Here is a 136,780-nt window from a genome sequence, read left to right on the forward strand (position 1 = left end):
AGGTGAAAAGGTTAGCACTTGACCCAGGAAGCTCTCGTGTTTGTGCTTCAGAAATAGATCGGGGTCATAAATTCCTCCCAGTTACTGCGGAGGGCCTCATATTTTTTCTAAAAATAATGCTATTTGAGCATAGGAAAGGAGGAAGGTGCGTGTTTATGGGGCGGACCGGGCAGGCTGAGGGGGGAGTAACGCTGGGACCCTCCTCCCTTCTCCCCTCGGAAGTGCCCGAAGGCGGAAAACGAAGGAGCCTAGAAGTGACGCTCCAGTGACGTCACTCAGAGGCAGACACACGAAGTATACCTGAAAGCGGAATATATTTATTACAGACATGGTAAGGACCCGTAAATCCTGCCCTGGGTCCCAGCGGCGGGGACCGCAGAGCCCCGCTGATTGTACACAACGTCGGGGGACGCGGCTCCCTCCCGACAGAGCTCCGTGTCCCGAGTACAGCACACACGGGGCTGCATGCAGCGGCCCGGACACCAACCACAGAAGTTATACATTCATTTGGCCATCCGACACATTCACGAGTGGGTCGAAAAGACATCGAGGCTAAAGGAGGCGGGATACGGAAATAGGGAGAGGTGAGGTCTGTGGGGCGGCGGCGTCCCTCTGTCAGGCGCAGCCCAGCACAGCTGTATGGGGGAGGGGAGGGGGACAAGCACACAGGGTAAGGTTTACAAAACCTAGTGCAATTGAAGCCTTGTTTGTCACGTTTTGGGAAATAGCGCTACGCTTTGAGGTATCTGCTGGAGCTTAACACGTCTGCTTGATGCTGCCGTCAGCCTGACCGATAGAAAAGTGGGTCCGGTTTGGCGAATGCACTCACCCTGCTTCACCTGATCATCTAAACGTCATCTCTAGAAAAATCTGTAAAAAGATAAATCTCTCGGACAAAGTATTTACAAGCAACAAACAAACTCATAGACACGAACAAAGTATACATTAAATTAAAGGATGAGAGTCCTAGAAGTCGTGTAAACACTTGCCATAGTGCATCTCTTCGTGAGGTTATGTACCCTCCATGACCTGTCTGTCACCCAGAGAAACTCAGAGGAACGTCCTTGCGGGGAGGAGGGAGAACCCACGCGTGTGCCAACACAACTCCTCCAGCAAGGAGGTGAGGAAGGGGGGACGGAAAGAAAACCTCTTGGCAGCAGGGGCCGGGAGTGGCCAGGCCGGCGCCCCCGGGCCCGACCGATGGACGGACGGACAGACCGACGGAGCGCACCGCTCGGGGGGGCTCAGTTGGCTGCGGGTCCCGGGTCCGAGGCGCAGGATGCGGGAGAGGCGCTGCAGGGAGACGGGCAGCACTTCTCCGACGGGTCCTCCGCCTTCTCCTCGCAGCCCGTGGGGGTGGCGGGGGAGATGGGCAGCAGCCCCTCTTTCTCCCTCTTCTTCTGCTTCATCCGCCGGTTCTGGAACCAGATCTTCACCTGTGTCTCGTTGAGCTGGAGGGAGGCCGCGATTTCCACCCGCCTGGCCCGGGTCAGGTACTTGTTGAAGTGGAATTCCTTCTCCAGCTCGGTGAGCTGTTTGGTGGTAAAGTTGGTCCGGACGGTGTTGGGCTGCCCCACGAAGCCGTACTCACCGGCCTTGCCTGTAAGGGGACGGGCAGCGTTAAGCGAGCGCAAATGATTTATAGGCTACATAATCGATATGCCCGCAGCAGCCCAGCGATAGGGACTCCTCGGGATACGGGAGAAGCCCTGGCAGGGTGAGTGATGGGGTGCGAAGTGCTGAACTCCCGGTGTTGGGGAAACTCGGGAAATGCTTTGTGAATTACACGAAATCCGACCACGGGAGGGGTAGGAGGGGAGACCAAAGAACCAGCACCCAGCTCTAAGGGCTCACGACCCGGTCACTCCCGCGGGCACCTGCACCCACCTCCCCCCGACGGCGGGGCCAGAGCGAACCGGGCAGAGCTGCTCCGTTCCCATCGGCCACTGACCTGTTTTAGGGGGGTTCCTTTTAACTTTCATCCAGTCGAAGGTCTGCGCCGGTGGCGAGGTGTCGGCGGAGGGAGAGCGGGAGTTGTCCTGGTGGCCGGCGTGGAGGGGAGAGAGGGCATGGTTGTAGGTGCCCAGGGGCAGGCTCTGCTGTTCTTGCCCGTACGCGGAGGGCACATACTGCGTGGGCCCCCCCGCGTAGCCCTGGTGCGGGTGCTGCGCTGCGGCGGACGAGAGGCTGCCCGTGTAGACGGCGGGAGCGCAGGGGGGGAAGCCGCCGCCCAAGTCCGCGTCCTGCCCCAGAGCGTAGGGGCCGTAGGCGGCGCCGAAGCCCTGCGCGCCGTACGTCGGGGGGCAGCCGGGGTGCGCATAGGACACCCCCAGGCCGCCGTGGTGCTGGTAGGCGGCTGGCTGGGCCGGGGGGTGGTGGTGCCGGTGGGGGCTGAGGGGCACCCCGCGGCCCACGAGGAAGCGGTCCTCCCCGCTGCAGCTGCCGGCGCTGACGGCGCAGGGCTGGAAAGTTGTAATCCCGTGCTCGGGGTGGTAGGAGCGGGCGGCACAGGCCCCCGCCTCGCCGCCGAGGACGGGGTACTCGAGGAAGGAGCTCATCCTCGCAGCGAGCCGCTGTCACGCCGCCGCCGCCGGGTCTTCAGCGTCCGGCGGGGCCGCGCCAACTTTCCCACTTCCTCCATGGGGCCGGGAGGAAAATGACACGAAGGTACCGCGAGCGGGGAGGCACGTGGGGGGCGGCAGCCAATGGCTGCGGCGCCTGCGGGACTTTCCCGGCTCCTGCCGCTGATAGATCGCCGCGTCGGGGGCATTTAAACGCCGAGCGCTCCGACGGCACGGCACGGCGCGGCGCGGCACCGCGGGGCAGGGCGGCGGCGGCCCCCCGGGGGGAGAGGGGCAGGGCTGCCGCGCCGCCGGGGTCCCGCCCGCTGACTGAGAGGGGACGGCAGCGGAGAACCCGGCGGCGGAGTCCGGCCCGCGGAGCCCGGCCCCTCCTGGGTGAGTGAGTGAGTGATTCCCTCTGCGGCTGGCCCGGCCGGGCTGCCTCTGCGTCTACCCGGCTGTCAAACCGGTGCTGGGCACCTTTGCCGTTCTCCCGGCTCGGGATGGGGAGGGCTGGATCCGCGGCATGGGGTGGGGGAGAGGTGATGGGGACAGAGCGAAGAGCATCAGCGCTAGAGACGGTGGCGAAGATGGGACCGTGAGTGAGGATGGGAACCGTAGCGGGGATAGCGATAGGGATGAAAATAATGCGGTGGATGAGAATGGGACCGCTGCTCCGGCCCTTCCGCAGAGCCCACCGCGACGCGACGCCAAGAGTTAAAGGGGCTTGTCCAGCAACATCACCAGGCGGCCGCGGACATTAGCATGGAAATGAGGAGCTTCGGGGACTGACGGCCATTGTGCTCTGCCGGGCACACCAGCCTCCCCCTAGCCCGCATCCTCTCTCCCCCCGCACCTTCTCCGGGCTTCTACGCTTCAGCCGGGGCTGCTGTAGAGGAGGGGGAGTCTGGGGGCTGACGACGGGGCGGAAGCCCGCCGGGCTCCGCAACCCATCTGCCGGGTCCCCGCGGTGCGCTGCCACCCGCATTTCTTGGGCTGGGCGGGGGAAGGGTGCCCGGTGTGCCGCAGGTCGCAGCCCGGGGAGGTGGCCGGGGGCACGGCCGGGAGAGAGGCAGGAGACGCAGGGCCTTCAGCCCGACCCTTTTGTCCCCGCGCTTTGCCACCGCCCAGGCCGGCAGTGGTAGGAGGTGGCAGATGGCCGGTGGCAGAGGCGGCCCCAGGACCCTTGGGAACCGCGCCGAGCATCGGTTTAAGCTTGCCCTTCCCCACCCCCATTACGGGTTTAAAAAAAAAAAGGGTCCGTGGAAGGAAAAGGACGAGGGGGCGATGGGATGTGGGTTGCGACACCAAATTCTGTTTACATATACGGAAAGATAAAGAGGGTGCGCATAGCGGGCATCCATTCATCCCAGGACTCTCATCTATCTTCAGGGAGAGGGGCTGGCATCAACAGTCAGTGCTGCTCAGCACCGGCCCCGGGAGGAGCAGCCTCCTGTGCTGCTGCAGGTGCACTCCCGGCTGGCTCTTCCATCGCTGTGTGCTTGTTGCTGCTTGCTTTGAAATCCCAAAGGCTTCCCCTTGCCCTGCCACCTCTCCTTGCTCACCAACACAAGCACACACTCACTCACCCACAAGCTCCTCCCTCTCCTCCGAACCACAACATCCTCCCCGAGGTGCGGGCTCTCCCGCTGCTCTTAGGTCAACCCTTACCCCATGTCATCCCCAAGGCTTCTCTACGGGCAGCAAAAGCTGAAGGGCCGCTCTTAGGATTTCTGTTTATTCTGATTTACTGCGCAGGCACGGGTGGCTGAGGGTCCTCTGGAAAGGTTCCGTTTCTTAAACTCTGAGAGGAGGTTGTGGGGAGGGTGGGGGGAGTGGAAGTCGTGGGCAGAGCAACAGCAACAACACTCCGGGGGCGTATATGGCATTATAGTGCATCAGTGTAGGCTGTGGTGAGGGACAGAAACACATTCATTTCATCCCCGTAAACCTGTTGTAATAAATACAGCATAAGGCAGAGCAAAGAAGGGGGGCCGCTGGGACTGTTTACCAATAAAAGAGCTGGCATCTTTTCAGTGCCGTTTTTTGTTTTGTTCTGTTTTGTTAACAGTAGCCTTCGAAGAAAAATACGTATTTATTTGCAGATGGATCTGTTTTACCGGTAAATCCCGGCGTATTGCAGCATCTCTCTTACAGTCTCCAGCGTCCTATAATCCTTTTTTTTTCTCCCTCTTTTCTGTGCCATTGTTGGGAGCAGCCCCCATCCCTTTTGTTGCACTGTCTCTCTCGCGATGCTTTGGGTTTTTGCTGCCGGTTCTGTGTGTGAGGGGCAGCGGCTGTAGGGCCGGGGGCTACAGCTGCCCCTCGGCGGCTCCGCTCCGGGCCGGGTCCGGGAATCGCCGTTTCCTGTCCCAGAGTGGGGCCCACTGGGCCGTTCCGCCCATTTAATCTTTGGCGTGGGAGTTCTCCCCCCGCAGCGCCCCGGGGCTCATGGAGAGGAACTGAGGCGACTCCTGATAGCTGCATCCCCACGTTTATTTAAATCGAGTTGGCGAATATTTGAAATCTTGTCGGGAATTTTTATTCCTTTTTTTTTTCTCTCTCTCTCTTTTTAAATGTTATTTATATTTTTATTTTATTTTATTTTATTTTATTTTATTTTATTTTATTTTATTTTATTTTATTTTATTTTATTTTATTTTATTTTATTTTATTTTATTTTATTTTATTTTATTTTATTTTTTAAAGCGTTGTCAGCTCGCAGATATCGGGCCACAAAATGCCCCCTCGCTCCACAGCCCGGTTCGGTCCGTGCCAAGGAGATCCGGGGCCGCTGGGGCCGCCCGCACCGCGCAGGGCTGCAGCGAGAGGAGGACAGGAGCAGGGCCGGGGTTTCGCCGCGGCCGCAGCTCAGCCAAGCTGTTGTTTTAAAGGAGCAATAAAAATGAATTATGACTAAACGCCTTCTCACTTAATGGTTTTAGACGGGGATCCCCAGCCCCGGCAAATACGTAAGAGGATTTTTATTTGTGCATGTGTTCCTGCAATTGATCTCTTTGATGACATTCTCATTCATAGAAAGCGTTTGATTTATGACTTTAGGAAGAATTGCGTTCAGCCCTTCCAGCTATAACCCACGCATCCCGGCTCCACAACGCGGTGCAGAGCTGCGAGACGGCTCTCCGCGCACGGACGGGCAGCGCTGTGCCATTCCCAGGCCCCCGCTCTCCTCGCAAAGGGTCCCCACGCACGGAGCCGCGGCCGCCGCCCCCCTCACCCCCCGTGGGAGCTCTCACTCGCGTCCCAAGGAGGGGATTCGTCCCTCTCGGACCCGGCCACGCTGCTGCCCGCGGTGTACCGGAGGGTTTCCCAGCGCTGCACAGCGAATGGGGACCTCGAGGAAACCGCAGCTCGGGAGTAAAAGCTTTCCCTTTCGGGTCGCCCCGCAGGAAGGGTTTGAACAGAAAACAGCGTCTTCTACGTTCCCTCACCGCCTCCAAAAAGGACCGAGCGGAGGGTGCGATCCCTCCCCCAGCGATTTGTGCGGCCTTTGGGTGTTGCTGGCCCTAACTTCTCCCTTCCTTCTCCTTTTAGGGCAGATCTCCCGGACGACTCAGCGCGGGAGGACCCATCGAACACACTCTGAGCTCAGACTCTGTAAGGTTTCCAGCCAGCTTGCTGGCTGCTCGTTATGGTCGAGAACAAAATATGCCCGAAAAGAAAAAGAAAGAAACGGGGGGGAAGGAGGGGAAAAGAGAGAGAGAAAAAAAGCCTTTGGTGAATGTACAAGGCTCGTTTCTGCAGGAGACACGCACCCTCCTGACTGTGCCCCTCGTTTTGTCTGTAACAGAGAAAGCTCTCCCTTACGCCTTTGTTAGAGTTGAGCATTCCCAAGCTCCGCGTCCGCACTGAGATGCTATGGTTATACACTAAAGGGAAGAAATGACCATAGGAGCTGGGAACTGTATGGGTTTGTTTGTTTGTCTGTTTCCCCTCCGACAACCCTCGCAATAAAGAATTCGAACGTGTTTTTCCTCTCTGCTAAATGTCCTGCGTTGCCAACGAGAGAGAGATGGCAGGGTTTGATTATTAGTGAGTTAATAGCGAAAGGGAGGAGGAGAAACGCCCGTTGTGTTATCAGTGCTCAAAGGAGAGGGAGGGAAGAAAAGAAAAGAAATAAAAAGAGAAAGGGCCTTGTAGCAAACAAGAATTTATTCTACCAAAAATACTTATGACAACGCATCCTAATGCAATACAAAAATAAACAGAAAGTGACGATACGATCCCTATATGATCACTTTCTTACAGACCTCATATATTGCTTTCGTCGAAGGACCTAGAACGTGGCTAGGTTCAAACCGAAGACAACTAAAAACTTGGTCAGAATCGGTAAAATGGCACGGCGAAGGGAGGGGACAAACAGAACATACCGACCGGGAAGGGGGGGGAGGATGGGGGGGAGGGGGGGGGGGAGGAAATAAAATTAATTCACTGGGGGGAAAAAATAATAAAGGGGAGGAATGAGGAGGAGAAGGCAGGACCCTGGGAGAGGACGGCTTTAATTTCTCAGTAATTCAGATGCTGCAAGTCAATCGTGGTGAGCGTGTCTGTAAAAAAGTCAAAGCTGTCAGCGGAGATATCTACGGGGCTGTCCAGAGAGCCCGGCAAACTGGGGGAAACCGCGTCTGAAAGCTGGAGGCAGGAATCTGTGGAGAAAACGTTAAAGTCCTGTAAAGAGGGGACCTCGAGGGCCTCAGGACTGTCATTGTTGAGGCCAGCTGCGCAGTTCTGGGCCATTGTTGAGAGGCAGTTTTGAACAGTGGGTGACTGGTGTTGAAAATGTTTCAGATTTTTCTCATTGCTCGTTAAAGGCGAAACGGGGAAACTTTGGGATTCGCCATTGTGCGCATTCTGCGCCTGCTGCTGCGAGAGCGCATTCTGCTGAAACGCGTACCCCTCCCTCTCCAGCAGCGCTCCCGAGACGGTGCCGAGGGCTTGCTCGAAGAGGGCTTTCTCCTCCTCCTCGTCCTCCGCCGCTTTCTCAGGGTCCTCCAAGCCCTTAAATTTCCCCTCGCCGTTCTGGTTCTCCTTGCACTGGGTCTGCCTCTTGTGCTTCATCCTTCGGTTCTGGAACCAGACCTTCACTTGCCTCTCGGTCAGATCCAGCAGCGCTGCGATCTCGACCCGGCGCGGTCTGCAGAGGTACTTGTTGAAGTGGAATTCTTTCTCCAGCTCCAAGAGCTGCGTGTTGGTGTAGGCCGTCCTCAGCCGCCTAGATCCACCGCTGCCACTATCGGGGATTTCAAGGGGGTCTGTTAAAAAAGAAAAAGAGAAGGCGAACCACCGCCACCACCACCACACGCACACGCGCCCCGGAGCGCAGCGAAGAGCGGAGGCGAAGCATCGCCTCGCTCACGTCGGGGAAAAGCGCGGATGGCACCGCGGCCCCCGAGCCCCTCGTGGCCCGGGCTGGAATGGGTGGCAGGGCTTCTCCCTCTCCCTCTGAGTGGAAGCGCCTCTCTACCTATATGTCCTCACGGCATAAAATAGCGACTGCAACAAAATGGCCGCCCTCGGCCGCGGGACCCCATTGTGCGGCGCCCGGAGCCCCCCGGCCCCTCGGCGCGCCCCGCGCCCCCCGCTCTTCGCCCTCCCCACGCCGCGGCCAACTTTATATCGGCCATCGCGCGATTGATAATTAATGCATCAGCCGCCGAGCTGAGCGGGAGCAATCTATCACTCTTCATTACTGTCAAATAGCCCGGCTCTAGGACAGCGAGACAAGAGAGGTCAGCTCCAACTCAAATAAATCATCCCGCGTTGGGGCGACTCGGGAAAGTTGGGCTCCGCGCGGAGCCCCGTCCGAGCGGGGGCTGCGGGCGGCCGGGGGGCGGCGAGCCCCGGGACTGACCTTTGTGGCTGAGGCAGGCGGGTCCGGCGGCTGAGGCGGAGGCCGAGGCGGGCGGCAGCGAGGATCGCTTGGACGCCTTTTTCTCTTTCATCCAGGGGTACTCCGGGGGCGGCGGGGCGCCGGCGGGGCCCGGGCTGCCGCTGCGGGCGCGGGGGCTCGCCTTGGGGCGGCCGCCGCCGCTGTGGCGAGGGTGGCCGCCGGGGTTCAGGCTGGGGATGGTCTGCTCGAAAGGAGGAGGAATCAGTGTCGAGTGTGAAAGCGTCGAGTTCTTGATTGATGAACTTTGAAATGTATCACCGACAGGGGGAAAAGATGTCAGGCACTCAGCAAGCGATGGCTGACTATTGATAAAACCGATCTCTCGCTCGAATTCGAAATTCATGGCCTTCAACTCGCAGCCCCCGCGGAGAAAAAGTTCCCTCGGATGCCGGGGGCTCGGGGGGGGAAGGCCCAGGAAAAAGGAGAGAGAGGAGAAAAAAAATATATCATAGAAGATCGCTGGTGGGGTGTTTTTTTTCTAATTCACTGATTACGGCCGTATGGGGACCGTGCTACTATTAAACTATTGAATTCATGGAGACAAGGTTGAAATTGGACCGAATTGGCTGTCACATGATTGCCTCTGCCCAATGACAATTTGGGCTTTAATCAAAAGAAGCCACTGTCTGTTTGATTGATCCAAAAAAGTCGGGAAGGAACGCCTCATTGGGGGCCAGAAAGGCTTTATTTACACTTTTTTTAAAGAGGGAAACGATATCTCCCGCATCTATCCCCTCGGCGTCCTAATCTGAAATGATCGGGGCGGGGGGGGGGAGGGAGCGGGGGTGCGTTGGTGCGGCGACCGCGGGGGTGTGTGCGTGTGTCCGTGTGTCCCCGCGTGTGTGCGCCCGTCCTGCAGCCCGCTGCCTCCTCGCCTCCGCCCGCTCACTCTCCCTTCATTGTTTGGGACTGTCAGGAAAGCGCTTTGCACCTCACAAATCATTTAAGCACCTCAATCTGACGCCGTGAGTCATTAACAAAGTCGTCCATTAATCTTCAAAGTTTTGACACCGCCAGGCCCCCACATAAGAAGTTGCACCCAGGCAGGAGTCTCAAGTCTTGACTTTTTTTCTTTCCTGGGGAACGGCACTTCCTCCAAAACTACTTTCTCGCTTTAGACTCAGCCTCCATGGGCTCCTCTTTCTTTTTAATGTATTTTTCTTTTTCCTTTAGATTTTTTTTTTTGTTGTTTTGTTTTTTTTTGGTGGCCATCTATTATACAGTACGGAGAACAATCGGCCGCCGGTGCCGAGCCATTGTTTAAGAGGATCTTCCTCAGCAACCTTGCTTCTAAGGGAAGACTCACACAGGCAGCAGCAGGCAGCAACCCCCGCGCTCCGTGACTACTTCCCTCTCCAGTTGCCTTCCAGGGATTGGACCACAAAAACGTGCCCTGCGAGCACCGCTCTGGGCGAGCCAAATAGCGAGGCTGCAAAGGCGGCTGGTGCCTCTTTAAAAAAAAAAAAAAAAAAAAAAAAAAAAAAAAAAAAAAAGCCCCAAATCCCGTGTCTTTAGCTTGCAAACGATACTCCCGTCTGCTGGCATAAATTGCTTAATAACCGTAGTAGGCTGGGTCTGGTGAGTATTTTCGATTACCAGGAAATATATGGGTTGGTAGCGGGTTTGTTTTCACGGGGCCAGGCAGAGCTGCTGGGTGATAACCTGAGGTACGGCTCTCTTCTCCGAAGCTTGGTTCTCTCCTTCGTTTCCATGTGCCTCCGCTCTGTCGGGTCCCGAATTCGGACGCTTTGGACACAACCGGGAGAGCGGGTGACAACGCCAGGGGCGTCCCCTGCCCGACGAGTCCTGCGCGCAGAGCCGGACCGGGGGGCCGGGGGCAGGAGCTGCGGGCGGGCGGTGTCCGTGTCCTGGAGCTGCCGTGGAGCATCGCAGCGCCGGGCGGGGCCGTCGCTCTGCATTTTCGGTGTTGCCAAAAAAGGGGGGGGGTCGGCAAAGCATCTTCTTCGCGTTGCAAAAATAAAGAAGAAACAGAAGAAAGAAAGAAGAAAGGGGGGGGGGGGGGGGAAGGGGGGAGGGAGAAGGGGGGGGGAGAAGAAAAAAAATAACAAACAAAAAACAAGCCCCAAGCATTCAGCGGACCGGTCTACGTCCAGACTGCACGAAGTGCATTTTAAAAATCGGTTTTAAGTTAATGCACCCTCAAGATGTAGCATATCTGCGAAGGCATTGGAGAGAGGGGGAGGGGAGGGGCTGGGAGGCTTTAAATGGGCTTTTTTTGGTGGTTGCTTGTTTAAATAAAATATAGAACGAGACTTGTCATTTAATCCCTCGAAAGGGATGCCTTACAAATATCGATGCTGTTGGAAAATGCAAAGGGTTTAATTTTCTTGCTTTTAGTCCAAACAAAGCTCTGGTGGTGTCTGCGCGCGATCAATCTTGGCCGCCAAAAGGTTTGACAGCTTCTGGCCCTTAAGAACACATTTAGAGCTTCTTGCTCTTTCCGAGATCAAATGTGTCCGAGCAAAGAGGCAGAGCGAGAAACGCGGGTAAACAAGGAAAAAAAGCTGCTTTTAAAATATGCTGTTGGAGGGCTGCTCTGCTGTGGGAAAAGCCCGGCTTTATTTTGCTTCTCTGCGCCTTCCTCGGGGTCGGGCTTTGCTTTTTTTCTTCTCTCTCTTTTTTTTTCTTCTTTTTCTTTTTTTTTCTTTTTTTTTTTCTTTTTTCTTTTTCCTCGAAAATATTGGGATTAACAGCAGGATGGCAAATAATAAAGAGAGAGGTTTGGATTTTAACCGGTCTTTGTGAGTAAAACCTGCGTGGGTGTCTCTATTCGGCACATTTGTTCCTTGTGGTCGTTCTAATACAAAAACCACCTGGAACAAAACCTTTGGAGAGGGGGACGCGAAATTCTTGGGCAAATCAATTACTTCTGCCTCCAGAGGGATCTTTTAATCGGGGGGATCTCGAATGCAAAAATACAAATTCGTATTGCTAACGTGCAGGCTCTGAGGATGGGGAGAGGGAAGAAGGGGGCAAAGCCGCCTGTCTTTTCCTTTCTTCGGTGTGGGAGGGGGAAGAAAAGACGAATTCTTTCCCTATGGATAATTTCAGAAATGCAATCCTGGCTCTAAGCCTCACAACCCGACTTCACCGCCCGTACCGTTACCTTTTGTTTGATCTATGGCACTTATCTGAAGGGTGGGGGGCGTTTGGATTCTCTGTATTCTCTAAGTGGAAACGAGCGATGCCATGCGACGGTGCCAAAATGCCTTCTTTGCCTACAAAGCAATAACGGGTCTTTGGTCTGTGCTGGGCGACAATCGGGTTTCGATGAAAAATATCGGAAGAAATAACCCTTCCTTCCACGGTTATGCATCTCCGCCCGTAACGCACCGCATGGTGCGGATATATCCGCAATCCCTTTCTCTGCCCGAGCCCTCTTTATCTATTTATGCAGAAAAGCTCTCTATAGATTCGCGGTTGCGTGGCAATGCTTCGGCATCAGGCAGGGGAGGCTCTGGGAACAAGATAAAGCCCAAAGATTAATAATATTTCAGCTTGCGACCAAAATGGCGACATTTTTTCTTTGCTCTGGAAGATACAGATGGCAAACAGCGTGCGCGATTATCTACACGGCATAGGGATACATCTCTATAAACGCGCACGGGGATATTTTACCCAGTCTATTAAGGTCCGCTTTGATTTATCTTCCGAGTTTCAATCTACAAATTACGGACATTTGGCCTGGAAGGAAGAAACACGGCATTTAAATACGGCGTTGAGGTTCCTGCCTTCACTAGGATCGACTCGGCCCGGAGACCCCCGAGGGTGCCCGTTCAACCCCGCTTGTCACAGCCCCGTGACACGCGCACACGCACACACACGGACACGCGGGGGGGTGGGTGGGTGGGAGTTCGGGGGGGTGTTTCAGAGGGAAGTAAAGGCAGCACGGGATTCCCCTCCCCCACAGCCTCAGGCTGCAGAGGGGGGGAGGAGGTCTGACCAACAGGAAACGGCTCCAGATTCAAATCCAGTATTATAACAGTAATAATAAAAATAAAAGGAAGACGAGAGAGAACGCACTCCTTTAAGGAAACCGGGAAAAATGGCAGTGGGGATGGAGAGATGCCCAGAGGTAGCTGTGCCCGGCACCCATCCCACAGTCGCAGCTGGGTTCTGGGGCCTCCGTCCGGCTCAGTACCTATTCGGGGAGACCGGGCACCACGCGGCCCCTCCGCACTGCACCGCACCTCGTTGGGCCTCAGCCCCCGAGCTCGCCCCCGCGCACACGCTCGTGCACGCACACGGTGCTCCCCCCCCCCCCCGCCTTCCGCGTGCACACCCGCGGTCCGCGCCCCCGCCCTCCACACCGGGCATGGGGGAGGCGGCAGGGAAACCCAATGGGAAAAATAATGCTAATAAATCCCTCTCTCTATCTCTAAAAAGGCACTACGGAGCCGTGCGGTGGGAGAGCGGAGCTCCAGACGAGCCCACCGACTCCCCCACGTCACGAAGGGCTCTCGCCTCCTCACACTGCAAATAACGTGGCCTTAACTCTTTATTATTCAGAATAAAAACTTTATTTTCTTTTTTTTTTTTTTTTCTTTTTTCAGAACGTGAGCAGCAAGGAATGTATAACTTTCAACACAAATCTAAGCCTTTTCAGCTTCACACGCCTTCTTTCCCCCTATCTGGCTGTTACAGGCATCAATTATTCAAGCTGTGATCTTTTTTCTTTCTTTCTCCCAGGTTTTATTGCATCGTCGTCATCACAGTTATCACCATTTTAATGAAGGAGTTATAGTTCCCTTTCAAATGATATTTCCTACGCGTGCCGATATGCCATCTAACACATGGCCAGGTAAATACCTCCTGAATATTCAGGGTACAGATTTTTATTTTTATATATATATAAATATGAACAAATGGGGATAAATAAAATTTTAAACACTTAGATTATTCAATGTTTGCAAAAAAAACAAAAACAAAAACAAAATAATATAAATAAATCTGAATGTTCACCAGCATACACACATTGAAAGACTTACACGTATCAATAACTGTCCAGGGAATCCCTGTCCAAGCGCTTCTGATGTCTTTCTTGCTATTTAAAAGAAGTGCAATAAAAAAATTGCTTCCCCGTGGGATCAATCATGTACGAACAAATTCACATTTAAGAATTCCTTTTATAGAAAATTTGTTCATATACCCTGTTTTGATAAAAGTGTAGAAGGTAAAGTATAAAGCCTCTGTATGCTCCCAAAGTGAGACATGAGGCTGCAGTTCAAGAAGATAAATATCCACTAGTGAAACTATAGAGCAATTCAAGCAACAAATATTGCTACGTCACATAAACTAGAAAACGCTTTTACCAAAGGAAACAAAACGAACTAAAATGAGCAAAAGAAAGAAGAAAGAGAAGGGAGGAGGGCGCATGGTGGGGAGGAGAGAGAGAGAGGAAGGGACGAGTACTTTAAAAGGTCGGGGCTTTGCGTTCCACCTAGTGACTCCTGGCTCCTACAGATGGGTGAGTTTGGGCGCTTCCTGAATTCTTCCCTGAGAAGGATGGTGAGCTGTAAGGTCTGTGTATGTTGGGTGCGGGTCGCAAGGTCCATGGTGGTGATTGTTGCCCATTGGCCCAGCCCCGCTGTAGTCCATGTTGGCAGAAGGAGGATGAGAGAGATGAGTTAGACCAAAGATGGAAGGCCCGGAATTGGTCATGGTCTCCACGTAGTTGCCCCCTACGTAGACGGGGCTTCCCTGTATATGTGGATTCCCATAACCGTTGCCTTGAAGAGGATGGGTATCGTACTCAGGTGTCACAGCTGCTGTCCCCGTGTATCTCTTTTGAGGAGGTGGGCAATTATTAAGAGGAGCGGTATACGATGCGGGGATGCCATAGGTGTTTTGATGAGGCTTATTAAATGGCGGAGGCGACTGGGGCTCGTAGGGGACACTGTTTACTAAAGAATGCATAGAGTTTAGGTATCCACCAGCAGCTGGAGGGACAGGGCTTCTGCTCGGGGACTGTCCTCCTGAAGAGGTCATCATGCCCTTGCCCTTCTGATCCTTTTTGTATTTCATTCTGCGGTTCTGAAACCAGATTTTGATCTGTCTTTCTGTGAGATTGAGCAAATTGGCCATCTCAACCCTTCGTGGCCTGCAAAGGTATCTATTGAAGTGGAACTCCTTTTCCAGTTCTACCAGCTGGGCACTTGTGTAAGCCGTACGGGCTCGCTTAGAAGATGCTTGCCCTGGGGGACTCTTATCACCAGCACAGCTCTCACCTACGTAAATCACACAAAGAACACAATCAGATGGTAAACCTAGACACAGTAACCAGAGACAGTGCCCAACAATGTCAGCATCTGCCAAGCTCTTGGGCATGAGATGCCCACATGTGCAGCAAGTAATCCCATCAGGAGCTCAGCCACACCATGCTCCAAGCCCCAGTGGGCTTCCTTTACTTCACTGGTACCACTGTATGGCTATACTTGCTCCAACAAAGAATGACAGGGTGCAAATTGCCTTGAGTTTTTCATAAAGGAATAAGAAAGGTTCAGGGAAATAAAGCAGGGTTTAGAAACTCTAAAGGTGGACCTATTGCTCCACATTCATACCAGGCTCAGACCCTCTGTGATTCTCCACAACCGTAGAGATCTACAGCCCCTTCTTCTGATAACCCTGTTGTACATACATCGTCTATAGATAGATGTCTGAAGGTCAGGTATCTACAGATAGTGTTGTAACATACAGAATTGGCAGTATAGTGTTTCTTGCACATCCAACATAAACATATGGTAGTGATTGGGAAGTATAATGCAGATCAGAAGAGCATATGGTGCTTGCGTAAAGGCATACAGGCATATTTAACTGTTACTGCTTTTTAATAAAATAAATACACTCTGTGGAAGTCTGTAAACAGCAATATTATCAGAGCTTTAAAAATACATTGGCAAAGACCTTTGCTAAAGATTTGGACCCTATTACCAAGGCACATTTAAGAGAAAAAGAGGAAGAATTAAGTATAAACACAACCCTTGGGTGCTGGAGCTAGTGCTGGTGTTACTGATTTGGGTTTCCTTGAGTAATAAAAGTGTTAATGTACACTACCATCCCTCAAATAATATTTTATGGGCTAAAGTTTATGGCACTCCCAAAGACTTTTGTTTACCAGTCTTGTAACTTTGCCAATCAGCCTGTAAAAGTAGGAAGAGGTTCTGACTGCACACAGGGCATTGATCCCAACTGCACATGATTATGAGCTATTTTATTCACGTTACACTTCAGCAGAGATAGGTCACTGTCTTATTAATCTAGCAGCACTGTGCCAACAAAGTACTTGGGACAGGCCCCTGGCTCGGGGCCTGGGCTGCTCGGCACTGGCGTGATTTACTGGATGGGGGATTACCTATGAAATGTGATAGATGCAGGAGGGCACTTGAGCTGCAAGGAAACCAAATCACACTGGATCCATCCTGCAAGGCTGGGAAAGATCCCAGGGGGTTGTTTGGTCACCGAGATCCCATCGCAAGCCAACAAGACCATGTGGGGCAGCCCAGGGAGGAAAACAAGCCCCCAACCCTCCCTTCCTTCCCAAAAGCAAAGATGCCCAGGGCTGCCCTCTTCCCCCCACACCCCCTCCCCCACAGGACACATGAAGGTGGCATGTTTCATACCTGAACTGGAACTGCTGTTTTTCTGCTTTGTGTTTTGCCGAGACTCTTTCATCCACGGGAATATCTGTTTGGACACGGTGGGTGAGTTAAGAGCTGGGCTCTTAGTGGGGTTGACCGGGGCAGGGTTGCTGCTGGCATTCTGAGATGGTGAGGCTGAGGATGGAGGTGGAGGCTGTGCCTGTGGGGCCGGAGGTGGCTGCGGCGGGGCCTGCGGGTCGTTGAGGCCAGGGGGCTGCAGAGGCTGACTGGGGAGGGTCCTCATGCAACTCTCACTGATGTCATTGGCCTTGTGGTGGGACACGGCGCTGCCAGGGGACTGGAGGGAGCACGCAGGGCGGTGGTACTCAGTTTCCACAAGTGACGAAGATGGAGGATATTGCTGCTGACTCGCATTATAAGTGAAACCATTTGCTCCTTGGTAGGGGTAGGCACCATAGATTGCAGAGCTGTCGTAGTAGGTCGCTTTTTGCATTTCGTTGTTTCCCAATATTTATTTCGCAAACTGACAGGGTCTTGACACCCTTGGAGAATAACATTGGCACCCCTCTGTCACGTGGCGCTGCTCCTCCAATGGCCGCTCCGGGCAGACCTGGGGTGTGGGGAGAGCAGAGCAGGGTGAAGAAATGGTGCAAATCCATCTTACTTTCAATAGCTAAGTGACATGAAAGCCATAAAAGAAAAAGTGGTCAGCAATATTTAGCAGCATGACTTAGCCTCAGGCGCAGAGTGTTTCGATGCAAAAGCTGCCTGGATTTACTGGCAGTTACAAATATGTGCTTTGCTGCACTGGGATAGGGTCTTTCTAGGGTTTTTCCTTCCTTTCTTCTTAAGAATCAGGGCAGGGCACCACACGGCAAAGGGCTCGGTCGTTTATCACCACGAGGCTGTTTTAATACCAGTCTCCGTGATAAGGGTGATTGAGGAATCACTAATGCAAAGGGGCTGGGCTATTGCTCCGTTCCAGCTCTACAACCAAACCCTCCCCTGTAACTGGCGTCTTTTTATTTTTAGCCTTTCTCTCCACGTTACGGCTCTCCATCCGGCTTCAAAGAAATACATGAGATTGTTCCTGTCTACGTGTGGCAGGGGGCAGGAGCGGGGTGGAAAGGTTTTTCAGCCAGAGATATTTACACACACATCCCAAGTGACGGATTTTGGCTCGTCTATGAAACGCTCGATAGGAAAATAAACAAAGCCGGTGCCTTCTCCCCTCCGTGCTCGCACACCGCCTCCAGCCGCCCGGGTCAAGCACCCTGGCACCAGCGATTCCTGCCCGGGCGAGCCTCGCAGCGGCTCCTGCTCGGCCCTGGAGAGATACCGGGGCCACCCCGCCACCCCCACAGCCCTTCAATATTGTAGTGCTACAACCTGACTCCCTTCCCTTCCCCCGCGAGCGGCTCTGGAGCCCCCACCGGACCCAGCCCGTCTCGAAGCCCCTTCAGCAAGGCCAGCAGGGGCAAGCTGGGTGCTTCTGCTGTTGTTCTTTAGCAGTTATTTCAAGACAGTAACTTTTCGTGGAATCAGCCAGAATTCTACCTGTTAAAACATGATGGATTGGAGGAAAAAAAAAAAAAATAAATAAAAGAGAGAGAGAGAGAAAGAAAGAAAGAAAAAAAACAACCAACAAAACACCAGGAACCTGAAAAACCAGCGTTCATCTCCATGACCACGGCTTGAACTTTCCTTCCAACTTAGCGATAATAGGTTCTGTCTTGGAAGCTGCTATGTAATTTGATGTATGAGGGTCACTTGGCTGGGGAGAGGGTGGACACCGACCCAGAGAATGCTGCTCCTGCCCGGGCGAATCCTTTTCTCTCCTCTCTCTTTTTGCTCTCTCACTCCTTCTGTTCTCTGTTATTTTTTACAAGTTAAATTCCCCTGCTTACCTACCTGAAAATAACCGGCCCAAGAATGGCCTGCACTAATGAGAGAGGAGACCTGTACGCCATCTCCCATCCAGCAACTCGTTCCACACGCACATACATTGTTCTCCGAAATCACAACTCGCCGTCCCCTCTCCCCTTCCTGACCAACAGCTCCGTTCTTTCGGGTCAGAACAGCTCTGATCTCTTTGCCACTTCCCCCGCGCTTAAGCAGCTGGCTATTTTCCCCCAAAACATCTAACGACGACAAATGCTTAGGGGCGAAATGTCTTAGGTAACACATGCACCAAACGATCTCATTCTGCGCCTTTCAAGTTATACAAGTTCTTAGAAAACAGCCTTTCCTTTGTTACATCCCAACCAAATGAAAGTAACGCACCTACAGCAAGGCGGCAGCCCCATTATTGCACTAATCAACCTCTCCGGCTGTTATTAAGCTAATAAGACAATCAAGATCTGAGACGCGGACACCATCTCCAGCTCCTCGCCTCTCTTTCCTTACGATATCTGGGCCTGGTGTGATTTTTCTCAATTCCTGTCCTTCAGAAAGAGGGAACATAGGCACCACAACGACAGGAAGGGAACAACCGGCCTTTCATGATGTCCACACCAAACACATTTCCCCTTCCCCGGGAGCCCCCCAGGTTTGCCGGGTGCCGCCGGCGGGCAGAGCGGCGGCCGCGCAATGTTCCGCGCAAGGCTATGCGCCCGCCGCGCCAACAATGGACGGCTGCTCCTCGAAGGGAAAATATTAATGAAAATTCGGCCGCCCGCCAGCAAAGGAAAATCGGCCCCCGCCTTTGGCTGCGGGAGTTAATCACTTCCTAAAAGTTAGGGTAACCTGAGCAGCGCACAGCCATTACTCGCGAAAACAGCACTAGCGGGATTTATTGCGACAAGGAGCAGATAATAGCAGCACCCTAACGGGAGCAGGCCGGGGGGGGTGGGGGGGGAGGGCGGAAGGCGAAAGGCTTGCCACCCAAACTGGTGACTGCTATGAGAAAACGTTCCTCGTCCCCACCGAAGACAAAAGGCCGAAAAGAACAAGGCCCCCAGATTTGCCAGCGTCCGTTTCAGCGGGTCCATCCATCCCCATTTGCGCAGTACACCTCAGCCCTTTACCGGCCTCTTCCCCCCGCCAGACAGCCCGGAGACAGCAGATGAAAGCTGCCTCCCCCAGGCATGTCCCCCTCGCCTCCCCGCTCCTCGGCTCCGCTCTCCCCTACCTCCCCCTTCCCCGTCCCTAAATACACCGCATCTTTCCCCTGCCGCTGCCGGCCGAGCCCCAAACTCTGACTCCGGGACGCAAAAAAACAGCAGCCCCCCAAGAAAGATTTCCTGAAAGATAAAGACAAAGTTGAGAAGAGGTGAGGGGGTGGGGGGAGAGGAGAGAGAGCTGCCTGAACACGAAGTGTAAGGGTATCAGTCACTGCCTGGAAGGAAGCCCCAGCTTGTGAACTCTTCTTGAACCGACATTTAAGTCTACGGTCATAAATCACTGGGACATAAACTCCGCCATTCACGACTGATAGCAGCGTATTTGTGGCCTGCTTACCTTAACTTCTGACGACTGAGGCGGAAGCCAGCATGCTTTTTTTTTTTTGCTTTTTTTTTTTTTTTTTGCTTTTTTTTTTTTTTTTTTTTTGCTTTTTTTTCTTTCTTTCTTTTTCTTTTTCTTTTTTTCTTTTTTTTTTTAGGAGCCAAAGCGACACAGACCGGCAAGCAGAGATTGATCTGGCCCGGCCGAGTCCCTGAGGCTGAGGGATGGGCACCGGCTCTCAGCTCCTCTGTGCCGGCCGGGAGGGGAGAGCCCTGCCCCGTGCGGGATGGGGACGGCTGCTCCCGACCCCCGCCTCCCCGGCTCCCTCCCGCTTCGCCGCTACCCACCCTTACCCCTGTCCCTGTCCCTCTGCTAAGAGCGCGGAGGATGGGGACGTTTCCCAGGGCCGCTCCCCACGCCTGAAGGGAATGGGAAGGAGGGGAAGGAAGGGAGAAAGGGGGGGGAGTGGGGGCGGGGGGGGAAGGAAAAAATAAAATTATAAGGCAGGAAGAAAGAAAGGCTGCCGCCTTGGGAAGCCTGGGGGAAGGAGGGAAGGAGTGTGGCAGCGAAGGAGTGCGGCCCCCCCACCCAGCACCCGGGCGTCACCAAAGTCCAGGAAAATTATGCTAATGAAGACAAACGGCTCTCACAAAGGGTCGCTCTCACCGGCCTCCGGGGTTCTGCGGCGGGGTTGTTTGTTTTGTCCCTCTCACGAGCGGGTTTGGGGGCGGCCGTGCAATAGCCCCTCCGCCGCTCCCCGCCGCCCGGAGCCCCGCACAACCCGGCTGCGCGCCGGGGATGGGGGGAGCGGCCCGGAGCGCCGGGTCCGGGTCCGGAGAGCCAACCAAAGCCCACCAGGATCCCCGCTCTGGGCAATGCTCGCAGAGCCACGCTGGAAATCATTAGAGTTACTAATTATTAACTCATGCATGCGTGAGCGCACACACACACAGATGTACACACAGAACCCCCCCGCCCCCCAAATATCCCCAGCGCTCGGGACGGGCACAGAGGCGCTTCTCCCAGCACTCCCCCCCCACCCCCCATGTGCCGCACAGCCGGGCCGGGTACCCTAAGCACCGTGGGGACGCGTGGGCTGCAGTCCCGCGTGGACGTGGACCCCGCACAGCCCCTCCCCTCCTCCAGCTCCTCGGGGAAAGCTCTCGCTTCTTTTTTTCCCCGCTTTGGTTGGGGGGGTACCCCCACTTTTTTGTGCAAGAGCAACACAGCAGAACCAGTGCAAAGCGGGCGCTCACGCGAGGACTGAAAGCAAGTTGCAGCCCCTGCCCCTCGGGCTCTGGGCTCCGAGACAGAGCGGGTGCTCCGCGTAGCGCCGAGGTGTAAATTTGGCGTTACTTCGTTAATTAAGGTATTAAAAATATAACCAGTCCGTTAAAAGCGCGGGGGAGCCCGGCGTCGTCCTAAAGCACAAACAAAGCGAGGGGGAAGAGAGAAATAAAAAGCACTATAAGGCTGGGGTGGCCTCTTACGCATACCAATGGTTTTTGTCATTTATGGCTATGCAAGATTTATGACTTCATGCACCAAAGCTGTAAACAGAGCACTAAAACAGAAAACACTTGCTCCTTATGGCACAAGTGAGAAGGCACCACATGAAAGGGGAAGCGGGCAGCGTAGGAGGAGAGGAGAAGCAAAAATCCCGCGTATGCATTTTGCTTCAAACAACCCCGTGAATGTGGCATCGGAAGAAAAGTCTTTTTAGTCAATAATCAACCGCACACTTTCTTCTGAAACTGCTGAGCCGTCGCTCGCCCCGGTGCCCGACAGAATAGCGAGAGGCACCTCCGAGCCCCGACGGAGCCCTTCGGAATAAAAAGGAGAATGTGGCGGAGGGAGCACCGAGGATTAGGAAACCTACGGACGCCGGGACCGGGCCGGGCCGGGCAGGGAGCGCTGCCGAGAGCGGGTGCCGTCTTTCCCTCTGAGGGCTTTATAACTTCGGAGCCGGATATTCTGACACCATGTCTGTATCTGAGAGTGGGAACGGAGACGGGGGGGGTGGGTGGGTGGGGGTTGCTTTGTAAAACTGGAGAGATTTGCGAGGGACTTTAATGGTGAGAACCGAAGTAGTTCATGGGGATAGCGAGGTATTTCCTCCATTCGTCTTTTCCGCCTGCGAAGAGCGTTTTGCCTCTTAACCCGTTTCCCCACGCCCCCTCTCTCCCCAAAGAGGTCATTTTAAACACGAGAAGATGATCTTTTTTTTTGTTCATAATGTGCCTTATGATGGAGGGATAAGTGTCCCACCGCACAGCCCCCGCTGCTTTTATCTGCCTTTCCCTCTCAGGGGCCGAATATTTTCTTTCTGCCACATTCCGCAGAGAGCGATAGGCTCGGAGAGGGATCTTTGGGGTTGACTCCTGACTGAAGGAGGACTCTCTTTTTCTTCCCCTAAAAGTTCAGTTTTCGGGATCCTGTACTGTCTTAGTTACCGAATAAAATGGTGCCTGGAAAGCTCTTTATCCCGGGATGCTTCGAATATCATTCAAGGTTGATTCCGGGGAATCTCTATGGGTCTAAACAGCAAGGCGGGGAGCTTCGGGACGAATTCTGCAGGTCGGTAGGGCTTTTAGGAGGGGATATCAGAGGGACTAGGCAGGAGAGCAGTTCGAGCAGCCGTGCTAAATCCCAGTCGTTCTTTATATCCTCTAACACCAGAGAATTTCCACGAACAATTCGTTCTTTGCTCAACAGAACGAGGCTATTTACCCAAGCCGCCGAGATAGCCCTCTGTACAGAACTCTCCTTTCTTATGCTCCGGAGCAGGACCGTGTTATTTATGAGTGTTTTAACTGGGTCAACATGCATCCGAGCTGGGTCATAAATCAGAGGAAACGCTGCCAAGTAATGGAGCAGCAATTAAAGCTTACGCTTTATTTTCGAGGCGCGTTTTGGCCCATTTCAGAGCATGGCAAAGCTAACCTTGGCTTTTAGACACGCTGCTGAGCGGAGCAGCTCTCCTGCCCCGAGTGAGAGAGACGCAGGGTTTGGTACAGCACAACGAGAGGGAATTAGCAGTTGTTTGGGTCAGTTGTGTTCTGAGAGCCACTTAAAAAGCGAGAAGGAGAGAAAGCAGCGCTAACATCTCTGCCCCCGAGGTCTCCGCAGAACGGCCGCGAATAGGTTCACGTGGAAACACCCTTCTTTTTGCTGTTTGTTTTCAACTCGTTTTCTATCTCGTCCTTCTCTTTTCTTTCTCCTTCCCTCTTTCTGACCCCTAGAAAACGTGTCACGGAAGCACCAGGAACTGGGGACAAATTGGTAACGCAGAAATAGGCGCTGACCAAATTGGAGGACAGAGCCTCGGAGCTGTGACCTTTCCCAAAGCGGAGACCCGCCGGGACAGTGTCACTTTATCAAACATTTTGCCCTCCTCTTTAAGTTCATTCCTTACAGTGTGGTTACATAGACACACTTATACGTATATACATATGTTTATACGTACGAGATGTACTTATTTATAGAAAAGAGTGCGTGGATATGAATTTATGACCAGCGATACGTTCACCTAGAAGCTGATTTCCTCTCTTACCCCCGTTATTCTTGCTTTCCAGAGGAAAACAAAACCAAAACCCAAACAAAATCAAATGTAATAAAACCCCACCGTACTTCCGAGGCTTCTTATTGCTGGAAGACGCGGCTGCCTCTCGGTTCAGCTTCTCCTCACCGATGAGGACCAAAGAGGAGCCCCGGTTCATTCGGGATGGGGAACATTCGGCACAGAGCTGAGCGCCCGGGCAGCCCTCCGCGCACGGCAAGCAAAGCACCACCGAAGCATCATAAATAAAATGGCAGCACAATCGCGTACTCGTCAATTTCCAGCGCGGCATCGGCCGAACAAACGCGCATAAAACAACCTCCGTCGCACACCCGAGCGCGACCCCAGCCTGTGTGCATCCCCCCAACCCCCCCAGCCCCGATCCTCTCAAATACATAAGTAAACAAACGCACCAACCGCACAAAACAAAATGTATTTGAATTAAAAATAATAATAATAAAAATAATCATCCTCATCAAAAAGCCACAAAACGCTACAAGGAGGCTTCCCGTCTCCTGCCGGCCATAAATAACGATAAGATGGCAATCGGGGGGCCGGAGCGGAGGCAGCTGGCCATCAGCAGCAGTGTGGGATCTCTATGGAGAAAAATAAATAAAGCAGCTCCGCTCTCTGCGAGGGGAGAGCGGAATATTTACCGCAGCAAATTGAAACAAAGGGGGAAGCAGCCCGGCCCCGGTGCACACACACGCACGCACACACACGCACTCACTTCAGCCTTTTCTACTGACCTTTGCCTCGAACAGCAATAACTCACCACATAAATGAACAATCAACGGAAATACCTTAAAATAAAATCCATCCTTTCTAACGAAGCATTTCGTCCTCTCGGCTCGACAATAAGCTTTCCATAAGGAACGAAAGCTGTCAGCGGAATGGCCAGCTCTTGAGGGGACGGTGATGGGGGCAGGAGAAAAAAAAAGAAATAATAGAAAGCAGTGCTTGCTCTGAACAGAAACTGGAAAAGCGTAATCGCAGACGGAGCCAGACCGGGTCTCCACTCCAAATGCCACAATAATGCGCTGTATTATGTGCTCACGTGGTCATACGTCAACTTAAATCCTTTTATTTGAAATAGGGAATCACTGAAGGAGCGGGGTTTCTTGAGAGAGAGACGTGGCTTTTTCGAGCCTTAGCCTGGTACGTTAGAGGAGAGTTTAAAGGGATGGAACAACAAACAAACAAACAAATAAATAAATAAAAAGAAGGAAAAAAAAAATTCAATCAAGAGCCGGAGCTGCCTGGGGGGGGGAGGGGGGGGGTGGGGATCGGTTCGAGCCTCTTTCATCCAACACCAGCATTTCTTCATACAAAGCCCATCGGAAAGTCGGAGGAATCCTTCTCGCGCCGTGGGATCGCACCGCACTCTGATACTTAGCCTAATTAACCAGCATTTGCTCCCCGGGCCACCGCGCTGCCCCACGTCGCACGTTCTTTGCAAGCCCCAAAGAAAGCCCAAATCTTAACGCCAATTCTTTCCAGCTCCCTTCTTACACGGGACGATTCCCGGCCTTCCGCACCCACCCGCCCCCCCGTCCCCGTCCCCAGCCGCCTCTGCCCTCCATTGTGCAGGGCTTGCTGCCTCCCACACGTTACATCGGGGCTCCTGCAGAAACTAAAAAGACCTATAATTACCTGACAAAGGCAAAAAAGGGTCTCTTCTAAGTGGCAAGTTGATTTTTGTCCTTGTACCACACTATGGAGCACACACCTTCCTTCACTGGCTTGCCTCCGAATTTTGCAAAACCTTTTGGGACCTCACTGTTAAACCTGTGCTTACGCATTTCCTATGCAGCTCCTTTGAGTGATGCACAAAATTATAGGTTTCTAATGATGAAAAAAAAGAAATGGGGAGGGGGAGCTCTCTGCCCGAGGGGGAAAATAATAAAAAATAAATAAAAAAATAAAAGAAAAAAAATAAATAATGAAAAGACAGAAAGAAAAAGAAGAAGCCCTATTCGGCCCCCGAACCTGCCCAGCGAGCCGGCCTCGCCTGTGTGTGAACACATCACATCTTCCCTGCAAGGCTGTTTAACTTCTGCTATTGACACAATAAGCTAAACAAACAAAAGAAGCCCTAATCTCACCCAACTTTTCTGGATGGAGTCACAGAGTATCGGACGGATCGCTCTTTTAACGTGTTCCTGACCGAGTCCTGTGACTCCAGCATTATGCTCTGTGATGTGTATATCTTTACCTAAATCTTTCCACCACCCCCATGAGCTCGAAGAAAACTTTCAGCCAACTGCATATTCCCCCTTAGCGTTTCACCTGCACTCCACTGAGCAGAAGGGAAGGGGATTTCTTTCGGAAGGCGATTTTTACTGCTAGGGGCATGCCTTCGTACTCTCACTTGGGCTTTAAAAGTGGGCCACTGGAATTTAAACCCATCAGTAACAGTGCATATTAGTGGACAGTGCAGCAAAGTCAGCGTGACATTAGAGCAGAGGAAGAATTTGCAATTTTTCATAGGGAAGTCGCTAAGCTCGTGACAGGGCACACATACATTATCCCTCACTAGGAACTGGAATCAAAATGATACACCTCTGAAAGAGAGATGAGAGCACTATCCGCGCACGACCAGGCTGCAGCTAGCAGCACAACGTGTAACTCCATAGGGCACTCCATAGCCCTAGTCCTAAACGTAAGCCAAGGCTGAGATATACTGGACAGAACGGATTAATGTCTCTTTTGAATACAGCGCGTTTAGGTCCCATCAAAGAAACACAGAGAGAAGTTCCCCTGCAACAATGAGGCCGAAATTAATGGGGAATGGAGCAGATGTTGAAAAAAGCAGAGCAAGTCTTTCTAGGGGCCGTTGTAAAAAGTTATCGACTGCTTTGCGTCAAAAGCAGAAAGATGGCTTTAGAAGTTGCAGTCCTGAGCAAATAGAAACTACAAAAGCAATAAATCACAATCATAAGTCAGCTTAAATGCCTTAACGCTAGCTACGGCCACTGGCTTCAAAACCCTGTTTCTATGAACATCTTTATTAGTATTAATGGTCAAGTTAATGCTAAAACTACTGTTTAACAATTAACTTCGTGTCTGCAGTGGGGAAACTAATTAATTCTTGAGAAAAGTAACTCCTTGACGGCTGAATACCTGACTCAGTGTGCTTCGGGAGGGCTGAGGGGGAGTCCTCCCTGCTGCACACTGTCCTGGGTTGCAGCTGAAAATGATTCCCCCGGCCGAATTTGAAGAAGGTTTTCTTCTCTCCACTACTACCAACACGGGTTTACCAACACGAATTCAAAGGACCGTGTAAGAAACAGACGCTAGATTTCCTCCTCCATCCCATATATTACTTTGTTCCTGTTCCTGGACATTCAACACAGTGTTTTATGACCTCGATGATTTGGAGACCTGAAACATTGTTTCTGGGAGAGGAAAAAAAAAGGCAGAAAATGTGGCGATTCTCAGTGAGTCTGCTACTGATTTTTCTGTGCTTTATACACATGGCTCCGAGCTGGGCTGAAATTCCAACTTCGGTAACAACAAACAGATCTGAGTTGGTAACGTGCACTCACTCATTACGAGAAACCCTTTTTGCCAGCTCTGGCACTAATAAACGCTCCTAGCATTAATGTGATTTAAAGCTACCTTCGGTACAAATAGATTTCGAATTTCTGCCGTCTTTCATGTTTACGTTTATGGCAGTCGTTAAGAGGTCAGGTTGTCACTCCCATGCGGAGAGGACATGGGAATCGCCACACTACACGACTATTTATTTCCTCGCTTCCTCGAAAGAGTTGGGATCTGCTGGGATGCGAAGCTGTTTACCTACATCTGCGAGGCTGATAGAGATAAAGTCGCCCTTTGATCACTTCGAAGCAGATAAAAAGAGCAGAGCTAGAGCCTGTGCCTTGGTGGAAGCTGCTCCGAGAGGCAGCTGAGGCTGAGAGCCGGGGCACTTTAGGAATCCCAAATATCTCTTCACGAAATGCTGCGGGTGCCACAGGAGGAACGCTCCCTCGACCGTGTTTTCGCTTTTCATTTCCGTGAGCAGAGGTTCGCAGCGCCTTTTTGTAGTTAAGATTTAAGCAGCTCATTAAACCAACACAAAGAGCCCTTGTAGTCCCGTAATTTATGACCGCTTTTAAAAGGTTGTAAAATACACTAATTGTACATCAGCGTCCAAAAATAAGCAGGTAAATCTAGCAGGAATTTACGCTAATTCTCTGTAATCCTCCCTCCTCCGCGGCTGGCAGGGGAACACGGTAGCTATGGAAAGCATCACCAGACCCTGCCAAAGCACCAGGGCTCGGGCACCAACAGCATCAGCCCACGGCCGGGACGAGGCGGGCCGGGCCGGACAGCTACCTGAGCTTATTGGCGGTGTGAGCACCCACGCACAGTGGGCTCGCCGTGTCCCGTGGTAGGGCACGCTGCAGGACCGCCGCCCGGCCCCTCTAGGAGCCTCCGACAGACCGACAGCGATAAGAGCTCAGCCCCGCCGTGCTCCAGCTATCTCCCTCTCCCCCTTACGCCTTCGATTTTGAAAGGAACTCAGAACGGACAAAGAAATCCTCAAGCTCTTTGGCTCCTCAGACGACTTCGCATCCTTCCTGTTCCCAGCGCCTTTATAAGGGCTCAGGCACTCGAGTCCCGCACGCCGCTTTGTCTGCCCGGACACGCGCATTCGCAGCGGCGAAAGATGAATGGAGACGTACCACCGAACCCCTTGCTCGGTTAAAATATTTCTCACCACCCCTCTCAGGTACGAGGCCGGCACAGGGCCGGCTCCAACTCTTACCTCGTCCCGCCGCCGAGGCCGGGGCCGGAGCGCTGCCGCCGCCCCGAGCGGGGCTTTTCGGGGTGCCGGGCGCTCTGCAAACAAGCGATAAACAACGCCTCAACGGGGGGAGCGGGGCCGGCGCTCGGCCGCCCGCGGGCGGAGTGGGCTGTGCCGGGACGGCCCCGCACGGCCGCAACTCTCCGGCGGGGCGAGGAGCGCTGCTAGCTGAGAAATAAAAGCGTGGGGCTCTTCTTACCACCCCCCCCCCCCCCCCCTCCCGTAGACAGCTATGCCTTCTGTCTCCAAGTGTTTGGAAATATTGTCATTCCAAACTCTTGTTACATGAATGTCTGCTTTATTTTCCTCTGGGAAACCTTTGTTTAGGATCATTTAATCAAGAACAGACATTAAACACAACCAGTGGTGTTCATCTCTGTTGAATAAAACGCGGAACGAGTTCCAGTTTCAATGCGGAGAGTATTGTGGTTGGGCTCTCATTCAAACAGGGAGCGGGGCCCGATCCCGTCCCCAGTAGCGCAGGAAGAGGCTGATAATTGACTTCGCCGAAGCAGCATCGGGCCCGAAAGGCTTAAAAGGGAAAAAAAAAAGGACAACAGGAGAACACCAGCACTGAAAGCCAACAGACAGGGAGAAAACTGGACGGCCTCTCTCCCCCTAAAATAAACAGCGTTGCACAATCCAAAGAGACAATAGTCAGATTATTCGGGTGCCACTTACTGAATCACGTTTACGTATGAATTTGTCAGATGTAATAACGTGCCCCCTCTATTCATTCTCGCTAATAAAAGCCGTCTAACGCGTCTGAAAATTGTCAGTAAATGTAAATGCTAATAATTAAATAACACAGTTCTCGTAGCAGAATGTCTTCTGAGCCCTGGAAATATTAAGTCTGTCTTGGGAGAACTTTTCCAGCAGCTACTTCGCTTTGGTAATTTAGTAGTCCCATAATTACTCTAATAATTTTAAATTTGGTGTTGAACTCCAGCCTACATAAAATCATGCAATAATAGCCTCCTAAGCTGTTTATTGCCGTCTCATAAATTTCAGAGCGCTGACTGCTACAATCTCCTGGCAAACACCGAAGGCGAGTTCCGCCGCCGTCCGAGCGGGGCTGCCCCCGGCGCTCCATCCGCCCCTCTCGGAGGGCACCCCGCACCGCGGGCTCAACCCGCACCTCCCCGCCCCGACCCCTCATCGTCAGCCGTTCTACGAGCGGCCATCGGCATCGATCAAGAGCTCCGGGACCGGGCTGCCCCACTCGTGTTAAATATGGAGTGTGTATCTACAAACTGTGCCAGCGACTTTCTGTTATTTATTTTGGAGCTATTAAGTCACACCGCCATATATTACGCTGCCACGGCCCTTTAAACTACGCTTCCTCTTGAAAGAGTTGCTAAGTAGCAATAAAGCACTTTACAAACGCTACGACATTTTTTTTTTTTCCAATTTGTTGTTATCCCAAACTCTAATATTCATTGCGCCACTTTAAGTTCGTACATAAATCGTTCAGACTAATGAGTCATAGAGAAATTCGCCCGTGACTTTTCCTTTACAATGCTCGCCGCCTCTCCATCGCTTTTTTGGCCCCGCATTAGGAGCCGGTGATTTATTAGCGCCGGGAAAATGGAACAAAGCAGGTCCTCCTGCACGGTGGCACCCAGCCCTCCGCAGTGTGAATTAGAACATTATCAAATGTGTTCGCCTCGGTAACGCTTAATCACCAAACGCCGTAATGTGACCACAAGGCAGCGAAAACAAAGATTCAACATTTCTAAATATTAAACTTGTTAAGCAAAGGCTCAGCAGACAAAAGCAAGCACAAACAATTAAAAGTCATCAAGCTAGAAAGACGCACTCCCTACTTACCAACACAGACCCTACTGCTTGCTTAAGGAGTTTAGAATCTTTCAAGATAAATCAGGTGGGGTGTTTTGTTTTTTTTTTTAAGGGAAAAGAAAGGAAAAAAAAGAAAAAAGGAAAAAAAAAAGAAAAAAAAAGGAAAAAAAAGAAAGAAAAACAAACTCCAGTAATAAGGAGTTGAGTTTCACTTGTGAGAGAATCACTCCTAGTGAGGACTGACGGCCACAGATCCATTCCTGACTATCTGCATTAATTATTTAATGAGTCACGTGACCCGAAAAGATTAAAATTTCAATATCTCCCCCAGAACAGACGCAACACCTTTATCTGCGAGCGCAGGGATCCTCTACTCGGTCCCCTATCTCTGCTGCCTTTGACAGCTCCTCAGTTTCTAGGGAGAGCGCTGGGACATGAATAATATGGGCTCGTCCCGCTCCGTGGAGGGATGGGGCAGCCCCGCAGCACCCCCCACCCCCCCCCCACCCCAAACACACGCACACACAGCAGTGAGCCGATCCCAGAGCCTCGGTGCGTGAGGCAGAGTGCAATAGTGCGGGGGGCTGGGGGGCCTGAATGCCGCTGGCGATGGGAGTACAGGGGCGTTCCCCCCTCCCCCCCCCGCTCCGAAGCCCCCGGGCTACCTTCCAACGAGGGTCAATCTCCCTTCGTACGGCCCCGGGCGGAGCCAGGAGGGCTCCTGGGCGAGGCGGGGGGTGGGGTGGGGGTGCGGTCGCGGAGCTCCCCCTGCCCACTCGGGGAGCACCGGACATCGAAGCTCCGTGGGCCGGGTTTGCCCGAGGGGACGGCCTCGGGAGACCCCCATGGGAAATGTCACTCCTAGGAGGCTGCGGCCCAGGCCTGCGCCCCCGCTTGCCCGAGGGGGTGAGGGGAACTGTGGGAGCAGCGGAAGGACACAGCCTCCCGAATAGGGTCCCCGTGTAGGATCGGGGAGCTGCAGGGGAGCGGGAGGGGCCGGGATCTCTCTATCAAACCTCTGCCTGTGTGAGGGCTCCCCCCATCCCTGCCCTGTTATTAACACTGAAAAACGGTCCGTGGGACGACAGCACCCTGAAAAAAATATATATATTTAAAAAAATAATAAAAAATCACAGGATTGAGTAATCCTCCAATGCCAAATGGCTCTGGTTATTAAATACCACGAGGCGCTTGTCACAGCCGAGTTCCCCCTGTAATAAAACACCAGGTATAGCAGAGATTGCGGGAGAATGGGGAAGGAGACCTTGGCAAACTCCCATTTTTCTTGGTGGGGTGGAGGGGAGGTGGGGAGCGGGGTTAACGGCGTGGCGTTCCCTGCGGCCATTCAATTGACTCCGAGGTGATTTCGTCTTTCTTTGAGATATTGACAAACTTCCACTTGCGGCGTTTTGGGCCGCGCTCGCCTTTGTGGCGAGAGCAGATAAATACGTGTGTGAGAGACAGGGGAGAGCGAGGGAGAGGGAGGGAGAGAAAGAGACATTGCGGTCCGAGCGCCGGCTTAAAAAGAATACTGTCTTTAAAGGTCAAGGGTTTGAAGGGTCAGTCTGCTCCTCTAAAAAAAACAATTAATGGGATAGAAAATTTGTCCTCTCGGTGAACTCCTGGTTGCCGTAGCAAAGGGAGCACAATGCGAGAATTTAAGGCGGACGATGTAATTTTGGAAGTTATTGTAAGCCGGGTGGGATGGAAGCTAGAACGAAGGGCTCTCGGCCCCGGCAGCATCTCGCAGCTCTCCCAGAGGACCGGGGGAGGGGGGTGGTGGGAAGGGAGAAAAAGGAAAAATTACCTTAAACGATGAAAATCGGCCGTGGGGCATTTCGCAGTGCGCCGCTCTATCTCCACCCAGAGAGTGTGCATGTTTTTAGCAGACAGCCGAGATGCGGTGTCTTTACACAAGACCTTTTTTTTTTTATCCTTTTTTTTTCCCCCCTTTCCAGGAAAATCCTTTGCGTCTTCACAGACTTTTCCAAGAGAATGCCTTTCAGAACCGCTGTTGAATTACAAAGAAGTATTTATTGTAGGAGGTGATTAATGGTTCTCGCTAAAATTGCTATTTGCAGCGTGATTTCATTTCTCTTTTCAGTGGGACAAACCAGGTTTATACGCACAGGCTGCACACCAAAGCAACCCCGCGCTGCCAGTTAATACGTTTCAGCTGGAATTTTGCTCGCTTGTGCTAATTTTGGCTCGAGATACGCGGAGGGATTCGAGCAATAAACAAAACGAGGAGCTGCACGGCCGCAGATAGCTGCTGCCCGCTTCCAGCTGTATCCCTCTCCCTTTAGGAGAAGGCGGCTGCGACGTGGGGCTTAGCACACAGCTCTGAGTGGGAGAGCTCCCGGGGCCTGCTCGTTGGCCAGCCTCGGAGACAGCAGTGTTTGCTCAGTGTGTTTACAACGCCATAACTGCTGCGCTGAGCATAATCCACCAGTGAAACGCTACATTTCTCACCGAGGTGCTCCACGCTCCTCGGGAGGGCAGCGATGCTCGCGGGGTCCCACCGGGCGCCACCCTGGGGCTGTGGGCAATGGCATCTGCCAGTGGGATCCCAAATCCTTCTTGGATGAATGCGGTAAGTAAATAAGTCCCGGCCTCTGGCCCTTGTCTGGCAGAGGTACAGCACTGGAGCTCCTTTCCAGACCCCTGCTACCATCTCTCAGGCTAAGAAAGCCTTTTGGGGCAGCAAAGAGCCACTCTCCTCGCACCCCATTTTGCTCCCTTCATTTGAAGAACCTCGTCCAGATAAACATCTGAGATGTGCCCAGATTCATGTCACTGGTGAGGCTGTCTCAATACTGAGGCTGTCTCAGTATAGTTCGAAACTGACTTTAAAATGAAGAAAGAAGGAAAAGAAAATAAATAAATAAATAAATAAAAGAAAAAAAGAAAGAAAGGAAAAAGAAAAGAAAAAGAAAGGAGGAAAGAAAGGAAAAGAAAGAGAGAGGAAGAGGACAGCTAGAGAAACTTCAGGTTACCGCCCATGTATTTCCCTTCAGAAGTGCTGGCCAATTGAGGAATCACAATAGGAAGAAAACGAACGAATAAATCACGGCAGGCTACAGATTTACAGCGTTATCGTGGCGAGCATGTGGGACTTCTCCTCCAGCACAATCCGCACTGGGAGCTCATTGGCTCCCAGCAGCATCTCAGTCCTTCTGTAGCGCAGTGCAAACAAGCCCAGAGTCCGACCATGGGCCGGGCCGGTTCTGCCCCGAGTTCTACAGAGAACCAGCCCCCTGTGCGGCACACAGAGAGCTTTCCCCGTCCCGTAGCTCTCTCCCCGCAGACGACAGTTGGGACGGAGGACACTTAGCGCTACATTTAAGGAACCAGAACCGTATTGACAGAACGAATCCCAAGTTACACCAACACGTTAAGCCGTTGTTTTCCACTCCTGGCGCCGAGAACGGCGGAACATAAAGTGTACGAAAAGAGCACGGAGTGGACGCGCGTGTGTTTCAAGCGTTTAATTCTTTTGTACAGAATAATCTTTATTACCAGCATCTGGCACTGTATACATTACACCAAAAATCCACAAATTGTACATGGACCCAAACGAGTTAGACGGTGCCAAATATGAAGACAGCCACAGCCTTTATAGCATTATTATTATTATTATTATTTAAATAAATGCAATAGGGAATGTGGAGAAAAAAAACAACTCATATATCACAGCTATTGCGGGGCTACACCGAAACCCAGCTAAGTTACCGCCGGTTCACCAACACGGCGGGAGGGGACGCTTCCCTTAAGTTTATAACCCGAGGTGAACGTGTCCTCTCTGTGCCTCGTGGGTCCATGTGTGCCCCTCACGGCCACGCTCGGCCCACGCCACTCGAGTCACTGCCTCGGGCTGGCGTCCCCCGAGCTCCTGGCTTTGTTTGAACCGTCTTTGATTTTGTAAAGTGTTCTCTATTAAAAAAAAATATATATAGAGAGAGAGACAGAAAGTCCGTCATTGGTACGGAGAATTCGTCCGTGACAGCATCCAGCACTCTTACAGCGAGGGCAAGAGAGGGTTTCCATAAATAGAAAAAAAATGATGGGCATGGAACCATTATCTATATACAATGTAGGCAATCGTCCGGGTTTTGGTTTCAACGTGTGCCCGTCCCTGGGCACGTCTCGTCCTCCTTCCCTGCTCCTGCTTTGTTTTACACAGTTGCGTGGTCCCAGGGGCCAGCCGCCAGCGCGGGCGGCCGCACAACCCCAATAGATAGGTAAATAGAGATCTATATATTAAAAAAAATTATAAGAACAACAACCCCCTTATAGCGCGGCCGCGTTGGGCGCAGCCCCGTCGAGCGGGCGGGGGTGGCCCTGTGTCTGTGCCTTGGCCTGCTGCTGGCCGAGCGAGGGCTGGTTGGACGAGCGCATCTTGGTGTTGGGCAGCTTGTGGTCCTTCTTCCACTTCATGCGCCGGTTCTGGAACCAGATCTTGACCTGGCGCTCGGAGAGGCACAGGGTGTGCGCGATCTCGATGCGTCGCCTCCTGGTCAGGTAGCGGTTGAAGTGGAACTCCTTCTCCAGCTCCAGGACCTGCTGTCGGGTGTAGGCTGTGCGGGACCGCTTGGGCTCACCGCCGCTGTAGTTGGGGTTGACTGAACGTGCACCCACGGACACGCGGAGAGGAGAGAAGGAAGGGAGCGATGGAACATCGTCATTAGAGGATAACTTGACAGCGGGTTCAAATCAGATACATAACGGCAAGAAAAATTGTTTCGCAGCCTATCGGCAGCCGGGACAATCGAGGAGCAATAAAAAATGGTGATGGGCATTTGGGTTAGAAGAAAAGCTTCAAAGACACATGGCCCAGAGCCACTGAAGGGCAATTAAATTTATGGGGGCTATAATTACTGCCCTAACAGTTTGGCGTCTCGTAAATCTTTTGATAAAGGACCCCGGATACAAAAGGTTTCTCACTTTTTTTTTTTTTTTTTTTTTCCCTTTCTTTCTTTTTTTTTTCTTTTTCTTTTTTTTTTTTTTTTTTAAGGAAACGCGGAGGGAGGAAGGGAAAAAAAAAAGCCACACACGCACCGACCCATCCCGGCCCCGGCAGCACCCTCCCTCCCCCCCCCCCCTTCCCTCCTTGCAGGCGCATCCCGGCCTCCCCCTGCCCCGGGCGACTCACCCGTGCTCACGTGGATCTTCTTCATCCAGGGGTACACAACCGGCTCCTTCCCCTTCAGCCCGGGCAGGCTTTTGTCGGGCAGCAACGCGCAGCCCGGCCCGGTGCCGGCCCCGGCTGCGGGGGCCGCTTCGCAGCGGCGCTGCAGGGCATGGCCGGGGAGCAGGGGCTGGGCCGGCCCGGGGTGGCCCTTGGCGGGCGGCGGCGGCGGCGGAGAGGCGCCCGGGGGCGGCTGCTCGGGGCCCGGGGCGGCGCTGCCGGCGCTGCTGTAGCTGTAGGGCGCCTGGGGGTAGGAGGGTGCCTGCGCCGGGTACAGCGCCTCGGGAGGCGGCCCCGGCGGCCCCGGCGGCGCGGCGGGAGCCTGGTAGCCGGGTTCCCGGCGGGGCCGCGGGAAGTACTCGGTCAGAGCGGGGCCCGGGTGCGCGGCGTGCAGGTGCGGCGGCGGCGGCGGAGGCGGCGGTGGTGGGGCGTGCGGGTGCGGGTGGTGCGGGTGGTAGCTGGCGGAGCTGCCGGCGCTGCCGCTGTGCTGCGTGTACTCCTCGCAGGGAGGGAATTTGGGCTCGATGTAGTTGGAGTTTATCAAAAACGAACTCATGGTCATTAATTTGTGAAGTGCAAAAATACTAATTTTTCTCGCGTTGTCGTTTTTCTGGGCTCGGCGAGGCCCCTCCCCTTCCCCCCCCCCTCCCTCCTTCCACTCCCTCCCTCTCCCCCTCCCGCCGCTGTCAAGTGCTCGCCGCTGCCAAAGTTTGGGCCTCCGGCTTCCCCCTCCCCGCCGCACTCCCCTCCCTTCCTCTCTTCCCACCCCTGGAGCGCGCACAACGCGTACACACACACACACACACACACACGCACGCACCCCGACACACCATCACCACCTGACCGCCAGCGCCAATTACCGCGCGGGGCCGCGGACCCCGGATCAGGAAATGGAAGGAGGGAGAGCGGCCGTAGGGCACCTCCGCGCCCGCGGCCCCACCGCGGGGCCGCTCCCGGCGCCTCCTCCCGGGCCCCGCCGCGCCCCGCTCCCGCTGCTCAACGGCATCGCTGCCTCCTCCCGCCCGGGCTGCGGCCGACACTCGCGGTGTCAAGTGAGATAAAACTAATCCAGAACTGACAGTCCTTACCCTCGTCATTCTTTTTTTCTTTTCTATTTTTTTTTTTTTTCCCCTTTCGTGTCAGAAAGCAGGCAGGGGAAGCAGAGAGCAGCCCGGGGAGGAAAGCGAGCGCTGAGCGGGGCGTTGCACAATAGCTATCTACGCACCCATCACCCAACGCTTCCCTTCGGGACTGCGGGGTGGAGGTCTCCTCACTCCCTCCCTTCGCAGCGACCTCTCCCCGAACCGAGAGCCGGCAGCTCCCGTCCCCCTGCAGCCTGCTTGCTGGAGGAGCAGATCCCAAAGTTAGCGCGGACGTCGCGGGAAGGCCGGGGGGAGCCTCTCCGTGTCTTGTGGGGTGCGGGGGACACGGGGAGCCGGGGAATAACGGGGAGGAGGGGGAAGGCGGCGCGGTGCTATAAACGCTTCCTACCGGCTGCCGCGGGGCTGGCTGCGAACATCCCTCCCCGCAGAGCTGCGTTTTCCAGCTACGAATTTAAGACTGTCGCTTCGCTTGCGTGGTGCTGGCTCTATTTCTGAATTCTCAGTTCCAAGAGAAATCTCTGTCGCCTTCGCAGAACGCCTGGCGAGGGAGGGAGAGGGCACCCGGCCACTGCTGCGTTGCTGGAACTGAGACTGTTAACGATATTTTCAGCTCAGAGGGAAAAGAGGCACCCGCCCTGACCTTAGGTAATTGAAATTTGATGGTTAAACTAATTACGCTCTTATTCTAAGGGGAAAAAAATACAATCGAATGCCATCTACTCCTGTAGATCGGAAGTTAGAAGCGAACTTTTCCGATTTTTTTTTTTCCTTTACAGAAGGGCGTATATACCCACATAATATTTACCGCATCCTTTGAGAATATAATTGCGGAGTGGGTAATCTCACCCTCCGGTGTGGGAAAATACATCCAATATATCAAGCACAAGTACGACGCGGTTTTGATCTGGCCCTCCTAAAGATACAACATTAACAGTTACTCTGCTTAAAATTCAGGTTATTGTCCTTAGCCGTTTAATAGATAATGGGTACGTGTAATGAAATTCCATTTGAAGATCTATTCTACCTAAGTAGGCGCACGGAGTATCGATCTGTATTTGACACACACGGACACACGCACACTGCGGGCGGTTCGTAAGATGTTCGAACATTTCCAACACTTGGGCATACTGGGCTACTTATCTAAACAATCACTCATTTCCTGCTCATATCGAATGGCTAATTTGTAAAGAGAGTTAAAACACATTTACTTACTCATTTCCAACAGAACATCTATGGAACTCTTTAAGTGGGGTAATAGATAAGTTCCTCTATTTACTCTGCGTGGAGAGGAAATGCGGCTACACACACGCACACAGACGCAGCGGCACACTTTGGATAGAAAAGGGGAGATTGCTTTATTAAAAATAATAATAATAATAATAACAACACTGCAATCCAGATTGGAAAATTAGAGCTTCCACCTGCATTACCTTAAATAAATAAATAAATAAATTAATAGGAAAGACAGAAAGAGAGAAAGAAAGAAAGAAAAGATTGCCTCAACCCAAAGCACGTTCCCGGCGCAGAGCTGCACGCACGCACAAATACCTGCTGGCCGCCACCAGATGCATTGCCCTGTGGTACCGGACATGTTATCCTCGACATAAGGCAAGTCCGGAGGCTCTATGGCTAGCCCGGAACAGTAGGATCCGTGCTTCCGAGGCACGAGAAAACACAACGAAAACCGCTGTCCCGATTTGTAGGCTCAGCTCTGTGCCGGCGAGCTGAGCGTGTTCTGCTTCCTATTATTTACCGCGATTAGATCTAGGAGAACACTCGTTTCGCCGCACCTCTCTACCGTGTGGCTCTGGCGCTGGGTTGGACGGAGAAGGATGCGGTGCTGTGTGCGAACGTAAATCTGCAAGGTGACCCGAGATGCCGGGCTCAGCCTGTTTCTGCGGGGTTCTATCAAGCTGAGGAGATGTGCTGAAGCAGGACCTCCAAAAGGCCTGTTCCATGTCTTTGTGGTTTTGTTATCATAAACAAGAACCCAGCCAAGACCACCAAGTGTTATCTTGCACACGGCCATTTCGACATTTTACTGCAAGATTTATGGCTGCAATAAACAATCTCTGAAACCCTTTTTTTTTTTTTTACTCTCTTTCTTTCTTTTTTTTTTTTCTTTTTTTCTTCCTCCCCGGTACTTCCCTTTGCAAACTTGTAGCATCCCCCTAACCTCCCAAAGAAAGAAAAGGAGAGGAAAAATAGGACGGGTCCCTTATTTTTACAGAGGGGCTGGGGGCTCTGTCAGCTGCTGAAGGAGCCTTTAATCAGCAGTGTTGGAGCCGGGGGCTCCCGGCCGAGGAGGAGATGGGGACTGCACTGGAATTAAGTTGAGAGTGAGAGAGTTAATTGCCGTGCACCAAGGCGAGCAGCTTCATGCATACGCAAAGAAGGGGTGAGGGGGTCCCCCTTTTCCTTGAGAAGCATGCAAACACCGCTTTCCCCTCCGCGCCATCGACTAAACCGTGCGGATTAGAAAAGAGAAGATAAAAACGAGGAGAGTAAAAATAATAACAACAACAATGATAATAATAATAGAAGACAACCTTTCGCCGTGCCCGGGCACCCACCACAGAGAGGGCAGGAGGAGGAGGAAGGATCGCACCCGCAGCCTGGGTTGAATTTGATTTGAACCATTTTGAATATATTTAGCCCCAGCTTTCCCCTCTTGAATGCGAGGCTGTCCCGAGTTTCAAAGTGACCGAAAAGTGACACCGTGTGCATTTTGTTTCTTATTAATCTTACACATTGACAGTCTTTGTTAAATAACAAGGCGTGCCCTTCACCAGGCGACATTTTCATATTTGTTAGACGCGGTGACCTGAAGTTCACCTCGGCCTTGGACTTAGTTTTTCTAAAAGGTCTATAAGAGTGCCTTTTAGATAGCGGGGTGCTTTGCCCAGGTCACCACTTCTAAGGGAAAATTAAGCAAAAAATCGCGGGAAAATGTAAACGTTATGGAATGTATCGACTGTATTCCCCCCTTTGTTCCCGGGAATCGAAGAGCTCCGGGGCAGCCACCGCCTTCCGCGGGGGCGCAGCTCGCTCCGCGCGGGAGCTACTGGGGGGACGCGCCCGTTGTAGGCCCCCAAGTTCAGCGTTGTGTAGAAGCGGGGACTCCCCCGGCAGCGGCTCTGCTCCCAGCAACGCCGTGTTTGGCGGCCGTGCTCGCTCTGTCCTGCCGTGGTTAAATAAACACACGTAAAGCGTGATTTGCGCCCGGATTTTAAATGAATGGTCTTTGGCCCAGAGCTTCCACGCCGGAGAGCGGCGTGCTGAAAGCAAAGAGCCAAAGGGAAAAAGGAGCTAGCCTCAAATATATGTATATATTTCTCTTAGTATTTTTATTTTAAGGGAATAATTTCGACACCAATTCGACAGATTCCGTATTTCCCAAAGTCGAAGTTTCGACTTCCTTGAAAATATTCTCACTGGTATTTTTTTATCCTAGGCTAGACTGAAAAAAAATATGGAATTCGAGCGGCTAATTGTTTTGGTAAGGAAGCAAATGGATTTCCGTCACCTACTCTTGAGTAACCCAGTTATAGTAGCAGCTTTCGTTCTGGGTGTATCAAAGACGCATTGTTGTTCTTGGAAACAATCTGCCCGCTATTCTTTAACAAAATAGATATTTGGCCACGGCTTTTAGCTTGTTATCAGGCTTCGCTCTTACACCAAATAAATACTCTAGATGTGAAAGGTTAAACAATATCTGCGGTGAGGGAAGGCTCTCCAAACGGTCAGTGCCAGGGCTCGCTGCAAGGGAGCAGCAGCAGGAGCTCGGGAACAACGTCCCCACGCCGAGCAAATGCTCGCACACCTTGCTGCGCTTCAGCAGGTACAGCGGGCAAAGCCTCCAGCAATAACTCGGGCTGATCTGAAATCTCACACCACGCACATGTGTTCCTAAGAAATATCGCCCGGCTGCCACGATCCAGCTGTGTCCCTGGCAAATAATTCACGCGTAACCCGTGCGTGGAAGACTACACAGGCTCCCGCCTTTGAGCTCGAAAGGCAGCCATGCACGGATGGTGGTGAGGTGCGCTCTTTCTCTGACTTCCTTCCTCGTGGCACTGTCCCCTCCTCCATACCTTTCACAGCTGCTAGCGGATACTTCGGAATGTCCTTTCCCTCTCCCAGCCACCCCTCATCCCTATCGTTGCAACCTGCCATTTGCAGTGGTCTTCTCTCCCCCTCTCCCCAAATGAGATTCCGGCCGCTTCCCCCCCACAAGACACGCCTGGCCGAGAGCTTTAGCTAAGGCTTCGACACCGAGGCGAGAGCTGGGAACAAAACAAAACGCCAGCAACGTGGAAATAACTCTGGTCAAAGAAATTCCCCCCAAAATCCACCAAACTCTATTTTTTTTCCTTTTTTTTTTTTTTTCTTTTCTTTTCCTTTTTTCTTTTTTTTTTTAGTTGAGGAGAGGAGGCAAACCAACCCTCTCCTCTCCCCATCCCTCTGGGAAACGACGGGTAATTCCAGAAGGCTCGGAGCTCCATCCAAATCGCTCTGGCAGCCAACACCGTAATCCAGCGGTAGCAAAAAGGCGGCCCCGCAGCCCTGCGCCGTCACCGCGCTCATCTGGTCGGAACGTTCCGAACGCACAGCCCTCCCGCACCGGCACGGCCGCGTCCTGCCCCGGTTAAGAGCCGTTCAGTGGGCGCTACAGAAAGGAGAGCCAAAAACAAAGCCGCGGCCGGGATCGATACGCGCGTTAATTGCCCCGCTCCTATCTTATCTTCCTGCCGTTTGGCAAAGTGAGGAGGCTTAACGTTAAACCTCTTAAAGCGGGTTATGATATAATAAACAAGGGGAAACGTTTCGCTCCCCGGCCCCGGGAGGCAGCGGCAGCTCTGGAGTGGGGGAACACGCGTGTTTACCTGCCGCGCTGAGCCCGAGATATTCAGACACAAATGTGGCCGATAATTCAAGATGAAATACAACGTGTATTACTCTTGAAAAGAGGAATTTTCTATCCTTTCCTCGGTAATTGAGGTCATTCAGCCAGTAGGGTTCACCTGGAGTCCATACTGTGATACACACGTAACTCAAAGCTATTTTATCTTTTGTGCTGATAGTCAAGATCTCGGCTATAACATTGACATCAAACTCTGTCTGGACGAATGACTAAGAGTGGTGCAAAACGTAAACTTTTGACCCTCAACTTTTTGACCTGCAGTTGTAACGCCCTTAACCACAAAGATATACAAAAGCTATGCAGCTTCTTTTAGGAGTAAGAGACTCGCAGTGTTTGTTTCAATAGTTCTGCCGTTTCCCCCCAGCTTTCTAAGGGCTTTTTTTTTGTTGTTGTTGTTTTTGGTGTTTTTTTCCCCCTCCTTCTCGCTGTTGAGAAATCGGATACTTTTGCATTTTTAATTATTGCTTTTTTTTTGCTTTTTTTTTTTTGCTTTTTTTTCTTCCTTCTTCTTCTTTAATCTGGCAGCTTTGTAAAGTGCTGTTAAATCAGTTTGCACAGCCTTTCGGCAACGTTGGAGGGAAGCCTGTACTCAAAGGCGCTATTTGGTTACAATTGCAGGTGAAATGCTGGGTAAGTTCTGGGCGTGAGGTTGGAAGGACGTAGGACCGGCGTTGGGGGAAAAGCTGCAGCTCTCTGCTGCGAGGGTCTTAGTCATTTCTCCTTGATTTAAGCATAAAGAAACAAGTCTAATTGTTTGCGAAGCCTTGTCTAGGCAAACGAGTTGACTGTGAACTTGGTCTAAAGCGAGCTCTGCTGGTGATTCCTAGGGTGTGCAGATTTATCTTTTCTGCATTTACTTAACCTGGCAGTGAACTGCACGGGCTGCCATTTGTTATCCGGAGACAGACTTCACCTCAAGCAAGGACTGTTCCACAAAATTGCAATAATTACCCAATAACCTTCATAGCAAATATTATTATTGAAAAGCCATTTTTTGGGGGGTTGTAGGAAAGATTCCTTACGCGTGCCATAAAGAGAAATCCTCGCGAATTTTACACTCTCTCTGAGTCAGATTCGATGTCGTTTGTGCGTGCAGCCCCACGAGCATGTGACTGAGTCGGTCCATGAGTATTCGCCTTCCAGAGAGACATTAGCGAGGATGCTTTAATTTAAAAGGGATAATATTTTCGAAGATGGTCAGGCGGCAATGGGAGCTGCGTTCTTTTGCGCTGTGGGTAGCGACTCTAATAATAAATCGGGGATATTTTGGGGGGTAGGAAGGGAAAGGAGGTGAGGAAGCGAAGCGATGGCTTAACTTGGTGAGGGGATTTGCTTATGTGTGCAGCTAATGCGTTAAATCTGTATTTGCGGGGAGGGAAAAGGCATTGCTCCAGTATTCAGGGTTTGAAATCGAAACCTCCCGATCCGCCCCTCACGATCTGTTCCATTCAATTTCCCATGGAGCAGATTGCAAACCCTTCTTTTGTCACCCTTCCACAGATACACACTTATTAACTGTAAGGAAATGGCAGAATCAAAATTTCCCTGTAATGTTCTGCAATTAGGGCGTTCGCAGGGCTTGGAAAGCGCAGCAGAGCCGTAATTTACGGATGACTTTCGAGCGAATTGTTACACTTCTGGTTTAGAGAAAGTTATGGCTTCCAAAGTCACTGGCTACACACATTAAGAGAGTTGCCTAATCTTTAATTGGCCCTACGCTTAGACATGACACACTACACTCAAGTATTTCTTTCAAAGGATTAAGTAAACTGCATTTCAATGCTCTGAACGCCACTTGCTGTGCCTAAAGTAAAACAAACTCGCACGCATTAATCCCCAAAACACAGCACCAAGTGGGGGGGGGGGGGGGAAATTAAATAAATAAAGGCTGCTCAGATAAGAGCTCTCTCTCGATTTCAGGCGATTATTCTCCGTGACGTTTTTCATTCAGAAAACAATTAAGATCCGGGAATATTTCTGTACTGTTCGGCAGTCTGGAGTCTTTCGAGTTCCGATTTTTAAAAGCGGATTGCAAAATCTGAATGCGCTCCCAGTTTGCAGAGACTTCAGCTCTTCTGCTTCGGACGGGGGAGGGCCGAATCTGCTGAGAAGTTGTCATTTCCAGCGAAGTTTCTCTTGTTGTTAGAGAGTTCCTTGCGGTGCGGGCGGGTTTAGACTCTTATGGGTTTTTGTGATGTTATCCTTTCCCATAGCGCTTGAATTTCTGTCCACAGCGTTGCGAGAGTACGCTCTAGAAACCGCATTCAAAAATGTGAAAATAATAGGAGCAAAGGTTTTCGCTGCAGACCATTACAACCCGAGATGGCATCCAGGTTCCTAAAGCATGAGTTGAGCGGGTGTGTGCTTGGACGTGTTTGTGTATTTACCAGGCACTTGAAGCAACACGGTGTTGTTGTGTATTGAGTAATCGGGAACGGTTTGCGCCCGGTATGGTTCCCTATAACAAGAAAAGGTTTCTCCTGCGGAAAAGGACCCGCATATGAAAGGAGCCCAAACTTTTAAAGCATTTGCATGCCTTTGCCTCCTACTATAAAATTTTTATGGCATATAATATAATCTAGTGCACGCCTATCATATAAAACTTTCTGGTATTCCTCTTGATGAAGCTGACAGCTAGCGAGCTATAAAATCCCCAGCTGTTTATGACGGAAATGATTTTCGAATGTGTATTTGGATCTGTGCTTTTAAAGCCTTTCCCATTTATTTATTTATTTATTTATTTCTAATACGAAGTATATGCATATGTGTTTGTTTAGTGCTCACAGAGCTATCCGCAGACACAAAGGCTTGGGACTTCATTTATCTTACACTGGGGGTTGACTCCAAATATTAAATATTTGTAAAACGGTGAAGTCTTTAACTGAGCCAACCTTAGATGATGCGAGCGTCCCTTTAACATTTAAGGCAAATGGATGGGAATTCAAAAGAGATCAGATAGCAATGTTGGTGGTGGACCTTGGGCAGACCCTGCAGAGGTCCACGGCGACCTGCCACACCCGCAGCCCAGCCTCTCCTTCCACTCGCAGTGCCACACAGAACCCTCACCGCACCTCTCGGGCCATGGGATAGCAGGGGCAACATCAAACAAAGCCCGGCTCCCATCTCCCATCACGCCCGCCCGTTCTTCTTGAAACTCGAGTTTATGACGCATCAAGGGAAACAATGCAATCTACAGAGGGGATTGAGTTGAATCCCTTCTACTCCAAACCCGAGCGGAGAACGAGGTTCTCACAGCGAGGTTGGGTACAGACGCATTTTGGAGCTCGTTCTCAGATCTCCTCCCCGGCCCCCACCGGTCCGTCACACCCCCGAGATCACTCGCTCTGAGAGTAAGGATCAGGCCTTGCTGCTACCAAAGAGAGACAGAGCTCCTTTCACCCTTTCATTCAAGTCCTGGAAATTCAAAGACTGAAGTTAAATCCGGCCATAAAGTTTATTGCTGAGTAATCACACTCTAGTGAGAACAGTCCACTTAAATAAAAAGAATGTGGAAGTAAACACGCAGCTGGGGCCTACCCCACAATGGCAGCCAGCAATATAAGGCAGAGAGGGAGAGAGCAGAGCATTGGGGATATTTACAATCTTCAATAAGCCTAGCCCGTATTTCATAATTTGAAGTACTCTAATGACCTGTGGTCTCTTGTATTAATGCTACGAGTTACAGTCAATTGGTTCGCTTAAAAAAAAAAAAAAAAGAAAAGAAAAAAAAAAAGAGGGAAAAAAAAGCACTCTCTGGAACGTATAGATGTGTACACACATACACACCCTTTGTACACATAAAGACACCAACAGAGCATGAACGGAGGCATGTGCTCGGATTTACACAGGCGTATACACAGATAGGTACATGCATGCACACACGCGCATCACTCGAAAGCATTTATAGTTGTATATTTACATATAGGAACTGGTAAAGAAAAACACAAAAGAAGACATAAATGCACACACCCGAAGCGCAGCACACGCTCGCGGATGGGCTTAGCTACATAGCTAAAGCTTCCCACACGACCCAGTGCAGAAAAGAGGAATCTTAAGCACTCCAGCGCGTTCCGTGCCATTTTAATACTTGCTCTGATGTGCAACACATTTCGCCAATGCGAAGATGATTACCATATCATCACGCCTCCACCCCTATCATGCCTACTGAAGGCACTGCCCAGATCATATCAAGCCCTATCTACTTTGTTTTCCTTTTTTTTCAATCGCCCGCAGTAACTACTCCTTACTAAACAAAACCTCTCCAAACTTGGAGAGTCTATTGGAGCGAAGGAAGTAATTATCTTCTGCGGTAGTCCAAGTGATTAAAGCTAGGCCCCAAAATCCATCTCTGCCAAAGTCGCTTATTGTGGTTTACTTTGATTTGATCGCTAAAATAGAGCGCTGGAAGCCGCGGGAGCGGGGCTGGGGCACTGCTCAGCACTGCGCGCAACCTGGGGCTGAGTGCGCTGCCCCGGGCAGGGGGACAGCCCCGCAGCTCGGCACAGGGAGAGGGGAAGGGGAAGAGAAAGAGCGAGCGGGAGCCTCGGCTCCCCCGGCACAGACAAACTTTAAGGAACTTGTGCACAAAACTTACCTCGACTTGCGGGGAGCCATTTTTTCACACAGTATTGAGAACTTGTGGTTTGGATACTTCTGTACCTAAAAGTGACAATGTGAATGGCCAGGAGGCACACGTAGCCTGCAAAAGAGTCAAATGAAGTCCAGCGTCAGTGAGATTATATGTTATGTGGTATATAATGTTGGATGTCAACTCCCCAAAACCATAAAACTTACTTTAATGGCACCACGTGACTTTTTATAGCCAGTGAGCCTATCTGTCTGTGCTATGGATGATTTTACGATCTAATTCATAGACAAAACCCTATTCATTTGGCACCCAAATGTCATATAGCCGGAACTGGGGCTTATAAAGTTTACTGTTTTATAACTTTTAAGGGAAGGCATCAATGTAACCGGTCAGTAAATGTGCAAATCTGTAGTTGCTCTTAGAAGCTGGGAAGAGTTAACCATTCAAGCTCTGACGGGGTAAGTAACATCGCGCTTATAGAAAACTAACCGTAGTAGCGAAGAAAGCCAAAAAAAAATCTGTAAAGGGCGAAAAGTGGGAACGTGGCGATCGAGTGTTACTAATAGGCGCAGAGGGCTCTAACGTGGCCGTCCCGCAAAGATACTTAAGGCGACCACAGGAGAAAACGTAGAGCGGGGCGAACACGCCTCGGACTTAGGCAGCGTGTTTTAACAAAGCCCAAGTTTTGTTCAGCCATCAGCGACCGGCTAACACTTGCTTAGCCCACAAAGGGTGTCAATCGCGGTCCTTACGAGGCGGTTTTCCACCTTCGCGAGCGGCCATTAAGGGAGGAACTTCTGCTCCAACTTTGCAGCAGCAGTTGAGCTCCCGGAGCAGCGCAGCCCGGCCGCTCAGGTGAACGCGCTCAAGGGGCTGCGCGCGGGCCCGTGGAGCGCGCAGAGGCAGCGCAGCTCCTTTGCTTTGCACAAACCAAGATCACGAAAACTTTACAATAGAAAGTTTATTATTATTATTATTATTATTATCATCGTCATTTTTTTTTTTTGTCGATTTCCAGTCAGTTTTTTCTTTAAAAAAAAAAAATTACAAAAAAAAAGGAAAAAAAAAAAAGCTGCTCACAGTTTGCTCCAACAGCCAGACTTTGACTATATTTGTTACTCTGTCCACCAAAATAAACCTTAAAAAAAATCAAACAAAAAAAAAACAAAACCCAAACATACATCACAGAAGCTGCGCTTAATAAGAGCCACTTCTAAGAGTTCGTGCAAAGAGTCATATACAAAGGCACAGCAAGGACATACTGCTTGGAATCACAGTTTTCGTCACAGATTCACTATTCACTACACGTAGGACAAGTTCAGTTGATTTCATCATTTCACCTCTACGACAGCATTAATTACACAGAAATTATATAGGTAGTTCGAATAAAAATATTTGTAACAGCTTGGAGCTATACGGACATTAACACTTGACCACACATGCACAGTTAAGCAGGTTGAGTGCAACACATAACATTTGTACTAAACCGGGGCAGGGTTTCTTTCTCTCTCTCTCTCCTCTTTTTTTTTTTCTCCCTTTTTATTCTTATTTTTTTTTCTTTTTTTTTTCTTTTGCTTTTTTTTTGTAACAGTTACTTCAAGTAACACAGCTCGCTTCATATAAATAAGTTAAAACATCTATTATTTTTTTTTTTCCAAGACAAAGCCATTCAAGACAAAGAAATGTACGATAAAAGCAGATCTACTTATACACGCGAGAGAATGGTAATAAACAGGCTCATGATTAAAAGATGAATAAGGGCGACAAGAACGGGGTTTCTTCACAGAAGTAACACAAGGAAGTTTTAGAAAGTCAACTTAGTACTGACATGAGACGCAGGGTCAGCTAATACTGCTCAGTACTTTTAATTGATCAAACGCTTAGGGACGGAATGCCCCCCCTGCAGCTGCCATGCTCATACTTTTCAGCTTATTATCCTTTTTCCATTTCATTCTCCTGTTTTGGAACCAGATCTTTATTTGTCTCTCTGAGAGGCAAAGAGCATGTGCTATTTCAATCCTTCTTCTGCGGGTCAGGTATCTATTGAAGTGAAATTCCTTTTCCAGCTCCAAGGTCTGATACCGGGTGTAAGCAGTCCGAGCCCTTTTCCCTTCTGGTCCCCCTATGTTGTCTGGAAGAGAAAAGTACAGCGTTTAGATTCCCAGCAGCGACCTGGAGCCCTCGTGTCTCCCTGCAGCTCCGAGCCACCAGGACCGTTATTCTCAGCCCAGCTCGGTTTTGTTGCTGGGCTGGAGAAATGCTCAACAAGTTTCCCCCTCCTGCCCCTTTAGAAAAGCCTTTGGGGGAGGGGGACCTGGCGGCCGTGCTAAGTTTCCGCTCGGATTTTGGTTTCGTTCTTTCTACAAAAGAGATTTTAGCGCGTTTTCGAGGCGAATCCCCCTCTCTCTTCCCCAGGCTCGGCTCTGCGGAAGACGCCTGCGGTGCACGCCAGGCTCTCGGGGCCGCGGAGCGAGGCGGAGGCGCGCAGCCCGTTCCCACGGCGGAGCTCCGGGAGGCGGCGAACCCCCGGCGCTCCCCGGCGGGCCGGGCGCGGCAGGTAGCGGGGCCGGGGCTCTCTGCGCCCCCTCCGCCCGCTCCCTGCGGCCAGGGGGGTGCTCCCCCTCCTCCTCCCCGCGCCTTCCCGGCGGCGAGAGCTGCCCTCCTCGCCCCCTGCTATTCTCTTTTCGATTCGGCTCGGCTACACAAATAGGGTCTGCAGCGCCGTTCCCGGCCGAGAGTCCCCCCGGAAGGGCAGAGCCGGCAGCGGTCCCGCTCTGGGAAAGGCTCCCGCCGCCCCCCGCTCCCCGCGAACCGGCCGGGAGCTGGGTCGGGGCCGGGCGCTGCCTATCTCCGGGGGGAGCTCCCGTTCAGGGAGCGGGGGCTGCTCGCTCCCACGCCCTCCTCTCCCCCTCTCCCCGACCTTGCTCGGTGCGGACACCGGCTTTATATTCAATCCTGCTTTTCCTTCAGAGAAATAAAGAAAGAAGAGGGTATTTGCTTTACCATGACTTATGTGCAGCTTTCGCATCCAAGGGTAGATCTGGGGCTGGGAAGGCTGTGCTGTGCTTTGGTCGCTCGGGGCACTTGCCTGCTCGCTGCTCGCCGGAGTGTCTTCCTCGGTGCCGGACGAGGTGCCAACCCCGTCCCTGCTGATGTGCGTGCTGCTGCTGGAATTGGACGAAGTGCTGCTGGAGTTGCCCAGGGAGTTTTTCACCCCGTGGTGACTCTCGCTGACGGGCGAAGCGGCCACGGCGGTGCAGGGCAGGGGGTCGGGGGGAGGCGAGTGGGAAGCGGCCGCGGACTGGCTGTACCTGGGCTCTGTCGAGGCAGAGGTGCTGTTGGCCGGGTAAGTGCGGGCTCTCTCGCTGGCACCAAAGTGGGTGGAAGCGGAGCGCCCGACGCTGAGGTCCATGCCATTGTAGCCGTATCCGTACCTGCCGGAGTGCATGCTGGCGGAGTCCCTGTATTGCTCGCTCACCGAGCTGTGATCTCCATAATTATGTAACTGGTAGTCCGGGCCATTTGGATAGCGACCGCAAAATGAGTTTACAAAATAAGAGCTCATTTGTTTTTTGATATGTGTGCTTGATTTGTGGCTCTTGGTCGTTTTGTGCGTCTATAGCACCCTTGCACAATTTATGATGAATTATGGAAATGACTGGGACATGTACTTGGTTCCCTCCTACGTAGGCACCCAAATATGGGGTACGGCTTCAAATCACGTGCTTTTGTTGTCCAGTCGTAAATCCTGCCTGATGACCTCTAGAGGTAAACTCGTGCACTGGTGGGGGAGCTGGGAGGGCGCGGGCGGCCCGGGGCGCGCCGCCGCCGCGCGCCGCCGTCACCGCCGCCGCCCGTCCGCCGGCCTCGAGCGCCACCCGCTGGCGGCGCGGGGGATGGCGGCGCGGAGCGGGGTCGGCGCGGGGTGACGGCCCCCGACGGCGGCGCGGAGCGGCGGCGGAGGGAGAGGGGCGCGGGCGGGCGGCGGGGCCGCCCCGGGGCAGCGCCGGGAGCGCCGCGCCGGCTCCGCAGGGTGAGGCTCATGTGCCGCGGGCAGCGATTGCCTTGTGCTCCGTCCCCGGCGGCGGCGGCGGTCACGTCCCTCGCACGATCCGCGTTATTATATGTATTTTTGGTTTTGTACCGTTTTCCCGTGGCGGAGGTTTCGAGAGGCCAGCGGGTCCCGCCGCTCTGCCGCTGGCAGGTAGCTCTGAGGGATGAGAGCCGTGCGGCGCTTCCCTTAGCTAGCGGGCGGATCGCAGGCGGTCGCTACTTTTCTGCCTCCCAGCAAAAAAGAAAAGAAACATAAATCCGATGGTGGCCATTTTGCAGTAGGATTTTGGAGCTCTGGCTTGTGAAATGTTGAGAGCGGTAGCCCAAATTGCGCTGCCTCCCGAACAAAAGAGCCTCGGTGCGCACACGAGTGGGTTTGTGCACAGCCTCACAGCACACTCACACGCAAACAATACAACATACAGAGATAGAATGTATATATCAATCGCTGCGCTTCTGTTACTTACACAGACCCCGAAATGGAACCATGTTATTGCAGCTATTTCTCCTTAAAATATCTTTTTTTTTTTCTTCTCCTTTATTTTTTTTTCTTTTTTTTTTTTTTTCTTCCAGTGTTAGGAAATGCGGATGTAAATTAAGGTACCACAAAAGAGGGGAAGAATATCCCCGAGTTAATATGACCGACACTTCCCTTTCAGTTCAAAAGATGGGAAAGAAAACATAAAAGAAAGAAGGGAAGAAAGAAAGATAGAAAGAAAGAGAAAAGAAAGAAAGACGGACCCCAAACCCTCGAATCCCCGAGAAATGAAGTCCATAATTCAGTGCAGAGCTGAGCTCACTGAAATCTCAGTGCGAGCTCAACGGGAACCACAGAAATTCGCCCCTTCAAAGCCTCTCCTCTCTCTCGCCCTAAAGTTTATCACCGAGCTCTTACTCGGTATCAGTAGTGCAGATTGGGGTCAGTTTAGTGGCATTTAGAAATCTCCCAGCAATTCATTTTCGCCTTATCCGCAAGCTCATGCCCAAGTTTTTATACAACTATTTTTTTTACAATGATTTTTTTCCTGCTTATTTTTTTTTCCTATTTAAATATCTTCTACTCGTGTAAAACTTTTTCCCCCTCCCCTACGGACCATCAAATCCCGAACACATCGTATCCAGGCGGCCCGATGTAGCGGGAGCTGGGAAAAAGATAAAGCCGAGATTTTCAACCGCCTCTCATATTTCCACAGTATAAACGTTCACAATCACACACGCACAATAATAATAAGAATAACAGTGCCCCGCGGGTCGATTCTCACACAGGCACTCCGGGGATACTCTCCCACACGCAGATAAATACCCAGATATTTTACAGTCTGGGCCAGGTCTTTGAATGTTTTAAGCAACGCCATCTACTCGTGGCAGAAGTGGTTCTTATCTATGTACACGGCAGTAGCTCGAAAGCTCGGACTTGTGCGTGTCTTAGAGCAAGTCCCGGCTGATCGCAGATGTACATCAGCCTGTGGGGATTAATAGGCTGTGACAAACCTATGGGATTTTAGTAGCAGAAGGAGCACAAGGTAAATAACAATATAACAGCGAGCGCTAAGGACGGGCCTGGTAGCGTTTATTAAACACGGTTCTACTCCCCTGACTTTTCCTCTGTTTCGTCGCTGCCGGGCTGTGTGGAATTTATGAATTTGTTTTCCTTTTTCCATTTCATCCGCCTGTTTTGAAACCATATTTTAATCTGGCGCTCGGTAAGGCAGAGAGCGTTCGCAATCTCAATGCGTCGTCTTCGGGTTAAGTATCTGTTAAAATGGAACTCCTTCTCTAACTCTAGCGTTTGGTAGCGGGTGTAAGTCTGCCTCCCTCGTCTCCCATGAGCTCCATATACTGTACCTGCAGAAGTAAAGACAAAACGAGCGCGTTGGACAGGGCCCAGTGCTTTCAGACCACAAAGCCGTGCCGCTTTTCGCGGGGGGGAGGGGGGGGGCTGCTGGGGGTGGGGATGGGGGGAGAGAGAAGGAAGCTGTTGGGGCTTTTTTTGTCCCCCTTTCTTCCTGCCTGACCCTCTGGGGGTGCGGATGTGCTCATGGGGTGGCCGTGATACAAAGGGGCCGTAAGGTGGTGGGGAGGAGGGGGGAGAGAGCTCTAGGTAGCACCCTACTCAGGCGCGGGGAGGCTGCGCGCACACACATACACACACACACACACACACACGTGTGCGGGCCGGGGCTGTGCGTGTGTGTGCGTGTGCTGACACAAACACGCTCTATTGCTCTATGGCTACAGAGGAGCTGTAATTTAAGCATAATGATAGACATCAGCTAAAGATCATAGAACAGCCTTTGCCATTTGCTCCGGAATTTATTGCCCTCCAATGCAAAGCAGCATCAGAATGGTCTTGCTAAAAGTTTAACTTCCCCTCCTCAAAAAAGAAATACAGCCCACAGTCCAACGAGCATAAACCTGGGAGGGGTTCCCACTCCCGGACTCATTAGCAAATAATGCAAGCAAACGTGATAATTGAATTATCTAAAATAAGTGCCACCCCGATAGGACCCCTCCTTTCTCCAGCACCACTCTCAGCCAGAACGGTTCGATCCCGTGCAGTTCACTTTGTAAGGCAGAGAAAATCCGCGATGCCATGGGAGTGCGGCCCCGAAACGTGCTCTCAATATCCAATACTAATGAGCTGGGGGAGGGGGGCGATGAGGAATGTGCCACAAATGCATTGGATCCTCAGTGCAGAGGGCATATTCCTTGCATCGCTCTCTGACAATGAAGGAGCCGAGCTTTGGGGGTGACTTTAGAAGAGTGGGAAAAGAGCTTTGCTCTCTCCCTTCTATTGCCATTATTTTGTCTCCCGTTTCACCAGGCTGAGCTCCCGGCCGCTGCTCCCAGGGTGCCAGGGTGCCAGGTTCCACCCGAGCGGGTGCCTGTGGAACCATTGCACCCCGGCAGCCCGAGTTTACCTAAAACAAGCAACCAAAACAAACAGCCAAACAACCAAACGAAAAAAAAAGGGGGGGGGGGGGAAAGAAACTTTTGTTGCCCCTTCCCTTCGGTTGCTCTTAGTCACTTACCGGCACAGGAGTTCATCCGCTGCATCCAGGGGTAAACAGGGCTCGTGTACTTCCGGTCGGTGCCTTCGTCATTCACAATTTTGCTTTGCACGCCGTTGGATTTGTATTGTTGCTCGGGAGAAAAGTGCAGATAGTCCCCGTGTCCCCTCTGTTTGCCACTGCCGGAGGGAGAGGCGCTACTAATTTCCTTGTCTGAATAGAAACAGGAGGCTCCGTACTCATAGGAAGCCCGATTGCAAGCAATGACGGTGTTGGACTGTTGGTAGAAACAAGGTGAGGTGTAGGTCTTGTCCTGCAGGCTGCTCGCCCCGTACGAAGCCGGAAAATGCCTCAGAGCATCATAGCCCGCCGGGTACAGGGGGATCTGCCCGAGGAAGGAGTCCTGGCCAGCGGGCAGGCTCCCGGGGAAAGTGGGATTCACGAAATAGGAACTCATTTGCTCTCCCCTCTCCCGGACCGTGATTTGTTGTGTATTAGTACATCTGGCTATAACTATTAGTAGTCATCGAAGTGGTTTGTTTCTGGATGGCCGAGCGCCAAAAGCGACAGCAGAAAATAGGAGCAGCTGACGGCGGGGCGGCCAATGGGAGAGCGAGCGGCGCCCGCTCCCCCGGGGCCGCCGCCACCGCGCCGCGAAGTTACCGACAGCCCCGGCCCCGCCGCGCCGCCCCGCGCCGCCCCGCGCCCACGGCCCGCGGGGACCGACCGCGCCCCCGCCCGGCGGACCGCCCCTCGGGGATCCCGCCGTGGGAGCGGAGGCGCGCGGGTGACAGCGGTGGACGCGGAGCCCCCTCCTTCGGTGGTCGGAGGGAGGGGGGCCTCGGGGGGCGGGGGGGGAGAGGAGGCTCCCGTAAAAGTTGTCGCCGCTCAGCGCCGAGGAGGAGTGGGCGAGCGCCGGGCCCCGGCCCTGGGGAGGGGGCGGGCGATGATGGATGCTGCGGAGGGAAAGTTTGGAGCGTGGAAGGGGCAGCGCGGCGCCGGAGGGGCTCTGCCGGTGGGAGAGCGACCGCACCCCGCCGCCGTCCCCACAGCGGCGCTGGGGTCGAGGCCGCCGGGCTGGAGGTGGTGTGCCGAAATCCCCCCTCCTATGGGGCTTCCCGCCCAGGCGCCAGCTTTGTGTGAGGCTGCGCCTCCCGCGTGGGCCAGGTCCCGGGCGTTAATGAGCGCTCCAGCAATTAACGGCGAGCTCCGGGCCCGAGTGGGGAAGTGCGGCCTGCGGGGAGGGGGTGTTCCCAGCGCCCGAGAAGGAGCCGAGAAAGGCCGGGAGAATCCCCGCGCACAGCCCCGATACACCTCCACGTGTCGGCCTTCCCGACTCTCCCCACCCCACAAACACCCCGGCCGCTGCCAGGCCGAGGGAATCCAACATCCAAACCCAACAACGAGCCGACGGGATTATCCCTAATTAATACAGCCCCGCTAATGAGTCAGTAGAAGCCAACCGCTTTCGTTGTAGCTCTAAAATAATTTGCTTAAACGCGGATGTGTTTCTTTAAGAGGGAGGGGAAAAAAAAACAACAACAACAAGCAACAAAACAATGCGAAACAAACATTTCCACGTTCATTTTTCAACATGGCAGTTACCCGTAGCGGAAATCTCATTCCCGGCCCAGGGCAGGGACAGTAACAGTGCTGATGAAATTCGGCCGCGATGCTCACGGCGGAACCGTAACCCCGCGGTGCTCGTTCCCATTACAACACAGCCAATATCCTAATTTAAAACTCTATCCGCCGGAAAGTGACATTCGTGCGAGCCCCGTTTCCTAAAGCAGCTTTAACCCGAGTGTTCTGTTGTTGTCGGAGGACTATTTATCTCATTTCCGGGGGCTGATTACGATACCTATAAAACAGCAGCGAGTTAAAACGTCGCCCCACAATAGTTCGTATTGTTCGCGGCCTCAGCTGGACTTTCACATTCAGATGTTGATTGCCTCCAATTTTTTTTCAACTTCTTTAAACTCCCGGTGCCGGCCGATCCGCGGCCACACCTGGCAGAGCTCCGGCTCTGAGCTGCGGGCTCATTGGGAAACGCGTGTTTGCCTTCCCCAGGAAAGTTTTGTACTCTCTGCAAATAGGGCTATAAAAAGGGGGAACGGCAGCGGCCCAGCGCGGTGAGCACAAAGAGGTTTCAAACGAGAGCAGTTCCAAAAACGTGGAACAGAACGAAAACGCGCCGTGAAACATCAATATTCGGGGCGAGCGGAGAGCAGCGGCCCTACTTTAAAAAGTTGTGGCCGGGCGGCCTTTGTGTGAATCCATCGCACGGAGACCGAGGTTTAAAAATCGCGCAAGGCTCTTTTTTATTTACATTTTGCAGCTTTGCTTTATGCGTTGATTTATTTCTCTCTCTCTCTCTCTCTTATTTTTTTTTCTCCTTTTGGTTTTTCCTTTTCTCCCTCGAGTTATCGCTCGCATCCAAACCGGACCATCTGCACCCCGGCCGCGGGCAGCGAAACCATATCTTCGTTGCCCCCATAATATCGAAAGACGCTCTATGTTCCCTTCTGCGCGGCCGGGCCGCGGCCGAGCCGCTTCGGTGACAGCCGAACGCTCGGCGCTGCGCTCTGTGCTGCGCTCATATCCGCACGTCCCCCGCGCTCCTCCCCCCGCCCCCGAGCACCCCGAATCTCGGCACCCCGAGCTCTGCCTGCTCGGCCACATTCATTGCTGTTTTCCTGCCGGGAAGCAGAAAGCAGCCGTAGCGTTTTGCCATAGAGCCCCATGCTCCAGCCCCCGGTATCTCCCGGCCGTGCGTTTGTTTGCAGAGCTCCCCACGTCCCGCGTCCCCCTCTCTTCATCCACAGGTACAGGTGCGGGGGCACTTCACCTCCTAACCCTAAAACCCTCCTTCTCCTCGTCCACAAACCCCCTTACAAACCATTATCTGCTCGGCAGCGTCCCCCCCGCCCCCTACCCTTTAACTAAGAGCTCGAATCCGAGCGCTCCGGACCGGACGAGCGGTCGCTCTGACCCGAGGGACACTGGGGAGAGGCCTGGAGGGCATAGACCGAGAGCCGCCCCCAGCTGACACACACACACACACCGAAGGCACAGCGAAGGGAGGGGGCAGCGCAACATCGGCCCAAGGGCGCGATGCTCCATAGAGGTGCGGTAGGCAGGATTTCCTTTTAAAATATATCTCTCTTTTTTTTAATATATATCTTTATGGGTGAGGAGAGGCGGGGGTTAAGCCCCTGCGCTGCGCCGGCAGCAGCGGCGCAGTCTCCCGGCGCTGCCCCGCTCCCGATGCCCGCCTCCGCCGCTCGGCCACGCCGTGGCAGCACTGAGCACCGCCGCCCGCAATAAATAATCCGCCGCTCGCCGCAGCCCCACTCCGCCGGGTACCGCAATGCAATGCAAATGCGAGGCTTCGGCGGCACAAACAGCGCTGCGAGCCGCTCACCCGTGATGGCTGTCACCGAGGGGCGGCGGCGGGGGCCCGGGAGCCTTCCCCGGGCGTTGTAGGGTGGGGACTCGCACCCTCTCCCCGCTCACAGTGAGGGGAGAATGGGTTCAGCCCCGGGTCCCCGATCCTCTCTGCTGCACGCAGCCGAGCTGAGCGCTGCCGCCGCCCGAGCGCTGCGCCACGGCTCCGCGGCGACCAGCCGAGAGAGACAACCAAAGGCACAGCCGTGCTACGGGAAGAACCTTCCCCCGGACACAGGAGCGTTGTGCCGTAATTCCATTCTCCCCCCCCTCCCCCTCTCCAAAACAGCCTTAAAATAATCACAGATAAATCACATCTAAATTTCAGCTGCCGCGATGGAGCTTAAAGTTAATGCTGCGAAAGAAAAATATTGCTTTTATATACATATATAAATCATCTTCCCCCCTCCCCCCCTTCCCCCCTCTGCCTCCGAGCCGGCAAAAATAATAATAATAACAGTAATCCTCCCGGATTGATGCTGTAAACCTGAATTCGTAGAAAATAATCGGAATGCCACAGCGACCCCCCGGCAAACGCAAGCTGAAATAAACTTGGTGAAAAATCCACGCTTCCCGTATAAATAATAGCAAATCGGCATTTTATTCTGCATCTCCGCATGCACAGGTTAAACCGAAAGGAGCCGAGCAGCGACCGCGTCTATTTCTGGCCGCTCGCATTCCCATTCGCTTTAATTGCACACGTCTAATATCTCCCCGTATTAAAGCATGTTTCCCTGCTTACGGCAGTGTCATATACATTTCTCACCTTTTAGGTTCTGGCTCACAGGAGCCCCTGCGACTTTGACAGCTGTCGCTTTGGCTGCACAGGAGACGAATCGCCCTCCTTTTGGTGCCAGAAGAAGCAGGAAATTAGCCAGGTTGCAAGTTGAAAATCTGCCACGCCAGTGCTTTGAATCCAATATGCCACACCTTCCAGCGGGGGAACTGGAAATTGCCATCCCGGATCTGTGTTCTAGGCGGCTGCTTATGCCGAACCTCCGCACACTTTGTTCACTATTGCCTTACAAAGAGCAAATGAAATGGGGATTGAAAGCCAGAGAGATCCGAAGCAGGACAGAGCTCAGCAAAAGAATGCGGCTCTATTCTCGCAAGGGAAATTATAAAAAAGTTCATGTTCACGGTTACCATCCACATGACCGACAACGACCAATGGAAAAACCGAACAACTCATAAAGTTGTATTGCAAAGTTGTAAATTTTCATAAACAACAACGGATTTATGGCCTTTTCCTCATCACTAAGAAGAGGCAGGTCTTAGAGAGGCGCCATCTTACCACAGAGGCAGCCCCGGATTTTCTTTCTTTTTTTTTTTTAAAGCAGACCTGGAGTTCGCACTAATTGTATTAAAATGGCAATTAGTCCATCGGCGGGGACCGAGAGCGGCGGTGAAGGGGAACTTCAGCTCAGACGATGCTCCCGTTCTACACAGCGTTCGGCCGCCCTCAGAAAGGGACTTTTCGGGCTATTAAAAATTATTTTAATTTTTTATTTTTTTATTTTTATTTTATTTTATTTTTCATTTCTTATTTCTCATTTCTGACCTTCTTTTCTTTTTTTTTTTCCCCCCCCATCGTTGAAAGCACTTTCTCGCCTCGACGTTCTCGTGGTACACAACAGAATGGATATCTAATCCGGATATCTATCCTAAAGCGGGGCTGTTTTACCCCTCTTTTTTAAAGCCCAATTCCCGTGTCCCCCCGGCCTCGGAAAGCCGCCCGTCCTCAGCCGAACGTTCAACCCCGGGAAGTTTCGCCCATCACTTTTTTTGCTCCTTCCCAAATCTAGTTGCCCTACGTGCGAATGGGGCTCTATCACGGCCGCCTGGGCCGGGCTCGGGCTTTCTAGAGGAACCCCGGAGCACGTTGGAAGGAAACCCTGCCATAAAGAAGCTTTCCGCTTTATTAATCAACCGCGCTGGGAGAAATAAATACATTCATTTAAAAAAAGAAAGGAAAAAAAACCAAACCGAAGTAAAGATAGAGAACTGGACTGAATGCTGCCCATTCGTCACCTCGGATTATTTTATTCCTTTCGCTCATAGGGGCAAAAGTAATAATAATAACAGTGTGGTCGAATTCCTTTATTTGTGCGTGTTGGTGATTTTTTTATCCTTCATTCGAACTGTTTCCCTAATTAAAAAAAGCAAGAAAAAAAAAATCACAATTAATTGTCAACAAGCATCTTTATTTTTCCGTGTGACATAAAACACATTTATCGTGGGGGATACTTGAACACGGGATCACTTCCAAAGAGAGTTCACAGACATGATTCTTTTTTTATTCCACTTCCAATACTTACACGGCATATCCAAATGTTCACAACGAACACATCGAAACACATTGTAACATACGATTGTTTGAATAAACTTTAGCCAAACCTTCGAGACGGATTTCTACAGAGATCTGAACGATACGTCATGCGACAAAAGTTTCCCAATTTGTTACATACTTCCCAATTGATGACACGGTCTTACAAATGAGCTCCAAGACAAATATAAATGACAAAAAAAAAAATCGTTCAAATATACAATATCTGCTATCGTAGGAAAATTCACGGTATTACATATTAACACGTTGGGATCATCGGGACAAACAGATATTTTAAAGGCGGTTACATGGTCATTTAAATTCGCTTTGCCAAGAACACTTTCAGCTATATCGAGTAAGATCAACCCAGGATAAGGAAACGGCCTTGAGCAGAGGCAGCCTAAGGTAGAAGCCCACGGTAGATATTAAACCGCTTTGTACAATATTGGCGTGTGCGTTCGCTCCCTCACTCCAGAGAGTAAAGGTTCGCGGACAGAGATATATTGCAGCATATGGTTTTCATTAATAATTGCTTTGGAATAAATATATTATTTTAAATTTAAATATATTCAGCCTTTACGGTACCAAATTCTATACCAAAGCTATTGATGCGTGCTTTTCGAACGACTGCGCTTACGTTTCTAAAAGCATTTTTGCAATTCACATTAGTACGTTATCTTCTTCTGACTACTAAAATACAGCATACTTTCGAAGATAGGTAGGCGGAGCAAGATATATAGGTAGTCTGAAAAATAGGTAGTACGACTCATTGCTGTGGATTGTAGTGGTTTGTGGCACATCTTTTTTTCACCCCCCCTCATTTGCTGTTTTACCTTTTGTTAGTGTAGCTGTTAGTTACGGTACTTTCCTAACAATAATTAAAAGATAAAGGAAAAAAATAAAGCTAAAAAAGAAAAAAAAAAAAAAAAAAAGAAAGAAAAGAAAAAAAAAGAAAGAAAAGTGCAGAGCTACTTATTCAAAATTAGGTAGTTTTTTTTTTCTTAATGCGAGCCTAATGCACTTTTCCCCTTAACAACGTGATTGGGACTATTGAGTCAGGTAGTTACTTCGGAAGGTCACGGTGTACTTTATGTGCAAGCAGCAGTCCTCCCACCCAAACGTCCCCAGGAGAAACCTGCCCGAGAGCGGGTGACTGAAAACTCAAATGATTGTAGGATGCTCTCAGTATACGCTACCAGGAGGCAGGTTTGGGGAAGGACGGGAGAGGGGAGAAAAGGGCTGGAAGGCCAACCCAAGAGAGGTTTTCATGTTTGCAAACGCTCGCTTGCAAGACAGAACTAAAGGGAACTGATAACTATTTTTCTTTTTCTTTGTTTTTCTTTTTTTTTTTTTTTCTTTTTTCTTTTTAATAAAAACACTGAGTGTCTCTCATATTTTTTTTTTCCTTTCTCTCTTTAAAGGGAGCTTTTACAGCTGTCACGTGCATACGTTATTCTAAGAGATTGCTTCCTCGAATGGGACTCCCTAATCCTCCTCTTCTTCATCTTCCTCCACTTTCTCCACAGACGCTGCTGCTGACGTGGGCTCGTTGGGAGCCGGAGTGCTGGAGCTCTCCTCCTTGTGCTCCTTCTTCCACTTCATCCGCCGGTTCTGGAACCAGATCTTGATCTGCCGCTCCGTCAGGCAGAGGGCATGGGCGATCTCTATCCGCCGCCGCCGAGTCAGATAGCGATTGAAGTGGAATTCCTTCTCCAGCTCCAGGGTCTGGTAGCGGGTGTAGGTCTGGCGCCCTCGCTTCCTATCGGGACCTGAAGGCAGGCAGGCACACACGCCCAGCGGTTAGGCAAGAAAAGAAGAGGAAAGTTTTATCTTTTTTCTTTATTTTTTCTTTATTTTTTTTTTCTTTCTTTTTTTTCCCCCTCAACGTAAAGAAACAAACATCAAAACAAAACCGGCCCAAGAGAGAGTGAATAACCCCCTTCTCCCCTTCCCACCCCCCTCCCACCCCTTCACCCCCCCCTCTCCACACGCACACACTTTGTCCTAACAAAGACATTTCAGCGACACGACCTGTCCTGCTCGGCCAAAGCGAAAATTAAGTTGCTCGAGACATAGAAAAAGTGGAAAGAAAGCGTTCAGGAGAGGAGGTGGGGGAGGAAATTGCTTTTGGGAGGAGGAACTTTCCCCCGGGCGATATATTTCCCTAAAACCTTCCAGGCATTTGCGTTTTGCAAGGGGAAATAAAAATCTGGAAGGCTGGGCCTTATTTATCTTATTTTGATGTCGGGGGCTCCCTCCACACACGCGTACACACACACACATATACACACACACAGCCTACTCCCCTACCCCGCCCGGATCGTAAACAATACCCCGAGTTCAGCCCTAGAAGCGAGCTCTCGCTTTTCACACACTCTCGCCCCCAGCCCGCCCCCCCAACCCCCGGCTCTCCCCCTCCCTCCGCTTTCCTGTTCAGTCCGTTTCTATAGATTCTTATCTCCGCGGAGGGGGCAGGGGGCGAACACGGCGCGGCGCGGCCCGGAGGAGCCCCGGCACAGCCGTCCCCGCTCCCGGGTTCCCCTTCCCCCCCCCCCGGGCGGAGCTTTTCTGCCCGACTTCGGCGGAGGGCAGTGGGGACTCTCACCCGAGGGGGCTCTGCGAGCACGCAGCCAACTCTCCGCATTTCTGCAGCAAAAAGCGCAAATAAACTCAATGCTAAAATTCCATAGCAAATGGAGTTAAATAAATTTACGAGGCTAGAACCCATTAATTGGGCAATAAAAAGTTTTATGATACTCATTTACATACAATGCCACGGGCTTTCTACGCAATGGCGCCTCGGCTATAATTAAAACCATCAAGGCTGTGCTGACAGTAATTTTGGCGACACGCTTTGCCTGGCTGCCACAGCTCCAGCCCCGCTCGCCCCTACCTGAAGACCTCATCCAGGGGTATATCCGGAAATTAGCCTCAGCCTGGTTGTGCAGGTTGCTTTCCTCCGCTTTCTCACAGCTGGGTTTGGTTAGGTCATTGCAGAGGACGGGAATGTTCTGATCAAAAGAGGAACAATGCAGGTTGTAGGCATCAGAGCCCAGGCTGTATCCGGAAGAGAACGGGCTTTGATATATGGTACTGTTCACATTGTACAAGCCGGGCATGGAGGAGGCGAAGGCACCCGCGCCTGGTCCATAGCCGCTTCTCTGGGAGTTGCTTGCAAAGGAGCAAGAAGTAGGCTCTGCATTTTGGAAAAGAGAAGCCCCCGCCGTATATTTGCTAAAAAGCGCATTCACATAATACGAAGAGCTCATAATTTTGACCTGTGATTTGTTGTCCGGCAGGCTTCAGTGTCGGTTTTACGAGGTAGCGTGATATATGATAACATTACACCCCCAGATTTACACCAAACCCCATTTTCTTTTGGACTGAGCTGCCTCCAGCACGTGACCGGTCATATGACGCCGCCCGCCAATCCCCGCCCGCCTCACAGGTGGTGCCGGCCGCGGCCCGCCGGTGCCCGGCCATGGACGGGGCCGCCGGGGCCTCCGCCGCCGCCCCGCGCCGTCGAGCCGCCGCCCCTCCGCCCCCCGACGGCACCGCCGCCTCCACGGCGCGGAGGGTGGGGGGGGGGAGAACCCGGGTCCCGCTCCGCGGAACCGCTCGGCGGCGACGGCGGAGGAGGAGGAAGCGGGGGGGGGGAGGCGGGCACCATGTGGTCCTCGTTAGACGGGGAGGGGGGGTGGGAAGGGGGGGCAGGGGGAGAACGTTAAAAAGAAAACAACTTGATAAAAGTGAAAGCGCTCGTTATTATCATTTTTGTCCATGCCGTAAACACGCAGAGAGGTCACTAATACACTAAGGGGGATGGGGGGGGCTTGGGGCGCCCTTGGCTACGGGGCACAACCGAACCCTGTAGTTTCCGGATCCCGAACCGAACATAGGGGTGTGCGGAGCCCTCAGCGAGACGGCCCGGCCCTCCTCCTCGGGAAGAAAGGAAAACACCACCTCCCCCCGAATAAAGGCAGCTTACAACGTGTGGTCGAGGGAACGTTCAACTTTCTAAGCGCCTTAAAAAGCAACAAGAAAACAATAAGCTGTATTCAAGCAGCCGCCTGCAAATGCCTTCAGCCCCGAGCCTTATTTATTATTCTTTTTTTTTTCCCCTTTTTTCTTGTTGTTTTTTTTTTCCATCACCCCTTTTACCTTTCCGTCGTACGTACCTTATGGCCCCGTTCTGCTCAGCTCGTGGGGAACGCAGCCGGTTTTCTAAACCCCGGCTCCCCAACAATGCGAATGGCTCTGCATTGAGGATGCTGCACCGTGCCCTTCCTTTAAACGGATCGTAAAATGAGTTTCCTTCCCTCAGACAGGGAGTCCTGGTAAAGACAGCTTTTACTGCCTGCCTGTATTGCACATCATAAACTGGAAGGAGCACAATGGAATTGCCCCGGAAATTCTCCTTTCAATTATAGTTTGGTGCCCCGTGTACAAAGACTTTCCCACCACTTAAAATTGTTCTTGGCGATATTTCGCACGGACCCTAAACTTTCCGTTTTGTAACCGTGGAACACCCTCTCCCCCCGCACACCTCCACGCTCGCCCTTGGGGAGCCTTTATGCGCGGTTATTGCAGCCCCATGAATACAGGTTTCTGACAGAAGCGAGTAAATTCTTAGAGCGAGATCCCCGAGATATTGCTGCCTCGGAGCACGCAAATGTGGCGGCTGCTCCTAGTTGATGTACCAAGCGCCAAGCACGTGAAAACGCGGCTGATACTCGGAGGAGCGGGGGAGAATCTGGAGAAAAGGGCTCTGCTCGCGTTTATTCCGATTTTGGCAATATCGCTGCGGTCGATGTGGGAACATTCCAGCAGAAGAGGCTGCCGGAGGGGAAGAAAGGCCCAAGAAGTTAAACGAAAGCGAAGCAAACAAGACGACGACTCAAAAGATCAAAGAAGCTGAAGTAGATGACATTAGACCAATAAATTGCTCCTCTGGTGACAACATACCAAGACGCGAGGAGAAAGAAACGGCAAACATAGCCCGTGTCTAGACTCAAATATTGATAACGTCGAAGCGAACGGCGGAGCCGGGCTCGTGTATTTCGAGTTCCGCGTGTCTGCAACATAAGCGCTGCAATGCCTTTAGCTTTACGTGGGTGTCTTGTGACCGCCGCCTTTTCTTTCCTTTTGCTCGCAGCTTTTTATCTGCCAAGCCACAAATAATAATAATAACAACGTCAAAATGCCTCCCACCAAACAAATCGTCCAAGCGGCTCCGAATTGGCCCCCACCGCCTTTATGTGCGCGCCCACCCCCCGCGTGTTCGCCCAACGGAGGCACTGCTCTGTTCGGAAATAGCCCCGAAATATCTCATTCTATCTCACACAAACAACCCCGGACACCGCAGCCTGCAAAACGTATTCAAATATATACATATATATATATATATATCGAGTCGAGGAAATGGCGAGCTAGCTGAGATTGCGAGGTTTTCGTCACCGCAATCTTCTCACACGCTTTAAAACTGATCCTCCAGGCGGCATTCATTGCGTTTATTTTTTACGTGGGTGCCTCGCTTTGCATCCCGAGCTTTTCCGGGAAGTCAAAGGTAGCGATTAAACGGTGCTCAGGAGTTACGCGCGACCTGGGAGCACTCCCCGGTTATGGCTCATGTGCCGAGAGGGATCGTGATGTGGTTCGTACTAGAAAGGATTTGAGTTGGTTTGGAATCTCGCCGTAATTTATCCCCGATTATAATGGAGAGCGCTGTGCCAAGTTATTACTTCTCATGACGACGCATAAACACTTCTTAATTTCAGTGCAGTTTTACTGCCCTCGGAAAAAAAATAAAGGAAAAAGAAAAAGAAAAAAAGAATTAATCATAACAAGTTTAACAGCGCCGTTGTAGACAAACATTTGATAGGAAGGCTCTTATTAGAAAGCGGGGAGTGGCTGCTGCTCTCCATCCCTAGAAAGAATTAAATCTTTACAGCAGGGTGGGGAAAAAAATAGCACGGAGAGCGCATTCCTTTCCGATGCTGAATTTCGATGTGAAGATATTGGCTTTGATTTAAGGAAATGTAAATAAAACGCAGAGAAAGCGGTTCTGTTACGGAGCGCTGTTCAGCTTTTTCTTTCTTGTTTTTTTCTTTTTTCCCCTTGTCTGACTCTAAATTGAAAAATACCCCGATCTTCTTGCAGAGCACATTTTGTGCTTCCTTCCCTCCCACTTCTGTTTTCTCTCCAATTACTTTTTCCCCCCCTTTTCTTTTGGCAACATCTGAACGCTCGCTAGCATTCCCCGCTACTTCTCATTCCCAAGCCCGAATGCCAACGAAAGCAAAACGGAGAAAAAACACGAAAACGAGAGGAAGAAATCAGTGTAACGGGCCAGAAGAAGTTAGGAGTGACTTTGAGACACGTCAAGTTTGCAGAGTACCCGACTGTTAGCATCTATACGATATAAATACAGCGGGTCGCACGGAGTGGGGATTGCCGAGGACGTAGGCAGAGAGTTTTATTTGTACCAGATACAGATGTTGGAAATTTCCCTTCTCCGGTAAATAATGTTCAAATTAAAGCCCCGAAACGCTGCGTCTCCCGTCTTTGCGACGTGCTCCGAGGGCGGCCCCGTGCCCACCGCATCCCTCTGGCAGGGCCGAGCGGATCGGGGAGCACCCCGACTCCCCTTGTTCTACCCCAGCATTGCCGTCCCCGCGTTTTCCGAACGTGTCATTCCTCACCGGGAAAACGGGAGGCTCAGAGAGGGGCGAGGGGTCGGGGAAGGAGAGGACGGGCTCGCAGCTCCGTGCCGCCGCTCTGCCAGCTGATAGGGAGCGCGGTGGGTGCTTTGAGAATAATAACTCGGTGCAGATAGAGCGTTTGCAGTGGTCACGCATTGATGCTACCCGCACTGTGCCCCAGCTCCTCAGTGAGCAGGGGATAAGGGGAAAAAGAAAGGGGGGAGGGGGGGGATAAAATAAAAAAGAAGAAGGGGGAAAAACAACGGGGTAAAAAAAAAAAAAAGAGACAAGAAAAAATAAAAGAACAGAGTGGGAAAAAAAAACGAACTCGGCCTTTGTTGACTCGCAGCCCGTGGCTCCGGCCCACGTCCTGAGCCCACACCGTCGACATTTTAGGCGCTTGGAGGGAGGCGGCCGAGCGCTTGATGGCGGGCGGCGGCTCTTTCGCGGGCTCACAGCGCCACCTGCCGGCGCGCCGGCGCGCCGCCCGCCCGCCGCGCCCCGCGGAGCGGCACCGCGCAGGCGGCCCAGAACCGGCCGCGCCCCGCGGCTTCGTGTCCGCGCCTGGACCGGCCCGGCCGGAGGGGGGGGGGGGGGGGGGGGGAGGCTCATAAAGGCTGTTATTTCCGCTCGCTCTCTTTATCTAAAACAGCCAGACAAAACAAATGAAAAGGCTTTTGTAGAAAATCTTAATTGTGGCTGGACAGTTGTAAACTCATTAAGGGCCGAATTCCAGACAGTTTGCAGACCCGTCATTTATTACACACTCTTAATGCTGATTCTTTGAAGTTGCCTCCGTCTGCAACAACAGAGGGCGTCCCAGCATCCCAAACACCGGCTCGGGGCTCAATTAGGGGCTTTTTTGTGTGTGTGTGCACGCCAGAACGAGCTCCTTTCACTAATTAGAACTCATCAAATCTTACCCCGGATTTCTTTTATTATTATTATTATTTTTTCAAGGTGAAGCCGACAGCATTTTCCCCCCGCAGTTTTGCACATCTGTACGCTCCGTGCCGGCTCCCTACATTCTGCCTTTCGCCCTGCAGCGTTTTACACCCCATAAACGGTTACAGCAGTCATTTTCTTTTATTGCGCTGCACGGCTCTGAATTTTCCTAACAACAACTTCTGCCAAGACCACAAGTGCTCTCCTTCTTATTTCGCTCTCGGTACATATCTGTGCCATCTATACGCGGCTGCGGAAAGGGAGCCGCTCCCACCCGACAGATCCGCGCTGTCGGGGCGCGCAAGAGCCTCCCCAGAGGGAACGTGTCCGCCCCAACGTGGCTGCAGCGCAGCCCTCGCAGACTCCGCGATTTCTTTTGTTGCAGAGCCCGGTTTGGCTCGGGGCGGAGGGGGAGGGGTGGGCTCAAGTTGGGGGGGGGGGGGGGGGCAGAAATTTCCTGCTCCGAAGAACCTCTCCGCTCCCTTCTGTTGTTGCTGTACAGGAATAATCGGATTTTGCCTCCCCTGCTCCAGCTCTGCTCTTTTCCTCGGCTGAACCAGCGAGTAAAATTGACACCATAAATTCTACCATAATTGTCAGTAAAATTTTATCTCTCTCCGTCTCTCTATATACATACATAATCTGCGGCGCTAGTAAAATGCAGCGGGTTGTTTTTATTTGCCACGGGACATTTAAAAAGGAAAAAAAAATCCCAAACGCGAAGGCGAGGGGAGAAAGTAATGGGGGACGTTCTCAATACCATATTTTTTGCATGGGCGATTATCTCCAGAAGGGGATTTAGAATGGGCTCAGGGCGCTGGTTCCTTTCCCAGCTCGCTGCAGCACGCCGGGCTCCGAGCGCGGTATCGAGGAGCAACGAAGCGGCCCGGTGTAAACGTCGCTTTCTGCACTGGTTTACATGACGGCCCTCTCCGAGGAGAACGGCACGTTTCGGGTCGGTCCGCAGCAACCCCCTCCCCGCCGGAGGAATTGAATAAAATCGCCTTAACGTGAGCGTGAGCCCCCGCTCCTCTTTGCAGGAGCTGCCGTTCTCCATCGCTAAGCTCCGGCTTCCAAAACGGTGTCCGGGAGGGGGGAGCTGAGCCTCACCCCCTCGGGGAACCAAAGGCATTCCGGACCCATTTAGAGTCAAAAGAAGCCCAGTTTTCCCCGTGCAGGACTCCGCGTCTGCAGAAGAGCACACAAGAAGCCCCAGCTCGGCTTTCAGCCTCGCCACGTCCGTTGGGGACATCGGGGTGGAACTCCTTGCTTAAGAACCTTAAAACATCACGGAATAGAAAAGAATCAATATATTTTATTTGGCAAAAAAAGTTAAATATCATTTCAACACAACGATTTGGTCAGTAGGCCATGAGGTAACTATTGCAAAATAGACAGTGTACGTTCTGCATCAACATCACTTCCCGGATTTATTATTACTACGATTCCTTTCTTTTTGTCTTTCTTTCTTTCTTTCTTTTTTAATAAGCGATACAAATTTACAATAACCAAATGTAGGTTTTTTTATAGCGTATAATTTATTATCAATAAAATTAACCTTCATTACAACAACCATCAAATCATTCGATTAAAATTAAAACGTAAACCATAGGTAGTTACCCTTTCACATATACGTATAGCTCCGAAATCTGCTAACTGCTCACTGGTGCAAAAACAATAGTTAAGCTAGTCTGCTTAGTTACTTTTTCATATATAGATCATATATACAACTGACACAGACAGTACGAGATATATATCAACTGTGCATACTAAAACGACTCGTTTCCATGTATTTTGAGAACCGTCATTCTCAGACATTCCGGACAAACTTCTTTTTATTTCTACGTTTGTGTGTGTGTTTAAATTGGGATATATATATATATAATATATACTTTACAATCAAAGGTTAACTGTCTAATTATACAGAAAAGACTTAATACGCTACAGAGCTATACTCTATGCCATTTTTATAATAAACAACCTGAGTTCAAATTGAATCCTAGCTTACACAATTACATCCGGTACAGCACCCAAGCACATAAATTGAGTCACAAACATAATTACCACAATAAAACACAGTGTTCAAGTATTAGAGCAGAGAACTCTCTGCCGCGCAAAGAGCGAATAAAATTAACTACGTCGACTAAACTATACAGTCCGTAAATAGTTGTGCATTATGAAAAGGTAGTTTTTGCTCGTCGTTCTCTTTTTTTTTTATTATTATTCTTTTTTTTTTTTCTTTTTTTCTTTCTTTCTTTTTTTTTCCTCTTTTCCTTAAGTGAAGAAACAGGTAGATTTATACAAGCTAGCTCAACAGCCGTTGCGTGCTATAATGCCCCCTTTTTCTTTCCTATTAGAAAACGAAAAGTCTTACTGTACCTCTCCTGGCAACTGGCCTCTCCATGCTACTGTGACAAGCAAGGTACAATCCTAATCAGAATTTGCCTTGGGAAAAGAAATGAGGCCTGGACCCAGACGCATTGCAAGGCAGGGCTCGAGGGGAGGGTTTTGTTGGTGGTGGTTTTATTTTATTGTTTGCTTTTTTGTTTGTTTTGTTGTTGTTGTTTTACTTTATGCATTTTTTGTTTGTTTGTTTCCATTTAACCCGCGTATCCCCATCATTCGTCCTTCGCTCGGTCTTTGTTGATTTTCTTCATTTTCATCCTCCTGTTTTGAAACCAGATTTTCACTTGTCTCTCGGTGAGGTTGAGGAGCCTGGCCACCTCGTACCTGCGGTCCCTGGTGAGATACATATTGAACAGAAACTCCTTCTCCAGTTCCAGCGTCTGGTGCTTGGTGTAAGGGCAGCGCTTTTTCCGGGTGGACCTCGCGTGGAGCCAGTTAGCAGCGGGGTTATCTGCAGGGGGGAGCGAGAGGAGAAGTTGAGGCTCAGGATGGTGTCTGGCAAGGGAGGCGGGGGGGTCCTGATGTCGGGGTGCCCTTAGTCTCCGCACTGAGCACAGAGCACCCACATCCCCACTCACGGTGCGGGGGGAGGGAGGAAGGGGGGGTCACGGAGACCCGTGAGCGGCAGAGACACGCCGCCCCCGCCTCCCTTCGCTTTTTTTTATTGTTTGTAGGATGCAGTTTGAAAACAGCCGTCCGCCTGCTCTCTGCTGGCTGTCTCCTTCCTTCCTGCCCTCCCCGCAGCCCCTCCGAGTGCCAGCCCGGCCGGAGCGGCAGCTCGCCTAAATTGGTTCTCTGTTACAATTCGCCCTTCTCCCGTGTCATCGCTGGCAGGACCCGAGGAGCTGACGGGCCAGCCATCGGTCGCCGTCATTACAGCCCCGGCAGCTCAGGGCCCTTATTTGCATGGCGTTATTAGCAGGAGCAGCTCCGCTCCGCGGCCCCGCAGCACCCAGAGCGGGCATTTCCGCCGGGAGGCGGAGGGGGAGGAGGGCACCGCGCAACGGCGAGGTTCCGGCTGCCGGCCCTGAGCTGCCCCCCCCCCCGGCCCCACAGCTCACATTCACCACCAATGATTCTCGGGCACCCTCTCCGTGAGTGCTGCGAGAGGATGCGAGTATGTCCTGCGAAGTTAGCTGGGGTGGCCGGGGGATGGGGGGGGGGGGGGCGGGGAGGGAGTGAGGGAGAGAGGGAGGGGTGGGATGTTTTTTCCCCAATTATTTTATTTTATTTTAAGTCGCAGCCGCAGAGAGGGTTTTTGTTCTCCCCTCGGCCCGCAGAGCCACAGCCGGCCCGAATCCCGGCAGAAGCCCCCGAGGGGCAGCACGGATCTCAGCCCCAGATGCCCGGGTAGCACAGAGCCCCGCACCGCGCCTCCTCCCCGGCCCCAAACGCGCCGCCCCGCAGTCCCACTTACTTGGATCAATGTGTGGTTTCTCTCCGTTTGCCTCACTTTCTCCATTGTTTTCAGAGAATGCGCCTTCGTGGCTTTGCTTATCCCTATCAACTGGAGGAGAACCACAAGCATAATCAGACAGAGACAAAGTGTGAGTGTCAAACGTGGTACAGTCACCCCTTCTGGCCGCCAGCGGTTCAGGTTTAATGCCGTAATGCCTGCTGGTAGGTAACCCGGGGAAGGACAAGGAGCCCGGCACAGGCTCGAGCCACGAACGCATGTACCTGCCGTCGGGCGGTGCCACGGGCGCCTGGTGGTGCGCGTAGGGGTGGTACACGGCGGGGACGCCGCTGGCGCCGGCGGGGTGCGCGGGGCTCCAGGGGGGGCCGAAGACGGGCGCCTTGGGCTGGAAGCTGCAGGGGGTCAGCTCGGGGTGCTCGGCCAGCGCCGGGCGCGGCGGCGGCCCCAGCGGCGCGGGGGCGTAGCGGGGGGCCGCCAGCTCGTCCCCCTCCGGCACCAGGAAGGAATCCACGTAGTAGTTGCTGAGGGTCCCGGGGGCCGACATGGCGCGGCGCGGCACGGGCGCCCGACCCGCCGCAATTCGGGGCTGCGGCTTTCACGTAACAACTTGGTGCTGGCGGAGAAGTAGAGTCAGTAATAAGTTGGGGGCAGCCCGGGAGCCCATTGGCTGCCCCGGTCACGTGGCGGGGGAGCAGAACAATAAAGTATAAATCAGTCCGCGGGCTATTAATGGGTCAGTGTTTTCCAGCCATAATTTTTATAGCGAGGCCATATGTTTTTATGCAAAGGGATATTTGAGTTATACGGCGGAGTTTGTTTTAATTGCGGCCAAGTGAGATTAAAAGATCGGATTCCGCATTAAGCCCCCCCCCCCCCCCTTTGCCTTTCTTTCTCTCCTCTCTCCGTCCCCCTCTCTCCTTTATTTTTTCGTTTAAGCGGACTATTTTATACCATAATTAATCATCCCATCAGTGAGTCGCGTTCCCTACGTAACAAAAAAAAGCCAGGCACAAAAAAAAAAAGAAGAGCCCAAACCCTTCTTGATCGGAGACCTTCACATAAAATTATACAACAATCGAAGCAATAAAAAGAAGCAAAATAGCAGTTGCGGCGTACTGTATTTAAATACATATTTATTGTATTTCATAAGGAGTTATTGTTTCGGGAGCCACGGGGTTGTTATGAAGTCAGTAACTACGAGCGCGCTCATTTGCATCGCTGTGTTTCACAGCAGTAAAAATTTACGAGTGCTCGGAAAGGTTAAATTATACCATTGTGTTTCGTTTGGGAGCTCCCTGTAAATAATCCCGTTCCGATCCGCGCTAAGCGGGACCGGCAACGAAAAGTCAAACCCGACTCATCCCACGGCCGGAACCGCTTCGAAGGGCCTTTGTAGGACCGGGGGAGGATCGGGACACGGGGATTCTGTCCCCTCGGACCGGGCTGAGAGCGGCAGTGACCGAAGCCCCCTCCTCGCCCGGCCCTGCCCTTGGACCACCTCCCCCCCCATCGGGCAGTGGGGCCGCCGAGAGCCGGGCAGCGGCGGGCAGCAGCGTCGCTGGCTCCGATTTATTCTTAACTATGCAGCCAAGCGGCGGGGGAGAGGGGGGGGAAGGGGGAAGGGGAGAAAAAGAGCCTTGTGCCCGCTGCAGAGAGCCACCGCGCTCGGAGGGGAGGATATAAGAGGGGCTCTCGCTTTCGGCCGCCCCGCGCCCCACGGAACAGAGCGGACTTATTGATTTGGCAGCAGGACGCGCGTTGGAAACCGAGCAGAGGGTTACGGTCCTCCGCGGAAGAAGGGGAGGGAGAGGGGGGAAAGCGAGGCGCGGCCAGATCCAAGGCCAGTGTTAGGGATTAAACGGGGCTGCTCTGAGCGCCCGCGCCGCCGCCGCCGGTCCCCGTCCCTCTGGCGGACGCGCTGTGGAGAGGTGTGCGGGGGGAGCCCCGAAATCCCCGCAGGAGGCTCGGGGTGCTCGGGGTGTGCTGGGGTAAAAACAGAGCCGAGCAAACGGAAGGCAAGGCCGAGTAAGAATGAAAATCACGTGTAAATATCGTGCGTGCACAAGTGTGGTTCTAATTAGTTTTACATGGCTGTGTGGGCCGCTTCTCTCCCTCTCTCTCCCCTCTCTGTTTCTCGCTTTTTCTTTTCATGTCCTCCCAACAGTTTAGCCAGAAATCGCGCCGAGACCCCATTTTAACGACGCTCTCTCCCCATTCAGGATTACAATGGCCCATCATGAAACTATTATCCCTTATTAGAGCTAGAAAATTATAAAACACATACAGGAACCCCGCAAACGGGGAGCCCGTTAGTTTCGAGCAATTCAGAATATGCACATAAAGATCTTCTCCGCTATTTTTTGTGGCCGTTGCATAGACGCGCCGTAGTAGCGAAAAAATAATTGTATTTCTTTCCTGGAAAGACGGAACTCGACGTCATTTATATTTATTATTAAGAGTCAGCTGTGGTGAAATGTGATTGTAGAACTTCCTTTTTCCATTCAGAAAAAAAAATAATCTTAGCTGCAGGAGTCCTGGATGTTTATATTCGAATTTGGGTTCTCAACTTGCGGCGGGGTTTCCATTTTGTTGGGTCCTCACCAAAAATAATAGTAAATGAATAACAATAACAAGAACGTTGAAAAGAACGCGCCTGCGTTTTTATTTCCCTGTAAAATTCGGAACGCGGTCGCTGCCAACACCCGAGCGGCAGGAGAGGGTGTGCAGAAAGAGCGAGTGAAAATAGGGCGAATACTTGCAGGCTTTTTTCACGCGGTCGCAGCGCTGCTAATAGCGCTCGAGCGTTCGCCTTTCTTTTCGACCTTTTAAGGCACAGTTTTCCCTAAAGTAAGTTTTTCATACGAACCACGGAAGCTCGTGGGAGGCTGCACCGGTTTCGTACGGTTTGCCTTGCCCGTCATTGCAGGATTTGGTGGCAGCAGATTCCGGGAAGGACCTACCGGCCATCCTACCGCGGTACGAAATCGGAATTTCCAGGCACGAAGCACCGCTCTCGTGGCCGAATAAAACCCCTCCAGGCCTCCATCCCGGCAGAGTAAAACCCGCAGCGCTCCCATCCCGCTTGCTGCGGCAGGAAGCACGCCTCTGCGAGGGGCAGAGCTCCGCGGCCGCGGGCTTTGCTCGGGTTTTGAGCTGGAATCTGCCTCGCCTTTTCCTGCCGCCGCGAACGATTCGGACGGAACCCACCAGCGCGGAGAGATGCTTTGGCACAGCGGGCAGAAAGAATGACTCAGAGTTTGGGGGAAGCGGTCCAAAAGCGGAGCGATGTGAATGCAACGGGATATAAAGCACAGAGGCGAAGCTGTGCATGAAGGCTACAGAGGCACGCACACACTGTAAATACACCGCCGGTATGTACACAGAACAGGGCAGCCCGACAGCAGCACGGTGCTCACAAGCAGACACGAGCACTGCTGTCGGACCGCGGTGTACACATCTGCTCCTGGCCCAGCCGAGGCGTCTCCTGCGAAGATCCAGCTTAGGGTAGGTCTGCCTCAAATCCGCTATCTAACTGCGCTCCGTTTCTGCAGCCCCGTCTGGAGCTTCAGAAAAAAAAAAAGTTTTTCTTTTTCTTTTCTTTTTTTTTTTTTTTTTTAAGCAGAAATAATCGAACGGTCATTCAGGGGAAAAAAAAAAAAGAAGGGAAAACAAATATATAGAAAGCCAAACCCAACCCCACAGGAGTGCCTTTCTCTGCTGGTTCCCGTGCCCTCCTTTCTGCTTCGGGGCAGCCGGCTCGGAGAGCGCTGCCCTCCCCGTGCTCTGGGCGCAGGGCCCGGAGGGAGGCCGCCCCCGCCGCGGGCGCCGCGGACACAAAAGGCGGCGGGCGCGGCGCGGCGGAGCGGCGGCGGCGGCGGAGGGCCCGGAGAGGTCGCTGTTGCCCGTTCCGCCGCCGCGGAGAGCGGCCCCGAGCGCGCCGCAATCGTGATCGTAACCGAGGCCTTGTGGGCCGCGTGGCGCTGAGCCCGGGGTAGCGGGCCCGACGGCGGGGGCTCGGGGCTCCGCGGTCACTCCCCGGGAAACACGTGGACGAGAGCGGCTGGCGGGGAAGCGCAGCCCCCGGACCCCGTGTGTCGGTGCGCTCCTGGAGAGGGGCTGCCCGGCTCGGTCTCTCCCCTCCCCCGGGCGACCGAGAGCTTTTCGCCCTCCGGCTTTGAATAAATCCAGACGGAAAAAATAAAAGCGCCCCTAACCCCCCTCCCCACCTCCCAGTCCCTCCGCCCGAGTTCTACCCACGCCGAGCGGAATGCAAAAACGCACCTGACCTTGAATGCAGCCTACGAGAGATATGAAAATCCCGCAAGCAGGCAGGGACTCGCTTAGGAGCTAGCTAACCTTGAAGAACTTGTCAAGCTTCCCCCCTCGGCTGCCGTGTTTATCTGAGGAATCAAAGGAGCCTCCGTTGCAGATGGGGAACAATGGCATTGGGACTTGACGCCTACAGATAACTTCGGCGCTAAGATTTCTTCGGGCACAAAGGACCCTCGCACCAAGCATACCTGGTGATGATATCAACTGAAGTAATTAAGGCAGTTTCGTGCTGTAGAGAGAAAGGTGGAGCCCCAACAACATGAAACTACCTAAACCACAGAGCAGTTCTCAGGCGCTAATAATTACTTTCCCCATAGCCGTGGTCTTTAACGCAAGGATCCCGCTACGGAAATAAAACCAGAAACGTGACCCCGCCGTCCCTCTCGCCCCCCGCGCACCCCGCCGGGCCCCCCGCGCCCCCCGACCGGGTTCAGGGAAACAGAGAAATAGCATCAGAACACCCCCCCTCCCCGAGGGCGGCTTTCTCCTCTCCATGCAGATGGGAAGGCCGTCCGCTGCAATGTTACATCATAAAAAGCTAACGGCTCCCTCTAAGCCCGGGTTCAAAGTCTCCCCCACCACCCCCCCCTCCTCCCAGCACACACATACCCGGGAAGAAAGCTGGAGCTGTCGCTCCTCTGCCAGCCCTCGTTGTGCCTTCCCTTTGTGCGAGCCCCCGCTAGCTAAGCATGCAGCGAAGGAGGGAGGATGCAAAGGCGGCCCGGGGGGAATAAGCGCTCCCGCATGCAGCCAGGTAGGGAACAGCCCTGTCCGAGGGGGCCCGGTGGCACGGAGGCGGCTCTCACCTCCCCCCCTCCCCATGCGCTCACCTTCACGGTTTCTTCCGAGCCCTGAGATAAAGCTACGATTTGTCACCGTCCTCGGCAGCTAAAGATCTCCGCACGCTCGTAGGTGTGTGATTAAAAGGGGGAGGGGGGAGAAAAATAAAATCTCTCCCCTACCCTCAAGAAATAGTAATTTGCTTCCTCAGTCTGTGCAGCTCCTCAGTCAACTGAAACCACTCGTTCAAGACAGCAACAATCCAGATATACTAGCAAGTCATAAAACTGAACAAAAGCCGACAAACCTTAGAGCACCATCGCTATATGGCCCAGACAAATTACGACCGTCTAGGTAATATTTAAATAGATTCCTAAAGTAATTGCAGGGGGTTTAGGCAACTATTCCTGTTGTAAAAGTTCTCGAAGACATAAAGTAGAACCTGAGGATAAACAGTCACAAAAAGAGGTAAAATTAAAAGGATTCATTCCACGTTTTTTATTCTTCTATGAGAACATAAACATCGTCTTTTTTTCACGCACAGCAGCATTACAGTATTAATTTATTCCGATTTAAGGTAAGAACTAGATATAGCTAGAACTAACATTTATAATAACGATAGAATGCATTTGCTTAAAACGGTATCGGCGTTTTAATAATAATAGACATTTATACATATCTGTATTTATAGTTTTTCCCCTTCTTTCTTTCTTTCTCCTTTTAAAAATCTCTTGCTAATCTTTTTCACCTATACGCTTGACCCTTTGATGCACGTAACTTCACAGTATAAAGGAAGGCGGACGAACTCTCCCTCGCTATCTCAGGCTCTGGCTCAGAAAGTCCTTTTGATGTTCAGGATGTACACTTTGCAGTGAAATTAGTGAGGAAAAAGTGACGGCTTTGTTTCTTTTTTTTACTCAAGGGGGAATCGTTGTGTGCTTATCCCTCGTTACCAACGGTAACGCTATTACTCGACCAACAAAAATATCACTAATTCCACGTCTTTAAGCAAAACTACGTTACGTAAATATCTACAACCAGAAAGAGAGAGAGAAATTCAGAGGTAAGTGTCATAATTTAGTCCATGAGCGAGACGAACTTCGTTTTATATCTTTAAAGAGAAGAGATTTCATTTTCCTGGCCAATTTCAAAGCCGTAATATTGACTTTCAAGGTAAAGAACAAAAAATCGCTCTTAACACCGGTTCCCATGAAGCCCTTTTAAAGGATGCCTGCATTTCATTATTGCAAGTCCTGCTTTGGGAAGGATAAAGGGGGAGGGGGGAGACAAGGAAAACAGAGAGGGAAAAAGCTGAGCTCCCAATATATAGAAATATGGCACGGCTTAAATAATTCATTCCGAAGCTACTTACAGTCCGAGTTACACCGCCTATATTTTAAAAGAATGCGCCTTTAACCGAGCTCGTTTACTTTTCGGAGAGACACGGGGGAGGGGGGGGGGGGTGGGGGGTGGAATATTTGCAGCTCCTGAAATCCTATTTCTGGGTTTTCAGAGCTTGAAAGAGCAAAGCGGGCCCGGGAAAGGCTGCAGGAACCGAGGAGGCTCACACATGGCCCTCAGCATTAGCATGGCTTTCTTCCGCTCCCCCCGCAGCCCCGAAGCAGCTATTAAGAGTTTAAGGACATACTGAGAACGTCTAAAATCGTTAATCCATACAGGTGCGGATGACTACAGCCTAGGAAAATGATACTGGCTCTTTAAACCATAAAGATGTGTTTATAGGTTCATCAAGAGAAATTAAAGTTGGCTGTGAGCTCCCGAATCCTATTCTCTCTGTTCATTTTCTTCAGTTTCATTCTGCGGTTCTGAAACCAGATTTTAACTTGTCTGTCTGTGAGGTGGACTGTGCGGCTGATCTCTAGGCGACGCTCACGAGTCAGGTACATATTGAACAGAAACTCCTTTTCCAGCTCGAGAGTTTGATGCTTGGTATAGGGGCACCGTTTCTTTCGGCCACTTTTTGCGGTTAGCCAGTTTGCTGCATTTTCTCCTTTTGAATTGCCTAGTTTTGAGAAAGTAAAAGAGGGACATTACCAGCGGGTAGGAGGTAAATAGCTGGGGGAGAGGGTGGAAAGGATGTATGGGTGTGTGCGCATACAGGGGCTGGCTCCTCCAGAGCTGGGATGTGGGGGGCCATCCGAGAGCCCCCAAGCTTTCTCCTGAAGGCCTTGGGGCTGCCCACGGGGCAGCCTTTACTCTGCTGGGATGCTCGGAAGGGAATCCAACTCTGACTCCCTAAAATGGGCTTCTCCCCGCTCCGACCCCGCCGTTTCTGGGGGTTAGTTCGGTGAGGGGCCTGAAGCCTTTCCGCCCTCCCGAGACACCTGCTTCCAAAAACAAAAGCCACCCAAAACGTGCGGATCTGAGTTTTACGAGCATGCTCTGGAGGCTGAAAACAAGGTGAGCTGCAAGGGCCGGAGCCCCCTGCCTCCAGCCCCGGGCTGCCTCGCCATGGCCCTCTGTTCTCCCACGAATCGGGAGGAAAAAAATAATAATAATAAAAGAGGGGAGGAGGGAAATCACCCCCTTTCAGGGGAGGGGGGATTCCTATCGCTGGAACCATACGGGAAAGAAGTAACACCGATCCCTCGATGGCTCGGAGTGGCTCGCAGGCGTGGGATTGGCTCTCTAGGAGCTTTCCTTTGCTTGCTTTTCGTTTTGATCTTTAAATTATATATATATTTTAAATTATTATTTTCCAACGGGGCGCCTGAAGGAATAACAGGGCGTCTGAAATGCAGCCAAAGAGGAGTGCCTGGAAAGTCTGCAGCCCACGGAAGGGGAGCTAGGCTTACGCCGTGGGGACCAGAGAGGGAAATAAATAGACGAATGAATAAATAACAACCCTGTTATCTAGCGTAGACGCTGAAGGATATTCGCGGTGCATTCATCAGTCTAATTTGATAGCAGTTCATAGATGGCACATTTCAGCGCGGCTGTTATTCCGAAAAGCATTCTGGATCGTAAAATATAACTTACCGCGTTAATAGGTTTATTTATTGGCACTGCCTATTGCTTATTTTGGATGCCATACAAACATCTCTGTTATCTGGTAGGCACCTTCCCGTCGCAGGGGAAAGATTGAGCTCGTTTTTCTATACGTTTAAGCCGCACGCAGGCGAAAGTTGCCCAGAGCGAAGGCTCTCGGGGTTTTAAGCTATAGGACGGACGTTAATTTTTACGGCAACCCCGTGCCCGAATATTACAAAGTTCAGAAGGTCACCGCGAGCAGCGCTTCTTGGCAGCCCTGCGGGGCAGCCGGGATCCTCCTTTCGCGTCGTGACGCTCCTCGCCCGCGTTTCCTTTTTTACTACCGTTATCACCGTTTCCTAAGCCTCACCCCGCCGTGGTTCGCTTACCTACGGGCTCCTTCTCGGGAGAGGCCTTGCTGCCCTCCGACGGCGCGGGGGAGAGCTCCTCGGCGGTGGAGGACGAAGCGCGCGTCTCGTCCTCCCGCTGGGAGCCGCACGCCGAGGGGCTGGGGGAGCGCTCCTCGTCCTCCCTCCTGCCCGCCTCCGGCACGGGCGGCCCCGAAGGCGGCGGCTGGAAGCGACCGGGGGGCTGCGGAGCGAAGGGAGCTGCCCCGGCCGGCCCCGCGCCGTAGCCCTTGGAGGTGCCGTAAGCCTGGGAGAGGCGGAAGTAACCCGGGACCGGCACCCCGGTGCCGTTGGCGGAGGGGCTGACCTCGGCGCTCAGCCGCGGGAAGGGAGCGAGTTCGGCGGCGGCCGAGCCCTTGGGGCATTTCTCTGAGTCATAGAGGCAGTAGGAGCTCTCCTCCTTAATGTTTTGAGCGAAGGAGCACGAGGTGGCCTGCTGGCTCTCCGGCTCTTCCATGCGACAGGAGCGGGGCGGGTCTAGCCACACTTCCATCCCCGACACGTAGGGGTGCGTGGTGGGGACCATGCTTTGCGAAGTACCTTCATTGCGTTTGCCCAGGACGGGGAACAGTCCGCAGCCCTGCAGCCCGTAGGACAGCTCGGACGCCTGTGGCAGGTAGAGCCCGCTGCCCGGGTAGTAGCCGCCTCCTCCTCCGCCTCCGCCTCCTGTTCCCGCCGCGTCCCCTCTGCCCGCGCTGATCAACGAGTCCACCAGGAAAGAGTTTGCAGCCGGGCTCTCGGAGCATGACATTGTCGTGGAATAATTTGGCGAAGGGAGCGGATAGCCCTTCCTGGCTGACATTTCTTGTGCAAAACATGCTGAATATGATTAGAGATACCCCCGCACCACGGCGAACGCTTGCAGCCAATGGAAGCCCGGGCCTCCCCAGCAACCCCTCCCCGTCTGGTTTCGTATGCACCGAGCTGCTCTCAGGTCGACCTCTGAATTTGGGATATGGATGGATATTAATGTGCGATATGGATTTCCAGCCACACGCACACGTGCGGAGCGGCGCGGCAGGGCAGGGCCGGAGAGGGGCAGGCGGCGGCTCCCTGCTCTCTCCGTTCTGCCCCACGCACCGCTCTGCGCGGCGGTGTTTATGACACCCCGGCTGCGGCAGCGGCCAGATGAAGCTTTTATTATCGCTCCTCTTTCCCCGCGGTCGGGCTCTCCGGAAGCGATGCGTGCTCACCTCCCCGAGCAGCCCGTGTGTGTGTGTCACGAAATTAATAAAGCCAATGCCCTCCCCGTGCTTTATGCCAAGGCTCTGCTCGTTTTATTTGATTGTCTCCTTGTTGGTGGTGGTGGTTTTTAAAGAAATAATAGACATGTTATTGTTTATCACAGATCGTCGGGAACCGTAAAGGGCCCTGGTGTCTCCTTTCATTCAAGACCCGAGGAGGGAGGGAGCCCTTCCAGCCCCGCATCTCCCCCAGCTTACATTTCCTAGAGATAAAGAGCTGGCTGCTGCGCTTAGGAATCTCGGAGGGAGCAATGCCACTCCGGGAGGATTAATTGTGCGGTTGCAGCTTCTAATGCTGTAGTTAACGCTGGATTCTTCCCGAGGTCTGATTGCCATTTAAAATCCAAAGCCAGACATATGCCACAGAAAGAATCCAGACGTGAGCAGCTCAGATGGATGCTCGCACGATGCTGCGCACCCTGTTTATTGGCCTGTTTATATTTGGGCGATCATTTTTATACCCCCCACCCCCCCTCCCCTCCCCTCCTTTTGGGTCATTCACTTTTCTCCTCTCCAGAAGCACCGTCTCTGTCGCAAGCACCGCATTAAATAATAGAGAGAAGGATACGCAGATGAATCCCGAGATAGGAGACAGCCCTGTCCTGCCAATTTGTAATTGTGGCGGAGGGAGCAGACAGATAGCAGACAGACAGGCACGCAGACAGAGAGACACATAGATTTTCTAATGAATCGCTTAATGATCGCTTGCTTTCACTTCCATCATCTTTCGCTTAGGCCATTTTGAAGTCGCCTGCCTGCCTGGCCCGAGGAATTAAGGCTTCTCCAGCCCGAGCGGAGCCTGGGGCTACTCGAGGCTTTCCAGCTCTCGCTGCCCACTCGAGAGCATCAGAGCTCTCTCCTCACCCCCGCGGACATCTTCTCCCGGGGAAGCAGAGCCGGCGGCCCCGATCCCAGGGGCCGGGCGAGATGCGGAGGCTCTGCCCGCTGCCCCCGCCGGAGCCGTGAGGAGTGCCACGTCCCGGCCCTACCCTTGGCGTTCAGAGAACCCCGGAGGGCCCACGGGAAGGGCTGCCCCCCGCCCCCGGCTCTGACACGCCTCACGTGGTCTCCGGGGTAAGCCGTGGCCTGCGAATGGGAAATTACTGTTTTATTTTTTTCCCCTATTTTGCCATTGCTCCGGACGTGTAATTTCGGGGCAACGGGACACAAGCAAGCAAGCCGAGCTGCTGGGGCCCTCCCGAGCCTCCGTCAACTGGAAGGCTGCGGCAGGGAGAGGTCGTTACAACTTCACAGTCGCCATAAAACCTTGATGGAAAGGCGCCCTATATTCCCAGTGTTCTCGAGCTTACCCTTGAGTGCCGAGCGGGACCGCCTGTAGGATGGGGGATATGAGGGGGCCCGACAGCCTGCGAAAACCCTCCGAGGTTGTCCCCACGTTTCCTCCTGTAATACCGTTTGTGTTTCCCAAATGCGAGATGTGTTAACGCGTGATGGACAAACCCTTATCAGATTCCTATGAGGGTCGTATCACCGCTAACAAAATTAATACCATGCAAGGAACCGTTTTATTGGTTCCTATACAGGAAGACTATTATCAATAGGCTTAGCGTTATAAATGCAGATCTAAATAAAGTGAAACGTGAGCCCCAGCTTCACGCTCCCTATATATATTTCCCTGCACAAGTCAGGTATAAAAATTACTCCGGGGAAGTCAGCTCTTGCGGTATGTTTGTTTTGCATTTGCCAAATTAAATAGGAATGGATTGCAAACCTGAAAACCGTGTGGAATCGAGGAGTAACACTTGAAATCCTTCCAAAGCTGTTTTTAAAATAAGCAGCTCCCTTTTAAAAATTGGATTAAAGCGGGTAAAGGCCCGTAAAAAAATAAAACAAAAAACACTGCGATCCTCCTGAATGAAAAGGGTTCAAAATGCATCGCAACAAACGTGAGTTGGCTGCTTCCACCTCCTCGAGAGCTAATGCAGACTACATCAGACAAAAGGCGCGGAGGACAGAGACGATTCGGAAGAAGAAAAGCAGATTTTAGCCTTACTCCTCTTTCTCCCCTCACCCAGGCCCCCGTGGGTTTGATGGCGCAGGGGCCGGGGCTGGGCCCTGGGTGGCTCTGCCCGAAGGTTGCGGTCCGGTAGAGCGGGATCTGCCGTCGGGAACGCCGGTCGGTGCCGCTCGTTTGGTCCGCAGCTCTGCGCAGGGTGGCGGCCGGGGCACTCCGCCTCGATCGTGAACTCCGCTCGGTGCTGCATTATCTCCGCTTTCTTTAATCGCTAACAAGGCCAAGGCAAATAGTAACCGGCATCATCAAACCCACTGAAGTAAAACTAATAACGCGCGCTTGGTTCTTAACTATAAAAGATAATGGTCAATTCCGACTAAAGTGAGCTAATTTGGCATGCGTTGGGTGTAGCTACCGCATTGCCAGCGCTTAACAATGTGTCCCTTGGAGCTTAACCCCCGTTTAAAAGAAATTTTAAAGAATATTGTGGACGCCAAGGGACGAGAAACGCTTTCTTTCTAATTCCGCTTCCGTAAGGAAAGCCGTCCCAGGGTCCATAAAACCGAGCAAATAAAAGTCTGATAAATATCAAAGCCGGCGAGCGGGTGATTTCGTGGAGAATCTGAATTCGCGGCGTGCGTAGACAACGCTATCAAAATAAAACTTTATTGATCTAAGAAAAATATAATAGATGCATTAATAGCGTCGTTAAGCCGTTTTATTGGTTGGCCTAAAATTAAAAACAAAAAAGGGAATAAATAAAACCCGACAGCTCAGCCCCAGCGAACTCCTGACTGGAAATTTCAAAACGCGTCACGTTAAACCGTGATTTATCTTTGCTTTTTTATTATTAGCCCGTATAAAGCAAAAGATCAGCGCCGTTAATCCGGAGACCCATTTTGCGAGCTAATTAAAATATGTTTTTATTTGTAGACACGGGGAAAAGTGCAACTTGCGGAAAGGCGGAGGGCCTCGTAAGCGCGCCGAGGAGTGCATGCGCCGCCTGGCTGAGGAGAGGGTCGCGCAGTGCGTCGTGCTCCTTCCCCCCAAATGAATGCAATCAGGGTATAGTTCTTTAATATTGGAACTGTCAGTCGTCAGGAACGTGCGTGTGTGCTCACCAGATTCCTCCTTTATTTATTTATTTACTCTCCTTTCTTCTCCCTCCCCCCCCCCCCCCCCTTTTTTTTTTTATTTGCTGGAATTGCTCCAAAGAAGGCGGATTTCAAACAGGAGGTTTAGGAACTGCGGCCGTGCCAAGTTAGGTGACAAATGACGGCCCCACTAATTTTATCTTGCCTAGAAATACTTTCACGCTGAGGGTTGGGGTGGGCGGGGGGGGTGAGGGGGGAGCTTGGCTTGTTGTGGCGGATTATGCTGTTAAAAATTAGGGTGAGATTTAATTTTACTCCGCCATCCGGGGGCTCGTTCTCCTAAATATATTTCGGAGGCTTCGCGGATCGGTTTACTCATTTGGATTAGGAACATATTTTGCTAGTGAGTCTGACGAGCTCCGAATTCTGGCATGCGGCGGAACAAAACGCGCCCCGACCGATTCATTCCTGCTCCATCCCATCGCCATTCCCCGGCCGCACTCCGAACAAGGGGGTCCTATTGTCTGCTGAGCCCCAACACCGCGCGGAAGTAACAGCGGTATCGGGTTATGCGAGCGACGGTAGAACCGTAAACATACAAATCCGCCTTTTTAAGCTCACCCTTTTTATTGAGAGAGATGGGCCGCACAGCTGTATGGACCGTTTGAAACTGTATCCCCTCTCCCCTTTTTTGTAGCTGCCCATAAGATCTGGGTGCGCATTACAAATATCTTTTAGCTTGCGGTGCAGCCCTCACAAACACACGTTGGCCCGACGCTTCGATTCGGAGCGTTTAATGAAAAGATTATGACACACACACACACACACTAGTAGAAAAAAAGACGACAACAAAACACAAACCCAAAGAGCTCATGAAAAAGCCTCCCAGGGGTTTGGATGTGGTATGTGCACTGAAGTCGAGTACACGATTAATTAAACACAGTGTAGACACTGAGTTGGCTTCGCCTCTTCCCTCCGAAACACGCAAACCCAAATCATGTGAAATAATAAACAGTTATTGTAAGAAACGAGCTTGTTTTTTTTAAATATTATCCTATGACCGCGGCCGTCAGTAAACAATTCGTAACCAGAGGGCGCTTTAACTGCTGCTGGGGTCCCTTTGATTTATTCAGCGGAGCATTGAATGGAGCAGGGAAACAACAAGGGGAAAAATAAATATTTGATCAAATATGCTGAGTTTAACTCGGCTGGTGTAAAATGAAACGTTGCAAAGGGACCCTCAGCGACTGCCCCGCTCCTCCTCGGGACGTGACTTCTTAGGGCCCGACGTTTCCGAGGGGAGGTCGGGAGAGATCGGCTCCCGAGCTTTTAATGGAGCATCTTTGATGAAATCGATAGGTTCCGATAATCATCTGAGAAATGCTCTCTGCCGGCTCAACATGTGCTTTTAACTAGGCTTGCAACAGCTCCCCAGGAGCACGGTTTTAAAGGCCGCTGTCTTTAAAATAGACGCAACTAGTACTAGTTTACATACAAAGACTCTTAGGGGAGCAAAGACAACACAATTATTTTTTCCTGAGATAGACATTTAAATAGAGCGTAGCCTCTGTTAATATACAAGCGGGTTGAAATATGCAGCCAAACCAGTATCTCTATACAATACCACATTTCCTCCCCCCCCCCCGCCCCCCGCCCCACTCCCCCCACGCCCCTTCTCAAATGGAGACATAACAAAAACATGTGAAACTTTTATGGGCGAGAAAAGTAACCTGGAGTTAGGGATACTCGTAGCCGGGATAGAGTTTCAAAGCTACAACCCCGAGCAGCCCTGAGCACATGAGAATGTGAGACTGCTGGTTGTTTACGGCACATGTTCTAGCTGGGATAGATAGATGGATGGATAGATAGGTGGATGGATGGATGGATGGATGGATGGATGGATGGATGGATGGATGGATGGATGGATGGATGGCCACTCTGGTCCTGTATGCATGCTGGCTTAACGTGCAACCACATGCTTAGTTTTGAGCAGAAGTGTGTCAAAACTTGTTTACCACAGGCTGCGTCCAGCTGCGAGGAAGCAGGCTCTCCTTTTAAGTTACCAAGCGACCCTAACTAAACTATAGTTCAAGTCCAATAAGATCGTCAGAATTGTCTGTCATTTGTAGTCTGGGTTGCCATAGATCTAGTTGATTGAAGACACCTACTGTTCCCCACATAAATGTCAAGTTTCATAATATTTCCAGCGCCGCAATTTTTATAACTGGAAGAAATCTACAAGTTTTTCTGCAAAAAGAAATATTTCCAGATACCGTGGATTTTCCACGCCGCCGGCCAAAACTTTGCCAAGAGACAGAAAAAGGTCAACAGTGCCTCAGAAAGCCCCTGCGACTTTAATTCACCGCTTTAATCACCAACTTTCGAGAGCCGCTTCCACTGCCAGTGCTAAGGCCGGCCCTCCCCGCGCCCCACGGTGACACCGCACCCGCCGTCCCCTCTCCTCGCGGGGCACGCGGAGAGCACTTACCTCCGCGCATTGCCTATGCCGGAGCCCTGCGGCCCGACCTCCGCCGGGTCCTTCGCGCTAATTGAGCGTGCGGCCGCGAAGTGAACAAAGGCCAAGATTCCGCCGGGCTGCTCCCCTCGGCCCGCGGCTTTGACATTGATCTGACGATCGCCATCTGGCGGCCGCGCCGCCCCGCGCAGCCCCGGGCCCCTCCGCGGGCCGCCGGCCGCTCACCTCCCGCTCCGCCCGGCACGGCAGCCGCCGCCTTTATAGCGGTGCATTCCGCATCTGCGAGCGGACAAGTCACGGACACTTTTTATGGCCGCATTGTCACAGCAACACAGAGGATGCGATTTTATTGGGCTAGGAAATCAAACCCCGAGCGGAGAAACTCCGTGGTTTAACTGTCTCTGGGATTGGCCGTGAATGCCAGTTAATTTTTAACCAGGAAAGGAAGCTTTCTCGCTTAACTTTCATTGCCCGTCAGCTCTCCATCCGTCCCTCTCTCCCTGTCTGCCGCCCGTCCATCCATCCGTCGCCTCTCGGCTCGCGTTCCCCGCAGACAGACAGACGAACAAATAGACAAACAAACATCAGAGCCTCCCTTCCCTTCGCTTTTCAGCGTTCCCTCCACCGAGGCGCTGTCTGTCCGGCGGCGGTTGTCAGCGAGGCCCGCGTCAGTGGGAGTGCTTCACCTCAAGGTTATGGGTGATGTCCAAGCAATACAGAAGTTCAAAGCCAGAAAACAATGAGAAAACAGAATGTACTTTTTTTCTCCTGATCAAGACTGGGGTCAACATTCGAGATTCAGCTGCTCTTCCCAAAACACGTTCCTATCCCAGACATTGTTTTGGTTTGGTGTCCCCCCCCTTCCCCCCAATCTATTTTCTCCTTGCATCCCTCCCCCCGCCCCATCCCACCCCTCCCTGCCCTGGAGATCAAGGACAACCCCAGCCGGCCCATTTTCACAGCGCTGCCAGGCGCATTTTTTTCTCGAAGGAGGCAACGGTTTTCCTAGGGCCCTCACCCTCCTGAGCACGTCCACAGAGTGCTCTTCCGTCCCTTTTCTTTGGGGATGGGTCCCTAAAATGAGCCCCAAGCACTCCCAGCACCGCTTACGTTGCCACACGCGTAGGAGCACACTGCGATATCACATCCCCGTGTGACACGGAAGGGACCTCACTCCACAGGACAAGGACACGGCCTAACACGAAGCCTTCTCCACGTTCCTTTCCTAACCAGACCAGTCTGTTTGGTCACACCAGGGCAGAAGACTTAACAGACGAGATATACGAAAGGACATTCATTTCTCCCCAAATGACCCCACAAGGTCGTGAGGAATTTCGGGTACCAAAGCCATATCAGGCAAAGTGACATGCAGGAACGCGACGCCAGAATGAAAAATATCAAGTTTCCATTGTTTTTATTTGCCTTGTGCGTTGTTCCACTGTATACATGCAACCAAGTACTTTCGCATATTAAAAGAAAACGGTATATACACATAGTCGATACATATGGAAAACAAGTGATGTCGTATAAAGATACTGCTTTTGGTGAACCGTGACAAAGAACTTACATCCATTTGGTAAATGTACTCATCAGAAAACTTCCTCATCACCACTTTGTTGCACATGGAAAGAAACCCCACATCCCTTCAGCCCCAAAGGAGGAAAAAAAAAACATCAGGAAAAAGAAAAAGGCATTCGAACAAAATAGGTCATGGGTTCCTCTTTTTATTATTTACAAGTCTTGTAAAACATCGCTCCTGTATGAAATATACATTCAGATATTCTCAACAGCAAATTACCTTAACGATAGAACTCCGTAGCTTTTGTAAACTGATATAGAATTTTAAATAGCTTCCTATTTTTTTCCCCTCTTTTTCTTTTTTAAATTGCTTTTTTTTTTTCTTTTTTTCTTTTTTTTTTCACGCTTTGGTTCCTGCAGGGAAATATATATATTTATAGATACTTAAAATAACTCCGAACAACTCTCCGTTCTTTGCATACGTCGGCTGGGCGACAAAGTAGAGCTCGTGACATTTAAAGTAGACGACAACAAAATGACCGTATTTACACTGTTTGGCTTCTGATTAAACTCCTCACTGGTCACCTTTACAAGAGCATGCGATTGAGTTATTTTAATGATCCAACGTTAGCGCATTGCACAACTCCAAGTTTCAATTAAGTGTTGTGTGGTATTTGCTAAACTGTCGTTCTCCACAGGTATTTCCTGAAGAAAGTTTGCGAGCCAGAAGCCAGAAGGTTGGTTTCCTCTCCGTATTTTTTTTTCCTGTTAAAAAGCTGAAATTCACCCCCCCTTTTTTTTTCTCCCCCTCTCTCTATTTTTTGTTGTTTGGACTCTTTATTTTTAGCATTTAAATATGATTTGTCTCCGAAAAGATGGCAACGAGCGGGCCGTTGTCATAAATAAACAACGTGAGAAATCTTTTGCTTTGTTGTTGTTCTTTTTCTCTTTGCAGTGATTGTTTCTTTGCGATGTATGGCAAATTTATACCTGATTTTTCTTTTTTCTTTTTTTTTAAGTAAATATTTCAGTCTTTCATTCTCTTCCCACCCCATTCCCCTCTTCCTCCCACCCCAAAGGAAACGCTATTGTACCCATCGCTACATCCACGTTACGACTGCTCGTAGACGGCCTCGTGAAGGTGTAGGCATGTCACCCCCCGCCCTTTACCTCTCTCCCCCCTCCCTTTAATTCCCTTTTCAAATCCATGGGCAATGGCTCACTGCCTCAACCGCATTTTTCCTCCGTGAAGGACGAGAGATCGCTTCCCAAAGTTCGCATCCTGGCTGCGGCCACTCGCGGTGCCGGTGCCCACGCCACGCTCCGAGGGGGCAGCGGGACACGGGGACACCCCCGTCCCCTCCCGGAGCTGCGATGCCCTGGAAGGTGAGAGGCGTGGGCCGGGCTCTCGGAGGTGACGCGCGTGGTGGAAATGGATGGACGCCACGTGTGGCAAAATCAAACCGATTCCAGTTGGTATGTAAATATATAGACAAAACAATAAACCGTCATGGAAGGTCCAGAGCAGATTTACATGTATGGAAAACCTCGGGTTCTTCGAGTTCCGTCAGATACACACCTCCTTCCTTCACGTAACCTCGTGGCTTGACCTTGTCAAGGGCGAAATCTGAATTTAATCTCGTCTTGAAAAACGCTACGAGTTTTAAAGTAGTGGATTAGCTGAGTAATACTGTAATCGGTCCCTGTTAATTTTTTTTTCTTTCATTCTTCTGTTTTGAAACCATATTTTTACTTGGCGGTCGGTCAGATTGAGCATTCGGGAGAGCTGGAGGCGTTTCTCTTTGTTTATGTAGACACTGAAGAAGAATTCCCTTTCTAGCTCTCTAATCTGATATTTGGTGTAGGGGCATCTCTTTTTACGGGTCCGTTGTCCACCTGTGGAGCGAGAAAAGGCACAAGGGTTTGTCACGGCGGGGCCCGGGGTGGGGGTGGGGGACAGCGGGGCGAAGCACCTCGACACGCTACGACGCGCGTTCCGCTTCCTCCGCGACCGCCCTCGGCAGCCGCAGGGCTGAGCGCACGGGGGGCTGCGGGGAGCCGGGACCCACCGGGAAGACTCCGGCCCCGGGCAGGGCGGAACCCCGCCGGGAAGCGGGGCTGCGGCCTCGCTCCGCGGGAGGAAGGGGCCAGCGGTCGTGAGGAAGCCCCCGGAGGCGGCTCGGCCGGAGCCGGACGCGCTGAGAGTGGGCAGCGGCCGCCCCCCGCTGCCCCCGGCAGCAGCCGGGCACCCCGCGGCGCTCCGTTCCCCTCTCCGGAGGCCGAAGAGACCGCACGGCCCCGGCACGGCTCAGCCCCGCGGCCGCCACGCGCTCCGGCGGCAGCTTTCTAGCAAGCACAGCCACCATTTCGGGGTGTTCTCCTCGCGCTTAGCCGCCGTGGTTTTAAAGTTCATTAAGCGCAATAGGAAAGGGCTCGAGGATCAGAAGCCCTTTGCATTCAATCTAGCCGCTACCCCTTTAAAAACTTCCTTTTCTGGTACAGTTCATTGTCGAGGTATTTTTCCCCGAGCTGTATACTGGCGTTGCCTTTTAAAAAGCCCACATAAAAAAATCAGCCTTTGACAGATTGAATAACAATTGTAAGTAACAAACTGTTGGACAGAAGGCAACGCGTAATTGCCACAGCGCCCGAGTAAAATGGCTTCCTTTAGACAAAAAGGCCAGCTTTAGGTTAATTTGTTTCTTTTAATATATTGCTACAGTTCAGGCGGCTACTTTATCTGCTCAACGCGGCTCGAGCGCAATCGTTAAAGCGGCGATGGCTTTGAATGCGGCTCCTAACTAGGCTCCCGGTGCAACACATGGCTTTTATAAAATCACGGGATTACATCGGTATCAAAGGAGCCGGGATCGCCCTTCTCTGCCGAATTTACAGGCGCCCGACGCACGTTATTATATTTTCGAGAGCCGACCGCAGAGCTCCCTTTTATTACGATTCCCGAAGAAGAAAAAAAAAAGAAAAGAAAGGGGAAAAAAAAAGAAAGAAAAAGGAAAGAGAAAGAAAATTTTTTAAAGGCATCCGTCGCCCGGTGGGTATTTCACGGCCAATTTCAGCACTAAACACGTGATCTCGCCTTTTATAACAAAGTTTTGTTGGGGGAAATCTAAAGGCCCTTCATAAACCTTATATGCTTATAAAACAGCATATAAAAATTTAACAGCGGCGGTGCGCTACATTTCCAAGTCCCTCTCCGAAAGCGCTCGGGCGCTGCCTTTATACGTACTGGAGCTGCCGGATTTCTCCTCATTGTTGCCGGAAGATGACTCGGGGCTGCTGCCGCTCTCCGGCCGCCTCCGCCTCTCCTTCCCCGCCGCCGCCGCCCCGCCGCAGCCGCCCTCCGAACTTGAAGTTGCCGCCGTCGCCCCGGCGGCCGCGGGCGCCTTCTCTCCGCTCTTGTCCGGCGGATAGTCCGCGGAGGAAGGGTTCTCCGCCGTGCCGTACGCCGTCTCGAAAAACTGGTCGAAAGCCTGCGGCAGGACCCCGTTCCTGCCCACCGTGCTATAGAAATTGGAGGAGACGTTGGCGCTGGGGTGGTGGTAGACGTTCGCGGTGCTTTTGCCGAACACCTCGCCCATGCTGGCGGTGGTGGTGGAAGGCAAGCAGTCTCTGTGCATGATCTCCTCTGCGGAGTAGCAGTGGGGCAGGTTGTTCCGGGGGTGCCATTTACTGGAGGGATCAATGGCATATTCCCTGAAGGTCACTTCTCTCACGGGTTGGACCTGGGGCAGGTTGGAGGAGTAGGAGTATGTCATAGGGCGAGAAGACGGGGTCTGGGGCAGAAAAGAAGGGAGGCTGGAGAAATCAGGACCCGAGACGTAGTACGTACAACTTGGCAAATACATGTTAGAGGAACAAGGAACACGCTCATCAAAATCCATCATTAGGGCTACCTCGGCTTCTCCGCATTAGCTGAGCTTAACATGATTCTCTAGCGCAGCTGCCCCTTTGAAGCAGATCCGTGAAGTAAGAAATTGGGAGACGTAAGCTGACGTGGAGAGCCTCCGGCCTCGGCGGGGAGGTGCGGCCACGTGACGCGCCGTGCAAATTGACAAGCGGCGGCTGCGGGCCCGCGCCTCTTTGTAGCCATCTCGGGGGAAGCAACAGATCGGCGCGGCCCCGCACCGCACGGCCCCGCACCCGCACCGCGCGGCCCCGCGCCGCCCGCCCCCGCCGCCCGCCCAGCCCAGCGCAGCAACGCGCAGCAGCGCGCAGGTTGGCCCCGGTACAGTGCAGGACACAAAGGCACCGCTCGGCACTGCCCCACACTTAGCGCCCGGCCCCTCGCACCCCCTGGCTCTGCAGCACTTAGCAATGCCCACAGGGCTAGGTGAGAGCTCTCTGTTTGTTTGTTCGCTTGCTGGGGTGTGTGGTGGCTCGTTGGCAGGCTCCGAAAGGAAGGGAGCAGGAGAAACGAAGCAACGACTCCTTCTAGAAAGCTGCTTCCTAGCAGGAAGCTCTCCTTGGGAAAGCGGTCACTTTAGGGTTGGTGGCTTCCCCCACTTTTATCCTTTCCCTTTTTATTTATTTTTTTATTGGCCTTGATTGGGTCTTCAGGTTCACCCCATCCTCCTCTGCCCCCCCCCCCCCCCAGTCTCCCCCCCCCAAAAAAATAGTCTATATATATATTTAAAGCCCCCTCGCCCTGCAGGGTTTTGCTGGAAACCTTCCTAGCAAGAATGTGCCAGGGTCAAGTCTGCACTGATTTTCATGGTGAATAGATTACATGCTTGCATTCATGTTCACTTCCGAAGCGCTTAGTGTCTTCCTTCCCTCCCTTACATATTAACCTCAAATACCCCGTGCGGCTCCAGCCAAGCCTCACTAGAGGTACTTAGCAATATTGGATTCCCAGAGCGCAGGTTCGCTTTCCTCACCGCCACCCCCACCTCCCTGAACCATAGCCTGCCTATTTGCCACGCCAGAAAAGCCCTTTAAACTGCAGAGCACTGGGCGAAAAAAAGTGTTTGCTGATCTCTTCTCCTCCGCACCGCCGCTAAACGCTCGGAAAACCGGTGGATGTAGGGCTGCCCCGCTTCGACAAATACTCCGGCTTTAATTGCCAGAAGCCCAGTTAAAATGATTTGACATACTGTTAACCCCTAGGAACAAACTCGCCGTCCCGAGATCCTTTCCTTTCTGCCTCGTACCGTCGCCGAAGCCTGAGACCCGGGGAGACCTATTTTAAAAACGTGGTTAAATTTTTACTATTGTTGCATGAAAGGGATGATATAGAAAGCGGATTGTACAGGGCAGAGGCTAAAAAGTACTTCTCTGCCAATAAAAATGCACACCCCACCGAACGAGCGCAGCCAAAGAAAACAGAGAAATACGCCAAAGAATACAGCACCTTTTGAGGCATGGACATCCCTCGGCTGTTGGGAAAAAAAGAAATGTTTTTTTGCTGTTCCGATGCTCGATTTGAGAAAAGAAATATTTGGGTTCCGGCTGGATTTAATCATAACAGAAAAACAGAGAGGCAAAAGGCTGTTGTGGTGTCGGTGCTCTGATGAAATCAGACGGAGCTCGAGGTCTGTGCCCCCATGGACCGGGGAGGCTGATGGAAAAGGGACCGAAATGCTGGAGAAATAATATTTGGATTTCCTCCCCTTTTCCTCTCCAGCTCTGTGGAAGTATTTATATATCCGGAGAAAGTTCTATAGTAAATTCTGGAGATCTTCGGTATTTAAATATCAACATCGATTTGTTTATTTATTGCTCAGCTTATCGTAACCGACTCGATAACAAATCTAATCATGCGGCTTGCAGAATATATATATATATATTCTCATTATGTATTTTCCCTACATTATAGTTAACTGTTACATTTGAATTCGAGCTGTAAATTCAACATTATCAAGTAATTACTTTGTAGCGGAGTAAACTAATTTATTAGCATTAATGTTTATATGCCTTTTTCTTATTTTACAAGGGTTACCGTTCACAAATCAAACGCTCCGGACGTATCCCCGTAATGAACTCTTTATTTTGGTTTGCTGCTAGAACTTCTTATGCTCGCTGCGTGTCTGCGAGCTGAACTTGAAATTAGTGAATTAATCTTCAGGCTTGACGTGTTTGCTAGAAAGTGGATGGAAAGGGATCGCATGTCGTCAAAACCGCTAGCAGAAGACTGCATTGTCGTTTGGGGATTGTAAAAGCGCTTGGGGATTCTCCCTCTCTCCCCCCTCCTCTAACTTGGGGTGGGGGGTGGGGGGGGTGCAAGAGCTCTGGTTGGCTTTTTCTTTAACGCTCATAGCCGCGCTCGCATCTCATTTCTCCCCCAGTTCTTCGGTTGGGTAGGGGGGATTGAGGGGTGGGAGCCCTCTTTGGGCACCCAGCACGGACTGTGCCCCCCCCGTCCCCCCGCACTGCCGCCCCTCCCCGTGCACAGAGAGGCAGCGTTGGGATTTCGGTGACTTTGAGATAACAAAGGCGCCACCATTGCAGAGCCTCGCCCCGCCTCTGGGTGATGGCAAACAAATTCTTGCACTTGTATTAGGGCTTTTAAGGCTATAATTGAACGCGGCGCGTCTAGGAGAGCCGAAAACAGTTCTAGACTGACCTGCGGTTTTATAGCACTTTGGCAGTCAACTTCAGCTTGTGTCAGAGCAGACACGACAGGGCTGCCCGGCCCCGGGACGCCACCTACTTGGCCCGGCTGCGGCCCCCCCCCCCGCACTCATCCCATGGCAGAGCTGGGGCAGCGCTGGCGCAAGGCTGTACGTGCCCGAGGTCGAGGCAGCACACAAAGGGAAATCGAGGCAAGGGGGAGGTATGGGGGGGGGGGGGGGGGAGGTATGGGGGGAGGCTGCAGCCAGGCCACCCTCTGCGAACCGGGCGCGTGTGTGCGCGGGCACAGCGCGCACACGTGCGGCCCCGATGCCTACTTTGGGACTGCTCCTCCCCGCTGCTCGTTCCCAAAAGTAAAACTAAGAAAAGAATAAAAACCCAACACCCGCTCAAGCAGTATATTGGTTTCATCCAGTTTTCAAGGCGGGGGGGACCCCAAAACGCCTCTCTCAGCAATCGGGAGAGTTCCGGGGAAGGCAGGGAGCGAGAAAACACGCCCGGCACGGACTGTTCTCTGCTTTATTTGCTGTTAAGTGAAACAGAGATAATGTTCGCCTAAAGCCCCGGAATGTGTGGGTAATTGCAGGGAGCCTGCTGTTAGGTTGCTGCGCTCAGCACAATTATCAATGTCGATTATTTGGTCTAACGTTGAATTGCTCTTTTAATACAGTAATTGGGACTTCCGCGTCGAGGAAGGGGGAAAATCGAGCCTTCCCTTTCCTAAGCTCGACGAAAACAACATCAACAAAGGGAGGCATTGCGTTTGGAGAAGCGAAATGCATTCGTTCCGCCTCCCCGTGTATTTCGGCCGGATTAGGGAGGCTCAAAACGCTGCGAATGTTGCAGCTCTGCTGCTGCAGAACGTTTTGCAAAGGACGGACGTGGCCAAGAGGCGGAGAGGCTGGGAGCACGGTCACCCGGTTAGCTAAGCTAAACAAAGCGGGGGAAAGCTACAGCTCTTCTTTGGAGGAATATAAACAGAGCCGGGACGCCTCGATAGCGCGGCTCTATGTATACACATCGCGTGCAAAGGGGACTGTTTAACTTACTACCGCTGTTCTCCGAAAGGTCAAGTTCTATAGTATCCAAATTGCTGTCTTTTTTTTTTTTTCTTTTTCTTTTTTCTTTCTTTTTCTTTTTTTTTTCTCGGCTGTGTTTTGCTTTAAAAAAACAACCGGTAAGCCGAGCGTTTACCTTGCCGGTAGGGTGAGTGCCTACAATTAACAGCAGCGAAGCAGCAACGTGTGCTAAAAGGCATTCGTTGTCGAGTAGAGCTAATTGAAATATTCCCGATTGCTGGGCTGAGTCTCGTAGGCTCTTTCCGCGTAGGCACGGCGGGGCTCGCTTTGACTCTGCCACGGGAAAGTAGTTCGGGAATTAGGACGGAGCTTTGTAAACGTGCAGGCTGATGACAGCGTGCAAAGTCTTATTAGAAACATGTAGGATGAGGGAATTCACGGCTCTCTTGCCACATCCCCTTCCCTCTTTTCCAATGAAAATAATGCCAGAAGGCGATAATTCTTCTCAAAATTGGCCAGGAATGCAGCTTCAGAAAAGCGTGGTTATTGTTTGGATTTGAAGTATTTCGAGCTCAGAAGGTCTTAACCGGCGTTTGTTCTTTTCTATTTGCCTTTTGTCCGTTAGGGAAAGGAGCTGCACGCACCCGACTATTAAAATCAAACCAAAAACACCATCATCACCAACAAAAACCTAAATTCATCCCCTTTAACGCCGCGATGGAGAAAAGCACTACAATATTATATAAGATTTTTCGAATATTGGTTTACCCCATAGTCTGAAGTGATTTTTGATAGCGGCGAGAGGGAAGCCCCATGCTGTGACACAGAGCAGCTATTTGTGTCCCGAACCCGAGCGGTATGGTTCTGATTTTGCTTAGGAAACTGTAGACTATGTGGAACGAGAAAGAGCAGAGGTAAACAAGACCCCAGGCAAGGTGATTCTGCCTAGTTTGTTGCATTTAATCTCACGGCATTATTTAAGAGACGTGAACTTCTCGAAGGGCTGTACTCATGCGGGAGTAGAAAAATGTAGATTCATTTTTAATATCAATTACCGAGATTCTTTCCTTTGCTCTGTCACGTTCTCTTTTTAGTCGCAGAGATGGAGGTTGCAGGGAGGTATTTTTTTCCACCTCTCAGCTTGTGCTCTGGACCTAAAGAGGTCTGCCCGTCTCTGGCCACCAAGCACGATATTTTGCATCCCTTTGCTAGGATGGACCTCTTCCTTCTGAACTCTCACTGACTCCTATCGTTTCAGCAAGCACAAATACTGAGCGCAGTTTTCAGAACAGGAAGCTTACTGCGGCGAGAACTCTTTCCTTTCCCGAGAACTATTTTCTTGCCCTTTTGCAGCCGAACAATTTGTTGTCGTCATGCACACCCAGCATCTTTACAAGCGCGGAGGGTTTCTCATGGCCGTGTGCCCCACAGCCCGCCTCCCCAGCATTGTGCCCCCCCCTCCCTCCTCGGTCTCTCTGAAGACCCTCTACAATTTAGGTTCTGTTTACTGTTCGCAGTTTGCTTCCGATAGAAAATACAGGCAGGTTTGGCAACAAAGAGGGCATAAGGAGGCACTATCGTAGACGGTCACGTATTTCAGAGTTTGATTGACTGGGGATGCTGCCGTCGCTGTCTCCTTTTCTGCACCTGAAAGCTTTGCGATACCTACTCGACGAGTGAAAAGGCACAACCAGTCTTTCCTCCCCCTATGGAGCCAACTACAGGTGCAGGAGTGCTCTGACAAAAAAACAAGGCTCTGGGAGGGGAGTCCGCACAAAGCGGCGGGCTCGAGAGCGAGTCGGAAAGCCAACTCCCTCCGTTATCTCCCCCCCATACAGAACCCAGCCTCTTCTCACCGGTTCCCACCCAAATTCACAATAAAAACTAGGACACTGGCGCCGGGGGCTGCTGGCAGCTTCCAGCCACCTTTCACGCCCAATAGCTTTACGTGGGATTAATCCGAGCGTTTACTGAACGTCCCCAGCGAGCCCTGGGAAGTGAAGGGCTGTCACAAAACGCGGAGATCCCCGCACACGACCACAGCCTGACGTTGTTCCCGTGCAAAGTTCCCCCGCAGCCTGGAACGCAGCTTCCCTACTCATAGAAGGAAAAAAAAATAGTCCTCCCAAACATTCCCACGTCGCCTTACATTTAAAAGTATCGCTACAACGGATGCCTTGAACTTGACCTTAGGTTTGTTAATCCAGGAAACATATTCGGCGAGAGAGTGAGAGAAAAATATATCCAGCCGCGGTGCATCTGATAAACGGGAGTCCTTCTCGCTCCGAGCGAACAACGCACACGAAATACGAGCTATATAGAACGTGCCCTCCGCATCAGGAGCAGAAAACTACAGAGATGGAAACGCCTCAACGCCGGGACGCTCTGCTCGCCGTCACACCGTTCCGTGATGCCGTGGTGCAACTTTACCGCACTCGGTACAGCAATTCGAGTCGAGGTAATCGACCGGGATTCTCAGCTGCGTTGAATTTTATAGGATATGAGGCTTTCTCTAACGCACGCTGGTTTTTAACAGTGATTTATAAAGTCGTTGGTTTTGGTTTTTGTTTTTTTCTTTTCCTTATTTTTTTTTTTCTTGCCCAACTCGCCAAGGAACACAGAGGATTTTACTGTACCACACCGCTAACTTTATGGGAGAGGCTTTTTCACATATCGTGAAACCCACCGGAGTAAGAACTCTTCTTCCTCAAGGATAGTTCAGGGGGCGGGCACAGGAAGTATCCCAGTGCCGGGGCTGTCAAATCAACGACTTGAAAGCCCGAACTTCATATTTTGATGGCTTCTCAGAGCTGCGTTATAATGGAGGTACCTGTACTTGGATAACGATCTTCACAGCAATCTATTGGTCTAAAACGAGCTGAAAACGCTCATTCAGTTCTACACGGAACCCTCTGCCCCGCACGGCCAGGCCGGCTCTGCGAGGACTGCTCTCTGTGCGTCCTCCCCTCTGTCACGCAAAGACACCCGCACGGGCAGAGCTCCCTGTGCCTCCAACATGGCTGCTCCGGGCGGTGCGGGCTGAGCTCCCGCTGCCGGTGCCGCACCGCCCAGCTGCGGGCAGAGCCGCTCCGAGAGCACAAAGCGGAGCCGGGGCCGCCCCGGCAATGCCGTACTCATCCTTTCCCTTTCGCTTTAACTCCCCATTTCCAAGCGCTTACACGACGCGGTGTTTCCATTTTGCAAAACCTGTAGTATTTAAATGGTAGCCAACCACTAGCCGCAGCCGGTTTGGCCTTCTATTCAAATCTATCATTTTTTCCTCGTGCCCGAGGGCACACCGAGGTGTAAGAACAGAGCATTGCAAACACCTTAGTAGTAATCGACAATTGCTGCTAACCCAAGCCGACGGCCGAGGCCAATTTATGCTATCAGGAATAAATACACGGGCATTGCCCAGTGTGTTCAGCCCAGAGAGGTTCCGACGTCCTCGGATCGCTGTAAGTCGGCAGGCTGCAGCGCCCGGCCCGCGTTTCCTTCCCCAGACACACGCCCAAGCCCTGGCCACCAGCAGACAGGTTAACCCGCCTCTCACATCCTTCCCCGCATCATCCCACACAGAGCGTCCGACCCTCCTCCCCGTCTCATCAAAGAGCGCAATAATTTCAGAGGCGACCACGCACAGACGACCGGGGATGAATAACAGCCGGGAGCCGCTTCGCAGAGCTGCCCGACCCAACACTACCGGCGTACAAAGCCCAGAGAGCCGCAGCCCCGACTGCTAACCCTCCCGCACCCTGCGCTCTGCTCCAGCCCTCCTGGCCCCCGCCTGCCGGGAGCCTTCCCTTCTTTCACCTATGCTGGGCTGCTAAGCGGCAGCTCTGGGAAAGGTGGAGCCAGCTGGAGAAAAGAGCTTACATTTGGGAGCGGCTCCCCTTGTCTATCAGCATCACCCCGCAGCCTCCGCACCCCTCTCCCCGTGAGCGTGGGACGCAGGGAGCAGGGCGGGTGGGTGGGCGCGGGGGAAGCGGGCCCCTGCAAAACCCTCCGCAAAGGCCTTCCGAGTCACGCAAGGGGCTGTGCGGGTGGGTTAATTGATGGCTTCGTGGCTTCGTTCACCACCGAGCACGGGGAGAGGACAAACATTCACTTCCAGGAAGAGCAGGAAAATCTTACCCCGGCATCCCGACTTGTCTCTCCTGAGCAAAGAGCAATCCCCGCGGAGGCTGACAGCGAGGATCCTGCGCTGGGCTGGAGACCTCCGTGGCAGTGAGGATGGAGTGCACATTTTTTGGTTTCCTCCCCTACTGCTTAAATATTCCCGGTCCACAAAACATTCCTTCTCGGTCTCCCATTGACTCGGGTCTCAGTTGGTTTGGGTTTATATATATATATATATATATTTATTTTGTTGCTCTAGTTGCTGTTTGCCTGCCTTTGAACGAAGAGCAGTGTAGCCATTAGGGCACAGCGTCCTTCCTGCCAGCTCCAGGCTGATTGCAAAACGCAGCGATACCACGGGCTAATTAGGATCGTTGCCGTTATTATCACTGCTGTCAGAGCTGTTTATTTCCCCTCTCTCTGTCTCTCCCGGTCCCCTATGCTTTCCGATGTCGATTTGCACACACACAGGGTGATGGCAGGAGGCTAAAACGCTGTCTAATTCCATCGAATCCCACCGCACGAGAAGGAGAGGGGGAAAAAAAAACAACAGAAAAAAAAAGTCCAAGTGTTTTTGATCACGGGACACCCGTCCGTTCCTCCCCAGTACACCCCGGGTCACAGTACAGTAATGACCGTGGGTTGCGCGTTGTAGGACTTGACCTTTCCTACGTAGCAGAGGGCGCTTTTCTCCTCGCCACGGGGAGGGGAGGGCGGGGGAGCGCGGGAGGAAGGGAGATGCTCTCTTTGGGGATGTTTAATCACAGTTCAGATCTAGGAGCGGGCAAAGCCTCCTGCCTTTCAGCACGCCATGTTGAAGCCATTCACTGGAGCAAAAAAGGGGAAAAAAAAAAGAAAGAAAGAAAAAAAGATTTTTTTTTTTTCCCTAAGGGTGGGGGGGAGGGGGGGGGGTAGAAGGGGGGGCGAAGGGAGGAGGGAGGGAGGAGGGAGGGAAGAAAGACTTAATGAACATTTGCATTTCGTCCCCTAGTTCATGAATCAACTGCATTCACGGGGGAGGGGGGGCCGGCAGTGAGGCGGGGGTAGGGAAGGGCCCGCGGTGCGGTTAAAGCCCCGCGGGCGGCACCCACAACCCCACGACCCCTCCGCGACACACGGGACACCCCTATGGACCCCCTCTTCTCTTTCAACTCCTGCACCGGCCGGGGACGCACGAGGCCATCTCTCCAAATCATCATTAAAGTGCATTAAAAAGCATAAAAAAAAAAAGTTATGAATGGCAACAACCGGCCTTTTAGAGCCTGCCGAATCATTTTATTATTATTATTAATTTTCTTTGCCGTATTAAACGCTGTCTTGCTTTTACTGCTCACATTGCCCACGGAGAATGCTGAAATGCGCGAGGAGTGGGGTTTCATTTAAGCGTTAGTCATTTCCCCCCCGCCCTAAACTTTAGTTTACAGGCTGAAGGCCGAGATGCTTACCCGCTCGTTCTTATACAAAATGAAGCCCCCGCTCCGGAAACACGGGGCGATTTTATTTTGATTACTTCAGTGTTGAGCACCACATTTTCCTCCTTCGCTTCAGAAGGGGCTCCTCGTTCTTTAGCGGAAGTCTTCCTTAGATAAAGAAGGCGGAAAAAGAGACATCTTTGCAGTTCTCCTCTTCTTTTTCTTCTTTCTTTTTTTTTTTCCTTTCGGAAATATGCTCCTGTCAGGGTTTATTTCCCACAGCAAACCACCTTCGCTTCTGCCAGGAGCTCGAGGAGCGGGTAGATTAAACACGGATCCTTTTCTCGGTGGGGAAAAAAAGAAAGAAAGAAAGAAGACAAAACATTCGCTGTGCCCTCTGCCCGCGTCGCAGCCGTAGGGCCACTTCTGTCCATGGGAATTCCCAATTGCAGGGAGCAAAGACGCCAAGAACTGGGTGATAATACACCCCAAAACCCCGACACTCGGAATTCGACTATCAGCCGCCGAAACTTGCATGAATTCCTTGAAGTGAAAGTGAAGTAATTAAAAGTAAATCTTGAATTGTGTTTCGCGTTTTACTCTGCCAATGAAATATCGCTCTGGCCTTGCTGTTGCAATAAAGGAGCTCAATACACAGTAGTATTGCCCTTCTCTGTCCCTCAGTGTCCCTCCGCACATCGAATTCTACGGGCAACGGTTCTATTTCTGGGGGAGCCGAGAAAATATTGGGTTTGTGCGCGATTGGGTCCCTAATTTTGCGTTCGTTTTGTTTTCAAATCCCTCTTCCGGTATATACGTAAAATTTTCTATGCCTTCAACAAAAACCTTCGCTCTTCTAACTCCACAAACAAGGCAGGACAATGAACTCCCCACCAAAGCCTTAAAACATTGCCGGTAACGCGAGGGATACAAATACTAATTCCTTTCGAGCCGCGTATATGGACGGACGTCGTGAAGAGATGCGTCGCGGGGCTTAATTATTTTCAGTGGCGAATATTTTCTCATTTAACGTATTAAGGATGCATTTTTTGGACTCTGGCGGCGGATTTGTGAGAGGGGAATATGTACTACAACAGCAATTTGTACTTGAAAATATACGTGCCAACAGCTTTTGGACGCTAAATGAAGGCAATAAATAACGCGAACACACACACACACCTCCACCCGAGGCCCCGAACACGCGGCGGAGGGACGGGGCGATGGGTGCGAGCTGCGGGTAGAGGTGAGAACGGGACAGAGGTGTTTTACACGCTTTTCCACGAGCCCCGCACACGAGTAACATCCGCGGCTCGGCGCACAGCCCGCTGCCCCGCAGTCCCGGCCGTCACTCACCTGAGCGAGCCTCTGCTCTCCGGGGCCGTATCCCGCAGCCCGAGGGAAGTCAGCGGGGTCACCGCAGCCCTGCGGGGTCGCACCGGGCCCGGGGATGCTCCGCGCCGTCGCCCTCGGGCCTGATCCTGCGGCCGGGCTGTGCGCTGTGCGGGGAAACGAGACCGCCCCGCTCTTCCTGCAGTGCTCGGGCTGCCTCACATGGGAGCGGGGGTCCGGTCCAAAATGTCACCTTACTCCTGCCAGCGGTCACAAGTCAAGCGCTCCCCTTTTTACTCTGTGAAATGGATCTGCGGCTCAGCTATTTGAACGGTAGTGGGAATTTGAGTTCGCTAATCCACGGTCTAGAAATGCTTAGCAGATTTGAACGGTAAGCACTGTAGTGTGAAAATGTAATCTCCGAGCTGTAGCTCCGGTTCAAAGTTACTTTTTTTTCCTTCCCTTTCCCCTTTTATTTATTTTTTTCTTTCCTTTTCTTTTTTCCTTTTTTTCCCTTGAGCTGTTACTGTACCAAAGTCGGCCATATTCTCGTTGAGCTTTTCTTTTAAGGTCTCCTGAATCCTATCGCTCCGGGGCACGGTGTGAAAAGAAAAGCTCTCGCCTCAGATACACAATCACCGCGGGCTCAAGTCGTGCCTATCGCCCTCAGCTCCGACCTGAACTACATGCAATTTGCGGCGTGCCTCATTCCATAATTACACAGGTTGCGAAATATAACGGAATAAATAGAATTATCCTGTCGGATCGAGAACAAGTGCAATTCACAAGTGCCTTTCTGCAGGCCATTTGGTTCCTTTAGGAGAAAGCTTTGCAATGAGCTTTCCCGACTGCTGCCTGTTTCAGGTACCTGCCTGCTGGCTGCAGGTACGCTTTGTATGAGCGGCTATCGCCAGACCTCTGCATATGGTGCAGCCGAGGAGAGCCCATTCCCAGGGCCCAAAAGGCCCCAGAATCGTATTTTTGTGGATCTCCCCGACTGAAAATCAGCCTGAGGCCAGGCAGGCCGCCGCACTTCAGTGGGGCCGTGGATGCTGCTGGCATCCATTCGGCCCTGTCAGCCAGAGACCCCGCAGCTCTGTGGCCTCCTCTCCCTCTCAATCTTGCCATGGGGACTGCCTCAAGTCTCCTCCTGGGATAACGCTGTTACCCCAAAACCAAGACCGATGGTGAGACCCGCAAACCATATGGCCAGTTCTCCCCTTCCATTCCCGCTTTGGGGTTGGGGAAACCTTACTAGGAGAGTCCCCGAACATCCCCCATATGGATGCCTCGATGTTGTGGGGTGCCCAAGGATTGGCACCACCTGAACTGTCCCCGAGCACTCCAGGACCTGTGATTCCAACAGGCCTCGAGCATGGCCGCTTCCTGAAAAACAGAGAGCTTTCCTGCAGGTACTTTCCATGTAAGTTATGACACGGATGCATTACACTCCAGTCTGAATGTCAGCAAGCCCTCGGCAGAGGTACGGCCCTTTGAATTTCAGAAATGTAAGTCTAGAAGTCTGCACTGCGAGCGGCATCCGATACCCTCTAAACGTACCGTAAACGTTCCTCGATAACTCTAATTAGAGCTCCAGACCACCGAAGGAGACAGGATGCGAAAGCGGCTCTACCTTTGTACCCGACCGAACCCGCGGTGCAGTGGCCCCGCGCACCGCGCCTCACCCCGCGCAACGCACAGACATCGATTTTCAACGCCGGTCCGGGCCTATCGCTCCCCCACCACCTCCAGAGAAGGGAGAGCCGAGCACAACTGCTGCTCCTTCTTTCTCCCGCCCTCACGCACCGTAGACAAGAAGAGATACGCGAGCACGGAGACGCGGAGGGCCGACGCCGAGCGCGGTGCCGAGCGGCCGCAGCCCGCTCGGGGGATGCTGCGCGGGCGCGGCCAGGTGCGGGCGCGACGCTGCCACGAGGTGGCGCCATCGTCCCGCAAATGGCGGCGACGGCCGCAGCGGCTGCGCTGGGAGCTGTCAAAAGTCAAGGTCACAAATCGGCGTTTTTCCCCTCAAGGTCAAGGTTTGGGCCTTCCCCGGCCCGGCCTCGCAGCAGTGCCCCCATCTTCCCCTCCGCCTCCTCCCTCGCGGCCCCAAGGCTGCCCACCGGTTTCCATTTCCCGGAGCAGGCCGCTTTGCAGTGCTGGTGCCATCCTCCTCTTCCTCCCCTGGCTCCAAACCCTCTGCAAAGCTCTTCTAGACATCACTGAACATCTCTAGGAGTGATGGCTACCAGGCCACAGAAACACCCTCCATCAATAAAATAAAATAGCCACCGATACATCTCTACGCACACATATATATGTATATAAGCTACACAATGGAAGGCAACAATATTACAATGCCATGACAGCTCATACATTATATATATATATATACATACATACATATATATATATAACTTTCTTATGGAATGCAATGTAGGTATCGAAAAATAAAAGAGCGTTTCTTGCAGGTTTTATTACAGTGACTATTTTATTATAACAGTATTAATACTACTATGCCTATCTACACGTCTCGGATTTTCGTTTTTTTCAGTAGAAATATCAAATAAAATAAAAATAAAAAATAAAAAGGAGGGTGCACAAATACATTTTCACAGTGCGCTGATTTTTGTCTTTTATTTACACGATAGCTTCTTATAGTGAATAAAAACAAGATAACGTGCTGGTTGAAATAACTGATTGGATTAAAAGGTGCTGTAAAAAGAATCCCTAAACGTCCTACTGCGGCCTCATAACAGACAATAAACGAGGAGAAACGACTAATTACTTATAGATCAAAATAGAGATTATATAAATCAAAATACTCCCGGGGGATGAAAAAATGCATTTCAGTTCGAAGTTCTCGGGTATTTCTTTTTCCCACAGAGGGATTATTATGTTTTGGCTCTGCAGGAATGCCAATGGTGCTGGTTTGGTATCCACCCGGACTCAAACAATTACAGATTTCCGGGGACTTAAAGTATTAATTCTAGAAGACCATTTGAGGTTTCAAACAGGCAGAGTCCTTTACAACGTATCTATTGTATGGTCTTAAGGGAGGGGGGGGAATAAAACAACAAAACAGATGACAAGAAATCATCTTATGGAAATAAAAAGAATGAAACCAACAGATATCTCCAAGCAAATAATTCCCTTGCTTATCCCCACTACGTGCGATGGTTCTAATTTGCTATCAGGGTAGATCCTCCACAGAGCTTCCTTCATTACTGATGTCTCTGAAATCTTTATCCAGTACCTTCAAGGTTTATTATTACTTTTAATTTTCTTTTTTTTTCCCCCTTATTCTTTTTAACACTAAATGCATTGCTTTCAAACATACAGTAATTGTACTTCTTTCTTTATTTTTTTTCACTATGGTTTACCTGAGCAGTCATTCAACAAACAGTTTGGATTGCAATGGAAGAAAACAAGCTTATGTGTACGCATCGAGCTCCTGACGTTCACCGGCTCCCATCGTGGCCACGAAGAGCGTTCACAAACAGGAAGGTCACCGAAGTACTTACAAGTCACTCGGAAAATGGTGTGTCTGAACTGCAAGCGCGTCTCTCGGGCGGGGGATGTGAGCTTTACAGTTTGGCACTTACACTGTTCTGCTTTGGGATTGCAGGAGAACTGTCAGCCTTTGCCATTTGCTACAGCAATCTTTTTCTCGACAAACAAAAAAAAAGCGATAATTCCAAAGATACAGATCGCTCGTTCTGAGAGAAGAAGTTCATTGTCTTTTCTTTCTTTCTTTTTTCTTTTCTTTTTTAATTATTATTAATAATTATTTTAATCTGAACACCAAAAAAAAAAAAAAAAAAAAAAAAAAAAAAAAGGAAAAAAAAAATAGAAAGATAAAGAAAAACAAAATAAAGTTCGGATATTTCCGAGCTGCCGCTTCTCCGCGGTTTAATCCATTAACTGGTCGTCTTCAATTTGTTGATGACTTTCTTCTCTTTGACCCTTCTGTTCTGGAACCAGATTGTGACCTGTCGCTCTGACAGATTCGTGGTCGCCGATATCCTTCGCCTTTTGTCTTTGGTTATGAATTTATTTGTAGCGTATTCCCTTTCGAGTTCTTTTAACTGCACCTTTGTGTAGGGCACTCGCTTCTTCCTCCCACGTCTGTACGAGTTCGCATCCGAGGGATGCGAAACGACGTCTGCAACACAAAAACCAAGAGACGAGAGTTAGAAAATCGCAACGACCTCTCGGGACATCATCCGGCGGCCCAGAGCTCGGTGCCGGCTCCTCCGGCCGCCTCCCTCCCCCCACCCTACGGTCCCGGCACTGCCCCGCTCCTCTCTCGGGGCTCAGCTCCGGAGCACGGGGGGTCCGGCCCTACCGGCGCCCGGGTTCAGCCCAGCGAGGGGCAGTCCCGGCCTCAACGCTTATGGAAAATTCTGCTCCGGCGCGCTTCCCCCGCAGGCTCCGGCCCCGGCAGTCCCTCTCAGCTGTTTCCTCTCCCGCAGCCCCGGGCGGGAGAGGCGCGATGCGTCGGGCGCGGGGGAGGGGGCGGCACCGGTGCCATCCCCGCGGCGCCGGGGCGGGCTGGGGCCGGGGAGCGCGGGCGGGGCGGGGACGGGGCAGCTCGGGGGGAGCCCGGGGGGGGGGGACCCGGACGCGGGAGCGGGGAGGGGGCGAGCGGGTGGGGGCCGAGAGGAGCGCAGGTGGATTACCCGGGAGGGTGGACTTCCAGAGGTGAGGCGGCTGGCTCTGCTCCTTGGGGCAGTACACTTGCCCGTTCCACCCGTTGGTGATGGCCCACGGCTGGTAGCTGTCCATGGGGAGCAGGGAGTCGTGGCGCGGCTCGCCGGGGCCGCCGATGGTGGGCACCACGGGCATGTCCAGGTAGCCGGGCACCGGCTGGTAGGGCCCGGCCGCGTAGCCCTGGTAGAAGGCGAACTCCTTGGCCCGCGACGTGAACTCCTCGCCGGAGACCGACGTGTCCATGTACTTGTCGGCGAAGGTGGAGGCGGGCTGGGCGCAGGACTTGATGGCGTTGTGGTGGGTCATGCGGCACGGGTAGTAACCGCTGCCGAAGTAGCCGTAGGGAAGCGCGGCGCCGGAGGAGCTCTGCACGGCGGCGGAGCAGGGGCTGCACTGCTTGACAGCGGGCTCGGCCATGCCGGCGGCGGGGGCCTCGCTCGACGTGTAGGCGGCGGCGCTGGGGGCGGCCAGGGGTGCGGGGTGAGCCATCAGGTTGCGGCACGGGTTGGCCGCCGCAGCCGCCGCGAAGTTGCTGCCGGCGTGAAACCCGTCCATGTTCTTATTGATCTCATCCAGGCTGTTGTCGTAGAGGAACATGACGGGCTCGATCCAGCGGGGGTGGAGGAGCACGGAGGCTGTCATAGCCCGCTCCGCATTGAGACTAGTGGCTCTTTTTTAAAAGCCCCAAAGACTGAAAAAAGAGATACTAAATCTCCGGGACTTGACCAAGGCTGACGCGCCAGTGTCGCGCCAGGCGGGCCCTCATTGGGCCGCCCGCCCCCACGTGATATGCAAAGCAGCTGATAAACATCTGAAGGAATAAAGTGGAGATAATTAAATAATGCAATAACCGCGCGGGGCCGGGTCCCGGCCCGGGGGCGCGGGCACGGGCGCGGGCACGGCGCGGCCCGGCGGCCGCCGCGCGGGGCACGGGCGCGGCCGGGGGGGGCCGAGGGGGCCCCGTCTCCTCCCTCCCTCTCTCCCTCCTTCCTCCCTCCCTCCTCCCCTCGCCACCGAGGCGTGAGCCGCTCGGCCCTGTTGTCGCCGCGGAGAGCTCCCCGAGGTGCGGAGCTCCCCCCGGACCGCGGCCGCTTCGTCCCCGCGCCGATTCCCCCGGTCCTCCCCGCCCCGGGAGCCGCGGAAACCCGAGAGGCCCCCTCCGGCCTTCTTGAGGGGAAGAGCTTCTCCCCTCACCCTCTCCGGTGTCCCGGAGCTCCGCACTGCGCTGCCGCCTCTCCCCGGGGAGGGCCCGGCCCCCCCCGCCCAGGTGCTGCGGGGACCCCGCCGCGAGGACCGGGCTGAACGGCGCTGCCGGAGCCCCACATAAGGCTCCAGCAGAGCCTCCCGGGGCCCTTTCGGGTGTTTTCTCTCTTCCTTCCTGCCCGTCGACCGCCCGAGAGCCGCTCCGCTCCTCTCGCCACAAAGCTTCCAAAGCCAGATAAGAGGAACTGACTGGGAAATCCAGATTTGCTTCGTGTATTGATTTGTTTTAGGATGGGCTCGGGAAGCGGGAGGGTTAACTGGATCTCCGTCGTAATTCTGCTGTATTATTTGTTACTGTGATAATAAAAGCCGGGGCCTACAATTCCGCTTGAATCGTCTTTGGCCGTAAAATCTCACGTCGGATTGCAGTGTGCACACGCAGCCACGGCGCCTTTTTGTGCTGGGAAAAAATGCTTTATTGGCTGTTTTATGTATGTATATATATATATATTTAAGGTCATACTTCTAATGCGAGTGATCCCTAGAAAAAGAAATTACATTCTTCTTTCGCAGTAAACCTGGGGTTGTTATTTTTTTTAATATATGCATATATATATACATATATATATGGAGAAATAATTTCCACTTTTAATGCCCTCTGCGCCTCCCAGCGATGCAGATGCTTTTCCCCGACCTCCAGATATCCGCTCACAACCTTGAACCACTGCACTACCCATAAACTTGACCCAAAGAGGCGATCATCCCATCACCACCAGCTCCCGGCCCTCTCGTATGCGGAAGAGAATCTCCGGATCCTCCCATCCTGAAAACTCTTTTCTTTTTTTTAAACTAATTTAGTTTTTGGATTTTTATTTTATTTTATTTTTATTTTATTTTATTATTCTTTTGTGTTTAATTATTTATTTATTATTTCTTTTGCTGTTGCATATCGCTTTGTTTTGCCCCTGACAGCTCGGCGTATTTATGATGCTATTGTGCTTCCCATTGACGTTGGAGCATTGTTTTTTCCCCTCATCGTTACCAGCGCGGAGCGGTCCCTGGGACGTCCTCGTCGTGGCCGCGAGGGTTGTGCTTCACCCATCGCTGCCGGCCCTGGGAAACAGCCCTTCGGAGCCCATCTATCTTTCAAGGTGATTTTTACGTGCGATGGGCCGGGATACCTGAAGTCGCTGTCATTCCCCCTGCTAATTTGGCAACGCTTTAGCCCCTTTTCTTCCTTCGTTGTAGCCAATAAACGGATCCCATTTTGACTTAGCGTACTCCTTTCCGCATTCTTCCTCGTGGCCAAAAGCAAATATTTATTCCCCGCATATTTTTCCTTTTCTTCCAGGCTCCAGCTCTGAAACCTGTGGATTCCCCCGGGCAAACGGAGCTCGGCTGGCACGAACCGGGCTGGTTTGTTTTCCTCCGCTTCCCGAGCCGCTTCCCCGCATCGCCCTGCGGCAGGACGGGGACGGGGTGGAGGTGGGGGGGCAGGGGAAGGCGAAGGGGCGGCAGCTCCGTGGGGCAGCGCTGCTTTCCATACGGGTTAGACACGGCGAGAGGCCAAGGTCAAGTTGAAAGCTGCAGCCTAGCCAATGTGAGAAGTGTCATTCACAGCCCGAAGATGTGTCTGATTTGTTCAAAGCGGGGAGCCATGAGAAAAGCGATCTCCCCCAGCTCGCCTCCCCCAGCCCGCCCCCATCGCCCTGCTCTCTTCTCTCTCAGCTCCGCTGCTCGCTTATCTGCCCCGGCTCTTCCAGCCTCTTCCATCGGAAAGGAGAAGCCATGTGAAACTGCAGCTCTGAGCCCCGGTGCGAACTGTACAAGTGGTGGAGAGGGAGAGCGGGGGGAGGAGGTTGGCGGGGGGGGGGGGGGGGGGGCATCCGGTCTGCTGAGTTTTGGTGGTTGTTTTTTTGTTTTGTTTACCCACTTGGATCCGTTCCAGCTCTGTGTGCAAAAGGGAGAAGGGAGATCAGATTAAAGAGATCTCTTTCCCCTCTTCCGTGTATCTCTCCCAACTCCAGGGCTCTATTTATCGCTAGGAAAGAGGGCCGTGCTTTTCAGCGCTGATAAAGAGAGGAGATGTAGCCGTACCCTTCCCCTGTTGTTGTGACGCGGGTGGGAGCCCTGTAATGCTACCGTTCCCTCAAAATACCCAAAATTACGGGTACGTGTTCGGCACCAAAAAGAACCTATTGTCGGACGCGGGACCTGATGCGTTTGTTTTGCTTCCGAATTTTGTCAGAACTCACATTTAATAAATTATTGACACCGAGAGGGGAGCTATTTCATCCCCCAACCCCCCCTCCCCAATAACTAGTTTAATTCCCCAGCTATGGGGCTGTAATTCCTTCCTGCCTTAATGGGGATCTGCCATTAAATATCAGAAAAGAACCGTGAGGGCTGAAGGCATCGGGCAGAACAGATGTTCTCCGAAAATCGTGGACCCTGTAATGAACACCAGGGATAAAATAGGCTTGAGCCTATACCCTCGCCATGACAGTGGTGTATTTATGATACTATTGTGCTTCATTCCTTACCAATTCTAGAGGAGCTTCTATTTTATTTTATTTTATTTTTATAAAATGAGCTTCGGGACGTGCTAATTAAATTAATCAAGAATAAGCAAGAGTTTACTTGAAGCCACCGATGGGTTTTGTCCATTCCTACAAACGCTTAATTGAGGGAATTGGGTTCGAGAGAGGAATGATTCCATTTATGCCTCCGAAAGACCACGTAAATCTTCTTACATGCTGTTTTTTTTCCTGTATATATTTTTGTCTTCTCGTAGGAAGTAAGGCTAAGATACAGCAACCACGCTCCTATGACAGAGAGCCAGCATTTTCCAGGAGCTCTGATGCAAACCTCCAAACCGCTTTTCATTTACATAGCGCGCAAAACATCTTGGAGAGAAACACAACCGTGAAGTCCTTTCCTCTAAGACGAGCATTAATACCTTGGGGGGTGAGGGGATGGACAGCCTTGATCACGAGGGGGATTTTAAAAGGCGCTGGATCGTCTCGGAACCGGACCGTTTTCATGCGATTTTCACACTCGGCTCAGCGCGCAGCCATCCCTGCGGTAGATATCGCAGCTGGTTGCGGTGGCAGATGCGTCCCCTGACTGTGCTGGGGTCACACTCCCGTCACCCAATCCGCAGGTGTAAGCCGAGGGCAGAATTTGCCCCCTATAAGCGCTCTGAACGCAGCCACTGTGCGCCCTTGACGCCGTGAAGGCGAAGATACAGCCTCGTCCCGCCGGGGGCTGTAGGATTTTGGCCTCAAACGGGAAATTAGAAATGATTAGTAAATCTCTCCCTGCAGTACTTACAGAACCACTCGTTTTGCTGAAGAGGCCTTGCGACGTCTCTGCGCTTCGAGTAGCGAAAAGTGATTTCAGCTGAATGTCAGACTTGGACAAAACAAAACAAAACAAAACAAAAACAAACCCAAAACCAAGAAAAAAAACCAAACCAAAACCAACCCAAAACTACAACAATAACGACAAAAACCAAACCACAAAACAAACCCGTGTTTATCAGCACGTATTACCTGGGAGGCTTTTTAAGCTCCGTCCCTTTGTGTGACAGCACTCGGAGTGCCCCACCGAGGGGAGCCGGACTTCTTGGGGGCTAATCAAAGGCGGACGGAGACGGAAGAAAAGCTGTAGTCAGAGGAAATTCACTCTTACTTTCCGTTCCATTGTTTCGAGCTAATTAATGAGCATTAGGGAAAAAAATAATAATCGGGGCTGATGGCTGATAATATGTGTTTAAACCAGAGGTAAATGTCCGCAAACCTGCTGAAAGAGCTGAACTGATAATTGAGGAGATAGAGCGTGATCTTCGTTACTAATACGAATCTCCGTGCACCGAAGCCCAGGAACCCTGGGAGATACGGGAGTCAAGTGATGGCAGGAGAGATCCTTAATCGAATCTGATTTTCATGAGCGAGTGAAGTTTACCTGCCAGAGGGGCAACTGGGAAGAGAGCTGTCACCGCTGTTTTCTTCCACAATTTCTAGAGCATCACGGATGGAGATAAACATTCCTGAACCCGTTTTAAAAGACACTCTGTATTTCAGGATATTCATGTGTTTCTAATGGAAGTGAGCAGCTTTACGAGCGGGGTTCGCAGGACATCTTAACTCTCTCCCTCCCACCGCGTGTTGACTGGGGGGGGGGGGGGGGGGAGGGGGGCGAGAGAGCTGCAAAGTAGGAAGAAAAGGCAGACTGGGAAGGGGGGTGGGGGGTTGGGGGGGTAAGGAATAGCGGGAAGATTTGAGGAAGACTTTATCCCGCATTTTTCTATGGTAAAAAAAGGCGTCCCACCTCTCTTTGGGCGCACGATCGGTGCGGACCCACCTACGTTGTCAACCCAAACTCCCAGGCTGCCACCTCCTATAAATCAGGTGTGCTTGAAAAGAGCCGAATGCCGATCACGGGAAATGTGGGACACGGAGTGATCTCCGCAGAGAACAGAATCTCAGATCACCTCTCATTGTATTGTTCGATTTTTTTTCTCTAAGAAACACGCAGGAGGTGTTCCACGCAATTAAAGCGAAAATACAACAATCCTGATTTCTTTCTCAAGCACAAGGTCTATATGCTGGGTTGGGTTGGGTTTGCTTTACTATTATTATTATTCTGTGATCTTTTCACCAATGCGCTTCCAGCGGCTGCGATCGCATTCTGGTAATATTCGGCGGCTGGAAGCACAGAAATCCGTCTCTCCACGTTGGCAGTGAGCAGAAATGATTTCCCTGTGGCTGCCGTGTGCAGGCACGGCCCTGCAGCCCTCCCTGCCTCTCTGTCGGCCGCGGGTTGCCCGAACGCAGTGATAAATCTCACCTACCACCTCCATCCACGTTGTCTCGCCATGCAAACCGAGACGGATTCCACCGCAACCGGCTCTTCCCGTCCGCACAAAGGGAGCCGGGAACATTTTCATTTTAGCCTTTGCGAATGGCGATAAGCGAGGAGGCGGACACCCACCGCAGCAGTTTATCAGGTCGGTTACATCTGCCTTTGGAAATGCTTCAGTACGAACGGGAAGGAACAGTGGATAAATACACTCAAAACGTGCCTTGGTAATTGTTGGACTAACCTCCGATTTTCAGGTTTTAGAGTTTGGAGGCTGTCTTCATTTTTGCCTTATCTATCAGAGGGTCACGTCTATTGAAAAAGAAAACAAGTCCGGTGTACAGCGAGTTGCAGTGGTGTAGCCTCTATTTCTGCTGGGAGCGTGTAATAATTGGTACCACACGATCACATGGTGTATCGTTGCAGCCTGATTGCAATTAAACATATCCTTCCACCTTTTTCATTACCAGATTTTAAAAGAAAAGGAAAAAAAATGATTCCTGTGCTTCAGGCCCACTTTGTGCCGTTCTCTTTCCCTTACAGAGGCTGTCGGGGGCAAGCTGAAGTCTCTCCTTCCTTAACAGTGTGGGAGAGAGCGTTTCCCCAAAGTGCCCCCCCCCGCATTCTCGCAGTACTGTGACATTCCCACAGTGGCTGCAGACGTTGCGGGGTCTTTATTTTTTGATACGGACTCCAGAGCTGTACTTTCACCTAAGGAAAGCAGCGAGGCTCGCAGTGCTGAGGGCGGCTGCGTGTAATCTATACAGAAAGAAAGGGGAGTGAAAAAAAAAAAGAAGAAGAAATCATACAGGAAATATTGGACATGTTTGCCTTTACTGGAAGACAGCTGTTTGAGTACATTCTCCAAGAGGTTGTGTTTTTTTGATTTTTTTTTTGTTGCCTTTTCAGAAGTGGTTTTAGTGATTAAAATGTTGACTCGATGGAGGCAGTTTATCTCTAATGTCTGGGTCTGTCTAACAGCTCTTTTTCCTCACTTTTGCAGTCCCTTGCTCGGATGAGACTTCACATACGCGGGGCTCTCATCGCGGCTGTCTTAAGAAATATCCCATGAGATACGGGGGCTCAGAGCACTGAGGGCAGCGACTGCTTGCTTGGGCCACGAGTGGAGATCTCCACGGAGAGCAAAACAAACCCTCCAAATAAACCTCTGCGTCTGACAAAACCTCGCAAGTTTACTGCAGGATGGGGGGGCAAGGGAAGGAGGATGGATGGAACAGGATGCCCTTCCCCTCAGTAGCTGGCCGTACTCATCCCCCGCCTCAATGACGCCTCCAAGGGGTCGGGTGGCTGCGGAGAAGGCAGCTCGGGGACCACGGCTCTCCTTGCCCGGCCCTGTGCCCGTCTCCATCCCCAACTCTTCCCCCACTGGGAGACGACGGGCTTTGTTGCCAGGCATAGCCGGAGCTCCCCCGCCCCGTCGGGCCCCGTCGAACCTCCCGGTGGTCTCGAGGGGAGACGGTCAAGGCCCTGTATGGCCGCCTGGAGCTGGGAGGCGGCCCCGACCCCGTTACACCTGTGCCCCGCCGCCGTGCCGTGTACACGGACCAGTGCCTCCCTTCGCACACCGAGCACCAGCCAGCCCCACACCGAAGAGTTTCTCCCCAGTTGTCAGCGTGTGTGTGTGTCTCTCACCTTTTGAGATGTTACGTTCCCCCAGAGCAAGGGAGAGGAGCACCCCTTGGTCCCAGAATGGGGTTCCCATCACCCCCCAAGAGTCCCACTACTTCACGCGTGAGTGCCACAGCCGTCGGGGCGCGCCCCGCAGGGCTCCAGGCACCATCTGGGACCTGGTGCGGGGCAGAGACAGCCAGCTGGCCTCGGCTGAGAGCTCTGCAGCGTCTACGTGCCCTCTGCTCAAGCCCTGGGTGCTCCCGGCTTCAGCCACCTCCCAGCAGAAAGCTACCCGATACCGCGATACGATCCCGTGTTCTCCAATTAGCTTTACATTTCACCATGCACACGCATTTCTGTTAAAAATTTTATTCGGTAAAACACTAGTAAAACCGGAGTCTAGAAAATGCTTTCTAGCGCCTAGAGTACATTTCTCAGGTATATATATTACGTGCTGCCTTTAATAACAACAGGCATTTGCTACTCTTCATGTTAGATGGAACTAATGTTTTTCCACCCATACTGTGAACACGTTCTCCAAACAGGAATTATACAGTATTTTCCTTTAAACAAAGCGTGCCAAATGCATGCTAGCCGATAACTTGCATCTTTGGGTAAATATATTACTCCCTTTATTTTTGCTGAATCATGAATTTTTTCCCCAAAGCTTATTGTATTTTATGTCTTCTTTAGATAAGCACTTACATATGTGGCCCTGTTGCGGGCTAAATCCCATTCTTAAATACCCGACAGCTGACTGCTCTTCCAATACGTTCTTTACTCTGGAAGCGACCCAGATCTCTGCGTTTGAGCCCTGCGGTTATCCAGGACGTTGCTGGGGTGAGCCGGTCCCTAATGACCCCTCACACGGTGGCTCCCACCTGGGCACAGCCACCCGTGTTTCCGGACCCACGCACGGCACTGCGCTGAGCCCATACAATGGGCCGGGGGCTCCCATTGTCTCCCGGGCAGGAGGAGCAGCCCCAGCCCGGCAGGAGCAGCCCGAGATACCCGGGGAGAAGGAGCGGCGGTGGTGCCAAGCGGCTGAACAGAGCTGAGGGCACACGCCGGGGTTCCCACGCTCTGAAGACAATTCGCAACGTCCCGGGAGCCAAAGTGTATTTAGTGCAATAGTGGCACAGAGAAAAGGGAGTGGTCTCGTAGCAACCTCTGTGACATGCAGAATAACGAGCGGCCGAACAATGAAGGTCCGTCTCTAGCTGAGCGTGCCCCCTGGTCCTAAGCACTGATACCTAAAGGAAGAAATTCCGCCGACTCTTGCACGCAACTCGAGGCCGTTTTCCTGCCGCTGTGCCAGCTCCGTGTCCCCGTTCCGAGTCGCTTCCTTCCCATTGTGAGCGAGGAAGATCCCCGCAGCCTGCCAGTAATTACCGATTGTCATCCACTCTCACAACGCCATGTTGCTTTGCGAGTTCTTTGCGATGTGAAATCGTCTACCATCTCCTGGCGCAGCCCTCTGCCAAACCTGAAACTAACTAACTAACTAACTAACTCAACGAGTAAAAAGGACAAAAAGAGAAAGAAAGAAAGAAAGAAAGAAAGAAAGAAAGAAAGAAAGAAAGAAAGAAAGAAAGAAAGAAAGAAAGAAAGAAAGAAAGAAAGAAAGAAAGAAAGAAAGAAAGAGAGAGAGAGAAAGAAAGAAAGAAAGAAAGAAAGAAAGAAAGAAAGAAAGAAAGAAAGAAAGAAAGAAAGAGAGAAAGAGAGAAAGAAAGAAAGAAAGAAAGAAAGAAAGAAAGAAAGAAAATAATAACAGCTGCTTGTAGCGTAAAGCTACATCTCGTAGGTCGTGTTGCGAAGGAAAAGTGCAGAGTGATGTACCTTTGCCCAGCAGAGATTCACCAGGTGCGACTTCTCCCTGTCCGACAACCCCGGCTGTGGGGATTCGCTGGGGAGACCCGGGGTGAGGGCAGGCTGGGCAGGGAAGTGGTGAGTGGAGGGGCACGGCCAGGGCTGGAAGAGCCCCGGAAGAAGTAGGGGCATCCCCGGAGCCCTACCTGGGGCCCACCTGCTGCATGGGGAGCCCCGAGTTCCTGTAACACTTTGGAAAGCGTTGCCTAAAAGGAATAATTTGGAGGTGAGGTGATGAAGGCACGAACAGACACGTCATCTGTACTTTGGATGATGTAAATATTTGGCAAATAAAGGAGAGGGAGCTTGTTTGACCCATTAACTTTAGTGGGAGACTGGAGGGAGTGTGTTTCCGGGTCTGTAACTACCCCGGGGGTCACTAAAAGGGAGGTCAGAAGTTTGCTGAGGTTCCCCTGAAGTTTGGACACCACCGTGTCCATAAGCCACACTGTTTGTGGCATTACATGAACAGCTTTGAATCAAGTTCGCATCCTCCAGAGGATGGCAAAACCACGGCGAGAGGGAAAAAAACCAAAGCAAACCAAAACCCAATAATTAGCTGCTATCGGGGAAGAAATCATTAGGCATACAATGCTCTAGTAAAAGAGTAAAGATGAAGTTGCATTTACCGGGAGAGGAGAGAGGGAAAGACGGATGGTACTATATATACTTTTTACTATGACCACAGGATGGAAACCTTAAAAACTGTGAGCAAGAATACCCCAGCTAACATGAAAGTTGCCTATATAGAAAAAGAGAATCCCATATAACTCCGCAGCGGAAATCAGTTAGCAAGTATCTTCTGCCCGTTTGCAAACATCAAATGTTCCTGCCATATGTCCGTTCTTATTTGTACGCCGGCTGAGAAACCTGAAACGTAGACATGAGATATTAAAACAAAACATGAAAGATTTTCGCAGAAATCTGTGCAAGGGGAATGTAGTCTGAGGCGGGGGTAAAAGGAAGTAAAGAAAAAAAAACACAAACCCAAGTGATGCTATTGCCAAAACCTTTAATATTGAACAACGCAGCTGAAGCTTTTATCACGGTACGAAATTTATAGCCTAATAATTCAAACCTGTGTGCTCACAACAAGATGTCTCTGCCCCTATCTGGGTACCGAAGGGATGGTTTTACTTTCTGAGGTGCGGAGCATCCCCGCAGGTCCCTGCGGCCTCTGGGGACTGCAGGTGAGGAAAGGGCAAGAGGTAGGAGAAAGGAAAGAGGATGGGGACTATCTGGGATCTGAAGTGGATTCTGATACGTAAGGTGTGGATTAAAATGGGATCTCTGCATAAATCACTGAAGGAACCAGACTACAGGGAAAACCCTGCCTGGAAGAATAAAAAAACAAATAAAAACAAAACCCAGAGCCGAATGTGTGGGATCGAAGAGCATTAATGTGAGTCCTTCCAGGCTGGCAATCTCCAAGCCTACTCCTGAGCATCTTCATTAGCTGGGCAGGCGGTGGGGCTACCTGTGTCTCAGCTGCTGTACAATGAGGTGTTGGCTGGGAGATTGGAGGTGAGCCGAACATCCTGAAGGGAGAAAGGTGGAGCGGGTGGGGATTCCCAAGTTTGTACCCACATAGCTTAGAGGGAAACGAGACCATTTCTGGCGTCAGCGGTTCTCACTGCAATTTGGCAACGCTCCTCGAGACCAATAGATCACCTGTCAGATGGGGTCATCTGGGATCCCCCCAGCAAGGGGTCGGTGGCTCAGGTGCCAGCACGTGTCACCGCTCTCTGGGAGCGTTTCATATCCTCTCCCTCTTGGGACACCCCGTCCTCTCCCCGGACCCGCGGTAGAGGCAGACGCTAACCGCGATTTAGAGTCCTCCCCGCCTCCTCTGCCCGCTCCCGGACACATCCACCGCTCAGGGAGCAGCAGGAGGGTCTCCAGACAATCTCTCGCCCCTCCCGGGGCAGCTCCCAGCCCGCCCCGGCTGCTCCCGAGCCTCTCATCGATAACCATCGGCTGTTTGCAAGGGTAAACAGCGACAGAGCCGGCGGCACAGGGAGGGAGGGAGGAAAGGAGGGGGAAAGCCTTGCCTGCCTCGGGAGCACCACCAGTGGCACAGCGAGTGCGGCGGCGGGCAGAGCCGCAAGGAGGGCAGCGGGCGGAGGGGTCGCGGGCGCGGGGCCGAGCCCAGACTGATCTGGGGGGGGGCCCGTCCCGTCGGGGCAGGTCCCGGGCGGGGCCGGGTGGTGGCGGCGGCCTCCAATGGGGGCTAGAGGGGGCAGCTCTGTGGGGCTGCCTGCTTCCCGCTGCCCGCTGCCCGCTACCCGCTGCCCGCTACCTGCTCCGCGCTGTATGGCGGCTCTCGGCGGGAGGCCGCGGCGGAGAGAAGCGGCCGGAGGAGAAGACAGAGCCGGGCTGCCGAGAGCCGGTAAGCGCCTGCCCGCGGGCCGGGGGAGGGCGGGCTGCAGTGGCGAGGCTTTCCCGCTAGATGTCTGTGCAGCTAATGATTGCGGAGGGCTCTGCCCTGCCCGAGTGTAGCCCCCGAGAGGGCGACCCTCCGGCCGCTTTGAAGTCTGCCATCCCTGGTTCAAATGAAACTTCTTTTCCCCCTTCCAATCCCCTTTCTTTCTCTTTATTTTCTCGTTCTTTAACGAGCTCTGTGCAGCTTAATCTCGAATGAAACACCGATTTCTCCACAGAGAACGCATTCTGCTGCACGATTCATGCTATTGGAATCCCTTTATGACCTTTGATGTGTTTAAATAACACGGTAAAGCTGTGCACACACCTCGGATTAAACTTTAATCATCCGAAGTCAAGGACGTCCAGGTGGTAAATGACTTTACTTTGACATTTCTACTTTAGAACAATATATGATCCCGGCGCAGGTCAGAGAGACGTTCCCGTTCTTCTCACCCTCAGAAGTGCAAATACGCTTCTGCCAATAGAGATTAGAAACTCGTTGCTCCTGTTAACTTATTACAAAACAAAACACAAACAACGAGCTCCCAGAAAACAACGATCGTAACAGAAAGAAAGAAAACAAAACTGAACCAAGAATCATGGCTCCCAGGTTTCTAGTTCCGTAGTGTACCTTCAGACTCCACACAGGGCTGGGAAAGCCTTCCTCACTGCTAAGCACCGCTCTGCCTCCCTCAGCGTGTGTGCGTACAGTGACCCATACAGGAACCTAGTGAAGGCTTTTGGATGTATATGCGTTTAAGTATGGATGCATAAAACTACGAACATTTTAAACTCAAACATTTCAAGTTGGCCAACGACTCTGCGCGTTTGAATGTTCCCTTATCAGAAAGCCTTGCCTCTGACAAGCTCTGTCCGAGCTCAGTGCTTAAACCCTCCTCAAAATCCTCTGCAGGATTTCCTTCTGGTCCCCGCAGTGAGGACACGACACGTGAGCCCAAGGTGAGCTGCTCCTCGCGAACAAAAAGCGCAGCAAATGATGTCTGTTTAATAGAAATCTGGAACTCTTTATTTGCTACGCCGCTAGCACCTGGTTTTAAATCAGACAACTTTTGGTTAACACGTACAAGTGAGGGGGATTTGTGGGCCTTTTTATTGGCAATCAATCGGTGACAGCTAATTTTTGTGCTGATTTTTACTAATGAATCCTTGCTTTGCCTTGGCGTATGCTTGGAAGCCGTGGAGCGCAGGGAATTAAAGGCAAAGCTTTCACACGGAGCTTTAGGTCCTGGGCTACGTTGAAGGAAAGGCCCAAGCATGGGAAATCTCATCCTTTAAGAAAAAGAAAAACGTTCTCATCGCCGGTTTGACCCACCGAGGCTTTACACGCACTCTGAAGGAAATTAAAATGTGAAGAAATACCGGGGAAATTATAGGAGAACCGGCAGGAGGGAGGTGGGCTCAGGCTGCAAACAGAAGGCTCCAGCGGGCAGCGCAGAAGCACGGGGAGGAAAGGTGAAAATTCGTCCCCGCAGTGGAGTGGGGGCAAGTTCAATTCCTCGGACACTGAGTGCTCGCAGCCCGGCGACCTTCACGGCACACAAAGGGAGATGAGCGAACAGCCGCCTTGGAGGCGCGGCGGGAGGAAAGCAAAAAGGGCTTGGGCGCCTTCCTGCTGGGCTCTGTCCCCCGGCCCCGCTGACTGAGTGGTGCCCCACGGGTCCCCCTGGGTGCAATGGGGCATGGAGGGGAAAAAGCCTAACGCAGCCACCAGGGAGAACCGAGGCTGTGCACCGACCTTGTACAGCGCCGGAGACCTTACGGCGGTGGTTTCGTGGCGTTCGGAGGCGTTCAAGAAGAAATCAAACTTCTTCTCTCAGCTTCTTTTGTTAGCGCTGCGGGTGGAGGAGCCCAAATCTCTGCTCCGCACTCCCCGGCAGTCGGGCGCAGCGCAGAGCGCGTTACCTCCGCGGCCGTTCAGGCAGCATTACCGCCCTCTGTATCGGCGCCTCTCTGTGTTCATACCTCTGCTCTAAGGATACACGGTCGCCATAACCGCAGCTCAACGTTAGACAATAAAGTGTTCGCTTATTTCTGAACGGTCCCCGGAAAACTCTCCCTAAAATCCCCAAGTCCTTATTTATCTGTCCGCTTCTGTCCTCCGTTTTTAATTACGAACCCGAGATGTTTAATGTTGGAAAAATACATCAGTTGTTTTATACCCGGACAGAACCTTTACTTGTGAAACTCACTTCTTTAAAAAGAAGTAAATCTGGAAATAATTAACTCGTACAGTTGAGAACATTATGTTGCTTATACTGTAAACGTGTCCTTACACCTTTACAAGACGTTGCAGAGGACTTACTCAACTAATTGAAACTGTTATATAGCAGCGTTATGTATCCAACATTCTCGTTACATTTCATCTTTATGGACTTTGGGTTTTATTCCTTTCACAGTCTTGTGATTTTTTTTATTATTATTATTTTTATTTTTCCCTTTTTAACATTTTTCCCTTTTTCTTTTCTTTTTTCTTCCATCCCTCCGCCCCCCTCCTCCCCCCCACCTTTTTCTTTCAGCAGCCGGTCGTTTCATCCGCAAGGAGGGACACCAGAAAGGTTGTGAACGGAGAAGAAATGAAATATTACCCTCTCTATGGAAGGGTGAGATGGGTCATACCGTCGCGGATACAGCGCTGGAATAGGAGCTGGCTGGGAAAGCATCATCTATAACACAGCCAAAACACTTCTTCCCATCCCAAAACCTGAGAAAGGAATGAATGTATGTATACGGGAGGGTTTCTATACTAACTGTCTAGGGTGGTGGGACCACTCATAATAATAATAATGATGATGATGATGATAATACCGATTACCGAACTCCTCCAGCTGCATCTCCGAGCAGAGGAGCGGGGCAGGGTGAATTCGAATGGGCTAAGACATGCACCCATCCTTCTGGGTATGGCCGACGATCAGCCCAAGGGAAGGACGTGATTTCCCCACGAGAGAAACATTCCTCACGTGGGTACTTGGATCGGGGAGCATCTGCGAGTGTGTCTGCACGCCGACCCGCTCCTTGCTCCTGCAGTCCGTTCGCCCTTCATGCCATGTGAGCCCACCGCGAGTTGCTCTCCCCGCTCCCACAGGGGTTCCGCCTCCGGGAGCTGATGGGGACTTTTGTTCAGCCCGGAATAAGTAGCACTCACATTGGTGCATACAAACGCCCGATTCACGGGAAATAAGGACCAGGATGTGGGCTGCTCTCTAGGCTCGTTTGCGTCGAAGACGCGGTCCTGCACTGAATATATTATGTTATTTTCCGAGCAGGGGAAATGGGGCTCCTTCAGATGAATAAATGTTTCTCCCGTAGAGATCGCCCCGAAAAACTTCTGCCTGATTGCTGAAGGCAAATACATGTCAGAAAGACGGGCAAAGAGAAGAAGGAAAATTCCCGAAGTATCCAAAAGGTCACTTACAGGAGGGAGCGATGTACATCGCACTCACGTCTACAGTCTGATACACCACAGATGTGTTTGTCGATGTGCGGGACAGCATGTTTGAAATGATGTTTTATGCAATAGTGTTTCGAAGGGCTCGCGAGGAGGGCGGCCAGAGCGGCACGTAGAACCGTGCAGCCAGGCGCTGTGCCCAGAAGTCGAGACGCAGCGCCGTGCCTCCAGCCGGCTGTCAGAGCGAGGACCCGCCCTAGTGAGCAGGCGACGAACCTGCTTCAAGCCTGTCACCCCGTGTGCTTCACTGAAAGGTGCGGCGAGGGCAGGGAGGGAGAGAGAGAGAGAAGGGAACCGGGGGAAACTCCGCCGAGGTGTCGGGACGAGGGCACCCGACGGGGAGTTGCGGGAGCGGCTGCTGGCGGGCCTCGGGCAGCGCAGGTGCCGGGGTTCCGCGCCGGCTGCCTTCGCCGCGCTCTGCGGGGCCCCTCGCAGGACCGGGACTCCCGGCGCAGACGAGGTGGGGGCGGCGGTACCGTCCCGTCGGGCTCCCGGCCCAGGAGGAGAGGTGAGAGCGGCCGTCGGCACATGTGCGCTACACACACCGGCGCTGTCTCCTCTCGACAAAGTGGACCCGTGATTGATGCCGGCGGACAGCTCCCCCCGACCCTGCTCCCCCTCCCCTTTTCTCCTCCCCTCTCGCCCCCTCCTCCCGAGGTCCTCCGCTGGTTTCAATAAAAGGCAGGATCCAAGCTTTCTCTCGTTCGAATCAAAGAGGTGTTGCGATTGGCTGAAACGAGGGACACACGGGGTATCTGCAAAGATATTTCCAAACAATACTCTGCAGAGCCTCCCAAAGTTCCTCGGGAAGCGAGCATTGTCTGGTAAAACAATGACAGAAAATAAATCAGTCGTCGGGGTCCCCGTCGGGATCCCGGGGGTTTCAGCCCGGCTCGGTAGCTCGGCTTCCCAGGCTCTCCTACTCATTAGAAGGTTAATAAGAGGCGCCGGAGACTTACCCGGGGGTAACGGCGGGGGGACCGGGCTGCCAAGCCCGCGGCACTGGGGGCTCTGCTAACAGCCGTCTGGTCAAAGCAGCTCCGCCTCGGCGGGGCCGTCCGTGAGCATCGGGGCCCTCCTGCTCCGCTCCGAGGGGCTCGGAGGGGGCATCACCGCCGCGTCGGGCGGCCGGGAGTGGGCTGCCTTCAGCGCGCTGCTCGGCCGCGGCCAACGAGTGTTTTTCGGGAGGGTAAGCGGGCGCAAAGCCTCTGTGCGAGGGTAAACCTCGTCTTGTGCGTGCGGTGAACCAGAGGAGCGTTTCCCTTCGGAGTAATATGGAGTTTATCGACTAAAAACCGAGCAAATAAACCTCGAAACGTTATTCTGGAGCGTATTTTATACCCGAAAGACTGAATTCTCACGTCTTCACAGAGGCCTATAAATCTTGCTTTGCACCCTCTTACCCTTCCAAAAGAGACGGCGGAGCAGTGAGGTCCTTTTGAATACTCTCTGCTGATCCCCGCACCTCCCCGTCCCCCCTGAACGGTGTGAATATTCTGCTGCCTCGGTTGAATGGAAGCGAAGATTTTTATGGCCTCCACCGCGACTCCAGCTGAAGAGTTTCATTTGAGAGATGCGGAGATCAGTGCCCCAGAGCTACATTTTCCGCAGGGGAGCTCAGAGCCCTGTGCAGAGCTGGTGTTTTGCCGGTCAGTGCCCTCGTACCGCACAGCTCGTGTGCTGTACCGATTGCCACTCTCGGAGGGGCATTTTCACACGGGTTTTCACTTCCATGCGGACACTCGTTTTAAATCTTGAGAGGCTCAAGCCCAAGGTAGAGCTGTCTAGAGATAAGTAACCCTCCCCAGCGCCGAACTGTTAATGAACAGAGTGATCCCACTTTCATCTCGCCCCTCAGAAATACTTCTGCTTAGAAAGGACTGGCTGCTAATTGGGGTGTGCAGTTGCCTTTAATCTCCAACACAGCACTTGGAACCTACCCAGAATGAATTAAAATAAGTCTGATAAACAAGAAGTAAACATGGCTTCCCAGTAAAACCCGTTTTATGATCACAGCTTGTGTGCCACCTCCAAATATTAGGTTTAGGCATTTAGGGCATAAAGAGCAAACCCCTTTTCCAAAGCCGCTAATGCTCACATTTGGTACTGTTTTAATCTTCCCTATTAGAAGGACAGGGAAGGAATATCTTTTGTTCCAGTAAACTCTAGACGGAGTACAAATTTGCATGTTTACACATACTTTCGACGCTGGAACGATCCCCTAAATCTATGGATAAATACGTGGTTTATTTTTTATTTCTTTTTCCCTGAAAGCAGCCTGAGGGAGAGGAATAATCAGCAGAGGAGTTACTTTTTTTTCTCTCTCCTCTTCTGCATTTCTGCTGGCAAGGAGGGAGAGCAGAGCCTGTGTAGAAGCGTGTATGCGGGAGGGGCTCCATCTCGCCCCTCTGCAGACTTTCAGGTTTATACACAGCGAGATGGCAGGGACCGCCGCTCTGAGCACCTACGGCTCCGGGAGCTGCGGATCCCGTTCCCACCGCAAAGCGCCGTTTGCTGTTTGTCGGCTTGTTTCTTCTATTTATAGAGTTTCTCCTGAGCTCTTCCCCAGAGCGTGCCCGCTGCAGCGAGATCTGGTTTCCTGGGCGCAGCCCCATCCTTACTCAGCAGCAACGCGCTGCAAATGCCTCCTGCTAAAAAGGAGAGAGAGCCCGAGACGCAGGATCCCGTTAAGGACCGGAGTCCGCCCCTGTGCTCCCGGCCAGAAACACAGCACAGCCCCGAGAGCCCCAGAGCTTCTCGAGAGAGCTGAAACGCCTCGTGTTTGTCAAAGGATTTCAGAAAACAGGTGAAGAATTAAGATAGGACTTAATGCCGTGCTTATCGCATGTAAATGAAATATTTAATCTGCCATTTCATCTCTCCTGTGTGCTCAAACACCTCCAAAAGTTCTTTGAACAAATATTTAGTTTCCAAGCTATAAATTCGTCTTATGCAAAGAGAAAGCTTTCAGGATCTCCAGTTTAAACTCGTTCCTACCACTTGTTGTGGTGCTGGGAATTATCAAACCGGTCAGCTTACCTTTCCCACGAGTGGTAATTAACAGAGAGCTGGGGGGTATATGGGGAGGAATAAAACAAGGAATGATTGCATTCAAATACCGGGAGTTCACAAATTGTGATCAGCAGCCTCCCTACTTCATTTATTTGTACAGTTGATTATTATCATTACTATTATTCTCAGTATCTCCACAGCAACTCTGAACATAGGGCAACCCTGCAGCATCTCAGGCTCCCCTAATCATTGTCAGAAAGGAAAATGGAGAAATAAAACTGTAAGGGAGGGGAACCTCTATGTCTTTCTCTGATCTATCAGGGGAGTTATCTAAACCGAGAGCTTCTTTTCCTAATCTCTCTGAGATCCAAGAAAAGCACGAGGGGATTGCCTGCTCTTTTAGATCACTGGTTTGGGATGGGATGGGATGGGACAGGGAGGGGGGAAGGAGGATCCTTCCGAAAGGCTTCCATGGAGGTAGGTGCCCTCCACTTGTGAAGGGGAGAAAGCTGGCTGTGGTGACAGTGAGTTAGTGGCTTTGACAGGCAGGTGAGGGGCCCCTTTCCCAGCCAGCCTTTGGTGGGAGGGTTGGGGGGGAGCAGGAACCTTTTTCCAGGACCCTACACTACTTAGACAGCATTTATAAAAGGATAAAGCTGAACATTGGACAGGACTCCCTGAAGGAAAAGAACCTTTCAGTGGAGCCATCAACCTGTCATCACTGTAATAAAGGTGTAACACACAGGAGTGCTGGTAAGAGCCCAGGGTTTATTTCCTGGCCCTGTCACATGACATGGGGCCAGGGTTACCAAAGGTTACCCCTCACATGGAAAGGATCAGTGGCCATCAGGCAGAGCAGCTACTTCTCCTGCCTTCTTCTCATTTTCTTTTAATTTCAGCTCATGTGAGCATCAGTTAAAAATGGAAATCCACCCACCCCATTCAGCTACAGCCATACAGGTGACGAATACCCACTGCCCTGGAACAGCAGCCAGCTCAGAGCCAAAGGTTGAGCACCTTTCTTCACCCACCTCACACTTCACTCCTTCTCCCAGCTGGTGGAAGAATGCTTCTTCAAAGGAGTCGTTCGGTGTCTTCCAAGCCAGTCCCTCTACACTTGTATCCTTACACACTTTGGGAAATGTGTGCTGTTTATGGCTGGGTATTGCAGTGTCAGTCCTCTCATGAGTATGAAATTAGTGCCAGGATTTCTGTGAGAAGTCTAGGCAAAGACTTGGGCCATTCCTTGTCATGTAATTCTTTGTCACGAGAGAGATGCAAACTCTATTACAGCTTCCTAAGCAGTGCATATAGGCACAACAGGGGCAGTGACAAGGGAGGCCTGGAATCAGGGAAATGGAAGGGAAATAACCAGAGACTACAGAATTAATAAGAAAGGCTGTTTTCCACAAGAAGTTGGTTATGATGGCTTTGCTGTGGTTTCCTCCAGACAGACACTTGTCAGACAACACTGTCCTACCCAGGATGTGGGTGTAGGTAAATGACTTTCTATTAAACATTCTTGCAATAAAATCAACAACAGAACATAAGAGAGTGTAATGCATTGGTTATAGATCTTGGAGGTTTACATTACTTTTATAGAGGGTTTGGGCTATATTTCAGATTTACTTAGTGCTTACAGAGCCAAGCAGTGGTGTGGCAGATGGAATATATTTGCCACCTCTAAAGAGCCCGAACTACGGATGGGTCCTTTGATTCAGCTTCCCACCACTCCAAAGTCCTGGGGCAAGGATGGCCGGGAACACTTGTCTGTGCCTGCTCTTTATGGGTCACATAGGCTAAGAATGGCCTTTGGGATTGCTCCAGCAGTGTGGAATTACTGGGGCTAACAAATCCTTCATTGTACCTCTTCATTGCTGCTCTTATTGCCACTGCTGCTTAGCACCATTAAACAGGACTCAATTTGGAGATGGTGGAAAACAGATATGTCCCCTACCACAGTGAGTTTTCTATCTCTGGGAAAAGAGGTGGTGGATAAGCACTGGGGACAGCTAGGAAACACAAGGTAGCAGCAGCTTACTTGGCCATAGTCTGCCCTGGAAATGGATTGGGAACATAGGTGGCTTGAAAAAGAGCTGACAGCAAGCAGCCATTTTTCTCTTCCTGAGAGGGAAATGGGAGATGTTTTTGCATGATCAAAATGGGTAAAAAGGGAAAGTGGTACAGGATAGAAGCCTGAGAGAAAAGCATGAAGATTGCCATTCAAGAGAAATTTCTTCCAGTCGAAATCTGCTCTGATGAAAATTGGGCTGTTTCCATTTCAGATGTTGCACAGCAGCTGTATAATGCCTGAGATGCCCCTAAGCAGATGAATTGGATTACAAACTGGATTTGTCCCTTTTCCAGATACAGATTTGTGGAGGAGTGCTGTAAAGTGATCCAAATGAATGGGGTGAGTGGGTGGGTTTTCTGAGCTTATTGTCCTTAAATATCAATATGAACAATGAGGATGTTGTTCCTCTTTAAAATACTACTGGCAATAATGTTCAAAGTTTTCTTTACCATAGAAAAACTGCCAACCGGTCACTACTGCAGCCATTACCACAAAGTAACTGATATTTTACAGGCCGGGAAGTGGAGTCGGAAAGATTAGGGCTTGCCCAAGGCCACAGAGCCAGCAGTCAGGCAGGAAAGGAGCTCCAGATTTCCTGGCTCCCACTCTCCTCCTAAATTCATCATCCACACTCCAGTGCCTTCTAAACAGACTTTTTTTTTGTCTGAGATTAAAAAAAATGAAAGCCTTTCTAACTGGTTAAACTGTGTCACGAGGTTCGGTCCCAAAATCTCTGCCATGGAATCGGGGCTGGAATGTGATTTAGCACAGTCTGGAGATGCTGCTTTGGATATATCCCATACAATGGTACACGGCATGTGAATGCTGTGTAAATACGGCCACAGTCTGAGTGGTTTGAGCTGAGCAGAGCTGTCCGGATAGGAGAGCAGCAATGTGGGTCAGAACAAGCCCATGTGAGCATGGATAACACCAAAGAAAATTTATTGTTGAGGATTCAGGGCTTGTATGCAGCAAAAAAATACCCTGTCACTTTAGCTAGAGTTTTTGTCTGTGCACCCATTTACATAGGCTACAAGAGAAATAATGTTTGGTTAAACTGTTCTATAGGTGGCATTTCCATAGATGACATCCCCATTCCTGAATCATTACTATTTTAACATGCTGGCTGGTTGTCATCTTGCTGACTAAAAAGCTGCTCATACAGAAATGAGAAGCTTAAGCAGGAGTAAATACATAAGTAGGGTATCTGGGTAGCATAGCATTTAGCTGAGGGCCATGATTGATGATTCATCTTCGATTTAGCTGATGTAGCTGAAGAGGTTACTGCTGTTTTTGCTCCAGCTGTAAAAAGGGGATGTCTGCTCCTCAGCCACCGTGTCTGGTGTGTTAATTTAAACTGAAATCATGTTAGGTTAATTAATAACAGTAGCTGTGAATGAAGCAGCTGAAGGTAGAGATCTCTTCTGCCCTGTCAGCAAAGCTGTCAGGGCTCAGGAGTCAGAGATTCTAATTAATGTGTTCCAGCAGTGGTTTCTATAAACCTATTTTCCATCTCACTGTGGTGGACGAAGAGATGCTGTGTCCATCAGCTGTGCTGTCATAGCTGTGAGGTTCTAACTTGCATCTGAGTGCATCATTATTTCTCAAGTGGTCTGTCAGGCACTATGGGGGTGAGCGGGTCTACTCTGCTCAAACAAGGCCTCCTCCATTTCCAAAGAAATTATACCCAACCTCTGTCCAGAATTTAAGTGGTTTTAACCACATTGTGGTTTCAATTGAAAATCTACATGGAGACTTATGGGAGCCCTTTGTCCCATCCGAGTTTAATTTGATTACACTTAGATGAGATGAATTTGGTGCAAACCATCACAGGACACTCGTGTTGAACTAGGAAGTTAGTGAAAGGATTATACCATGCTAATTAGCATCTACCATTAAGATAGGATCTGAGTCTAAAATACAATGGGCCTCCTTGAGTACTTCCATAGGTGAACATTCTTGTTCTGAATGAGGTCCTGTGTTCTTCCTTATCTCCATTGCAAACTTGGGTTTGTCTAACAAGGAAATTCACCCAGGCTGAGACTGGGTGTGGATCTGAGGTGGAGTAGCAAGTTCTGCATGGATGTTCGCAGCCATTTCCATGTGTGAACAAGTCTTTAGCCTCTGGTCACAGACTTCTTTAATAACAGTTCTGTATCTGGAGCTATGTCACTCTACAGATTACAAATTACTCGATGAACTTGCCTGGTACATAGGTCAGATCCACCTCCCTGTTGTGTAGGAAGCAGATAGGCATCTGAAAGCTAGCACCCACTGAAAAGTGTTCATTGGCTCAAAACAAATCTCCACCACTTTTAACTCTGTGATACGCAGATCCTCTGAATTGTTCAGATTAGCTTCTGCCTACAGAGGGTGCATAAAATCCTCCCAGAAGAAGGCAAAGAGGGAAGAAAGACATATTCCCTTAGTACATCCAAGATGCATCTGAATTCAAGTACTTGCACGCAGGAAACTCTAATTCGTGGGTGTTGGTGGGAGGCTGCCACTCCTTAGGAAGGATCTCATGTATGAGTGTAAAGGCTTGATGCCACAGAAAGTATAGTCTATGGGCAGCACATCTGCCATTCCCATAGAGATGGCGCCTTTCTCTTGCACTGGAGTGGGAAGCCCACAGGAACTTGGCAGAAGGGCTGCCTTCTTTCTCCTGGCTAGCTTTTTAAGTTCTTTTAGGATATGTTATTCCTGCTAGGAGATACTGCATCCAACACTTTGCTAGAAAGCCCAAGTGCTCTTCATGGACCACTTGTTTCTCTGAAGGGGTTGAAAGCAACCATGTTTTCACTGAGAATATCCTGAACTCATACATGAGCACCTGTCCTAGGAGTGAAGAGCTGGCTTCTATTCTAGACTGCTTTCACTGAGGCACATACAGATCTCCTGTAATCTGCCAGAGCTGTGATGAAGACCCACGTGTTGACTTCCTTGGCATTTACACTGTGGAGCTCTCCTGCAGAGCCATTTCTTGCAGGGGAGGTAGAGATGGCTCTCTCTAAAGGTTGCGCTATCATCAGGAAAACACTTGGCAAACGCAGAGCATAGAAGTAAGGAGAGTGGAATAACATCCCTGTATGGGGAGACGAGCTGAGAATTCCCCCCTACGCAAAGAGCTATCAGGTTTAGAGCACTACTTTCCTGATTCCTGTCATCATTGCCACTTGCATTTGCTTCTCTTGAGCTGGTGATGACTGGCTTCAGCCCTAACCTACTGCAAACACAGACCCTTTGGCTCTCCCAGCAGCTGCTCTTCCACTGTCCAATTTTCATGCTGAGGTATCCATTTGATTTCATCCTAATCCACACAAAGTTCGGATTTCTCAGTGCTGGGGGAATTCTGTCCCAGCAGGCACCAGAGTGGTTATTATATGGGATTAATGCATCTGCTATACAAAGATTCCTTCAATACTATTTGTTTTGGTTTTTTTTTTTGGAGGGGGCTTGGGTGTCTTTCTCTTCTTTTTTCTTTCACAGTACATACTTGAGGAATATTTTAACCCTTCTTTAGGCGTGACTTTGTGTGTATGTGTGCATATGAGTGTGTGCCTAACCCCCTAATGTGGGTGCAAGTTAAGGGATTGGTTTACATACCCACATTTCCAAAGCACTAGGTCTTGCATGGATCTGGCATGGAAACTTCAGAAAACAGCCAGAATTCAAGTTGTCTCCGCTCCCACCCTTTTTATTTCTGTGAATGAGTATGTAAGAGACCTATAAATCCAAAACTGTGCAGGCGTGGAGGAAATCATAAGAGTCAGCCTGGTGATATTACCACGGGGAGCTGTGAAATCACCGAGGATTTATACAAGCACACACGGCGATGTTGTCATTAAAAAGGAAAAAAAAAAAGAAAAGAAATGGAAGGATGGCTGTTTGGCAGTATGCTGTGTGTGGCAGCTACTTAGGACGCATGGTTTCAGTATGCCCACTCTGTATTCTGCTGGGAGTAGCCAACTCAAGGGCAGAAAGTTTTCCAGTCCCACCACCTGATTGAAAATCAGCCCCTTCTGGGCTAGTATAAAGCAAAACAGAGTTGGTTTGGTGACTTTGGCACTAGGGGAAAGGTTTGTAGGGGAGAGAGGTCATTCCCATTGCTACATTCCAAGCTGCCGTCACTGAGGCCAGCCTCCAGATGACCTCAAAAGGATCTGAACCATCACCCTGTCCCTGCTGTAGGGTAAAATTATAAGCTCCATGCAATTAAAAATATTCTGTCTACCGCAAAGTTGGGTATCCTGCCTGCCACCATCTCAGCAGAAGATGTTCCTCAGGGTGCAGTGCACAGAGAGCTCAGCCCATGCTGCTCTGTTGGATTGGGTTGGTGGATTTGTCTCCTCCACAGAAAATCCATATGTGTGCAGTCACCTACGATGGGGTGGGCAGTCAGCTCCCATTGTGCAGCTTCCCCTGCAGCCCCCAGGCTTTCTCCTTCCCCCACTGGGAGGCAGTTTTGCAGCACACACTCTTGGCTTTATCCTATTTCTAGTGCATCTCTTGTACCCAGCCTGAGTCCCAAAGATCATTTCCCCATTCACACTATATGTATCCAAGTTGGGAGAGTTTTGTTTTATTTATGATTATTTTTTAATTTATATAAATGCATTTTCAAAAGGAACATAGAGAACTATAGGTAGGGTTTTTTCTCAAGCACTGTAGTGACTGCAATTAAACATCTAAACCCATGACAAAGTAGAACTAACCTGCTCAGATTTTTCCCTTCTCCATGGAGTGCTTATTTGCCATAAGGGAAATGGGAGCAGGCAGGGGGTCGGGGATGCCTTAGCAAAGCGTGGCTCCCCGTAAAGTGCACTTCATGCGTCTCAAGGGCCCGGCAACCTGCTGCTAGGCAAAACAGAGTGAAAACGTGTTTAAAGCATGTATGCCTCCTCTCGCGTTTTCTGGTGTCCGGCTCTGCAGAGGGGACAGAACTCCGGCTGCGGGCCGGGCCGGGCCGGCCGAGAGCTGCGGGCGGCGGCTCCCATCCCTGCGGTGCGGTGACTGAACCCCGTGATACTTCTCTAGGGGAAAGGAGAGGGAAGAGCTGGAGGGGGGAAAGCCGTGAACGGAAAAAAGTTTCACAGCTTTCCCTACGGGACCTTCTTGCTGTGTTGGTGCCAGAAGGGAAAAAGATAAAGATCAGGTCATTTGTGTTTCCTACCCAGCACGGGTCGGGGCTAAATCGAAAATCGGCAATCGAGGCGTACCTGAGCACTGAACAAGAAAGGAGCAGCACGTGGGATGTGTTCCACAGGCTTTCACTTCTTAGTCTTGTATTTTTTCGATTGGCAGCAAGACCAAAAGTATTCAAAATGGGCTTTGTGGATTGGAAATGAAGGACTCTTCTGGGTTGCTGCGTACCCATGGCAGGAGGCATGTGCTGGCACAATGGTGTGGTCCTTCCAGTTTTGAGCAGATTTTTTTATTGCTAGATGTAAACAAAAGAACAACAGCAAAAAGAATATATCTGTATGTGTAAGTGTCATAAATAATGTGTGTGTGTGTGTTTATACGCATATATATGGATATGCGTATCAGAGAAGATGTGAGATAAGGCACACACGATGGATCTAAGTGGAGAGTGTATGTTATGTCTTGGGAGAAACTGGTGAAGCCAGCTAAAGCACGTGTGTGTGTGTGTGTGTGTGTGTGTGTGTTTATTCGATTGCACTCACACTCTGCACATCTAGTCCTCAGCCACCTGTAATATTTTGGATACCCGAAGGAGTGTGACAGGGAAAGATGGACAGCTGAGGCCAAACTGAGGCCATGTGCCACGACATTCTCAAGATGTTATTCTGGAAGGACTTGTTCCAGTTCAGATGCAACCTGTAACGATTTCTCTCTCTAGCCGCATTGCCAGCACTTTTACGTCGGTCTGAGCAAAATGTTATTGGCCTGGAAAAAATGATGCTAATGGCAGCTCGGAAAGAACCAGAGAATTCGTCCTGGATTGTGACGCTCAGAAGGAAGAATCGCGAGGTGCAAGTGCCACCCAGTCGCTGGGGATACCGCGGTCTCGCTGCCTCCTGCCTTGTCCGGGGTGCCGCCAGTCCGCCCTCTTCTCCGAAAAGGGCTTCTCTGGCAAGGGGGAAAAAAAAGGGCGAGCACCTGGCAAGGCTTCTTTCATCTCTGCGGCCCATCAGCAGTGGGGGGCGCAAGAAGACAGCAGTTTGTGTAGAGTCGCGGTGATCACAGCCGGGGACCGCCGGCCGGGAGGGAGGAGGAGGTGGGATGCGACGATTGGCGCTGAGGGAGAAGGGATGCGGCGCACGGAGGAGAGCGGGAGGCATGCGCAGGGCTGAGCTGGCCTGGAAATAGAAATCTCGGCTTCAGCCAGAGCCCCTCAGAGCCAGGGCTGGGCCGTGTTCCCTCCTCTAATCCTTCATTGGTGCCAGGGACTTCGGGATTCGTTCCCGGCAGATGAGTCTCTAAAGGCGTGTGCTCCGAGCCGACAGAGAACCAGATCCGGACAGCACGGAACGGCACTGCAGGACAGCCCTGGAGAGAGCAGTTAACCACGTCTGCAACCTTCATGCTATTAGCCGTGCCTCGGGCAGTTCTGCCCTTCCTGAGAAACAACCCCTGCCTTTCCCTGCCAGGGCTTCCCAGTATGTGCTCATTTCCTCTTTCAGAAACAGCAAACACACAGGCACTTGAGCTTTGCTTCTAACATTAGCCTTTCTCACGCCCACTTTCAGGCAGGGCGGTTGCATGAACGTGCCCTGATTTCTCTCTCCCACACAATGCCAATACATCCCAAAGATGGTCAGTCTCTCAGCTGCAAGCTTCCCACCTCGACTTTCAGGATTCCCTGTTTGTTCCTAGCTGAACTCAGTGCCCGCTAGCAAAAGTGTGTTACTTACTGTGAAAGTTTTCTACACCTCTGCTTTTGTCTTATTTTGTTATCTCATAGGCTCAGTAGTCTTCTGAAGCTCGATGAGAGAAGCATGATTTGCTCTTGAAGCAAAGCTGAGCTCTGAGAGCACAGAGACAAGCATGGGTGTGTAAGCTTGATCCTCATCAGCGCAATTCATCTGTGCTGCCAGCAGTGCTTAGGACACTGCTCCATGCTCACCTGCCACAGGAGACACCCCTGTCTGTGGCCAGTGGACCATGGATTGGCCAGACAGGGGAAGGAGAGGTGGTGGGCAGGCATTGGTGCACACAGAATGCAAGCCCTGGGCAGAACAGAGTGAAGCAACTTGAAGTACTCGGCTAGAGCTCTGCAATGGATGCTCTGCTTTTGTCGACAAACCCAGCCTATGGATGCGCTATGCCTGAGAGCTCTGCATGCACATATTGGTGCAAAAATGAACCGGGCAGCCACAGATGCTGTCAGGGTGCACCCTGGTAATTTGGTATTATTTCAGCTTGAATACCTGCAGACAAATTTTCTTGTATTCATGACTGGATGTTCGACTTCCGACTCATGATAGTAGATATTGGGTGAGAATTTCAGTCAGAGTGTCCCTGGTCCATGTTTGAGGTTTGTTTCTTTGTCTTTTTGTTTGATTATTTCCCCCTGGGTAGAACTTGAATGAGACAGAGATGGACAAAAGCTTCTGTCTCAGTCCAACCACTTTTCTCAGAACTCTCAACACGGAGTGAAGAAATTGCCATTGAGATGGTTGTGCTAGGTAGTCTTTACATGTATCTGTAGTTTGTTTCCATTAGGTAATTTTTTCTCCTATGTGAATCAAAAGGAAAATTCCCCTTCTTTCCAAGTGATGTACAGTTATGTCTCTGGAGCAATACATCCACTTCAGAAAATGCTTGAGCAACCAATCCCCTGATTGTGAGAGGTCCCTCAGCTCTTCAGAGAAACCTTCCACAGAGATTTCTTGTTCCTTTCCTGGGGAAGAAAAGGGTCCCCAGGATCCAAGTATACGAGCTGGGACTTTTGGAATCACAGAAGCATAGAATAGCTTGGGATGGAAAGGACCTTAAGGCCCATCCAGTTCCAACCCACCTTCAATGGGCAGGGCTGCCACCAACTCTGGCTGCACAGAGCCCCATCCAACCTGACCTTGAGTTCCTCCAGGGATGGGGCATCCACAGCTTCTCTGCACCCATTCTCTCTGGCCAGAGCAGATGGGGATTCCACTTCTATCTCTTTGATCTATCCCCAGTGCTTTGAGCTTCAGATATACCGCTTTCTGCCCTAGCTTGATAAGACTGTGTAAAAGTAGCTTTGCTCCAGCTCAGGGTCAATTGGACCCATACAGAGCAGAATCAGGCCTAAAGCTGCACGATGTCTGGAAATAGAAGGGCTGCAAGAGGGTACAGAAAGCTGACAGCTGTAACTGCACGCTATGTGATGAGGCAAACACCAATGACACCACGTGTGACGAATGCCCCTTATTCAGCCATTCCTCTTGGGGCACAGACACATATGATGGAGGCTCTGGAGGTGCACAGCATCAAGAGCTGGAGGATGAGTTCTCCTTTAGTTTAATCTGAAAAAAAATCAAAACCAAAAGTAAAAAATCTTCATTACGGGAGCCACCACAATGCTGTCGATTTTCACTTACCTGTGCCTTCCGCTGTATTAAATTCACACTATAAATATTCTTGTGTTTTCAAATCAGTGAGTTTGCCACGCAGATCGTGCTTTTACAGTTCATGGTAACATTAAAAAGATGCCGCAGTTTTATGGCTCTCGACGAGTCTGGAAGTGATAGCAAGTGAAATCGAAAACCCAAATTCCTTCACAATGTACTCGGTGACAACAGTGAAACGGCAGATCTGGTTTCCACAAGCAAACTGCCCTGGATGTTCTAGGAGCAGAATAAGACCCTTCTTCTTCAAGTTTTGATGGAGTAAGCCATGATCTCTGAAGCCTTTGGTGATGGCAGGGAATTGCTGCTTCTGGCAGCTAGCAAGGAAAATAATAACATAAAGAAAAGGTGGATGCCCTCCATTCAGATGCCTGGATCCTATATTCAGGGTTGCACAGAGGCAGATATGTGTCCTGGATGGGATCCTGTACATGCCATTACACGCTCTCTTGGGCACATCCCACTCGCAGCTCTGTCCTCTCCTCAACGCCACTTACGTGTTGTTTGCTGTCAGTGTATCAGCTTGTATTTACACCCAGCATCGTGCACCTATCATTCTCTTCTTTCCAAAGCTTCCACCTCTAACCGGGTCGTAAAAAATACCTTTAATAAAACAGTGATAATTACTCCATTATTGTTAACAGTATCCATTAAAAATGTAAAAATAAGCTGTCTTATGGGTGACATCACCCGTTTGCACCGCGTATCAGCCTTTTTTGGCACTAAATTGTTATGCGATATGCCAGTGCTTTCTCCCCCTTAGGGAGACGACAGGGGCTGTGTTTCAGACGGGATGATGGTGCACAGTGGGATCACAGCCATCACTAGACAGCATCGGCCCGGAGTTCCCATACCCGATGACAGACAAGAGAAAAGAAATCTCCCTCGGCTAAGAAATGTGTGATGGATTTTTCTTTCTCAGGGCTCCACACTTCAGAGGGACACCTCTGATTTATGACTATGTTACTCTGGAAATGTTTGAATGCCCCTCTATATTTCTTTGGTTTGGGATGGGAGTGTGTTCGTTGCCTATTTGTACATCGGGAGTCCTTTCTGCTGCTATCTGTGCCTTCTGACTGCTGTCTCCCCACTCTCGCCTCGGCCGTATTTCAGCAAGGAGAACTGAAAGGTCGAAGGAATAAATCAGTTTGGAAAGTTTTGATGATAGTTCTGACGTCCTGATTGTGACCGACAGAACGAGGGAGACTTCATAAAAATCTCTGTAGGAAAAAGAAAAAAAAAAGAAGAAAAAGAAGGAAGAAAGAAAGAAAAAAAGAAAAAAGAAAACCCCGTAGAGATATACTTTCCAATCTGCCTGGAAATTAATCCCAAATGAGGGAGTCTCCTTCCAAATCGGACTTGACAGATCTGTGGGAAACACAAGGCAGAGGCACAGCCGGAGCCGTTCCCGGCGCAGCAGCACCGAGCAGAGAGAGGGGAGCAGGACGGGACGGGCTGTGCGCGAAGGGGCTGTGGTGGCCGTGCATCCTACTCGGGGGTGTGAAAATAAAGGCAATGCACGAAGCTCCGTGCTAATGCACTTTGAGCCCAAGAGAGCCTTTATTATTACTACTATTATTATTATTTGATTTCCCTTAGACTCCATTCGGGCCTTGAGCTCTGTGTTTACTCTTGGCAAATAGCTCTGCGTGTACGTGTGGGTGTTTCTCTGCCTGTCCGTGTGTCAGTGTGTTTTGCAGCCCGTGCTGCCGCTGACTCACGCCACCTCTCACAACGTCCAGCAGCACGGGAGCAACAAACCTGGGGGTGGTGTCCCCGTGGGATCGGGCTGAGAGCAGGGTGAGGAAGGAAGCTGCAGTGGATCATAAACGAAAATGATCAAATCGGTGT

General features: G+C 51.6%; 11 protein-coding genes across 16 annotated transcripts; all 11 read right to left on the reverse strand.

Moving 5' to 3' along the window:
* Positions 1–1,244: 1,244 nt before the first annotated feature.
* On the reverse strand, positions 1,245–2,580 carry HOXA1 (homeobox A1). Its single transcript, XM_072329713.1, has 2 exons — positions 1,952–2,580; positions 1,245–1,600 (listed from the first exon to the last, which is right to left on the reverse strand). Exons 1-2 carry the CDS (start codon positions 2,556–2,558, stop codon positions 1,245–1,247), a joined length of 963 nt encoding a protein of 320 aa, XP_072185814.1. The 5' UTR covers positions 2,559–2,580.
* Positions 2,581–7,062: 4,482 nt separating this feature from the next.
* On the reverse strand, positions 7,063–8,882 carry HOXA2 (homeobox A2). Its single transcript, XM_072329815.1, has 2 exons — positions 8,434–8,882; positions 7,063–7,834 (listed from the first exon to the last, which is right to left on the reverse strand). Exons 1-2 carry the CDS (start codon positions 8,813–8,815, stop codon positions 7,089–7,091), a joined length of 1,128 nt encoding a protein of 375 aa, XP_072185916.1. The 5' UTR covers positions 8,816–8,882; the 3' UTR covers positions 7,063–7,088.
* A 4,161-nt stretch (positions 8,883–13,043) lies between these two features.
* Positions 13,044–57,095, reverse strand: HOXA3 (homeobox A3). 4 transcript variants are annotated; one of them, XM_072330205.1, is made up of 5 exons: positions 56,788–57,095; positions 45,517–45,621; positions 31,515–31,718; positions 16,113–16,701; positions 13,044–14,720 (listed from the first exon to the last, which is right to left on the reverse strand). In XM_072330205.1, exons 4-5 carry the CDS (start codon positions 16,582–16,584, stop codon positions 13,951–13,953), a joined length of 1,242 nt encoding a protein of 413 aa, XP_072186306.1. In that variant the 5' UTR covers positions 16,585–16,701; positions 31,515–31,718; positions 45,517–45,621; positions 56,788–57,095; the 3' UTR covers positions 13,044–13,950. The 4 variants fall into 4 exon arrangements, with proteins under 4 accessions (XP_072186306.1, XP_072186308.1, XP_072186309.1 ...); XM_072330207.1 differs by lacking the exons at positions 31,515–31,718; positions 45,517–45,621; XM_072330208.1 differs by lacking the exons at positions 31,515–31,718; positions 45,517–45,621; positions 56,788–57,095 and adding an exon at positions 27,869–27,928.
* HOXA4 (homeobox A4) lies at positions 33,448–35,457 on the reverse strand. Its single transcript, XM_072330209.1, has 2 exons — positions 34,860–35,457; positions 33,448–34,329 (listed from the first exon to the last, which is right to left on the reverse strand). Exons 1-2 carry the CDS (start codon positions 35,455–35,457, stop codon positions 33,998–34,000), a joined length of 930 nt encoding a protein of 309 aa, XP_072186310.1. The 3' UTR covers positions 33,448–33,997.
* HOXA5 (homeobox A5) lies at positions 47,231–49,117 on the reverse strand. Of its 2 annotated transcripts, XM_072329671.1 has the most exons (3): positions 48,822–49,117; positions 48,514–48,677; positions 47,231–47,641 (listed from the first exon to the last, which is right to left on the reverse strand). In XM_072329671.1, the coding sequence occupies exons 1-3, from the start codon at positions 49,073–49,075 to the stop codon at positions 47,391–47,393; spliced, it is 669 nt and encodes a 222-aa protein (XP_072185772.1). In that variant the 5' UTR covers positions 49,076–49,117; the 3' UTR covers positions 47,231–47,390. The 2 variants fall into 2 exon arrangements, with proteins under 2 accessions (XP_072185772.1, XP_072185771.1); XM_072329670.1 differs by having other exon boundaries at positions 48,514–49,117.
* Positions 50,176–53,180, reverse strand: HOXA6 (homeobox A6). Its single transcript, XM_072330210.1, has 2 exons — positions 52,596–53,180; positions 50,176–51,408 (listed from the first exon to the last, which is right to left on the reverse strand). Exons 1-2 carry the CDS (start codon positions 53,029–53,031, stop codon positions 51,149–51,151), a joined length of 696 nt encoding a protein of 231 aa, XP_072186311.1. The 5' UTR covers positions 53,032–53,180; the 3' UTR covers positions 50,176–51,148.
* A 1,149-nt stretch (positions 57,096–58,244) lies between the features above and the next one.
* On the reverse strand, positions 58,245–61,739 carry HOXA7 (homeobox A7). 2 transcript variants are annotated; one of them, XM_072329055.1, is made up of 3 exons: positions 61,449–61,739; positions 61,241–61,358; positions 58,245–60,116 (listed from the first exon to the last, which is right to left on the reverse strand). In XM_072329055.1, the coding sequence occupies exons 1-3, from the start codon at positions 61,614–61,616 to the stop codon at positions 59,833–59,835; spliced, it is 570 nt and encodes a 189-aa protein (XP_072185156.1). In that variant the 5' UTR covers positions 61,617–61,739; the 3' UTR covers positions 58,245–59,832. The 2 variants fall into 2 exon arrangements, with proteins under 2 accessions (XP_072185156.1, XP_072185155.1); XM_072329054.1 differs by having other exon boundaries at positions 61,241–61,739.
* Positions 61,740–67,663: 5,924 nt separating this feature from the next.
* On the reverse strand, positions 67,664–70,409 carry HOXA9 (homeobox A9). Its single transcript, XM_072329451.1, has 2 exons — positions 69,817–70,409; positions 67,664–68,850 (listed from the first exon to the last, which is right to left on the reverse strand). Exons 1-2 carry the CDS (start codon positions 70,358–70,360, stop codon positions 68,612–68,614), a joined length of 783 nt encoding a protein of 260 aa, XP_072185552.1. The 5' UTR covers positions 70,361–70,409; the 3' UTR covers positions 67,664–68,611.
* Positions 70,410–76,307: 5,898 nt separating this feature from the next.
* Positions 76,308–79,128, reverse strand: HOXA10 (homeobox A10). The gene is made up of 2 exons (XM_072329673.1): positions 78,309–79,128; positions 76,308–76,951 (listed from the first exon to the last, which is right to left on the reverse strand). The coding sequence occupies exons 1-2, from the start codon at positions 79,126–79,128 to the stop codon at positions 76,677–76,679; spliced, it is 1,095 nt and encodes a 364-aa protein (XP_072185774.1). The 3' UTR covers positions 76,308–76,676.
* A 9,168-nt stretch (positions 79,129–88,296) lies between these two features.
* Positions 88,297–90,535, reverse strand: HOXA11 (homeobox A11). Its single transcript, XM_072329796.1, has 2 exons — positions 89,878–90,535; positions 88,297–88,529 (listed from the first exon to the last, which is right to left on the reverse strand). The coding sequence occupies exons 1-2, from the start codon at positions 90,533–90,535 to the stop codon at positions 88,297–88,299; spliced, it is 891 nt and encodes a 296-aa protein (XP_072185897.1).
* A 14,485-nt stretch (positions 90,536–105,020) lies between these two features.
* Positions 105,021–106,455, reverse strand: HOXA13 (homeobox A13). The gene is made up of 2 exons (XM_072329958.1): positions 105,783–106,455; positions 105,021–105,265 (listed from the first exon to the last, which is right to left on the reverse strand). Exons 1-2 carry the CDS (start codon positions 106,453–106,455, stop codon positions 105,021–105,023), a joined length of 918 nt encoding a protein of 305 aa, XP_072186059.1.
* Positions 106,456–136,780: the final 30,325 nt, after the last annotated feature.

This window comes from Excalfactoria chinensis, chromosome 2 (genome assembly GCF_039878825.1).
Source record: "Excalfactoria chinensis isolate bCotChi1 chromosome 2, bCotChi1.hap2, whole genome shotgun sequence".
NCBI lineage: Eukaryota > Metazoa > Chordata > Aves > Galliformes > Phasianidae > Excalfactoria > Excalfactoria chinensis.

Excerpts from the sequence above, each read along its gene's own strand:
- HOXA11 (XM_072329796.1), bottom strand. The coding sequence starts at position 90,535 with ATGATGGATTTTGATGAGCGTGTTCCTTGTTCCTCTAACATGTATTTG. Across the intron at positions 88,530-89,877 it reads GGAGAAATCCGGCAGCTCCA|GTGGACAACGGACCCGTAAA; the intron begins GTACGTATAAAG and ends CTCGCTCCACAG.
- HOXA13 (XM_072329958.1), bottom strand. The coding sequence starts at position 106,455 with ATGACAGCCTCCGTGCTCCTCCACCCCCGCTGGATCGAGCCCGTCATG. Across the intron at positions 105,266-105,782 it reads CTGGAAGTCCACCCTCCCGG|ACGTCGTTTCGCATCCCTCG; the intron begins GTAATCCACCTG and ends TTTGTGTTGCAG.
- HOXA7 (XM_072329054.1), bottom strand. The coding sequence starts at position 61,616 with ATGAGCTCTTCGTATTATGTGAATGCGCTTTTTAGCAAATATACGGCG. Across the intron at positions 60,117-61,240 it reads CCCCTGGATGAGGTCTTCAG|GTCCCGATAGGAAGCGAGGG; the intron begins GTAGGGGCGAGC and ends GCCTGCCTTCAG.
- HOXA10 (XM_072329673.1), bottom strand. The coding sequence starts at position 79,128 with ATGTCAGCCAGGAAGGGCTATCCGCTCCCTTCGCCAAATTATTCCACG. Across the intron at positions 76,952-78,308 it reads TCCCGAGAAGGAGCCCGTAG|GCAATTCAAAAGGAGAAAAT; the intron begins GTAAGCGAACCA and ends TCTCAAAACTAG.
- HOXA2 (XM_072329815.1), bottom strand. The coding sequence starts at position 8,815 with ATGAATTTCGAATTCGAGCGAGAGATCGGTTTTATCAATAGTCAGCCA. Across the intron at positions 7,835-8,433 it reads CGCCTGCCTCAGCCACAAAG|ACCCCCTTGAAATCCCCGAT; the intron begins GTCAGTCCCGGG and ends CTTTTTTAACAG.
- HOXA5 (XM_072329670.1), bottom strand. The coding sequence starts at position 49,075 with ATGAGCTCTTATTTTGTAAACTCATTTTGCGGTCGCTATCCAAATGGC. Across the intron at positions 47,642-48,513 it reads AAAGCTGCACATAAGTCATG|ACAACATAGGGGGACCAGAA; the intron begins GTAAAGCAAATA and ends TTTCTCTTCCAG.
- HOXA3 (XM_072330207.1), bottom strand. The coding sequence starts at position 16,584 with ATGCAAAAAGCGACCTACTACGACAGCTCTGCAATCTATGGTGCCTAC. Across the intron at positions 14,721-16,112 it reads AAACAGCAGTTCCAGTTCAG|GTGAGAGCTGTGCTGGTGAT; the intron begins GTATGAAACATG and ends TGATTTACGTAG.
- HOXA9 (XM_072329451.1), bottom strand. The coding sequence starts at position 70,360 with ATGTCGGCCCCCGGGACCCTCAGCAACTACTACGTGGATTCCTTCCTG. Across the intron at positions 68,851-69,816 it reads GAAACCACACATTGATCCAA|ATAACCCCGCTGCTAACTGG; the intron begins GTAAGTGGGACT and ends TCCCCCCTGCAG.
- HOXA4 (XM_072330209.1), bottom strand. The coding sequence starts at position 35,457 with ATGACCATGAGTTCGTTTTTGATAAACTCCAACTACATCGAGCCCAAA. Across the intron at positions 34,330-34,859 it reads GAAGATCCACGTGAGCACGG|TCAACCCCAACTACAGCGGC; the intron begins GTGAGTCGCCCG and ends GTGCACGTTCAG.
- HOXA1 (XM_072329713.1), bottom strand. The coding sequence starts at position 2,558 with ATGAGCTCCTTCCTCGAGTACCCCGTCCTCGGCGGCGAGGCGGGGGCC. Across the intron at positions 1,601-1,951 it reads AAGGAACCCCCCTAAAACAG|GCAAGGCCGGTGAGTACGGC; the intron begins GTCAGTGGCCGA and ends GTCCCCTTACAG.
- HOXA6 (XM_072330210.1), bottom strand. The coding sequence starts at position 53,031 with ATGAGTTCCTATTTCGTGAATCCCACTTTCCCCGGGAGCCTGCCCGCT. Across the intron at positions 51,409-52,595 it reads GCGGATGAACTCCTGTGCCG|GTACAGTATATGGAGCTCAT; the intron begins GTAAGTGACTAA and ends TTACTTCTGCAG.